This window comes from Jaculus jaculus, chromosome 5, assembly GCF_020740685.1.
Source record: "Jaculus jaculus isolate mJacJac1 chromosome 5, mJacJac1.mat.Y.cur, whole genome shotgun sequence".
NCBI classification, from domain to species: Eukaryota; Metazoa; Chordata; class Mammalia; order Rodentia; family Dipodidae; genus Jaculus; species Jaculus jaculus.
The window spans coordinates 59,778,398-59,899,301 of NC_059106.1; the positions used below are offsets into that span (position 1 = coordinate 59,778,398).

Consider the following 120,904-nt stretch of genomic DNA (forward strand, 5'->3'; position numbering starts at 1 on the left):
GGCTTCTGACTCTACCTCTGATTGTTCTAGAAACACACACACACACACACACACACACACACACACACACACACACACAGAATGGGCGTACCAGGGCCTCCAGCCACTACAAATTCCAGATGCATGTGCCACTGTGTGCATCTGGCTTTTATGTCAGCACTGGGGAATTGAACCTGAGTGATTAGGCTTTGTAGGCAAGCACCTTAACCACTTAGACATCTCTCCAGCCCCTATTATTATTATTATTATTATTATTATTATTATTATTTTGGTTTTTTGAGGTAGGGTCTCCCTAGCCCAAGCTGACCTGGAATTTACTATGTAGTCCCAGGCTGGCCTCAAACTCACAACAATCCTCCTGCCTCTGCTTCCTGCGTGTGCCACCATGCCTGGCCCTATTATTATTTTTTAACTTTGCAGATCCAGAATTAGGTTTCATTATGGCGTTTTCAAAGAAAATTTGTTTTGGTTGGCTCTCTCCACCCTCCCAGCCTCACTCCCCCTCTTGTGCCCTCCTGTAACCCCAAGACTTCTTACCACCTTCCTTTTATACATTTTTTTTTTATTTTTACTTATTTGAGAGTGAGAGAGGCAGAAAAAGACAGAATGGGCATGCCAGGGCCTCTAGCCACTGCAAAAGATCTCCAGATGTATGTGCCACCTTATGCATCTGGCTTATGTGGTCCTGGGGAATTGGACTGTGTCCTTCGGCTTTGCAGGCAAGTGCCTTAGCCACTAAGCCATTTCTCCACCCTCCTTACCACTTTCTTGTCACATGTGTCCTATTTATTGCCCTTTCCTTCTTCAACATCTCTTTTTTTCCCCTCTAGTGGTGCCTTTTTTTTTTTTTTTTTTAAATAGTGTACACTTACATCCAGGGCCTGCTGTGTCCACGAAGCTACTACAGGACCAAAGCAGTCCAGGGCCTGTCAAGATTTTTCCTCTAAAATGAGTGACAAGCTGGGACTCAAGAAATAGTGCAAAGCCTGCAAAGCCTACGGTCCCAGGTTCAATTCCCCCAGAACCCACATGAAGCCAGATGTACAAGGTGGCTCATGCATCTGGAGTTCATCTGCAGTGACTAGAGGCCCTGCTGCACCCACCCTCTCTATCTGCCTCTTTCTCTTTCACTCTCTCTCAAGTAAATGAATATTTAAAATAAGGCCAGGTGTGGTGGCACACGCCGTTAATCCCAGCACTCGGGAGGCAGAGGGAGGGGATCACCGTGAGTTCGAGGCCACCCTGAGACTACATAGTGAATTCCAGATCAGCCTGGGCTAGAGTGAAACCCTATCTCAAAAACACAAAAACAGTAACAACAAAAATAAATGAGTGACAAGTTGCTGAACCTTATACTGCCATTTCAAAGAAAAGACAAGGCTAAGGTAGGAGGATCATTGTGAGTTTGAACCCAGCCTGAGACTACATAATCAATTTCAAGTCAGCCTGGGCTACGGCAAGACCTTACTTCAAGAAACTAAAAAAAAAAGCTGGACGTGGTGGCGCACACCTTTAATCCCAGCACTCGGGAGGCAGAGGTAGGAGGATCGCCGTGAGTTCAAGGCCACCCTGAGACTACATAGTAAATTCCAGGTCAGCCTGGGCTAGAGTGAGACCCTACCTCAGGGAGGGGTGGGAAGGGGAGGGAGAAGGGCCAGGCATGGTGGTGCATGCCTTTAATTCCAGAACTTGGGAGGCAGAGGTAGGAGGATTGCTGTGAGTTTGAGGCCACCCTGAGACTACACAGTGAATTCCATGTCAGCCTGGACCAGAGTGAGACCCTACCAAGAAAAACAAAAAAGTAAAAAGGGTAACACATGCCACATCCAGCTGCAGTGCTTCAGCCACTTCCTAGAAACCTGGGGAAGGGAAGGCCTGAAGCCGGTGCCAGCTGCAGAGGGCGCTGCCCTATCATGTGAGCGTTATGGGAAGTGGCCATGGCAGAAAGACGCTGTATGGACCAGCGCCAATAGGAGACTGCAGCAGTCATGGACCCCCAGAGGGTTGGATTAAGTCTGGTCAGTGACTTCTACCAATAGCTGTCCACCACTTGAGAAACAGCTCCTGGCTCACACTGGACATGGAGGAGACAGACACCTTATTGAGGGACACCCAGTGACCCATGCAACCAGAACTGGAGGTCAGACCCACCTCATCATAAAATTGGACACGCAGCGTGGCATTCTATTACTGAACAGCGTCTATGAGATCAGGTCTGGGCAAGTCCAGGAGGCACAAAGAAATCACACGAGCAGGTGGACTGAATTCCCCTGGTACCTCTCTTCCTCACCACGTCCCTCAACCCACACTTGGCTAAGTTGCTGTGCCATGTTAACAAAGAGGATTTCCAAATTGGGTCTGGGGTGGCACGAACCACAAATGGACAAGTACTGAATCACAGTCACACTCAGGGTGTCCCCTGAAGGACGGTGATGGGGAGCTCCAGTGGCAGAACCTTCCTATATGAATGAACGACCCACTCTGCAAGCAAGGCAGACGTGTGCTCTGATTCATGAGCAAGGGCTAACATAACAACTTGTCTGGCTGCTCAGGGGCATGACACCTACCTGACTGAGAGATGGACACAGAAGAGGTATGGGGGAGAGATGGACAGACAAACAGCTGTTTTGTATGCACAGGGTTATCTGAGAGGGCATCCACAGTGGAGAAGGCTCTCTATCACCGTTGGGCAAGACAACCATCCTGAAGGTAGATGCCGGGCTGGAGAAATGGCCTAGTGGTTAAGGTGCTTGCCTGCAAAGTTAAAGGACCTCGGTTTGATTCCCCATGACCCACGTAAGCCAGATACACAAGGTGGCACATGCATCTGGAGTTCATTTTCAGTGGCTGGAAACTCTGGTGCCCATTCTCTCTCTCAAGTAAATATAAAAACTTTTTGTTTTTAAAGAACACTTGTTGGAATCTCCAGGTCCCACGTATAGCCGGATGCTAAAGTGACGCAAGCATGTAATATCGCACATGCACACAAGGAGGCGCACACATCTGGAGTTCATTCACAGCAGCTGAAAGGCCCTGGCGCGCGCATTCTCTCTCTTTCTCTCTTTCTCCCTCTCTCAAAAAAAGAAGAACAACAACAACAAAAAGCCGGGCATGGTGGCACATGCCTTAAACCCAGTACTCAGGAGGCAGAGGTGGGAGGATCACTGTGAGTTTGAGGCCACCCTGAGACTACACAGTGAATTCCAGGTCAGCCTGAACTATAGTGAGACCCTACCTCGAAAAAACAAAACAAAACAAACAAAAAACAGCGGGCGTGGTGGCACATGCCTTTAATCCCAGCACTCAAGAGGCAGAGTAAGGCATAGGTAGGAGGATCACCATGAGGTCAGCCTGGGCAAAAAAAAAAAAAAAAAGATGCCAGCTTCTTTCTCTAGCTACCCTGGTTCTTGATCAACGGGTCCACACCCACAGGCCACAGTGGCAGTGATGTGGCATTCTAGGAGCGGGTCATTGTGTGTGGGGGGGGGGTTACCCACTGGCATTTCCGGGTTAATGTGTCCTAAAACAAGGGCACATGAAATGATCACACAGTTGACTGGGAAAGAGAACAGCACTAATGCGAATAAGAGTGGGATATGCTCAAAAGCAGCGGAGGGGCTGAGGAGATGGCTCAGCAGTTAAAGGTGCTTGCTTGCAAAGCCTGCTGGCCCAGGTTCAACTCCCCAATACCCTTGCAAAGCTGGATGCACAAGATGGTGGGCACACGCATCTGGACCTTGTTTGTGGTGGCAAGAGGCTCCAGCATGCCCATTTTCTCTCTCTCCCTCAAATAGGTAAAAGTAAAAGCACTGGAAATGGGTGTGGTGGTTCCTGCTTTTAACCCTAGCACTTGGAAGGCTGAGGTACGGTTATTGTCATGAGTTCAAGGCCAGCCTGGGCTACAGTGAGACCCAACTTCAAAACAAAACATCAACAAAACTGATGAGGACCACTACCCTAAATGGAAACAGCTTCCTCACTGGGAAGTTAATGACATGGGCTAGCATCACCTCATGGTCCTAAGTGCATCCGCATGGTCACAACTCGGTTTCCCGCCTTGGTGCTTCTGCCAGCACCATCATTTCCTGAGTACACAGAAAGCCTCGCCCATCACTCTGTCACCCCACACAGTGGCTACTTGCTTTCATTTGATGGTGGAGGACACCAGCATTCTCACTGCCCTGGCTTTCCACCAGGAGCAGCTGACTGAACAGAGCACCGTGAGACTGGGTTATGGGTGGATAGGAGGCAGTGCCAGCTTGAAATAAGTGGCCAGTATAGGACTCCATCTGTCATAGCCAGGAACCAAGGACATGTCCCCTTGATTATTCCAAATTATCTGATGGCCTCCCTCAGCTTGTATGTTCTGTGTGTCTGGAGTCCTTAATGCCCAAAGGACACATATTTTCTTCAGGGAAAACAGGTATGGCTCAAGTTGAGAAGGTCCCTCTGGTCATGTTGAACTCTATGGGGCTTAACCAAAAGGCAAGGAGGTGTTGACCACACCAGACGCAGAGTAACGAGAGCACCGGAAGGAAACCTTGCTTGACGATGGGGGTGGACAGGGCTAGTATGGGACAGGCCTCGCCATGTGCCTCCCAGTTCCCCATGTCCAACAAATACCACAGCTGTGCTGCTTAAGAATAAAAAAGAGAAAAACCTCAACCAAGCCGGGCGAGGTGGGGCGCACCTTTAATCCCAGCACTCAGGAGGCAGAGGTAGGAGGATCGCTATGAGTTCAAGGCCACCCTGAGACTACATAGTGAGTTCCAGGTCAGCCTGAGCCGGGACACAGTAGGCTGGAGAGATGGCTTAGCAGTTGGGGTTGCTTACAAAGTTTAATGACCTGGGTTCACTTCCTGGAGTTCATTTGAAGTGGCTAGAGGCCCATTTTCTCTCTCTCCTCTAACTCTCTGCTTGCAATTTTTTTTTTTCGAGGTAGGGTCTTACTCCAGCCCAGGCTGACCTGGAATTCACTATGGAGTCTCAGGGTGGCCTTGAACTCACGGCGATCCCCCCACCTCTGCCTCCCGAGTGCTGAGATTAAAGGCGTGCGCCACCACGCCCGGCAACAAATTTTTTTTTATATATATTCACTATGTAGTCTCAAGGTGGCCTCAAACTCATGGCGATCTTACCTTTGCCTCCCAAGTGTGGGATTACAGGCATGTGGCACCATGCCTGGCCAATTTTTTTTTTTTTTTTTTTTCCTGAGGTAGGGTCTCACTAGCCCAGGCTGACCTGGATTCCACTATGTAGTCTCAGAGTGACCTTGAACTCACAGAGATCTTCTGATATCTCTGCCTCCTGAGTGATGGAATTAAAGGCGTGTGCCACTGTGCTCTGCCTAAATAAACTCCGGAGGCAGAAGTAGGAGGACTGCTGTCAGTTTGAGGCCACCCTGAGACTATTGAGTGAATTACAGGTCAGCCTGGGTTAGAGTGAGAGCCTATCTCAAAAAAAAAAAAAAAAAAAAAAACCAAAATAGGATACTGTGCTGAGGTGTTCTTGTAACCAGTTATGTGGATACTGGAGAATTGGACCCGGGACCTTAGGCTTTGTAAGCAAAAGCACCTTAACCATTAAGCCATCTCTTCAGCCCAGTTTTATTATTTTTATTCACATTTGGAGGGCAGAGGACAACATTCAGATTAGTCTTTGTCTACCTTATTATTATTTTAGTTTTTTTTTAAATTTATTTATTTGAGAGAGAGAGAATGGGTGTGCCAGGGCCTGTAGCCACTGCAAATGAACTCCATACGCATGCGCTGCCTGGTGCATCTGGCTTACATGGGTCCTGGAGAAGAACTGGGATCCTTTGGTTTTGCAGGCAAACGGCTTAACCACTAAGCCATCTCTCCAGCCCTATTTTTTAAAATTTTTTTTGTTCATTTTTATTTATTTATTTGAGAGTGACAGAGAGAGAGAGAGAGAAAAAGAGAGAGAGAGAGAGAGAGAGAGAGGCAGGTAGAAAGAGAGAGGAGAGTGGGCGTGCCAGGGCTTCCAGCCACTGCAAACGAACTCCAGACGCGTGCGCCCCCTTGTGCATCTGGCTAACATGGGTCCTGGGGAATTGAGCCTCGAACCGGGATCCTTAGGCTTCACAGGCAAGCGCTTAACCGCTAAGCCATCTCTCCAGCCCAGCCCTATTTTTTTAAATATTTTTTTAAATTTTTATTTATTTATTTGAGAGCAACAGACAAAGAGGCACACACACACACACACACACACACACACAGAGAGAGAGAGAGAGAGAGAGAGAGAGAGAGAGGAGAGAGAGAGATAATGGGCACTTCAGGGCCTCCAGCCACTGCAAACTCCAGACACATGTTTCCCCTTGTACATCTGGCCAATGTGGGTCCTGGGGAATTGAGCCTCGAACCAGGGTCTTTAGGCTTCACAGGCAAGTGCTTAACTGCTAAGCCATCTCTCCAGAGACCCCCCCCCCTCCTTTTTTAATGTAGCGTTTCACTCTAGCCCAGGCTGACCTGGACTTAGTCTCAAAGTGGCCTCAAACTCATAGCGATCCTCCTACCTCTGCCTCCCAAGTGCTGGGGTTAAAGGCGTGCGCCACCACACCCAGCTGTCTCCTTTATTTGAAACAGGTTCTTTCTGTGGATCTTGTTCTGCTGTTATTCTTGGTTGTACTTGCTTCAAGCTGCCATGAAACTCTCCTATATCTGCCTTTACATTTTTTTTATTGTTTAAGGCAAGCCCAACAGACTGGCCTCTTGGTGTTTTTTTTTTATTTTTAAAAATTTTTTGTTTATTTTTATGTATTTATTTGATAGCTTCAGACAGAGAGAGAAAGAGGCAGAGAGAGAGAGAGAGAGAATGGGTGCACCAGGGCCTCCAGCCACTGCAAATGAACTCCAGACGTGTGCGTCCCTTTGTGCATCTGGCTAACGTGGGTCCTGGGGAATCAAGCCTTAAACCAGAGTCCTTAGGCTTCACAGGCAAGCACTTAACCGCTAAGCCATCTCTCCAGCCATGGCCTCTTGTTTTTTAATGAGAGTGAGAGAGACAGTGAGAGAATTGGCACACCAGGGCCTCTAGCCACTGTAATTGAACTCCAGGTGTGCACATGTGTAACCTTGTGTATCTGGCTTATGTTGGGATCTGGAGAGTCAAACATGGGTCCTTAGGCTTTACAGGCAAGCACCATCTCTCCAGCCTTCTGCCTTTTTGATTTTTCAAGGTAGGGTCTTACTGTAGTCCAGGCTGACCTGGAAATCACTGTGCAGTCTCAGGCTGGCCTTGAATTTACATCCTTCTACCTCTGCCTCCAGAGTGATGGATCAAAGGTGTGAACCACTACCTCAGATGGTGTTGACATTTTGTTTCCCCTGTTATCAGGGTTTCCCTACCTTCCAGTAAGAAAAAAATAGGGATGTGGTAGCCGACACCTTTAATCCTAGCACTCAGGAGGCAGAGAGATAGGAGGATCACTGTGAGTTGGAGGCCAGCCTAAGCCTACAGAGTTCTAGGTCAGCCTGAGCTAGAGTAAGACTCTACCTCTAAAAAAGCCAAACAGGGCTGGAGAGATGGCTTAATGGTTAAGCACTTGCCTGTGAAGCCTAAGGACCCCGGTTTGAGGCTCGTTTACCCAGGATCCACGTTAGGCAGGTGCACAAGGGGGCGCACATGTCTGGAGTTTGTTTGCAGTGGTTGGAGGCTCCCTCTACTTCTCTCTCTGCCTCTTTCTCTGTTGCTGTTAAATAAGCAAATAAAAAGAAAAACAAAAAATTATATTAAAAACCCAAAAAGACAAAAATAAAAAACAAACAAAATTGAGGTGAAATTCACATAATAAGGTGGGCCAACCAGAAAGTGGCAAGCTTTTAATTCCAGCATTTGGGAGGCAGAGGTAGCAGGACTGCTATGAGTTCAAAGCCAGTCTGGGACTATAGAGTGAGTTCCAGTTCAGCCTGAGCGAGAGACCCTGCCTCAAACAAACAAAAAAGAGCTGGAGATGGCTTAGCAGTTAAGGCACTTGCCTACAAAGCCAAAGGACCCTGGTTTGATTCCCCAGGACCCACGTAAGCCAGATGCACAAGGGGGCACACACATCTGGAGTTTGTTTGCAGTAGCTGGAAGCCCTGGCATGCCATTCTCTTTCTCTCTCAGATAAATAAATAAATGTTAAAATCTAGTACACCTAATGTTGCAGGACCATCACCACAATCTATTTCTAAAACTTCCAACAGAAATCCTGCAACCATTGAGACAAAAGAAGGAGCATTTTTCGCTCAGGCAAAGGGTAGATGCTTTGAGGGTACAGGAATGGGGGTTCACGTGTCATTTCTTCCCTGGACACATTCATTAAGGCTGCATTCCCCTCTGGCTTTCAATTGGATTTGGCCAAGATGAGGGGATGAGAATCAAGTCAGAACATAAAATTTTTTTTTAAAATTTATTTGAGAGACAGAGGAAGGCATATAGAGAATGGGCACAACAGGGCCTCTAGTCCCTGAAATGAACTCCAGACACTTGCGCCATCTTGTGTTATTTGGGTACTGGGGAGTTGAACCTGGGTCCTTAAGCTTTGCAGGCAAGCACCTTAGCTACTAAGCCATTTTTTCAGCCCAAGTCGGAACGTTCACCCCCACACTGTCCCTTCGCTAGCGCTGTGCTCCTATGGCCATAGTTGCAGCCCAATTCCTCCCTTAGTTTATGGTTCCTTTTTTTTTTTTTTTTTTTTAATTTTTCTTTGACAGAGAAATAGGCAAGGGGAAGGGAGGGAGAGAATGGGCATACCAAGTCCTCCAGCCACTGCAAGGGAACTCCAGACACATGTGCCCCCTTGTCCATCTGGCTTCCGTAGGTCCTGGGGAATCGAACCTCAATCCTTTGGCTTTGTAGGCAAACGCCTTAACCACTAAGCCATTTTTCCAGCCCTTCAGTTCCTATTCTTGAGAAGGTCTGGCAATATAGTTCAAGTAGGCCTCAAGTGATCTTCCAACCTCAGCCTCCTGAATGCTGGGATTAGCCAGAACTCCTGTGCTTTTGGGGTTATGTCTTCCTGCAGTGAACTCTACTGGTCTCATCCTGGGTAAATACCCATAATGCTGTTCACACCCTTTGGAGGTACCATCTGTTTCCTGCTGGGATACCAGTGTAGGAATGCAGCATGGCCCTCTCTATAGTCATTCTGGCACTGTCTTCTGTGGACATCGTGGTCAGATCAGCTCCATACTCAGGTCTCAGGCTGGGCAGAGTTCCCCAGAAAGCACATGTTCACAGGGACCTGTGCTGTGTGCGGAGAACCAACGGCCCTCTGGTGGTTAATTCCTGGAAGTGCACCTCAGTTCCCACAGCCCTTTATACACTCCAGCACACCTCATTCACTTGAGTACTGTCCCTGTCTTAAAGGGGAGATCACAGGGCTTCAGCGACTCTGCACTGCACTTAAATCTTAACTATGGACAACAAGGTCCTATCTTTGCCTCTCCTGCTTTTGCTGACCCAGACACATTGGCCTTTACTCAGACCCCAGGATGTTTGTGTGGCTCCCATTAAAAAATGTCTGGGACCTCCCTGAGTGCCCCCCACTTGGTCACCTCAGTACAAATGTCAGTCTTCCTGGCACACAGCAATGAGCAAACCAGCAGATGGTGGCTGTGTCTTTGCCAGCCTCGGAGCTGAACTCCCCAGGCCTCTTCCTTCCTGAAGCCCCTCAATTCCCAGGAAGCAGTCTTGGACTCTATCAAAAACTCACATTGATTTATTAGAATATGAAAAAGGTTCAATTTCTTCTGTACAGGCGGCAGAGCGGCAGCAGTTGCGGTGGCTTTGTACGTGGTTGTCGATGTCGCCTTGCATGGCAACTCCTGCCCAAAACAGCACTTGCATGAAGAGGAGGCAGCTGGGCCGAGCACCCATGGCCCATCCCCGGGAGAGGGACCCTCTGACTATTGCACGAGACTGGGGGAGGAAGCGAGTGCCCGGGGGTCGAGTGGACACCCGTGGGCCCTAGGCCCAGCCATGGTGGCGGTAGGGAGTGTGTGGATGTGAACAAAGGTTTCTGGGGTCCAGCACTCTGTCCACCCTAGCAGCCCTGACCAGGGGAAACCTCCCCCATGGCTGGGCTCCACAGCAAGCTGGGTGTGCAGGAGAGGGAGAGGGCTGGAGACAGGCCAGGTCATGAGGGCTGGGCCCACGACCAAGGCAGGTGCCAGGAGGCCTCCCGGCTGATGTGGCTGGAGAATCATGACATGTGGAGCCATGTCTGAAGTCAGAGCCTCGGACAAAACGGCCCAGCAGGCAGAGGACCGCTTCGGGGGAGGATGTTAGAGGAGTGTGAGAGGCGGAGACTGACTGGCAGGGTGGCCTGAATGCTCTGAAAACAAGTGCCTCTGTGCAAACAATCTTGTACATGGAGGTGCAAAAACAAAATATAAAAAGGCAGCCCGTTCCGGAGACTTGACAGTCCCTCCCTGGGTAGCAGCCACAGAAGTGCCCAGTGGTCCTCATCACCCAAGTCACTTCCCTGTTTAAAGTGCCCCAGCTCCAGGCAGAGAGGGTGGGAGATGCCCTCAGCCGTAGGCTTGGGGGTAAGGATGGCTCGGGTGGCTGGTCAGGAGGCCATGGCTGGCAGGAGCAGGGCGGGGCTCTCACAGGTTCCCCATCCCTCCTCCGGCCACACACAGCAGCTTTCCTCTGATCCTCTGATAAAGGAGGGCCTTGTCTGGGGAAGGGAGGCCTCAGCTCCTCTTTCCTGGGTAGGCCCACAGAGGAGCCACAGGCTCTTTGGTTAAAACAAAGATTGAAGATGGAAGATTGGTCTGATTAAGGGAGGTAGGGGAAAGGAAGGCCTTGAGGTCAGGGGGACTGGAGCCCTGGTCCTGTTACGGGACAGCCTGGATCTGGAAGAGGGTGGGGCCTGCCTCACCAGCCCAGCTCTTCTGCCGAAAGGATTGGGAAGGCAGTTCCAGTGGGAGAGGACGCTTCCCAGGAGGCAGGGGTAGCCGTGCTGCTGTGGGGGCTGTGGGCCCAGCTGCCATGCGGTGGGAGGGGGGGCAGGACTAATCCAGGTCAGGAGGGCAAGGGGAGCCCCCCAGACCCCACTCTGATGGGAGAGTGCCGGACGGGCGCTGCCCGCTGGCCTGGCTCTATTGTGCCTTGGGGATGAAAGGCTCCCCCTCCCCAGGCTCAGGGTTAGGGCCTGGGTCACTGAGGCAGCGCTGTATCCTTTGAGAGCTGGGACTGTCACTTGGTCCAGGGGTGAAGACATCATCAGTGCCTGGAGATGAGGGCTCCTTGCTGCGCATCATGATGACCCCATCATCATCCTCATCTTCCTCAGTCAGTTTTGTTGGGTCCTGGTTTAGTCCTAAGACCTTGCCCTTCAACTCCTCATTCACCAGGTCGACAGACTCGGGTGACTGGGGGGAGGCTGGGTCGATGGTGATGACAGGTAAGTCTGCCTTCGGCTCATAGGCCAGAGGGTCTGTGGATGAGAACAAGGCACAAGCTGGGTTCTGCCCAGTGCGGGCCACACCTCAAGGGCTCCCTCATCTGCAGCTCCCAGTGTCGTTTTGGGAGTGCAACTCCCCTCCAACCCATGGGCTTCGGAGCCTTGTCCAACGAGCCTGAGTGATCCATTCGCCATCTGCTCATCCCCAAGACTGCTGTCCCTCCACAGGTTAAAAATTAAGGCTTTCACTAGCTACAGATGATTGGGCTTCTGCGGGAGAAGGAAAATACTTGGTAGCAGAGGCCAGTAAGTTAAAAAGGAGACATAAAGGGAAGAGAAAGGAAGGGAGGAAGATACTTAATAGGTTGATATTGTATATATGTAATTACAATGATTGTAATGGGGAGGTAATATGATGGAGAATGTAATTTCAAAGGGGAAAGTGTGGGGGTGGGGAGGGAGGGAATTACCATGGGACTTTTTTATAATCATGGAAAATGTTAATAAAAATTTAATTTTTTTTTTTTTTTTTTTGAGGTAGGGTCTCACTCTAGCCCAGGCTGACCTGGAATTCACTATGGAGTCTCAGGGTGGCCTCGAACTCATGGCAATCCTCCTACCTCTGCCTCCCGAGTGCTGGGATTAAAGGCACGTGCCACCACGCCCGGCTAAAATTTAAAAATTTTTTTAAAAAATTAAGGCTTTTGGGTTGGAGAGATGGCTTAGTAGTTAAAGCATTTGTGAAGCCTAAGGACCCAGGTTCAATGCCCCAGTACCCATGTAAGCCAGATGCCTATGGGGACACATGTTCCTGGAGTTTGTTTGCAGTGGCTGGAGGCCTTGGTGTACCCACTCTCTCTCTAACAAATTAAGTTTAAAATAATAAGGCATTTTTTGAGTCATGGCCTGCCCTCGGTTCCACTCTGGACTGGAGACCCTGCATCCCTGCCAGGTGCCCTGTCTCTCTCAGTTCCTGACCCAGCCATCACCCTGAGCCCCACTGGGAGCACCTCTGTACCGAGGGATGAGAACAAGGCCATGCTGACCCCTCTGTCAACCTCCCGCCGCACCTGATGTGGACACAAGCTCACCCCTTGCCAAGAGGTAAGGAGCCAGCATGGGAAAAGCCTGAACCTTGGGAGCTGGTGGCTCAGAGCCCAGCGCTGCAGGCCCTCTTCAGCCCCTTACCTGAACCTATGCGGGCCCGCGACATGGTGGGCGAGTCCAGCTTGTGGGCGGGCACCGTCAGGTAATTGTTGATCTGACAGAGAGAGGGAACGAGCAGGTGGTAAGCGTGGGCGGACACCTTCTGCACAGCACGGAGGTGGCTCTTCCTTGTCAGGCTCTTCCACATGCCTGTACTTCAGGGGCTTATCCAGGTTTACAGCGAGCTGTGCCATCTCCTTGGCAAATGTGAACACACCTGCCCTGCCCCAGCCTCAGCTGTAGCCCATGTGTCGTGTCCTGAGGCTCCAAACCATAAAACAACTCAAGGGGGCTACACCTGGGTCCTGAGTGGCTGCCAGGTATTTTATTTTTATTTTGTTTTTGCAAGGTAGGGTCTCATTCTAGCCCAGGCTGACCTGGAATGTCAGGTGTTTAAAATTCAACATGTCAGTTGAGGTCAGCTCTGCCCCTTCTTTCAAACCTTGTTTCTCTCTTGGGATACCCTATGGCGTCTGTGGTAGACCACTCCCAACACCCGCACAGAAGCCCAGACGCAGCCCCTGACTTTTCCATCAGCCCCGGCTCAAGCTGATAACCATTCCTGGCTCATTCTTCTTCCCCAGTGTTCCCTCAACTCACACCCTCCTCTCTTCTTGCCACAGGGTTAATCTGTATTACCCCCAACCTACCATACCACCAGCCCCATGCTCTTCAGACTCCTGGTTCTAGCATGGGGACATTTCCTTAGAGGAACCTGGTGAAGCCCTGGGGTGCAGGCTGAGAAGAACCCAGATTCTAGAACCCCAAGAAAGGCAGGGCCAGTTCCAGCTCCAGCCAGACACACACCTTCTGCTCCAGCTGTCGGGCCTTCTGTCTCCGGAGCAGCATCTGGTTCCAGGCCTCCTCGTAGGGGTCTGCCACCAGCGTGTGTCTATTGTAGGACCGCAGCTATGGGAGGAACAGCTATCAGGGCAGGTCAGGCCCCAGAAGTGGGGCTGGAGGTCCAGAGCTAGGGAGGCTTTGGCCACATATGCGGGGGGAGGAGAGAAGATGGGGGGGGGGCAGAGGTTCCACAGCAAAGGCAAAGGGCGCCCTCAAGGGAGGGCGGGCAAGCAGGGCCGGGACTTGTCTGGTGCAGGAGTCAGGAGGGCAGACCCTCACCCGCTGCCTGGTCTTCTGCAGGTTGTTCCTCAGGATCTTGCGGATCTCTTCCTCCTTGTCCTTTGACAATGCAGGCAGGATGCGTTCAGCAGTCAGGGACTTGGGGTTGATGTTCCTGGTACAAAGAACACAGGCTAGGTGACTATTCTTGTCACCCTGGGGCCTGTTGGGATAGGCCAGGAGGATGGCTGAAGCCTTGGGGCCTTAGTGTGGCTCCAGATTCCAAGGCAGCCCAGACTGGACAACAGGGTCTCCCTGGTGTGTGTGTGTTGGGGTACAGATGCTACCCAGACTGGCCACTGGTACTCACTGCATGGAGACAGTAGAGACGGCAGAGGGGATCTTGCCCATGCCTCCGCTCTCCACCAGCTCAATGGCCTGCTTCATCTCCATCTTGTGGTAGAAGGCGATGAGCTGAGGCTCCTTGGACCGTTCTCCAGCTATCAGACACTTCTTCACATATTTCTTATTAAAGCGGTTGAGCCTGTGGGAAGCAGAGGGAGGCAGATGGATCCAGCTTCTAAGCATGGGGAGATGCCCAGGCTCCCAGGGACCCTTCCCTGTCCCACCATGCCTGCCACGTACTTGTCCTTCCAGTGGTGGTGGCCGTAGTGACCACAGATGTCCTCGATGCCTGTCAGAAGGTGGTCCAGGAACTGAAATGGGCCCAGGGCCAGGTCAAGCCTCGCTATCGGTTCTTCCCTACCCAACCTTCACCCCAGCTATGGAGTTAATTAACCAAGCCCTGTAGTCCCAGAAGTAGCCAGGAGGTGGCGCCTACCGCTCACTCATCTGGAGACAAGAGGACACTCTGGATCCCTCCCTCCTAGAGAAGGCTGAGCCCTTTTCTCTGAAGCCACTTCAACCTAGAGACTGAAGCTGGTTCCATAAAAAACTCTCCAGTCCTCAGCTGCTCGTACCACACTATCCCTGCAGCTAGACCCTGGCAGGAGGCCCCAAGGGGCTAAAAGACCACCCAGCACTGGGATAAGGAAAGACAGAGAGACATGAGGCCTGGCTGCTCCCCAGCTCCCAGAGCCTCCTACAAGCCAGGGCCTAGCTCAGCCGCAATTACCTGTGTGTGGATCTCCTCATTGATGGAGCGCTTTGTTTCTTGCTTTTTCTTCACAGCCAATAGGTCTACCAGGGGCCGAATGGTCATACCCTGGGGGGAGGGGGCGAGTGTCAGGCCCTGTGGTTCTGCTACCCTGATGAGGAGGCTGGGGACCTAAGGGTTCCTGAGGCGAGGAGACCCTCTGCTCTGAGGTCCTTAATCTCCCAGGACAGAAGGATTTAGAAGACCCCCACCTACATCCCAGCATGCAGATGTAGATGAAGGTAGGCTCTTAAGGCCAGCTTCTTCCTAGAGAAGACAGGCCAGCCAGGCAAATAAGCCTCATCATCATGGAGCCAAGGTCTGGATTCAAATGTTGGCTCTACCACAGACTTGCTCTGCAGCCCCAAGAAGCTGGGCTTCACAGACGGGAGACTCGCCTGTGCTCTGCCTCCCCGACACGCAGCTGGGAGGACCTGGGAACGACAGCAGCAGCTGTGTGACGACACGCCTGCCATACAGGTTTCACTGACATTGGCACTTTAACACTCGAAACCCCGACAGGTAGATCATTTCATTGTTCCCATTGTACAGCTAAGGAAACTAAGGCCTAGGGAAGAGACATAATTTCCTAAGGTTTCACAGTAATAGTAGAGCCAAGAGTGAAACCCAGGCTAGCTCAAGGGGGTCTCCATCCCAATATCACCTTCAGTGAAAGTGAGCTTGAAAACCACTGAGCACATGGGATGGCAGAGTCAAAATAAAGCAGTACTTTTGAGGATGGAAGCAGGCCAAGGGGACAAAAGAGGCAGATCCCTCTCCTGTCAAAGGACAGACTAGCTGGGCGTGGTGACACACAACTTTAATGGCAGCTTTTGGGAGGCTGAGGTAGGAGGATTGTCGTGAGTTTGAAGCTACCCTGAGACTACATAGTGAATTCCTGGTCAGCCTGGGTGAGACCCTACAGTGAGACCCTAACTTGAAAAACCAAAAAAAGGACAGATGCAATGCCCTTCTCTAAAGGTCTCCCTGTATCTTTTCCTCACGAGAAGGCAGTGTGTCCCATCTAGGGCTTTACAAGAATTACTGCTCAGAAAAGACAAATGGGCGTGAACTGGAGGCCAGGCAGCGTTCTTACCTGCCCAAGGTCACACAGTCAGGTATGGAGGGCAAAAGCGTGGTCTGGGTTAGGTCCCCGTGGGGACTGGGGTTGGGAGTAGGGCTTCTAAGCCTGGATCGTCTATATGCCACTGACTAAAGGCTAAGAGGATTCTTGGAGACCACTGTCTCATTTCACAAATACAGAACTAAGACACAAAGACAGGAGTCTCCCAGGATGCCACAGATGGTGACGTTAGGGCCCACTCCACATGTCCTGCTGCGTGGCTCAGAGACCTGTTGTGCTGTTACTATTTTATGATGCAAATATGGAGATCCTGAGACATGAGATCACCAAGACTCTGCAATGAGCGTGGGGCAGTCAGAGCAGGGGGCTGCTCACTGTCATGTCTCTTCAGTGACTCCTCATGAAGTTGGACAGTATCCTGGCCAGTTTACAGTCTGATTATTGACTTCACAATATTTCATTATCACACTGAGAAACAGAGGCCCCAGAACAGGTGGTCTGCCCAAGGTCATGACCAAGTGGAAAGGCACCCACAGACACTTTTTTTTTTTTTTTTTTTTTTAAATAGGGTCTCCTTCTAGTCCAGGCTAACCTGGAATTCACTATGTATTCTCAGAGTGGCCTTGACCTCACAGCAGGATTAAAGTCGTGCACCATCATGCCTGGCCACGGCCAGATTTCACGCAACAAACTCCTCTGTGCCCCACCCAGGCCCAGCACCTGCACAAAGACGGTGAAGAAGATGACAGTGATGATGGCCGTGAGGAACAGGTCACACATGGGGAAGTGCTTCTTGTCCAGGAGGTAGCCCAGGGAGAAGGCGATGGCCCCTCTCAGGCCCCCGTAGGCGATGATGAACTGGTCCTTGGGGGTCAGCTTGACAATGCGAAACTTGTTAATGAACCAGGTCAGGCCCAACACACCTGCCAGGAAGTGAGGGCAGTGGAAAGCTCAGGCTGCCTGGGAAGCACCCACCACTAAGCCCACCCAGCTCACTCATTTCCTAGCTCCCTCAGCCACGGGGACTCCAGATCATTCAATTCAAGAACTTTAACCTTTAATCCCAGCACTCGGGAGGCAGAGGTAGGAAGACAGCTGTGAGTTTGAGGGCATCATGAGAGTACAAAGTGAACTCCAGGTGAGCCTGGGCTAGGGTGAGACCCTACCTCGTGAGAAAAAGAGAAACAACTGGGTGGGGAACTGGAGAGAGGGCTCAGAAGTTACAGGTGCTTGCTTACAAAGCCTGCTGAGCTGGGTTCAAGTCCCCACTACCTACATAAAGCCAGATGCACAAAGTGTTTGGGATTTGCTTGCAGTGGCAAGAGGGAATACATGTCCATGCCCATTCTCTCTCCCCCCTCATAAATAAATAAACAAATAACTATGCTGAGCATAGTGGTGCATGCCTTTAATCCCATCATTTGGTAGGCAGAGGTAGGAGGATCACCGTGAGTTTGAGGCTGCCCTGAGACTACATAGTGAACTCCAGGTCAGCCTGGACTAGGGTGAGACCCTACCTCAACCCCCTCCCCCCAAAAAAGTCTTCAGGATGGGTCTAACCTCAATTCAGAGCCAGATCCTTGAAGGATGAGGACCAGGAACAATGGTCATGCAAGCATAAGGTCCCACTCTAGGATCCCCAGGCCTATGTAAGAGGCCAGGCATGGTGGCACACACCTGAAATCCCAGCACTGGGGTGTGGAGACAGGAAATCCTTGGGGCTTCCCGGTTAACTACTCTAGCAGAATCATTGAGCTCTAGGTTCAGTGAGAGACCCTTTCTCAAGGAATGAGGTGGAGAGTGACTGAGGAAAATTCCTGGCATCAAACCTCTGGCCTACATACAAACATACACACACCACCACCACATCACATGTGCCAAAAAAAAAAAAAATTGCTGGGCGTGGTGGCACACTTCTTTAATCCCAGCACTCGGGAGGCAGAGGTAGGACAATCACCGTGAGTTCAAGGCCACCCTGAGACTATAGAGTGAATTCCAGGTCAGCCTGGGCTAGAGTGAGACCCTACCTTGAAAAACAAAGAAATAAGGGACCTGTGTAAATGTGACACCTAGCCAAGCCTGGGGACCAAGGACTTAGACCTCCTCTCAGAGACAAGGGACTAAATACCGAAAAGAGCAGCCACCTAGCTGCTGAGCTTAGAAGCACGTGACATACGAGGATGACATATGAGGAAGTCTGAAGGAGCCCCACCTCGCTTTGCAAGAGCTGTGGGCACATGTGCTGTGACAACAGAACATTTGGTGTGGTGTCACAGATCCGGTTTTTGTGGGCCTCAGCACCCTCCTCAGAAGACCATCAGGCTCAGAATTGGAGGGCCTGGAGGCCCTTCACTGTAGCGAGCTGTGCCCTTCTCCAGGGATCAGACATCCAATGTGAGCATGGATTTCTCCTCCCCCAACTGTCCGAAGTGGTATTAGCAGAGAAGAGGTGTTAGCAGCCAGGAACACAGGACACCACACACCTCACAACCCAGCCTCTCCACACACTGCGCCCACTTATTCCATGGCACCGAGTACCAAACACAACTCCGCCCGGCCCCACACAGAACGCACCACACGCGTACAGAGTGCACGCCACTCCTACACACACGACACAAAGTGGCCCTGCGCACGCCACAGCACACAGCTCCTCCACAGCCTGGTCCCCCAAAGTCACACGCACATACACCCTTGGCGCCTGGGTGTCGCCTTTACCTAGCACCCGAGCAATGAGGCAGAAGAGCAGGGTGCTGATAACGAAGGTCCAGTTCCAGTGGTGGGAGCCGGCCACGGTGGACACCCCGAGGAAGATGAAGATGAGGGTCTCGCTGACGCTGCTCCACATCTTCAGGAAGTATTTGATGGTGGTGTGGGACTTGTGGGAGATATTGGCTTCCACATAAGGGCGCATTACTACTCCCGAGGCGATGAGTCTGTGGTAGGAAACGAGCGGCATTCAGGAGTGCGGTGTAGCTTCCCAGTGCCTTCTACCGACAGGGGCTGGCAGTGTTCGGGACAGCGAGTACCTGATTACGGAGCAACACCCAGGGCCTAGACACCCACTGTGTGCACTGCACTAGACACCCACTGTGTGCACTGCACACCTGTTAGCTCTGGATCCTCACAAGCCTATACGGCCAGCATATTCTTGCCTTTTTCAGACGAGGAGTGACTTTTGGAAAAAATGAAGTCACCTCCCTACCTGCTGTCACATTTGAGTGAACAGCAATGCTGAGACGCACCAACTCGGAAGCCTTTGCCTCCCCCCCCCCCCCCGCCCGGGCTGCACTGCATCTGCCCAGTGAGAGTCAAAGACGTACTATGCAGTCTCTAAGTATGATGTCCCCCCAATGCACAGGGGTCCCTCCAAGGAGCTTTACTGTAAACAGACTTTCTCCCTGCTACCCAGAATCCTCCAGCCCAGTTGAGCCTTTGTACCTCATTCTCTCTCCACAAACCATCCCCCATTTCAAGACCTGCAGAGGCCACAAGGGCTTTGTGGTGGTTTGATTCAGGTGTCCCCCATAAACTTAGGTGTTCTAAATGCTGGGTTCCCAGCTGATGGAAATTTGAGAATTAACGCCTCCTGGAGGCAGTGTATTGTTCGGGGTGGGCTTATGGGTGTTATAGCCAGTTTCCCCATGCCAGTGTTTGGCACACCCTCCTGTTGCTATTGTCTATCTGATGTTGGCCAGGGGGTGATGTCCACCCTCGACTCACGTCATCATTTTTCACTGCCTGAAGCTTTCCCCTGAAGCTTCCCCTTGAGCCCGTAAGCCAAAATAAACCTCTTTTTCCCATAAACTGTTCTTGGTGGGGTGATTTCTACCAGCAATGCAAAACTGACTACAAAAGTAAAATGGTACCAAGGAGTAGGATTGCTGCTGGACACCTGATTGGCTTTGGCCTTTTGGAGCTGATTTTCAAGAGGAATGTGGATGAATTTGAAATCTTGGCCTAAGAGACGCCTTGCAGTGCTGTAAGTACAGCTTGATGGACTGTTCTGGTCAGTGTTGAAAGACCTGAATGCAGTAATAACTATGGACTGTGAGGTTTGGATTATGCGAGTGAGAGAGAACTTTGTTTGGACTGGGCTAGCAGCTTGTGTGAAAAGCTTGCTGTTAGCCAGGCACAGTGGTGCACACCTTTAATCCCAGAACTTGGGAGGCAGAGGTAGAAGGATCGCCATGAGTTCAAGCCACCCTGAGACTACATAGTGAATTCCAGGAGAGTTTGAGCTAGAGTGAAATCCTACCTCAGGAAAAAAAAAAAAAAAAAAAAAAAAAAAAAAAAAAAGCTTGCTGTTATGCTTGTATCCTGAGAAGTTGCGCAGGGTTGCTTTGCATAGAAATGATCTGGTATAGGCACAGGGATATGGCAAAGAAAGAAAAATCTTTGGGTGAACCACTGACCATTCAGCTGCAACTGAGAGATTACAACCTTTGAGACTGGGCCAACTAACCTGCACTGGGGCAACAGGAAGAATGTAGACTCTTTTGAAGGGACCCGAGTGCTCAAGGGGTGTCCTGTTCTTCAAACTCTGCTCTACCCCCCCCCCCGGATTAACAAACTGGCACCCAACCTAGTACTGTGGAATATAAGAAAAGCAGGAAAGAGAGGGTCATTGAGTTTGCAACACAGTCTTGTGTTTTGGAAATGGCCATGGGCAGTGTGAAACAGGTTTGCTGGATGCCTGCATGGGGACCCCGTGGAGCTATGAGGATGAACCGTGGCTTGCAGAGGAGACCCAGTGGAGCTGCCGGGACCACAAGATGGCTGCCAAGTAGAGCTGCTGGCCCTGATGAAGTTTTCCAGGACTGTGAGTAGACTAGCTGGAGGGGCAGAATTGGAACTCCAGAGACTTGTTGCTGGTTAGAATTATTGGACCTGGAGATTTGTCACTGACTAGAGTTGTTGGACTCGGAGCTACAGAGTTTGGTGTTCGCCCTGTTTAAATCATGTATTGCTTGAGTATTTCTTTGCTATGCCCAATGCTATCTTTTGCAGAGTGAATGTTTATTCTGTGCCATTATGGATTTTTCTGAGATTATTTTTTGGTATTATGGCTCAGTTACAAGATTTTAGACTATGGGGATGTATAAGCATCATTGGAATTGATAAAAACTATGGGGACTTTTAAAGTTAGATAAATGCATTGCATTTTACATCATGTATGGTTATCAGTTTATGGGGGCTAGGGGTGGAATGTAGTGGTTTGATTCAGGTGCTCCCCATAAACTTAGGTGTTCTAAATGCTGGGTTCCCAGCTGATAGAGATTTGGGAATTAATGCTTCCTGGAGGCAGCATATTGTTGGGGGTGGGCTTATGGGTGTTATAGGCAGTTTCCCCATGCCACTGTTTGGCACACTCTCCTGTTGCTATTGTCCACCTTATGTTGGCCAGGGGGTGATGTCCCCCTCTGCTCATGCCATCATTTTCCCTGCCATTGTGGAGCTTCCCCTCGAGCCTATAAGCAAAAATAAACCTCTTTTTCCCAGAAGCTGCTCTTGGTTGGGTGATTCCTACCAGCAATGCGAACCTGATTGCAATAGGCTTCTAAGGCAGAGGCCTGGGAGGCTCTTCCTGAAGCTGCTGAGAGGAGAAATTGGTAGGAGCCTATTTCAGCCTCACTGGTGGAACCCCCTTTGAGACAAAGGAAGGGAGAAAAGTGGCAAGGCTGAGACCTTCCAGGACTTTAAGCTCAGATTCTGCTTTCTGGGCTCTGGGCTCGACCTGTACCAGTTGCTCTCTTTTGTCTTATCTGCTTTCTGACAGCATGCCCCTTCCAGATGCCCGAATCCCACAGAGCCCAGTGGAAGTGCCTTCTGGAGGTAGGTCTCCGATGACCTTCCACTGACTGTTGTACAAGTCTGGTACCCGGAGCTCATGTTGCATGCAGGAAGCCAGGGACCATGTACTGGGAGCTCCCTGGTGAGACCACACGAGCCCAGGGACTTTGTGCAAGTCTCCCTACCCCAAACCCACCACCTGCCATGCCTGGACTCACGCCATGATTCCCGACAGGTGGAAGAGCTCAGCCGACAGGTAGGCCATGTAGCTGTAGAGGAAGACGAAGAGCGGCTCGATGACACGGATGTGTGAGGTGAATCGGGAGGTGAAGGCTGCGATGACCCCGTAGACCACGCCCACAAACACCCCGCCCAGGGACACCACGAAGAAGCTCAGGAAGCCGAGGAAGATGTCCACGATGCCCACATGGTCGTAGCTGGCAAACTCCTCAAAGAGGTGATACAGGACCTGAGGGGGATGTGCAAGCTGGTGGGCAGGAGGGCACAGCTCTGGCTCCATGGTTCCCTGGGATCCACCCATGATCATTTCAGCCCCTCTGTGGACCACTAGAAAGCCCAGTGCTTAGAACCATGACCTGGAGTAAGACAGGCTCCCCAGAATCCCACAGCTCACCCTCAAGCTGACCAGCTGGGGCTGGAATCTTGGCCCTGGCCCTACCTAGCTATGCATGACCGATGACTCAATCTCCTTGTGCTTGGGTTTTTTTATTTTTTTGTTCATTTTTATTTGAGTGAGTGTGTGAGAGAGAGAGGGAGGGAGGGAGAGGGAGAGAGAGAGGGAGAGAATGGGTGCACCAGGGCTTCCAGGCACTGTTAACGAACTCTAGACGCATGCACCCCCTTGGGCATCTGGCTAACGTGAGTCCTGGGGAATTGAGCCCCAAACCGGGGTCCTTAGGGTTCACAGGCAAGTGCTCAACCGCTAAGCCATCTCTCCAGCCCTCCTTGTGCTTGGGTTTTCCACAAGATGGGGACGAAGAGTCCACACATGATAGGGCATGCCTGTCCTGAGCATGGAGCTCAAACAGTGCTAACACTCCTGGTACCCTCAAGTCTGTTCCTCTCACTTGACCCTGCATAAGCCACACCCTCACTAGATTTATCTCCCCTTTAGCTCGAAGCAGCACATTGAGACAATGTGCCAGAACAGGACTTCTTTTGTTTGATTTTTTTTTTTTTTTTTTTTTTGAGGTAGAGTTTCACTCTGAAAATACACGTGGCCAGGCCACTGGAGACTTGGGTTTTCTGGAGGTGGGGTGGGAAATCTCTACTTAACTACTCCCCAGGTGGTTGCCATGAACAGTGAAGTTCAGATGTGGTAGAACTAGAGGCTAAGGCTTCCCATTGCTGGGGCCGGACAGGCAGACAGATGGTTTCTGAAACACCAGTATCACGTACTGATCATCCTTATTGGTAACCAAGCCAAGGTTGCCTCTTTTCTCGCTCAACTGAGGCTCCGAGATATAAACCCACATGCCAGAGTGCTCCCAGTAAGGAGCTGGACTAGGTCCAGAACTAGTTCCCTGGTGGCTGTGGGCTGAGGCCTCCCTGTAGCACAGAATACTCGGCCTCCAGGTTCTGCTCTTCATGGTCAGCACAGCACCAAGGCTCCCCAGGCTTACTCATGTCCAGGTCCCCAGAGCTCTGCTGGGGAGCCGCTGGGGAGCTTCCAGCCCTGGAGGATGGGGGATGCAGACATGGGGAGGTGGGTGACCCCAGACCTGATGCCAGGCAGCTCAGGTGCAGCTTTGCTGTCTGGGAAAGTGGGCATTCACATCTGTACCAAGTTCTAGAAAAGGCCCAATATAGGCCAGGTAGGAAGGGCAGATGCTGGGCAGGGGACAGCCCCCAGTGCTTCTGGGGCCGTCTGGGAGACAAGGCGGGTCAGCAGCAGCAGACAGCCTCCTTGGAAGCTGTGCTCAGCCCTGGGTTACTTAAAACTCACTTGTGGGCTGGAGATATGGCTTAGTGGTTAAGGTGCTTGCCTGTGAAGCCTAAGGTCCCATGTTCGACTCTCCAGATCCCATATAAGCCAGATACATAAAGGTGAAGCAAGCACAATGTTGCACATGCCCACTAGGTGGCACAAGTGTCTGGTGTTCAATTGCAGAGGCTGAGGCCCTGATGTGCTAATTCTCTCTCCCTCTCTCTCAATCTCTCTCAAAAAAAAAACTCAGCCAGGTTGAGTGGTGGCACATGCCTTTATTCCCAGCAACTTGGGGGGCAGAGGTAGGAGGATCGCCATGTGTTCAAGGCCACCCTGAGACTACATAGTGAATTCCAGGTCAGCCTGGGCTACAGTAAAACCTACCTCAAAAAAAAAAAAAAAAAAAAAAAAAAGCACCCTAAGGGACTCATGGTCTGGCACATGGTGGGCACAGAAGCCAGGCCCTCCTTCCTGGCTTGGCACTATTGTCAGTGGTATAACAATAAAACCCAGAAGCAATGTGTGAGGAGCACTGTTGGGACTCTGGACTGGACTATGTAGATTTGACTCTCAGCCCCATCACTCATCAGCTAACGCCTCCATGTTTTCATCTGGAAAAACTAGAAGAGTACTAACCTCCTGGCGTTACTGTTCAGATCTGATGAGGCAATATGCATCCAGACCAGGAGCACTCAATACCAGCAATAGCCACAACGGTCACCACTGTCGAGATGGTGTGGCCCACAGCAGCTGGCTCTGGGTTACTTACTTGAGGCAAGCACACCATTGTTCCCAAAAGTGTGTCAGCCTGAACTCACACCCAGTGAGTGGAAATCCTATAGGAACTGGGAGAGTGATAGACTAGGTTCTGTATGCCCTGCACCACGGGTGGCGAAACTAAGGCTCTTGTGATAACTCTGGGCAGGGGCTGGCACTGACTAGAAGAAACCAAGATTGAGGTTTGCATGATCAGGCCAGGCTACTGCTCTACGCAGTCCTATGAGGAGTGGTGAGGGGCAGAGGAGGAAGATGCTAAGGCTAGAGCCAGTGTCACCAATCCATCTCTACATGGAAGTGTTGCATCCCAAGGGGCTGGAGGGGACAGCGGTGGGAGCAGGGACAAGGCATGCATGCACACACGTCTTTGTTGCCTTTGTGTCTTCCTGTGTTTACAGCTGCTCTTTGAGGGATCAAGCTTTGGAGGGGACATGGATGTGCACATACACACCTGCTTCCTGAGGAAGCTGGCTGGAGGCACGAACAGGCACATACAGCTGCCGTGTGCAGATTCTGTGAGGAGTGCTGTCCTCTCTAGGCCCTGGGGGATAGCACTAATACCCTGCCACTTGACAGGTGCCAAAAGTGAGACCCACTTGCTTAACATCACACGGCAAACAAGTAGTCCACTCAGGCCAACTCACTTCCCTTCCTACCTTCTAGAGGGCTTCTGGAGGCAGGGGAGGTAAAACTCCTTCCTTAATCTCTGCCCCCCAGTTCTACACACAGCAAACTCTAACAACCAGCCAATGGAAGAGCTAAAAATCCCCTCAGAGCTGAAGTAGGCCATAAAGAGGAAACTGAGGCATGAGGAAAATAAATAACCTAGCCAAGGTTATATCAAAATGCAAGTGGGAGGCTATGGAGTAAGACAGACCTGGGTCAAGCACAAAGTGATCTGGTTCAAATCTCAGTCCTAGCATATTCTAGCAAGCTGTCTACCTCCTTTGGGCCTGACTTTTGCTCTGTACAGTGAGGAGAGTAGGTTTCTCCTCAGGCTGTCCGAGGATTAAGCGAAGGAGTGGAGTGGTGGCCGGCACACAGCAAGCACAACGGGATGCCAGCTGCTTTTATTCCATTAGCAGATGGGTTAGGGATGGGGCCTGTGCCCCATGTGCATGTGGGTGCGGCCCCTGGCCCCTCACCACAGTGACAGCATCATTGAGCAGTGACTCCCCGAAGACAAGGATGTGCAGCAGCTCGTTGATGTGGATCTCCTCGAAGACGGCCAGCACGGCCACCGGGTCCACGGCCGAGATAATGCTGCCGAAGAGCAGCGTGTCCAGAAGGCCGATGTTGTTGATTTGCTCGCCGCCCACCAGGCACACGGCGTACATGAGGCCGCCCAGGAAGAAGGCATTCCACAGCGTGCCCACCACAGCGAAGATCAGGATGGTGCCCAGGTTCTCCGTGAACTGCCGCAGTGGCAGGAAGTAGCCAGCGTCCAGGATGATGGGTGGCAGCAGGAAGAGGAAGAAGACGTCTGACTGCAGGAAGGGGGGCGTCTCGCCCACGCCCTTGATCAGGCCCCCCACCAGCAGCCCCACCACGATCAGTAGGCAGCTCTCAGGGACGATGCTCGAGATGGTGGGGATCACGTGGAAACCTGTGAAGGGCGAGAGAACGGGAGGCCGTGGGCTTTTCAGGGGAGCCAGGAAAACAGAAGGTTGGGGACAAGACTGGGGACCAGGAGAGCAGCTGGCGAAAGGCACACAGGCTTGGTCTCAGAAGGCCACTCTGTTAACTCTGAGCCTCGGCTTCCTTGCCTGTAAAATGGAAGGGATAATACCAGCTTCACAGGGTTGTGGTATAAAATAAATGATGTTTTTAAAGTACTTGTTTCACAGGACATTCACGAGCGGTCTCTATCACTATCATCATGTACTAGAAGGCCGAAGCTCTGCACATCTCCAGAAGGTAGACATTACAAGCCGATAACTGATGTGTGAAGTACATAAGGCCTAACCTACACCTGAACTGCACACGGACAGTTACGATCTAATAATTCTGTCTGCGGGAAAGCGAAGATCTCCTTGTCATGGAAGTGTATAAGCTGATGGCAGACAGTGGGTGATGGAGAAGTGGCATACAGGAGAGAGACAGGAAAACCGGAGAACACCAGAGCGGGAAGTAACTTGGGGACAGTAGGCCTGGGGTCTGCAAACCTGCAGAGCACATGCAGTGACCGCCAATCCCAGACTTGCAGGCAGAAGACGGCTGAACATAATCACGGCATGCTGTCCCGCGGAGGCCAGGCAGCTGCTCCAGACAGGGGTCCAGGAGGTCGAAAGCCATCAGTCAGGTTCAGCAAGTGAGGCAAAAATCTCTTTACCACCCTGTTTTTAGCTCAATCCTACCCACTCTAAAGAGCAGTAAGGCTCCAAAAGGGATTTGCCCAAAGTCACACAGCAAAGTAGTAGCAGCATCAAGAAGGAAGCCAGGTCTAACGCTGGAACTCTCCTGGCCTCTCCCCTCACCACGCTCACACTCGTCTGCCTGTCAGCCACGAAGCACCTCCATCGCTGGCGGGCAGCAGCAACGTGTCGCGGCCTCTGCCATGGGCCAAACTGGGGCTCCAGACCCAGGCCTCTGTAGATTCCAGCTTTGGCCACAGAGCCCCATGTTCCCTATGAGCCCTTTGGTTTTGTCTGGTTTGGGGAGGGGTGGTAAGGTGGGTGAAGACTTGTATATCCAGCTGGATGTTGGGTACTCAGCCCCTGAGATCAGCTAAAGAGGTGTGTGACCTTTGCTCAGGAAGATGCTCACCTCTCTCCCCCATCCCCTACCCCAGTAAACTCTGAGCTGGCAGATTACACATTAATGACCAGAGCTAAGGACACATTTGTCAAGTGTCTATTGATTTGAAAATACATAGGGATAGGCTAGGACACACTCATTATTCCCCATAACCCATCTGGACAGGCCTCTGTTCTCATTACCCCAGGAACCTTGGAAAAGAGGAGAAAAACTTTTCCCTACCCCAAAGCCCCTCCTACTATCGGGCACTGACCCAAGCAATGCTAGCACAACTATAACCCCTCCACACACACACAAACACAGTACCAAGCTCTCAGAAGACACTCAAAATGCCTTAGGAAGAAACTTGTTTCTTGGGCTGTGGAGGTGGTTCCGAGGGTAAGAGCACTTGCTATGCAAGCAAGAGGACCCGAGTTTGACCCCAGCAAAAAGCCAGCCGCATGTGACCTGTAACCCCAGTGACGGGGCAGAGACAGGGGCTCGCTGATCAGCCAGTTGCACTGAGGAAATAGCAGCTCCAGGTTCAGTAGAGTCTGTCTTGAGAAAGTAAGATGGGAGAGCTGGAGAGATGGCTCAACAGTTAAGGCACTTGCCTGTGAAGGATAAGGACCCAGGTACAATTCCCCAGAACCCACAGGCCAGATGCATAAGGTGGTACATGGCGTCTGGAGTTTCTGGAGGCCCTGGTGCACCCATTCTCTCTCAAATAAATAAATAAAATATTTAAAAAGAAAAGAAAAAAAAAGATCAGAGAGCAACCGAGGACACCTGATAGTTGATGTTCTCCTTAGCCTTCTGCACATATGCACACGGGGGCCCAAGCATCTGCACACACTGACAGACACCTCACATCTCCCACTCCTCTCACATACACAAAGTATGACTCCACCTAGGGTGGGAGGTGGGGCTCAAAGCCACCTAGCACATTTTCTTTTATTTATTTATTTATTATTTTTATTTTGTTTTTTTTTTTTTTTTTGAGGTAGGGTCTCACTCTGGTCCAGGCTGACCTGGAATTAACTCTGTAGTCTCAGGGTGGCCTTGAACTCATGGCGATCCTCCTACCTCTGCCTCCCAAGTGCTGGGATTAAAGGCGTGCGCCAACACGCCCGGCTTATTTATTATTTTTAGAGGTAGGGCCTCATTCTAGCCCAGGCTGACCTGGAATTCATTATATGGTCTAGGGTGCCCTCAAACTCATGGTAATCCTACCTCTGCCTCCCAAGTGCTGGGATTAAAGGCGTGTGCCACCATGTCCAGCTTATTTTCTTCATTTTTTAAAAAAATCTCTTCATTGTGAGTTTGAGGCCAGCCTAAAACCAGAGTGATTTCCAGGTCAGCCTGGGCTAGAGTGAGACCTTGCCTCAAAAATACCAAAAAAATTTTCCTTAATTTATTTAGGAGAGCAAGAGCAAGAGTGAAAGTGAGGGCTGGAGAGATGGCTTAGCGGTTAAGCGCTTGCCTGTGAAGCCTAAGGACCCCAGTTCGAGGCTCGATTCCCCAGGACCCATGTTAGTCAGATGCACAAAGGGGTGCACGCGTCTGGAGTTCATTTGCAATGGCTAGAAGCCCTGGCGTGCCCATTCTCTCTCTCTGTCTCACTGCTTCTTTCCCTCTCTGTCTGTAGCTCTCAAATAAATAAATAAAAATAAACAAAAAAAATAAAAAAGAAGAGTGAAAGTGAGAGAGAAGAAAAGGAAGGAAAGGGAAAGAAAGAGAATGGGCACACCAGAACCTCTGGCTGCTGCAAACTCCAGACACATGTACCACACTGTGCATCTGGCTTTATGTGGGTACTGGGGAATTAAACCCAGTCCAAGCAGGCTTTGCAAGCAAGAGTCTTTAACAGTTGAGCCATTTCCCAGTCCCTTGACACAGGCTGTGTGGAGGTCACAGGACAACCTCAAGACTTGGTCCTTGCTTTCCACCTTACTGAGGCAGGATCTCTTGTCATTTGCTGGTACATTTGCCAGGGTATCTGGCTTGCTAGCTTCAAGGGGTTCTCCTATCTCTGCCTCCCACCTCACGATTTGAAGCCTGGGATTATAGAAGCTCACACTGGGCTGGGTGTGGTGGTGCACGCCTTTAATTCCAGCACTCGGGAGGCAGAGGTAGGAGGATTGCAGTGAGTTCAAGGCCGCCCTGAGACTCCATAGTGAATTCCAGGTCAGCCTGGGCAAGAGTGAGACCCTACCTTGAAAAACCAAAAAACAGATGCTCACGCTGCTGTGTCTTGTTTTACATGAGTTCTGGGGTCAGGTCTTTATGCTTGCATGGCAAGCACTTTATCTGCATCCCCAGTCCTATTTCCTGACCTCAGGACAGTCTCTTTTTGTGCTGAAAAGCGCCAGTATATGGAGTGTGCCAGAAACACCCCACTCAGCTGGCTGGAGGGGCTGGCCCACCACCTGGTCCTGTCTCATGTCCCATTCTTAACCTAGTTCTACTGTTCAAATTCCCCATGTAAGCCCTTTCCTTTTGCCTGCAGACCTTTGCTCTTTTTACCTTCCCACACCGATCTAGACCTCCACCCCCAGTGCGGCTGGTGCTGAGGCTTCAGTCTCAGCCGCCTCCTCCAGGAAGTAGTCCCTGAATACACTATCTGCCCAGGGTGAAGGAGCAGGCCTACCCCTCAACCGGGAGGAAGAGGTAAGAGGACTGCTGTGTGTTCGAGGCCACCCTGAGACTATATAATGAATACCAGGTAAGCCTGAGCTACAGTGAGACCCTAGCAGAAAAAAAAAGGGGGGTGGCTACCTGGGCATGGTGGCACATGCCTTTCATCCCAGCACTTGAGAGGCTGAAGTAGGAAGATCACTGTGTTGTGAGTTTAAGGCCACTTTGAGACAACATAGTGAATGAGTCTCAGAAGAAAAAATAAGGGCTGAAGAGATGGCTTACTAGTTAAAGGTACTTGCTTACAAAGCCTGACAGCCTGAGATCAATTCCCCAGTACCCACATAAAGCCACATACACAAAGTGGCACATGTTTCTAGAGTTTCTTTTGCAGCAGAAGGAGTTTCTGGTGTGTCCATTCTCTCTCTCCAATTAAATATTTAAAAAAAGAAGGGTGGGAGAGATGGCTTAGTGGTTAAGGCACTTGCCTATAAAACCAAAGGACCTAATTTCAATGCCCCATGTAAGCCAGATGCCACAAGGTGGCGCTTGTGTCTGGAGTTCATTTGCAGCAGCTGAAGGGCTCTTGGCATGCTCATTCTCTGCCTCTTTCTCTCTCTCAAAGAAAATAAATATATATAATTTAAGAATAAAGGAGTTTCTCCCCTACATCTGTTTTAAAAATAAAGAAAGAGCTGGGTGTGGTGGCGCACGCCTTTAATCCCAGCACTGGGGAGGCAGAGATAGGAGAATTGCCGTGAGTTTGAGGCCACCCTGAGATTCCATAGTGAATTCTAGGTCAGCCTGGGCCAGGAGTGAGACCCTACCTTGAAAAAACAAAAAATAAAAAAATAAAAAATAAAGAAAGAAAGAGGGCTGGATAGATAGCTTAGCGGTTAAGATGTTTGCCTGCAAAGCCAAAGGATCCCAGTTTGATTCTCCAGGACCCATGTAAACTAGATGCACAAGAAGGGCCCATGCATCTGGAGTTCGTTTTCAGTGGCTGAAGGTCCTGGCGTCCCATTATCTCTCTCTCCCACTTTCTCTCTCAAATAAATAAATATTTTAAAAAAGAAAGAAGAAAGAAAGAAAGAAAGAAAGAAAGGAAGAAAGAAAGAAGAGGGAGGGCTGGAGTGAGGGCTTAAGGGTTAAGGCACTTGCCTGTAAAGCCTAAGGACCCAGGTTCAACTCTCCAGGTCCCACATAAGCCAGACACTAAAGATGGCACAAGCATGCAAGGTGGCACATGCATGTTGAGTTCAATTTCAGCGGCTAGAAGCCCTTATGTGCGCTCGCGCTCTCTCTCTCTCACACACACACACACAAAAGAGAGGAAGAGGAAGAAGTGGCAGTATCAGTGCTGGGTGTGATGACTCATGTCTACAACCAGCACTCAGGAGACCGAGGTAGCATTGCCGGGGGGTCCAGGCCAGCTTGGGCTACAAAGAAGGAGCAGGTCGGCCTGGGCTAGTGTAAAACTATGCTTCATGGAAAAAAAGAGAGAGAGAGAGATGAGTTTAGTGGGGTCATTAGAGGTATGCCTTTAAAGGGGAGTGTGGACCCCACCTTGCTCGTTGTCCCTGGCTTGTGGTGTAAGCTTCTGGCTCTGCTGTGTATCCCAAATCAACGGGGCTACTCAGTCTTGGACTAAAACCTCCAAAACCGTGAGACAGAAAAAACAATTCTTTCGAGTTTCAAGTATATCTTCATAGAAGAACTGACTAATTAGGAGTTTTTGCAGAGATGGTCCAGAAAGAGCTTCTCAAGGCCAGAAGTTAGCTGCTGCCAGTGGACCCACTCTGAGAATCCCAGACCCTGCCCTGGTCTTTGCCTCACAGCTGCCCTGGGAGAAGGCAGGGTCGTCAGATTGCCCAGGATAAGCGGCTGACAGCTTCCACCTCTACCTGGCAGGGAGGCTCCAAAAAATGCTTCTCACTCTTCCTGGTATTGGTCCAGTTCACCCAGCATGAAATGCCAGACAATGAGCTGGTACCCAAAACCAGCCCTCCACAGCTCCTGCCTGGGGAGGGAGAAGGTGTGCAGAGCAAGCCAAGAGCAGTAACATGAAGGGTGTGTGCTGTCCCCTGAGGTGCCGGCAAGCCAGCACTGCCAGAGCCAGGGACATGTCACTTTCCTCGGTCCTTCTAACAGCCCTATGGGATGGAACTGTTTTCCATTTTGCAGAAGACAAGCCTGGGCTCTTCAAGGAGAGGTGGCTCTCCCTGAGTGCAAGGGGGAGTCTACTCAAGCCTGGAGCAGAGGGCTACTTTCCATGAGTGCTAACGCTCCCCAAGCTGGCTATGCTGGGCGCTGGGAACTCATGGGGATGGACTGCCTTCACAGACCAGCAGCTGGAATTCCTACAGGATTGATGTGCAACTGGAGTTCTGATAGGAAGGGGGATGCGTCCCACCAGGCCTGGTCAGGGGCCTCCTTAAGCCAGTTCCCAGGGTACTCAAGCTGAAGCCATGTTCCTGGAGTCTTCCCAATCTTCTGGTCAGGCCTGCCTCCCAGTGTGCTGCAGGAGCTCTGGGCCCTCAGGGGCCTCTGGACCCAGGGCAGGGCAGGGCCCAGGCTGCTCTTGAATCCTTGCCCACAGTGGGAGGCACATTACTGGAAAGTGCCTCCAGTGCGGGGGTGGAGGGTGGGGTGGGAGGTGGCTTCTGTCAAGAGAAGAAAACTCCTTAGGGAAGGGAGGCATGCTCCTCCTTCTGTGGTCTGTTCTAGCTTGTCTTCCAAGGCCCTGACTACAACTGCTCCCTTGAAGAAGTCCCTGGAAGTGTGGGAAGCTGGTTGATAGCGGGTGTGATGAAAGGGGCACAGAACAGATGGGCCTCCTGGTATTGAGGTACTATCCCAAGGTGTCAAGAAACAAGGCTCCTTCAGGGCTCAAAATGTGGCAGTGGTGACCTCACCAAGACAGAATCAGGGTGGGGCAGACACAGTTCAAACCAGATCTGGAGAGCTGGAACTGAGAAAGTCTTCAACTCTCTATGATGTGGAAGAGGAAATGGAGACTCCAAGATAGCCAGTGACCTGTCAATGGTCACAGGACCAGTTCCACAAGAGCCACCATACTACAAAACCAGTGACCCCCTCCAGCCCCACACCTCCCCTCTAGGCATCCTATGTTTCCTAAGCAAGGAGGCAAGGTGTGGAATTCCACATCTCCTAGCCCTGGAGAGACCTTTGGACACAATTCCAGGCTGGCCTCCCCCAGGAGAAGAGGAGCTTCTCTCTTCTTGTAAGTGGTAGTTTGAACACGTGTACACACACATGCACGCACACCCAGGCATGCCGACAGACACGTCACCACACTTCAGGCTGGTCAGGGGCTCTCAGGCCCTCCGCAGCCGCTCTGCTCTTCACCGGAAGAACTTTTTATTTACATTACTCAGACTGTCCCCATCTGCTCAGGCTGGCACAGTAGAGCAGGCAAGGCTGTCCCATGCCACCCTCTGTTGCTAGGGTGACTAGATGTTCCTGGTCCCCTTCCTACAGCTCTCCCCTGGCTGAGAAAGTCAGTGGCAAGTACTGGCAAGAGGGGCCTCCGAGACCCACCAGGGCAGAGTCACCAGGGACTCCGGGGCTTGTTGGGGGCTCTGCCGCCCTACTTCCAGGACAGAAGACGGCTCTGGGGCTGCAACTCGGCCAGGTCCCAAGGGATTCCTTGTTGCACAATGGTTTCATTTCTTCAACTCCCTCTTCAACTGCCCCAGCAACTGGCCTCAGCTACAGCAGTGAAAGGTAATACCTCATCGAAAGCCCGACCTGCTACAGTTTAAGGCAGTGGGTGTTAATCTTTTTCCTCTCATTCACTCTTCACCACAGCTTTGAGGACCCAATTTTACAGGTGAGGAAACCAAGACACAGAAAGGTTAAGCAACTTGCTCAAAGTCACACAGCTGGTAACCGGGATACAAAAGCTATGCAATCTGGCTCCAGAGTCTGTGTTCTCAGTCACTCTGCCCATTACCCTTAGTTTTACTCTGCTGTTTGCAAGTAGAGCACCCACCCACAACTAAAGAGGCACAAACCAGTTTGAGGACCAACAGTAGACATTTCTTTTCATGATCCCAGCATCTCCAGGGAAACTTCTTTATAGTTCTTTTCCTCTCCAGTGGCCATCACAGAGTCCATCTACATTTCTAAAATTTTTATTTTACTCATTTATTTATTTGAGGGGAGGGCAGAGAGAGAATGGGTTCGCCAGGGCCTCCAGCAACTGCAAACAAACTCCAGACACATGCACCATGTGCATCTGGCTTATGTGGGTACTGGGGAATCGAACCTGGGTCCTTTGGCTTTGCAGACAAGTGTCTTAACCACTAAGTCATCTCTTTAGCCCTTTCTTACTTTTTTTTTTTTTGGTTTTTCAAGGAAGGGTCTCACTCTAGCCCAGGCTGACCTGGAATTCAGTATGTAGTCTCAGGGTAGCCTTGAACTCATGGCGATCCTCCTACCTCTGCCTCCAAAGTGTGGGGGTTAAAGGCGTGTGCCACCATGCCCAGCTCCTTTCTTATATTTTAAAATATTTTATATTATTTATTTATTTGACAGAGAAACAGGGAGATTTAGAGAATGGACACGCCAGGTCCTCCAGCCACTGCAAACAAACTCCAGACGTGTGTACCCCTCTGTGCATCTAGCTAACATGGGTCCTTTTATTTTGCAGACAAATGCCTTAACCACTAAGCCATCCTGCCAGCCCTCCTTTCTTACAATTAAATTCTTTTTCAAAACTATTTATTTATTTGAGAGAGAGAAAGAATCTAATGGGGCGGGGGGAGAAGAGAATGGACACACTAGGGTCTCTAGCCACTGCAAACAAACTCTAGATGCATATGCCACCTTGTACATCTGGCTTTATGTGGGTACTGGGGAACTGAACCTGAGTTCTTTGGCTTTGCTGGCAAGTGCCTTAACTGCTAAGCCATCTCTCCAGGCCTAAAGATAATTCTATTTATTTATTTATAAGCAGAGAGAGAGAAGACAGAAGAGAGGCAGAGAGAATGGGCACACCAGGGCCTCCAGCCACTGCAAACAAACTCCAGATGTATGTGCCACTTTATGCATCGGGCTTTATATGGGTACTGGAGAATTGAAGCCAGGTCATTAGGCTTTGCAGGAAAGTGCCTAAATCGTGAGCCATCTCTCCAGCTTGAGTCCATTTACCTTTGAAGCCTCTCTCCTAAAAGCTTCTTGTGGTGGTTTGATTCAGGTGCCCCCATAAACTCATGTGCTCTGAATGTTGGTCTCCAACTGGTGGCAATTTGGTAACTTGGACCTCCTGGAGGTGTGTTGTTGGGGACATGCTTATGGGCATTATAGCTAGCTTCTCCTTGCCAGTGTTTGGCACACTTTCCAGCTGCTGCTGTTCACCCATCCAGCCTCTGCTCATACCATGTTCTTCCCCTGCCATCGTGGAGCTTCCCCTCAAGTCTGTAAGCCAAAATATGCAACTTTCCTCCCATCAGCTGCTTTTGTAAGTGCTTTGTGCCAGCAAAGATGACACTTTTGTATGAGCTCCACCGGGAGGGTCATTTTTCTACTCTCAGAGCAGAAGGTGGGGATTATTCAGACTTGATTTTTCCCACCATTAAGCTCAGCCATGGAGCCCAGGCTGACACACTAGCTGAGAACAGATTCAACCACTGCCCCACCAAGTGCCCAGCCACACCAGCAGGGTGTCCCTGGCTGCTTCTCCTGCTCTCAGTTTGCCTACCAATAGCACTTCAGAGGGTATCTGGGGTAGGGGAGGAGATTATAAGAGCAAAGAACACCAAACAATGAGCCAGGTGTGGTGGTGCATTCCTGTAATCCTACCTACATGAAAGGCTGAGGCAGGAGGATGACAAATATGAGACCTACCTGGGCTACTTAGTGCACCACAGTCTCAAAAAAGTTCAGCAATGTTGTTTCAATGTAATAAGTGGTTACTATTAGTATTAAATTTTTCTTCAGCCAGGTGTGGTGCACATCTTTAATCCCAGCACTTGGGAGGCTGAGGCAGGAGGACTGCTGTGTGTTCAAGAACAGCCTAAGACTACAGAATGAATTCCATGTTAGCCAGGACTACATCGAGAGCCTACCTTAAAAAACAACTTTTTTTTTTCAAATCTAAGTATAAAATGAATACATTATCATGGCCTGTTGGTATATGTACATATGTGTGTACACTGCTAGGCTATAAGACCCCAAAGGGAAGGAACTTCCTAGAATCATCTGCGTCTCTGGCTTCTAGCACAGATGAAACTGACTTGTTAGATGCGAACCCTAGGAAGAAGGCAGTGGGTACTCTCTGAGCTTTGAAGGCTAAGTTGTATTAAAGGGAAAAAGGAAAGGTGGTATTCCCAGAGCAGGGACCATTTGAATCTGGTTTTGAAGGGCCAAGAGAAATATGCCTAAAGAAAAGGGTCTATGTACTTGAAAATCTTGCAAGCCAGACCTGGTGGTAGAGGACTGTAATTCTAGCTACTCTAGAGGCTGAGGCAGGAGGATCACAAGTTCAGGGCCTACCTGTGCTACTGATTAAGTTTAAAGCTAGTCCGGGCAACTTGGTGAGCTCTGCCTCAAAATACATACATACATACAGGCTCGGGGTATAGCTCAGTGGTTAACCTTTATTTATTTATTTATTTATTTATTTTTGCCTGGCATGTGCATTCCCCCTGGGTTTAATTTCCTACAAATGCAAAGTGTAAAGTCTTTCAAGGTACCTTGCATGTGACAACTCAATATATGAAGAAGGAAGAAAGGAATGGGTGAGTAAAAAAGACAGAAGATTTCTTTCTTTTCTTTTCTTTCTTTTTTTTTTTTTTTTTTTGAGGTAGGGTCTCTGCTCTAGCCCAGGATGACCTGGAATTCACTATGTAGTCTCAAGTTGGCCTTGAACTCATGGCAATTCTCCTACCTCTGCCTCCCAAGTGCTGGGATTAAAGGCATGCACCACCATGCCCATCAAGACAGAAAATTTCTCCAAGTATGAGGGCTGTTGTAAAGTAATGAGGTGGCCTGTATAAAGCACCTAGCACAGTACCTTATACCTCAGTCTAAGTTGCATTTCTTCCAACTGGGACAACGGTGCCATCTACAGAATGGCTGTGTTACTGAAATAATTTCATTAGAACTCTCTGGCCCACAGGAGTAATTTGATGAATGACACTTTTCAAAAAAAAGAAAAAAAAAAATCTACCTATATAAAGCCAGATACACAAGGTGGCGCCTGCATCAGGAGGTTTTGTTTGTTTGAGGTAGGGTCTCACTCTAGCCCAGGCTGACCTGGAATTCATTCTGTATTGTCAGGGTGGCTTCAAACTCATGGCAATCCTCATATCTCTGCCTCCCAAGTGCTGGGATTAAAGTCATGCAACACCACAGCCGGCTCTTTGCTTTTGTTTTTTTGAGGTATGGTTTCACTCGTGAGCCCAGGCTAAATGGAATACTATGTCGTCTCAGGGTAGCCTCGAACTCAATGAGATCCTTCCACCTCTGCTTCCCAAGTGCTGGGATTAAAGGTGTGCTCCACCACGCCCAGCAAGGTCGAACATGCACACAAGATGGCACACGTGTCCTGGCATGTCCATTCTCTCTCTCTCTCAAATAAATAAATAAAGATTTTTTTAAAAATCTAAGCCAGGTGTGGTAGCACATACCTTTAATCCCAGCACTCTGGGGGGAGAGGTTCGGAGGATTGCTGTGAGTTTGGGACCAGCCTGAGACTACAGGTCAACCTGGTCTACAGTGAGACCCTACCTCAAGACAACAACAAAACCTAAACTAGGTGCTGGAAAGATGGCTCAGTGGTTAAAGGCATTTGCTTGCAAAAGATCTAAACTGGAGACTGGGAGGATGCAGCTTAGTGGCAGAGCACTTGTCTACCATGTACAAAACCCTGGGCTAGATCCACAGCATCACAGGGGTGGGGAGTGGGGGAGGAAACTGATAATTGCCCACTCAGTTGGACATCACATGATTATGAATCACCTTAAGATACTTTCTCTGATAGGGATTGGAGAACACGTTACTGACATTAGATGATCTGATGTGAGACTCTGGCCCCAAGCTTTCATAAACCTGCCCTTTTGTTCTCTGTCCGAAGCCCTGTCTAGTGGATGAAGAAACAAAGCTTCAGAGAGGCAAAGCAACCCGTCCAGGGCTGCGTGGCTGGAAGGACGGCCGTGACTGCAGCTCCCCGTGCACACTGCTGCCATGAAAAGTAAGCCTGTCAGGATCAACAGCAAGAGGATTCAAGTCTGCAATATGCCTCCTCCACAGAAACAGCCACAAATAAATCTGCTCCCAGTACCTGAGCAGGAACCATTCTGCTGCCCAGGGGAGCCAGTCTCTTTGGGCCTTTCCCTAATGCTTCCACACAGCACCTGTCTCTTTCTTGAGTCCTTACGCAGGGTGGAGAGACAGGGGCCTCCCTACAGGGACAGTAAGGCCTGGAGAGGAAAGCAGCACAAATCCTACCTGAGCGGACAAGGGTGATGCCAAGCTGCTCGAGCCAGGGAAAAAAGAAGGCTGCGGGAGGGAGGTAAGTCTCAGATTCCAGGCCTGACTGCCCAGTCATAACCATGAGCTCAGAGTCTCCAGACTTCCCCAGTCATGAAGCTCACCGGGGAAGGGCCTCAATTTCCGGTGTGCTAACAAATGACAATGAAGGGACTGGACAGAGAAGCACTTTGTATATGATGCAGGGGCAGAAGTGGCTGATAAAAAGGCAGGTAGCCCTTTACAGAAGTGCTAAAGCAATGGGAGGAGGGTGCCAGCCCCTGAAATAATCAGCAGTGATCAAAAAGCCACAGCCATTTCTTGAAGGCCTGACAAGAAAGGCTGTTCTAGATGCAGGATCCAGGGTTGAGGAACTTGGTAATAAGGATATGCGTCCTCCCTCCCACAACTTATAGTTATCCTTTTCTTTAATTAAAAAGTTATTTTTCAATATATTTTACTTATTTATGAGAGAGAAAGAGAGAGGGAGGGAGGGAGAGAATGGGCACGCCAGGGCCTCCAGCCACTGCAAATGAACTCCAGATGCATGTGCGCCCCGCCCACCCTTGTGCATCTGGCTTACGTGGGTCCTGGAGAGTCAAACCGGGATCCTTTGGCTTTGCAGGCAAACACCTTAACCCCTAAGCCATCTCTCCAGCCCTAAAAATTATTTATTTTTATTTTTTTGGTTTTTTAAGGTAGGGTCTCACTCTAGCTCAGGCTGACCTGGCATTCACTATGTAGTCTCAGGGTGGCCTCGAACTCACGGCAATCTTCCTACTTCTGCCTGGGATTAAAGGCGTGCGCCACCACACCCGGCTCTCAAAAAAAATTTTTTTAAGCCGGGCGTGGTGGCACACGCCTTTAATCCCAGCACTCAGGAGGCAGAGGTAGGAGGATTGCCATGAGTTCAAGGCCACCCTGAGATGACAGAGTTAATTCCAGGTCAGCCTGGCCCAGAGTGAGACCCTACCTCGAAAAACAAAAACACTGAACAGAAAAAAAAAAGAAAAAGAAAAACAAAAACAAAAAAAATTTTGAGGCAAGCCCAATAGACTAGACTCCCCCCCCCACTTTTGTGAGAAAGTGAGAGAGAGGGAGAGAATTAGCACATCAGGGCCTCTAACCACTGCAATTAAACTCCAGATGTATGTGCCATCTTGTGCACGTGTACAACCTTGCACGCTTGCATCACTGTGCGTGTGGCTTAGGTGAGACCTGGAGAGTAGAACATGGGTCCTTAGGCTTTGCAGACAAGCACCTTAACTGCTAAGCCATCTCTCCAGCCTTTAAAGTCAATCTTGCAGTGCCTGGCACTACCTACACAAGACCATCACAACAGGAAGAAAGGATGATGACATCAGTACTCAGTTCTACAAGGCACCCCAGCACAGAGCCCCCAGAACTGAGAAGATGGCTCTCAGGCAGAATCCGTTAAGGTGATTATGCAAGCTGCCCATAGGAAATGAGATTCGCCCTCAAGTGGGAAACGTGGGAACGAATGAACAGAGGGCATCTCAGAGACTCCTACAGCCTGCAGCCAACCTAGACATGAAGCTGGACGGTGAGAGAGCCGCTGGCACACAGCCCAGGGGCAGGCAGACCGATGAGAAGAAGCAGAGCGTCGTCCAGGCCTCCGATGGTCCCCATACCTTTGGGAAAGGCCCTGACTCACAGGCCCCCTGCAGCCAGGTTCTACTGCCCACTAGCCTTTGCCCTACGGCTCAAAGACCCATTTCAGCAGCCCCAAACACGCCCCACCCCAAGCAATACTCCAGGTGTCCTGGGGGCTGTCCTAGTCAGTGGAGCTCTCAAAAACCCCACATTCAATGAATTCCATTTGACAGACTCAGTCGTCTAACAACCAGGCAAAGGATGACTCATTCCAGGGAGGGGAAGGACAGAGACCAGGACAGCAGTAAACAGTATGTGTTGACAAGAGACAGAACAGGCGGCAATACTGCTGGCAAAGAAGAAGGTTCCAGCAGCCAGCAGGGTGCCTGCCTGGCAGAGAGCAGGGGGGTGTTACTTGGGACAGGTGAGAGGACCTCAAGCTCCTTATTCTTGGGGCTTGACTGGGTCCCTGGTCAGTGACACTGGTGTTTTCTCAAAATGCAAATGGGCTGATATTAAAAAGAATCAATAGTCACTTAAAATTTTTCAGCCCAGTGATTCTTACACTCTCTGGATAACCACAGGCCCAGACCCCCCCCTCCAATCTACTAAACTACAAGACCTTCAAACCTTTCTGCATCTCTAGGTTTGTTTTTCAAGACAGGGTCTTGCTCTAGCTCAGGCTGACCTGGAATTCACTATGTAGTCTCTGGGTGGCCTCGAACTCACAGCAATCCTCCTCCCTCTGCCTCCTGAGTGCTGGGATTAAAGGCGTGTGCCACCAGGCCCAGTTTAGGCTGATATATATTTTTTAAGGATCTTACTCTAACTGGAATACACAATAATCCTCCACACCCAACTTTTTTTTTTAATAGTTTGTTTAATCTGGGTATTGTGGCACATGCCTTTAATCCCAGCATTTGGGAGGCAGAGGTAGGATCGCCATGAGTTCAAGGTCACCCTTAGACTACATTGTGAGTTCCAAGTCAGCTTGAGTTAGAGTGGAGACCCTACCTCGAAAAAATAGAGAAATAAATGAAAAGAAAAAAAAAATTTGTTTAGCCAGGTGGGGTGGCGCACGCCTTTAATCCCAGTACTCGGGAGGCAGAGGTAGGAAGATCACTGTGAGTTCAAGGCCACCCGGAGACTACATAGTGAATTCTAGGTTAGCCTGGGCTAGAGGGAGACCCTACCTCGGGAAAAAAAAAAAAAAGAAAGAAAGGAAGGAAGGAAGGAAGGAAGGAAGGAAGGAAGGAAGGAAAAGAAAAAAATAATTTGTTTAGCCAGGTATGGTAAAGCACACCTTTAGTCCCAGCACTCAGGAGGCAGAGGTAGGAAGATCACTATAAGTTCAAGGCTGAGACTACATAGTGAATTCTAGGTCAGTCTGGGCTAGAGTGAAACCCTACCTCAAAAAAAAAAAAAAAAGTTTATTTATTTATGAGAGAGAAAGAAAGAGAGAGAGAGAGAGATTGAGAATGGGTGCACCAAGGCCTGTAGCCACCACAGAGGAATTTCAGACGGATGTGCCACCTTGTGCATTCAGATTTAAATGGGTCCTAGAGAATCAAACCTGGGTCCTTTGGCTTTGCCCACAAAGCACCTTGAGCACTAAGCCATCTCTCCAGCCCCAACAGTTTTTATTGTTTTAGGTGCTAGTAACCAAAGCCAGGGCTCCCACCCTGCTCGGCAAACACTACTACTGAACCACACTCTAGCAATGTGCAATTTTTATATTTTTAACGCTTGAAAAATATTTTACATGTATTTACTTATTAGAAAAAGAGAGAATGGGTGTGCCAGGGCTGCTAGCCATTGCAAATAAACTCCAGACACATGTGGCCACCTTGTACATCTGGCTTACATGGGTTCTGGAGAATTAGACCTGGGTCCTTGGGCTTCGCAGGCACACCTAAACCAGTAAGCCATTTCTCCAGTCCAATAAATTTAAGTTTTTAAGATTACATGTAAATGGTCAAATTATTCCTGTGGGATAGAGATAGAGACTAACTACTTTAATGCAAATCCTCATTTAATTCTCTCAACAACTTTAAAGCAGTAATTTTTTTTAAGGTCGTATCTCGCTGTAGCCCAGGCTGAGTTGGGATTCACTCTGTAGCCTCACAGTGATCCTCCTAGCTCTGCCTCCCAAGTGCTGGGATTAAAGGTGTGCGCCACCATGCCCAGCTTGTTTCTTTTTTCTTTTCTTTTCTGTTCTTTTGTTTTGTTTTTTTTTTGGAGGGGGAGAGAGAGATTTGGCATACAAGGCCTTAGCTACTGCAACTGAACTCCAGACGCTTGTACCACCTGGTGCTAACATGGGATTTGGAGAGTCGAACATGGTTCCTTGGGCTTCGCAGGCAAGTGCCTTAACCACTAAGTCATCTCTACAGCCCTGTTTCTTTTTTGAAGCAGGGTCTCATTCTAGTCCAGGCTGACTTAAAACTCATGGCAATCCTTCTACCTCAGCTTCTCTAGTGCTGGGATTAAAAGCATGAGCCAGCATGCCAGGTGATTATCCTCATTTTCAGATATATAAAAAGGCCATGCGAGGTGAGTCCCAGGGTAGCCTGGTACAGCAAAGCCCACCACAAACAAGACACGTAAGGTAAAGGCCAGAGGATTCCCCCCACTTGTCTCCCGGATCAGGTGGCCCCTGGCCCTCCTCTCACATGGCACCTGTGTGGCCATCGCACTGTAGGTAGCCATGGTAGCAGAACATTCCTCCCCACTGGGTGAAGGGTGGCTCTGGTGCTCTCACAGCCTCTACTAGAAGCCCCAGGCAGGCCTTGCTGTCAGTGACAGTGACATCAGAGGGCCTTGGTGTCTGATTTCTCTGCACCTTCACCTAACCCCACAGGCATTGGAAAAATCTAAATGACATTCCTGGCCGTGGGGACTCTTGCTCCCTCCTAAATTGCAGCCCTGGTGTGAGGTTTAGGTAAACACAGAAGCTGGGGCTCGCAGAGAACCAGGGGATGATCTGGTTTGGAGCCACCACTGCTTCCATTCGTTGCTGGTGGTCCTGGGTGTGGGGCTCCTCGGCTGGGCGCTCCCCGGCCCCCAGCCCCGCCCCACTGCAGGCCTGAGCTGCTCTCAGGGCTTGCAGTTGTAGTGTAAGTTCCAAGTGCCACTTCGTTCCATGTCTGCGGTGTGACAGGGGCTGAGCAGAAACAACGAGAAGACTTCTGTTTCTAGAAACTTTAGAGCTGGATTTTCCTTTTCAAAGGTGGTAGGATCCAGTCTGCAAAATGTAAATTTGGGATTAAACTGAAATTAAGCATACCTAATATCTATGCTCCTAGATTACCCTTTCAGGTGAGAATCATTTAGTGTAGAAGTTGAACAAAGGATTCAACCCATTATATATAACTTGAACTTGCTCAAAATATCCTCATGCGTGGACAGAGAGGTGGCTTACAGTGGGGGGTGGCAGGAGGGAAGCAACACAAAGAGAAATGCTACAATTTCCAGGACGACTCCCCTGCAGAAAGTGAGTCACAATGTCCCACTTTCAGCTGTTTTAAGAGAGGGTAAAGGGTTGCAATGAACAAAACCCAGGTGGCGCAGGCTGAGTGGGGAAACAGCAGCCCAGGGAAGCGGCTGGGTCCTTCTGCCTCTCGCTAGTCAATGAGCTTCCAGAACCCATGTGTGGTATGTCGCCTGGGGATGGTGAGGAAGACATCTATGAGAGCTAGGTTTTGTGCCAGCCTGGATTCCCAGCTACTCGAGAAGATGAGACAGGAGGATTGCAAGTTTGGCCTACCTGAGCTACTGAAAAAGTTCAAGGTCAGGCAGGACAATTTAGTGAGACTCCCATCTCAAAAAATAGAAAATGAGGGGGCTGGAGAGATGGCTTAGCGGTTAAGCGCTTGCCTGTGAAGCCTAAGGACCCCGGTTCAAGGCTCAGTTCCCCAGGTCCCACGTTAGCCAGATGCACAAGGGGGCGCACGCGTCTGGAGTTCGTTTGCAGAGGCTGGAAGCCCTGGTGCGCCCATTCTCTCTCTCTCCCTCTATCTGTCTTTCTCTCTGTGTCTGTCGCTCTCAAATAAATAAATAAAAAAAAAAATAGAAAATGAAGCCAGGAGTGGTGGTACACCACTTTAATCACGCCTTTAATCCCAGCACTCGGGAGGCAGAGGTAGGAGGATCACCATGAGTTTGAGGCCACCCTGAGACTCCATAGTGAACTCCAGGTCAGCCTGAGCTAGAGTGAGACCTACCTTGAAAAAAGAGAGAGAAGCCGGGCGTGGTGGCGCACGCCTTTAATCCCAGCACTCGGGAGGCAGAGATAGGAGGATCGTCATGAGTTCGAGGCCACCCTGAGACTACATAGTTAATTCCAGGTCAGCCTGAGCTAGAGTGAGACTCTACCTTGAAAAACCAAAAAAAAAAAAAAAAGAAAGAAAGAAAAAAGAGAGAGAGAGAGAGAGAGAGAGAGAGAGAGAGAGAGAGAGGGAGAGAGAAAGAAAGAAAGAAAGAAAGAAAGAAAGAAAGAAAGAAAGAAAGAAAGAAAGAAAGAAAGAAAGAAAGAAAGAAGGAAAGAAAATGGCTGCTGGGTGTTGTGGCACAGGTCTTTAATGCCAGCACTCAGAAGGCAGAGATAAGAGGATCACCTTGAATTCAAGACCACCTTGAGATGACAACACAGTGAATTCCAGGATAGTCTGGTCTAGAACGAGAACAAGAACACACACACACACACACACACACACACACACACACACACACACGAAAAGGCAGCGAAAACCAGGAGAATCAAAATCCATGGACAAGATAAGAAAAGACAGCTGACTCCCCATCATGAGATGAGCTTCCTCTTGCACATCAGCCAGGTCCAGGTGACACCCGAGGAACTGGTGAGGTAAGCCTGACAACTTGTGCCAGGGTGAAGGTGACAAGACGGTGAGGACACTCAAAACACATCAAAGCAGAATTCCAGAAGTTGCTGAGAACTTAACATTAAAGTAGACTTGTAACACACCGCCACTGGTCAGGGAGCATTATGCAAGAGGGAGCGGGAAGACTGTAAGAGCCCCAGCATGGCAAGGAGTATCCAGAGGCACTGCCCCCCCACACACAAAAAGACTGACTGGTATTCTCACACTCATAACCTATAACCCCATGGTGAATACCAGTAACCCCACTGAGAAAGACCCTCAGTGGAATGGGGGAAGCGGGGGAAGGAAATGGTACTGATAGATGATGTGCCCATACCAAGTTTCTAAATAATAATAATAAACAAGGGCAGGAAAGATGGCTTAGTGGTTAAGGCATTTGCCTGCAAAGCCAGAGGACCCAGGTTTGATTCCCCAGGACACAATAAGCCAGATGCCCTAGGTGGTACATGTGGCTAGAATTCATATGCAGCAGTGCAGGAGGCCCTGGTGTGTCCATTCTCTCTCTCTCTCTCCCTGTCTCTGTCTCTCTCAAATAAATAAAAATATTTTAAATAATAATAATCAAAAACGACATCAGTGAGATTCTCAGAGGACAGAGACAGCACAGAGGGTCTTATGGAGGGGTGTGTTCTGACAGGCACAGGTAGATCTGCAGAACAGCAAGGACATAGGAGCTGGGGGCTCCTGACAGGTGACTCATTTTCTGGTTCTTCCTATAGTTGCCTATAGGATTATGCTGACTCCTTTGCCCTTCACATCCAGCCACGGGTAAAGGCTGCTGGCTTTTCCTAGTAGGTGTACGTGTGCCACTGTTGACTCCATCACCACCTCATCCACTGTGATCACTTGCAGCAGCAGCCAACAGTATCCTGCACCCACGGTGATCCTCCTACCTCTGCCTCCCAAGTGCCGGGATTAAAGGTATACACTACCATGCCCGGCTAAAATATACTTTGAAACGGAAGGACAAAGCCCTACAGACTCGGCTCTGCTCCCTCTCAAGCTCTCGTGGCACTCTTCATTTCCTTGAGTCAATCTCAGAGCCCCTGCAGTTACTTATCTCTGCCTGAAATACTCTTCCTTTAGCACCCCAGTAGATGGCATGCCCCTCCCTTCCTTCAGGTCCCTGCTTGAGGCCTCAGGGAGGTCCTGCCCACTCTCTTTACTACTCTGCTGTATCTTTCTCTGTGGCACCCATCACCTCCTGGAAGTACATGTGCTTACTGGCAGTTCCCACACCCAGAATGTAGGCTGCAGGAGGCAGGCTCTGTCCCTATCACTGCTGTGTTCCTGGCGCCATCTGACCTACAGGTGATTACCACTGACACGATGATTGTCTTGTCTTATTCCCCTCCCAGGTGATTGCCAAGATCACCTGAGGCCACAGACATGAGAACATGGAGCAAGACACTGTTAGAGAGGCACTGATGATTCCTGGTCCACCATGGAGAATCCTATGGAAACAGACACACAGCCCTCTACCAATAGTTGATAGTCTCGCTACACTGGGTGGGTGGCTGGCTGGTTTGTCTTCCTCTGTAGACTACAGACAAGTTCAACAGACAAGCAATGATAGACCCTGCTCTATGATCTTTGAACACAAAGCCTGGGACATGATAAGATGATAAGATGACTATGTGGTGGTTTGATTAAAGTGTCCCCCATAAACTTAGGTGTTCTGAATGCTAGGTTCCGCAGCTGATGGCAATTGGAAATTAAAGTCTCCAGGAGCCCATGTATTGTTGGGGGTAGGCTTATGGGTGTTATAGCCAGTTTCCCCATGCCAGTGTTTGGCACACTCTCCTGTTGCTATTGTCCACCTTATGCTGGCCAGGGGATGATGTCCATCCTCTACTCATGCCATTGTTTTCCCCTGCCATTGTGGAGCTTCCCCTCGAGCCTGTAAGCCAAAATAAACCTCTTTTTCCCCAAGCTGCTCTTGGTTGGGTGATTTCTACCAGTAACGTGAACCTGACTGCAACACACTAGATAAGGTCCTCTCCAACAACTGGCCCTATGAAGTTTGGCACAAAACTCCAGCAGAGCTGGTTTTTGCCTTGAAATGAGAGCTGGAAAGGCATCTGGCAAGGCGGGATGGGAAGAACAGGAAGGTGTGGGTAGAAGATTTCTACCACGGCACACGACAGAGGAGGCTGGAGAGGAAGCCATTACTTAGATGAGCACAAAGTGGCCTTTTCTCCAGTTTTCACAAATCCAGACAGTGGACAGGAGATGGAGAAACAAGTTCAGAGAGGTACACAAATTCACTCAAGGGCTGAAGGGATGGCTTAGTGGTTAAAGCACTTGCCTGCAAATCTTAAGGACCTAGGTTCGACTCCCCAGGACCCACAAACTCATGACCGCATGTGTGGCAGTGGAGACAAGTCCCATCTCAGTACTGTTGACTCCCATCTGGTGCTCACTCAAAAGCCATGTGATATAAAGTCATAAATATCCTTGGGGAGGGGAAGGGTCTTAATAGGATGAATCAAGTTGAACTGTAGGGTTCTGAAGACCAGGCTCAGAAGCCTAGGGTGCAAAAGAGCTGTCCAGCTACAAGATCCTGAAGTCTATGGCCCCAGGGAAGTCAGCACCATCTCTGCACGACACCAGTGGGATGAGGCTCCTCCCTCCCCACCACCGAATGTCTCATGAGACTGGAAACCTTCCTTCAGAGCCAGGTCCAGATCAGGGATCAAGAGACCAATCACTCACACACTAAGTGCTTTGAGCGAGGCCTTGCCTTTGTTTGGCCTCAGATTCTCCAACCCCAGTGGCTTGAACTTGAGATATTGCTGCTTCAGTCTTACAGAACCCATGATTACAGGCCTGAGTCTCCAGGCGGGGCTCAGAGGCTTGCTGAGAGCCATGACTAATGAGCTAAGAACCTCAGCCCCCAACAAAGTCTGTAGCTCATCTTTGTCTCCACCAACAAGATCACACTAGGAGTCCTGGTCTGTCATCAGGGAGCTATCTTCTGCCCCACTGCTAAAGCATTTCTCTGTGGTCTGCGGCCTATCATAGTGCTGCCCTAAGCACCTTAGTTTGGTTTCTTCCTCTTTTTTTTTTTCAAGGTAGGGTCTCATTCTGTGTCAGGCCTGCTAAATTCTTTCGCCAGTTCTCAGGCTAAATTTTTTTGTTTTATTTTTGTTGTTTGTTCGTTTGTTGTTTTTTTTTCGAGGTAGGGTCATTAGCCCAGGAATTCACCATGTAGTTTCAGGGTGGCCTCAAACTCAAAGCGATCCTTCTACCTCTGCCTCCTGAGTGCTGGGATTAAAGGTGTGTGTCACAATGCCCAGCTGTTTGGTTTTCTGAGACAGTATCTCATAGAACTTCATGTGCCAGGGATGACCTCCAACTCACTATGTAGCTGGCCTCCTGATTCCACCTTCCCCAAGTGCACTCACCACCATGCCTGACTCAGTTTCTTCCCCTCTAATGCTGGGATAAGCAACGTCTGTGGCACAGGGTGGCTGGGAAATAGAGAAGAGCATGAGGTGAAAACACTCTGAGGAAAGCAGAAGCAAACACAGCTGAGCCTCCCCCAGAGCTGCACAGGTCACACTGACAGCCTTGCTTTCAAGGCCGACGTGAGGGGTAGATGACAGCCTCGGGACAGAGGACAATGAGGAGCGCAACCACTTCCCTCTCAAAGGGCCGTCCTGAGCAGCGGGAGCTGGGGCTCAGGAAAGCAATCTGCTATATCATCCTATCTCTGCACCCCCCTACCCCCAGGCCCAGGAAGACCTACTGACATCAGGCACAGCTGCCAGCCAAGCAGTCAGGGGACAGGAGACTCAGGCCACTCCGAGGGAGCCCTTCAGAAGAACCCTGTCCCTGTCATTGTTGATTTCAGGCTGATCTGGCTGCAAGCATCTCTAGGGAAACCAAGAGAGGCTGAGGGAGGCAGAAATCCTCATCACCTGTGGAATCTCTTGGGACCAGGTCACAAAACTGGATGTAGCACTCTCCCAGACAGATGCCCTGGGTGGCATGATCCCTGGCGAAGGCAGAGACACCCATCTGCAGGACATGTTTTGAAAGCCCTCTACACACTTTTGGTAGTCTAGCTGACTGAGCCCCAGAATGGTGGCAGATTCAGAGAACATACTTGGAGGGCCTCTCCCTGCCTGTGTTCCCTCCAAACTGGAAAGTTTCTCACTCAGACCTCTAGGAGCCTGGAAATATGGAGTAGATGGGAAAGTTGAGCATTCTCAGAGGAGACTGCCTGTAGAGGACGATGCAGAGAAATAAATGATGAGGACATGACAGGCAGAAGGCCCTGGTCCTAAGGCCGGGACAGCCCAGGGCTCAGGAGCTTTCCTGAAGGAGAGGAGCAGCAAGAAACCACAGGAGATTAGAAAAGGCAGACAACACAACTCACAGAGGGGTAGGAAATGGCCAAGGCCATACAACAAAGTGGCAGCAAAACGGGCTCATACTCAGCTCAGGATGGTCTACCTCAAAACCGTCCCTCATGTGGAACAACATGGTGCCAACTTCCAAATTTAGCTCCACTGTCACTTTAAGTGCATTTCCTGAGCACTCCACTTTCTTTCACTGCATGACTCTCCTAAGCCCTCTGACAAATCACCCTCCTCATTCTACAGCTAAGCAAACCGGAAGATGAAGGAATTAACCCGGGCCCCTCAGCCTGGTCTTTCTGATTCCAAAGCACAGCCCCTAACCATGTGGGGCTCTGGTTTTCTATCCTGCTGTGGACACACAGGCGTGTGAGGAGCAGCACCTGGGTTTACTGCCAGCTCTCTCTCTCTTCTGCTGTATGGTCTCAGGCAGGCCAATCGCCTATGCCAAACTTCCAGGCCTCTAAAACCCACAGAAGTACCAGCATGCCCTGTGAGGGTAGAGGCAGGAGCTGTCTGGGACCCTAGCAAAGGGGAATGGGGCCCCTCTGGCAGGACCTACTGGCCTGGGTATGGCACGCAGGTCTCTACTTAGCTGCTGTGTGCACTGCCTTGTGGGGGATAATGCAGCCCTCCAGCCATATACCCCCACAGAAAGGTAGAAGCAAGCCCTGTGCTTTCCCATCTGGGCCATGAAGCAGGCACTATTCTTTCTATTTCCCAATGAACAAGCTAGAGAATTTGCTTAAATGACACAGGGTAGTAAGTGAGCAAACAGTTACTGGATCCTAGGACTGCTAGATTCCAGAGACCAAGCTCTGCCCTCATGCCAGGCCAGGTAAGTGCCGCCTGCTAATGCCCTGGCCCTCTGGAACAAGCTCCAGGCCGGAGGCTGGGACTTCAGTGATGAACTAGCGCAGAGAGCCAAGGGTCCCAGGCAGGGTTGAGGGCTGCCTACTGGCCTGCCAGACAGCCAACCCCATAAGTAAATGTGCCCTGCCCAGGAAGGAGATAAGGAACGCTTTGTCAGAGCTGACTTCTGCCTGGCCATGCACTGGATGCAGGGCTTGCACAGGGCCCATTGTCTACATATGGCAAAGAGGAAGGCCCTGCAGCAGGGCAAGGGAGATGCCTGTGGCATCTGGAACCGGGGAAGCAGCCACCGCTGGGCACAACACAGAGGGTCTAGAACCTGGGTGGGTGGCTCTCATCCATTCAGTCACTCAGCTTCCTCCTGAGATGGTGACACTGATGATAATGCTTGCTAGCACTTATTGATTGGCAAGGCCAAGTTGGATTTGAGGAAGCCAACTCCGGGGTTAGCCAGCACTCATCTGCAAGGGCATTTCTCAACAGCCCTTTACCTGGATGGTAATTTCCTAAATGCTCCAAAGAACACTGCCCTCTTTCAGGAGTTGGCACTCTGGCTGTGGGTCTACTCAGCCATATAGTGATGGAAGAGACTAAATAACTTCAAATGGCTCTTTCACTCTGACCTCCAAGGATTCAAGATCATCCAGTTTCACTATTTTCCTAGATAAGTTTACTGACCTCTCTGGACCTCATTTACAAAGTGGGGATACCTCTCCCCACCTTACAAGGTCAGGGAAAGAGCACCTGAGATAGAGAGGCAGAGCTCAGCAGGGAGCCAGGGAAGAGAGGCCGGGACATGAGTGGCTGGTGCCTCCCGCTCCTGGTGCAGGGCTGGTTCTCATGGCCATTCATTGCCACTGGAGCATGTGTCACTCTATGACCTCGCCCTGAAAGCAGACACCAGGGCTTTCCCAGCCCCCGCCTTGGGCCAACAGGCGGGCCCTGCCTAGCTCACTGATTAGCACTGCCACGGCCTTTCATAATGAACCGTGGCTCCTAGAGGAGACAGGAGCCAGGGTATCAAGAGCCATTTCTACTCCTGTGTACCTGGTACTGAGCGTGGTGGTTAAATACCTGGGAGAGTACGTCCTCCCTGGGCCAGTACTGTGTAAACTTTATCATGCCAAATATTTCCTGGGAAGGAGCAGGTTGAGTGAGACAGGTGATGGTAGTCAGGTATGTCTCCAGATTCCTGACCTCAGCCTCGATCATAACCTTGCAGGTCTGGAGCACCTCTCCAGGCCCTTGGAGGAGCTGGGAAGGGCGAAGGCTCAGGAGATCTAACCAAGGGAGAAGTCATCTAAGACTACTCAAATCCAGGCCTGTGAGGTCCACTTAAGAGGAAGGGCACAGGAGTCCCAGTTTGACTTCTTTTGAGGATGGAGAACAAGGTGAGGCCTCTCTTTGGGGTACAGTTAGGACAGCAAGGGTTCTGTGGCCTGCTAGGACAGCATGTCTCCATGCCAAAACCTGCTCTTCTGCTTTCCTGGACTACAGGGTGAAGGGCATAGCCCATGGCCTGCAAGTTTTAGGCTCCCCAGAGGCCTCAGCCAGGGGGGAAGGGGAAAACTGGAGCCTTGGACATTTCCTGCAGTACCCTTCCTCCACAGTTGGGAGCCCTACAGGGAGGAAATGACTAGGTCAAAGCTGAACTTGGGCTCACTCAGAGTGGGGACCCTCTGGAGGAGTTCTCTCTGCCCAGGAAGTGGCCATGCAGGCTCCTGGGAGTCAGAAGTCACTGGTCTGGTCCTGGTTGCATTAACTGCTGGCTCCATGGCCTTCCCTGGACTTCATTTGCAAAATGATGGGGCTGGTTGACTTCTCATAAGTCTCTAGTCTGACTACTTATGCTTTTACCTAAGAACTACTACACTTATATCACCTTCCATTTTGATTTCTACTTTCATATACATGATCACAGTTAAACCATACCAAAGCTCAGGGCATGTGAGCCTGACAGTGCATTCATAGGGAACCACAGAGCAAACCTTGCTTTCCATGTAGAGGAAAGCCAGAGAAACTGGCCGTGCTGGGTCAGAGTAGAAAGCCCCACATGGTTGGTTAAGGGGATGCATCCTAGATTCCCTCCAGAAGCTACTCTCTTGATGCAAATAAAGGAATCCTTTTTTACTTTTTTTAAATATTTCTTAAGCCAGGCGTGGTGGCACACGCCTTTAATCTCAGCACTTGGGAGGTGGAGGTAGGAGTATTGCTATGAGTTCAAGGCCACCCTGAGACTACATAATGAATTCCAGGTCAGCCTGAAGCAGAGTGAAACACTACCTCAAAACAACGACAACAAAAATCTTTATTTTATTTATTTATTTATTGTTTGAGAGAAAGGAAGAGAATGGGCGCGCCTGGGCCTCCAGACACTGCAAATAAACTCCAGATGCATGCACCCCCTTGTGTATCTGGCTTACATGGGTCTTGGAGAATCAAACCGAGATCCTTTGGCTCTGTAGGCAAATGCCTTAACGACCAAGCAATCTCTCTACCCCATTTTTAATTTTTTAATATCATTTATTTATTTATGAGAAAGAAAGAGGCAGGCAGAGCCTCCTGCCACTGCAAGCAAACTTGACACATATGCCACTTTATGCATCTGGCTTTATGTGGGTACTGAGGAATCAAACTATGGCAATCAGGCTTTGCAAGCAAGTGCCTTTAACCACTGAGCCATCTCCTCCAAGGATACCCTTTTCAGAAGGTCAGATTTTTAGAAGCCCAGGCATGGTGGTACATGCCTATAATCCCAGCACTTGAGAGGTAGAGGCAGAAGGATCAGGAGTTCAAAGCCAGCCTTTACTACATGGCAAGTTTGAGGTCAGCCTAGGTTACATGACACTCTATCTTAAACTAAAAAAAATCAAAAAGATGGGTGTGGTGGCATACGCCTTTAATCCCAGCACTCAGGAGGCAGAGGTAGGAGTGTTACTGTGAGCTCAAGGCCACGCTGAGACTACATAGTGAATTCCAGGTCAGTCTGAACTAGAGATAGAAGCGCCTCAAGTTCAAGGCCAACCTAGATCATACAGCAAGACTCAAAATAAATAAACAGCCAGATATGGTGGCATACACCTTTAATCCCAGCACCTAGAAGGCACAGGTAGGAGAATCACAGTGAGTTCAAGGCTACCCTGAGACTACATAGTGAATTATAAGTCAGCCTGAGCTACAGTGAACCCTACCTCAAAAAACAAACAAACAAACCCCAGTAAATAAATAAATAAATAAAAACAGGGTATTGTGATCTACACCTGTAATCTCAGCACAGGGAGGCTGAGGCAGGAGGACGGCCATGTCTTTAAGGCCAGTCTGGGTTACGGAGTGAAATTATGCCTCCTCTCCTCCACAAAAAGAAAAGAAAAGGCTGGAGGGATGGCTAAGCAGTTATGGCATTTGTCTGAAAAGCCAAAGGACCCAGGTTCGATTCCCCGGGATTCATGTTAGCCAGATGCACATGGGGGCGCACGCGTCTGGAGTTTGCTGGCAGTGGCCAGAGGCCCTGGTGCGCCCATTCTTTTTCTCTCTCTCCCTCTTTTTCTGTCAAATAAATAAGCAAAAATAAATAATTTTTTTAAAAAGTAGGTGTGGTATGGCAGTGAGTACCCTTAATCCTGGTACTTGGGAGGCAGAGGTAGGAGGATCAACATGAGTTCGAGGCCACTCTAAGACTACATAGTAAATTTTAGGTCAGACTGGGCTAGAGCCAAACCCTACCTTGAAAAAAACAAGAAAAAGAGAAGAAAGAGATCTTAAGGGAGGGAGAGTAAAGAGAGGGACAATGGATATTATGTGACATGAAACAGAAACGGAGCTACTTGGGAAAAGAAAGGAAACTGGCCAAAGAGAGGGTGCACGCCTTTAATCCCAGCATTCAGGAGGCAAAGGTAGGAGGATCACCATGAGTTTGAGGCCCCTGAGTCTACATAGTGAATTCCAGGTCAGCCTGAGCTAGAGTGAGAACATACCTCGAAAAAAAGAAAAATAATAATTTAAGCTGGGCGTGGTGGTGCATGCCTTTAATCCCAGCACTTGAGAGACAGAGGTATGGAAGAGAGAGAATGGACACACCAGGGCCTCTAGCCACTGCAAACTCCAGATGCATGTGCCACCTTGTGCATCCGCCTTAGTGGGTACTAGGGAATCAAACCTATGTCCTTTTATATATATATGTGTGTGTGTGTGTATATATATATATGTATGTATATGTATATATATATTTTTTTATTATTTATTTATTTTGAGGTTGGGTCTCACACGACCTCAGGCTGACCGCAACTCACACTGTAGTTACAGACTGGCCTCAAACTCATAGCAACTATCCTACCTCTGCCTCCTGAGTGCTGGTATTAAAGGGCTAGAGGCCCTGACATGCCCATTCTCTCTATCTGTCTTTCTCTCTCCAAAAATAAAAATATTAAAAATAATATTTTTTAAAACGTTAGAATCACAGAAATCAAGAGTAGAACAGTGATTTGCAGAACCTGTGAAGGGTGGGACAATATGAAGAAAAGATTGAGAAGTGGCTATTGGGTACATGGGTGTAGTTGAAAAGAAGGGTTAAAAGAAAAAGGAAGGGAGGAGGGTACTTAATAGGTTGGTATTGTATATATGTAAGTACAATGATTGTGATGGGGGAGGTAATATGATGGAGAATGGAATTTCAAAGAGGAAAGTGAGGGGGGGAGGGAATTACCAAGGGAATTTTTTTATAATCATGGAAAATGCTAATAAAAATTAAAAAAAAAAAAAAAGAAGGGTTAACTCCCCCAGGCCCAGAAAGCCAAGCGCCACATGTTCTCTCTCATATGTGGATCCTAGCTACAGATGACTGGGCTTCTGTGTGAGAATGAAAGTACTTAGTAGCAGAGGCCAGTAAATTGAAAAGGAGACATAAAGGGAAGAGAAAGGAAGGGGGGAGGATACTTAATAGGTTGGTATTGTATATATGTAAGTACAATGATTGTGATGGAGAATATGATGGAGAATGGAATTTCAAAGGGGAACGTGTGGGGGGGAGGGAGGGAATTACCATGGGATTTTTTTATAATCATGGAAAATGCTAAAAAAAATTTTAAAAAAAGGGGGTTAACTCCCAGTGTTCTGCATCACAGTAGGGTAGCTGTGGGTGGTGAAATGCTGAGAGGACCATGATGACTGAACCAGAACGTACTGCCTCCGAGCCACACTGTCAGGTCGGCAATAATTAATAGACTATTTGAAAATAGCTAGTAGACTTTTTTTTCCGACATCTTAGCGAAGCCGCAGTGGTCGCAGCGGCTCTCCAAGCTTCGCCATGCCGCCCAAGGACGACAAGAAGAAGAAAGACGCCGGGAAGTCGGCTAAGAAAGACAAAGACCCAGTCAACAAGTCTGGGGGCAAGACCAAAAAGAAGAAGTGGTCCAAAGGCAAAGTTCGGGACAAGCTCAACAACCTAGTCCTATTTGACAAAGCTACGTACGACAAACTCTGTAAAGAAGTTCCCAACTATAAGCTTATTACCCCTGCTGTGGTCTCTGAGAGACTGAAGATCCGCGGTTCCCTGGCCAGGGCAGCCCTTCAGGAGCTCCTTAGTAAAGGACTTATCAAACTGGTTTCAAAGCACAGAGCTCAAGTGATTTACACCAGAAATACCAAGGGTGGAGATGCCCCCGCTGCTGGTGAAGATGTATGAACAGGTTCAACTCAACTGACTGTACATTTGGAAAAATAAAATTTATTAAGTCAAAAAAAAGAAAATAGCTAGTAGAAAGGACTTTAGGTGTTCCCGGTACAAATAAGTGATGTCTGGGGTGATATGCCAATTTTCCTGATTTGATCAATACCCATGGTATACATGTACTGAAATATCACACTGTTCCCTCTAGATATGTACAGTTACTCTGTGCCAAATAAAAATAAAAACATACTCTTTAAGAAAGAGTACAGGCAGCTTGCTTGTTTTTCTGCCAAGTATTTTTATTTATTTATTTCAGAGAGATAAAGAGGCAGAGAGAGAAAGAGAAAAAGAGAAAGAGAGAGAGAGAGAGCGAGAGAGAGAGAGAAAGAGAGGGAGAGAATGGACGCACCAGGGCCTCCAGCTGCTGTAAACAAACTGTAGGTGCATGTGCCACCTTTTGCATTTGCGTGAGTCCTGGAGAATCGAACCTTGGCCCTTTGGCTTTGCAGGCCTTAACTGCTAAGCCATCTCCCCAGCCCAAGCCAACTATTTTTATTAAGTAGTTCACATCACTGCAAAGAGACTAGCAGAGACTATCTCTGCTTCCCAGGTGCTGGAATTAAAGGCACGTACCACCACTCCCAGCTTAGACTACCTCATCTAATTCACAACTAGACACATGGAACCAGTAACAGTACTCGGCCTAAGGGGTAAGAGAGCAAAAAGGATAGGTTTTGTATTAAAATAGAAAAGAAAGGCCAAGCATGGTGGTCACCCCTTTAATCCCAGCATTTGGGAGGCACAGGTAGGAGGATCACTATGAGTCCAAGGCCAACCTGATAGGTCAGCCTAAACTAGGAGACCTTACCTCGAAAAATCAAAAAGGACTTATGTGGTATTTGAAAACTTCTTGGAAAAAAAAAAAAGAAAATGTGGGAGCAGGGCATTCTGAGCACTGGCTCTGAGTCATAAATTAAGTATTACATTTTACTGTAACAAACTCTCTCTCTCTCTCTCTTTTTTTGGCAAGATAGGATTTCACTGCAGTCCAGGCTGACCTGGAATTTACTATGTAGACTCAGGTTGAACTCAAACTCTTGGAGATTCTCCTACCTCTGCTTCCCAAGTGCTGGAATTAAAGGCATGTACCACCACTCCCAGCTTAGACTATCTCATTTAATTCACACACACACACACACACACACACACACAACCTGTAGAGGATAAAAATTCTCAGAGCAGGACTACAGTGATGGCTTAACAGTTAAGGTGCTTGCCTGCGAAGCCTAAGGACACAGGTATGATTCCGTAGTACCCACGTAAGCCAGATGCATAAGGTGGCACACGCATCTAGAGTTTGTAGTGGCTCGAGGCCATGGTGTGTCCATTCTCTGTGTCTCTTCCATGCCTCTTTCTCTGTATCTCTCTCTCACAAACAAACAAACAAACAAACAAATAAATATTTTTAAATGTTTAAGCTATCTTCATAATTATCAAAGAAAAGGGGGGACATGGTGGCACACGCCTTTAATCCCAGCACTTGGGAGGCAGAGGTAGGAGGATTGCCGTGAGTTCCAGGCCACCTGAGACTACATAGTGAATTCCAGGTCAGCCTGGGCTAGAGCAAGACCCTACCTCAAAAAAAAAAAAAAAAAAAAAGAAAGGAAAAAAAAAAGCAGCAGCTCAAATGCCTATCAACAGCAGAATGTGCCAATTGTGAGGCATTCACAGCAAGAGAAAGAACAAGCCTCTGCTATATATGGGAACAAAAAGGAACCTCTCCAATATGCTGAGCTTAAAAAGAGCCAGACACAAGAGCACCTATTGTGTTTTCTATTTATCTGAAGTTCAAAATCAGGTAAAACTTAGCCAGGCATGGTAACAATGTGCCTATAATCCTAGTATTAGGGAGGTGAAAGCAGGAAGGTCGGTAGTTTAAGGTCATACTCAGTTACATACCATACTTACACCTAGTTCAAGCCAGCCTGGTCTACATCAAAACCTGTGTCAAAAAAAAAAAAAAAAAAAAAACCAGCCAGGCACGGTGGCGCACGCCTTTAATCCCAGCACTTGAGAAGCAGAGGTAGGAGGATCGCCAAGAGTTTTGAGGCCACCATGAGACTACATAGTGAATTCCAAGTCAGCCTGGGATAGTGAGACCCTACTTAGAAAAAAGCAAAACAAACAAACAAAAATGGCTAGCAAGGTGGCTTAGCGGTTAAGGCGCTTGCCTGTGAATCCTAAGGACCCATGTTCAACTCTCCAGATTCCACACTAGCCAGACACACAAAGGAGAGACAAGTGCAAGGTCACAGAACATGCCCGGTGGGCAGCGCAAGCATCTGGAGTTCAAATGTGGTGGCGGAGGCCATTACAATTCTCTCTTAAACACACACACACACCCCCTAATCAATGCTAATAAACCTCAAAACAGTAGTTACTCCCCAGGAATGTGGGCGTACAGACTAAGACAGGCATGAGGGGACCCTGGGGAAGATCCTTTTCTTGATTTAGGTAGCTTACAAGATAAACATTGTAAATAGACATTGAACTGCACACTTACACATCACACATAACACACAAAAGATTATGTATGCCTAGTACAGTATATAGTGGGATAATTTTTCAAGTAAGTAAGTGGGAGGTGTAAAGCGGAGGTAAGACTATCTGCGGTGTCAAGCCTTTAGTCCCAGCACTCAGGAGGCACAGGTACAAGGATCACTGTGAGTTCCAGGCCAGCCTGAGCTTACACAGTGAGTTCCAGGTCAGCCTGGGCTATAGTGAGACCCTACCTCGAAAAACAAGAAAAATGTTACTCATGAGTCAGGTCATTAGCCTTCAGTCAGACCTGACAGACAATAGAGCTGGAATTCAAACCAGGTCTGTTGGACTCATGGTCTTAAACTACCAGGCTACACTGATCCCTGATTTCTCAGAAGAATGCTTTGAGCCCCCACCTTTAGAACCACCCAAGGAGTGCTCCACAGGAAGCCTGATTCCTGGTTTCCCATGTGGGAGCTATGTGCTCCCATTGCTAGTCACTGGCCACTATGGTTCAGCCACTAAGTAGAACCAGGCTTACCAGAAGCCTCTGGTGTGCAAAAGCCACTGTTTGTCCAGTGCAGTCCAGGGGACACAAGCCAGGTCCACACGAGAGCTTTGGTTCTGCTAGGAGTTGGGACAAGAGGACGGTTGCCCAGTGCTGAAATAAGAGGTCTCAGTCACACTCACCCTGGCTCATAATGATGGAACTTAAGAGGTAAAGACCTGGAGTCTTCGGGCCACACAAGACCCAAGCAGCTGGCCTGGGCGTGGCTCTGATACGGGGCCCAATGGTCAGGCCTCTGGGCCATATGCTTCCTACGAACATTAGAGCCTCACCTACTGTTAACCAACAAAGACCAGATCTGACGAGTTGGCCTCATCCCTCTCCTGGACCACAGACCAGGACTGTAAGAATTATGGGAGACTCAGCCCCTCCTTTTTCCTTTCCCCCTCTCTGAAGGAAGCCACCTCCTGTTGCTTGGCACACATCCCTCCCCTGTTACATCCTCTCCACTCTTCCCACAACTCCTACACAATCCCTGTCCCAAACCATTTCATGCACTTTCCCATCTGATCAGTTTCTTAGGAAGGATAATTATCCATGGAGGGAGGAGGCGGAAAACTGGAGCCAAGAACACTGAGGAAAAATCTCATCTAGTCCATTCTCTACCTTCCAAAACAGCCTTTGTCCTAAGCACAGACTTGCCATGGTCATGCCCCCCGCACCCCCCCCAAAATAAGTGCAATTTCCCCAGCAAAAGCAAAGTTCACACTCCTATTCACTGACTCATAGGCCACCTGGATTGGTTCTAACTCAAAGCTCAGGCCATGTTATCAACAGTCTACATGGCAGCCTCACAGAGACTTATCTGCCACCAGGGTCCATTATACTATGTCCCTGTGCCACTTCAATTGCCTTGTATTTTGCCTATTTACATATCTATCTCCCATAAAGGTGTTGGCATCTAAGGTGTGAATCATTTCCCACCTAGCTCTGTCCAAGTGGAGGAGGTGCCCAGAGACAAGTTGAAAAGTGGTATGGAGTTGGGGGTGTGGTGGCTCATGCTATAAACCCAGCACTTGAGAGGCTAAAGTCGGAAGATTGCAGTGAGTGTGAGGCCAGTTTGGACTACATAGTGAGTTGCAGGTCAGTCTGGGCTGAAATGAAACCCTGCATCAAAAAAAAAAACAAAAAAAAAAAAAGGAAAAACACCTCATCACTGAAGCAGACCAAAAATGAACCCAACATGGCTCAGGGAAATTTTGCGGAAGAGGAGGCAGAAAGAATGTCAGAGCCACATGTTGGGTCATGATATTCAGACATTTATCCTACCCATAACTGTGGGCTAACTCCAGAATATATGACCCATATACCTCAACAAGGAGGGACCAAGGGGAGGGTGTAAATAATGGATGAGCCTAATAATGGTATCAAATTGACTGTATTTGCTGAGTACAAATTAATTAATAAAAAAAAAAAGTCAGGCTTGGTGACACACAAAAATAAAAAAAAGAAAAGGTAGTATGCCAGGCAAAGCCACTGCCCTCTACAGAAGGAACATGAATTGTTCCCAAGGAAACTGTGTCAAAGGATGACCACTTATATTATCACAAAAGGACCCAGGATGAAGGTCAAGAGAGTGAGCTCCCACCCCCAAAAAAGAGTGCTGAGGCCAATACCAGCTCTGCCACCACCCACAGGAGCTCTTGGGCAAGTCATTTCCGCTCTGGCTTCCTCCTCTCTACGATGACAGGGTGGGTCATCATTCGCCATTCAGGAGCCCTCCCAGCTAGGTGCTCTGCGTACTTATTCCTCCTCCACAGCTCTGCACCTCTGCAGGTGCAAGGGCCAGGACTGCTGGTTCCCAAGCACTTCCTGGACTCCATCCAGACTTGGTCTAGGATCCCTCTCTATCCCTCCCAGCTCTGAAGTCTGATTCTGATTCTAGCTGTCCTTGCTTGGCCTGACAACCACCTCAGGCCACGGCCACAGGTTCAGATGGAATAGGATGTCCAAGTCCTAGAGCCATGCAGGGCCATGCTTCCCACAGGACAGGTCTGGTGACTATCCGCTGGCCCTGACACACGGCAAAGGGTGAAGGTACAGTCAGGAGTCCCAGGGAGCCTGCCACCCCAGTTAGCCCCTCCTGCTTCTAAGTTCCCTTCTGGCTGCCTGGTGTGGTCTGCCCCAGCTCCCCCACCCCTCCCTCTTAGCAGCTGACCAGTGGCCTGGCTAGAGGTGCTTCGGGAGGAGTGGCTCTCAGGTGGGAAGCTGTGATCCGCTGTCTACTGTACCTGCTCAGGCCGGGGGTCTGCTTTGCACGTCTCATGAAGTAGCTATCCCAGAGCCTGAAACAGTGTTCCTATCCATGAATTTCAAGCTGTCTGCATGCCATCTCTGGGTCAGACCCAATGCCACCCTGCTCAAAAGCATTTGACAGTACCACTACCTACCACACAACACTTAGCACTGACTCTAATAACCCACCAGAGGCCAACAGACACCATTTGGTCTGGCTTCCCTCTCCATTCTCACACCATACTAGCTTGCCCCACTCTAGCTTCCTCAAACACTCTCCTCAGGGCCCAGGGCTTTGAAAAGTGGGCTCCTTCCTGTCATTCAGCCACCTTCTTAAACAGCCTTCTTCCTATTTCTTTACAACCCATACAGCAGTCTGACATTGCTGGGCCAAGAGTTCCATGCTCTGCACTAGCATGGGAGCCTCTGACATCAGGAACCTCTTCTGCCTTGATCCTCAGCATCCGGAATAGACTGGAACAAAGGAGACAGAACTGGCAGGGCATGTACCCACATTGGCCTGGGTGCTCAGGAGATCACTGTGAAGAGACATGTGACTTGAGGCTTGACTGAGAGCGCCAGCCTGAGGCAGTCCATGGGCAATGTTCCAGACTGGGGACGAGCAAGTGCCACAGTCACATGGAGAGAAAAGGGCCTGGCAAGGCAGGGTGTGTCAGAGGAAGGCTGGTGTGGTTAGAGCAGGGGAAGGAGGAGCAGGGAATGACACTGAGAAAGGTGTAGGCCTTATCACTGTTGGATTTTATCCCAAATTCATGAGGAGACATCAGAAAAGTCTTCAGCAGAGAACACCATGTTCTAGTTTACATTTCTACAAAGCTCCCTCTGGCTGCTCTGAGAGCTGATTATAGGCTGACAGGACTGGAGCCGGGAGACCACTCAGGAGGCCACAGATTCACCAGGAGATGCTCAGGCATGGACAGAGTGTAGGTAGGTATGGAAATGCAATGAAGGAACAACTTGGCCTAGGTACACTCCTTTTGCTGGAGTTCTAGATGCCCAACAACTCAGCCCAGCCCAGCCTATGTTATTTATTTATTTATTTATTTATTTATTTATTTATTTATTTGAGAGAGAGAGAAAGTATGGGCATGTCAGGGCCTCTTATCACTGCAAATAAACTCCAGACACGCATGCCACTTTCTACAGTTGGCTTTACATGGGTGTGGGGAAGTTGAACCTGGGTGTGCAGGCATCGCAAGCAAGCACCTTTAACTGCTAAGCCCTCCCCCTAGTCCCCTGAATCTTCTTCTCACTGAACCCAACCCAGAAGCTTCCAGCGGGCTGTCTTCTCAAGCGGCTGCCCACAACAGCTACTGTGCACCTCACACAGCATCACAATTCTCACCTGATCCAACACCTCTCCTCTTACGGGAACTGCTGGAGGTGCCACGACGAGGCCTCTATTCACTGCGTATCCCAGCCACCCTTCTCCCCTCCTGGAGGCCTCCTGTGCTTTGAGCAGCAGCACAGAGATCACTAAGTGCTTAATTATTCCCTCTGCCACTTCCTTCAGGTAGCAATATGCTGGATTAAGGCAAATAACGTGACTCGCTCTGCTCAGGCTGTCAGGAAGATGAGATGGTGATGTGCTACGTGGAGGCCTCAGCACAAAGCCAGGCACTGCAACACTCAAGCGGTGGTAGCTCCCTTCCTACAGCCCATCAGGGCAACGTGCTTCTCTCGCTGCTGAGCACCTCTACTGCTGCTTGGCCAAGCCGGTAGGGAAGGCTGTTAGGTGGAAGGGTTGGAACTGTGCCAACAACAACAATAAAAAAGCAAAACATAGCCAGGAACTGGAGAGATGGCTTAGCTGTTAAGGCACTTGCGTGTGAAGCCTAAGGACCCAGGTTCGAGTCCCCAGAACCCACATAAGCCAGATGCACAAGGTGGTGCATGCATGCAAAGGGCAATGGCTCTATATCAGCTCTAACTCTGTGTTATTCACATCTCTGCTTCTATCCAGTGATCCCCAAGTGACTGAGTAAACTCTTATTTAACCTCCAGGCTCCAGTCGTCCCCCTCCCCCCACCACGCACCAGGGCTCTGTGGCCCTGCTGAGGTACTTCACAGTACATGAAAGTGCCTGTTTATATGTCAACCTCTCCCTTGAGGTCCGGGTTGTATTTATTCATCCTTCCATCTTCAGCACAACTTTGATCAGCACAAGCCAACGTTTGCTGTCTCCCCCAAAATCAGACAATTCAGGTGTCATTTGTACCCCTAGCCCCAAAGCCCTTGTGTTCATATGCCTAAAAGCATCCTTTTTAAAATTTTTTTTGTTCATTTTATTTATTTATTTGAGAGTGACAGAGAGAGAAAGAGGCAGAGAGAAAGAGAGAGAGAATGGGCGCACCAGGGCTTCCAGCCACTGCAAACTAACTCCAGATGCATGTACCCCCTTGTGCATCTGGCTAACGTGGGTCCTGGGTTATTGAGCCTCAAACCAGTGTCCTTAGGCTTCACAGGCAAGCGCTTAACCGCTAAGCCATCTCTCCAGCCCAAAGCATCCTTTTCTTTTAATGCTACGGGACCAGTAACAGCTCCCACTACTTACAGCACACACAGGGGATTATATACATTATCCTAACTGACTGGGGAAACTGAGACTTAGGGTGAAACAGCTAGGAAGTGAGAACCTTCTGTCCTTAACAGTAGCAAAACTCATCTCAAACTTACAATAGCTGGAACTATGGTATGAAGCATTTTCTGGGTTGGGGATGTGGCACAGTTGCTAGCCTCAAACTCATGGTAATCCTCCTATCTCAGCCTCCCTAAAACTAGGATTAAAGGTGTGAACCACTATACCCAGTTAAAACCTGGTCTTAACTATAAGACAAGGGGCTGAAGAGATGGCCCAGTGGTTTGGGGCACTTGTTTCCAAAGCCTGAAGGCCCTGGTTCAATTTCCCAGTACTTACATAAAGCCAGATGCACAGGGTGGCACATGCATCTGAAGTTCATTTGCAGTGGCAGAAGGCCCTGGTGCATCCATTCTCTCCCTCAAATAAATAAATATTTATTTTAAAAACAAATAAAACAGCCAGGTGTGCTGGTGCATGCCTTTAATCCCAGCACTTGGGAGGCAGAGGAAGGAGGATCTCCCTTAGACAGATCACTTAACCCCCCAGGCCTCTGTCTACCTGATACAGCATCTGGAGTCCTGTTGGCCCTGACCCAGGAAATCGGATCTTGTTTAATGGTAAAGGTTCTATAAAAAGCACAGCATCTGGTGGTGCATACCTTTAATCCCAGCACTCGGGAGGCAGAGGTAGGAGGATCGCCGAGAGTTTGAGGCCACCCTGAGAATACATAGTGAATTCCAGGTCAGCCTGAGCTAGAGTGAGACCCTACCTTAGAAAAAAAAAAAAAAAAAGCACAGCATCCAAGCTGGTGGTGCATGCCTTTAATCCCAGCACTTGGGAGGCAGAGGTAGGAGGATCACCGTGAGTTCGAGGCCACCCTGAGACTACAGAGTGAATTCTAGGTCAGCCTGAGCTAGAGCAAGACCCTACCTCAAAAAAAAAAAAAAAGCACAGCATCCAAGCTCAACGTTAGCTTCTGATGAATTATAAGACCCAAAGGACTCAAAGGTTAAGGGCAGAAGCCTCCAGACTAGCTCAGAGGGCCCAGGCCCAAGGGTTTGCCAGGTACTTTGTAAGTACCATCCCAGCAGGATACTGCTGTTCTTTGACTTAAAGAGCCCCTGGAAAATCAAATTTGCCTAGGTTTAGATACAATATCCAGGCCAAAGACCATAATCCCTCCTCTTGGTCCACTACCTACAGACCCCTGAGTTAATTAACTGAGCAGGTGGGAGACCTCATTTGTTTAAATAAAAAGGTGGGGGAGGGGCTGGAGAGATGGCTTAGCAATTAAAGCGTTGTGAAGCCTAAGGACCCCAGTTCCAGGCTTAATTCCCCAGGAACCACGTAAGCCATGCATCTGGAGTTCATTTGCAGTGGCTGGAGGCCCTGGCATACCCATTCTCTCTCTCTCTCTCAAATAAATAAAAGTAAACAAAAACAATTTTTTTAAAAGATGGGGGAGGTGACAAACAGCATCTTCTCCAAATGTTTCCTGGGGGTGTAGATCAGTGGTAGAGCTCATGCGCAGCATGCAAGAGGCCCAGCATATCCATATACACACAGGTTTCCTGACATGTACAGGGAAAGAAGGGAACAATATTTTCTCCACACTGCCACTTATCCTGTGCTTAACACATCACTAGACACACATTTAGTTACAGGGGAAATCAATGTTTCACTCTCCTGATCCTAAAAGTCACCACTTATTTTGTGTTCTGAATATGACACAGATCCCCTGTCCATCCCCCTGCCCTCCCTGCCAGCCAAGTTGTTACCTCATGCTACAGAGGGTTAAAGTGAGACTCAGTGTGTAAGGTCCTGGTACTACAAAGTTGTGGAGCTGTGAAGTTGGGCTGCAAAGCCTGTGTGTTCCTAACCACAATTGTGAGTTTCCAACGGAACTGCTGCAGACACTCCAGCAACCCACCGTGTTTGTCTCGGGTCCCACGCATGCCCAGTGTGATTGCCTTTAAGCATTACCCCTCTGGGCCTAGCTCACAAAGCCTACCCAGCCCTCCCAGTGGGAGGTCTGTCTGCTCTCACGGCTCTGAACTCCCACAGAATTCACCGAGCCCCTTCAATCTCACCAGTTTTCCCCTGTCAGTTTCTTCTGTGTCTAAACTGCATTCTTCAGCCTGATCCCTGAACCATTCTTTTTTGTTGTTATTTTTGAGGTAGGGTCTCGCTCTAGCCCAGGCCGACTTGGAATTCACTATGTAGTCTCAGGGTGGCCTCGAACTCTGGGCGATCCTCCTACCTGTCTCCTGATTGCTAGGATTAAAAGCATGTGCCACCACACCCGGTTCTGAACAATTCTTGAGTGTGGCAAGGGAAGCCAGGCAGGACAGTCTCAGAGAAAAGTGACTGGGGTGCCTGTTCCCCTCCACAATCTGGCTGTAAGCCTGGTTTTAATCTTGTGTAGCTAGGTGACTTGGCACTGCCTCATGCTGGCATCCTGTCTATTGGGTACAGCATTTAGATTTCCATGGCCCTGAACCTAAGACCCAGGAGATCCGGTCTTGTTTGATGGTAAAGATGCTATAAAAAGCACAGCACTGACTTGTGATGAACAATAACAAGGCCCAGGAACTGGGCATGGTGGCACACGCCTTTAATCCCAGCATTTGGGAGGCAGAGGTAGAAGGATCACTGTGAGTTCAAGGCCAGCCTGAGACTACGTAGTGAATTCCAGGTCAGCCTGGGCTAGAGCGAGACCCTACCTAAAAAAAGACCCAAGAGTCTGTAAGGGTGAGGGGCAGAGGCCGCTGGGCTAGCTCAGATAGCCCAAACCCTGCTATAAGATTCTTCCTTAGGCTAAATAAGTCCCCTGAAAAATCAGATTTGTCAATGCTTAGATACCAACACCCAGGCCACAGACTACAGCCCCTCCTCTGGGTCCTAAAGACCCTCAGTAGTTAAAAGAGCAGGAAAAAGCATTGTTCCTTGCTGTCAATTCACAAGTGGCTATTGGCTAATCCTCCCTGGGCCTCAAGTGGAAAATGAGGGGACTGCAACAAAACATCACAATTTTCCCTGTAGGCCTGAGGACTACGGGCTATGAGAAGGTTTCTACCATCAATCTTGTAGAATTAGAGAAGCAAGGTGAAAACAAGGAACAGGGTCCTTGGTCCAAGAACTAAAAGACCATTCAGTGCTTTCTCCCACAGGGACTTTTTAATGCTGCCCCTGAGTCTTCTATCTCCAAGGTGGCTGCTTCTCCTCACAGGGAGTCAGGTGTGTTTGGTCATCAGCATCTGCAGGGAAAAGGGCAAGAGGCCTGAGTCACACCTGGGGTGTGAGATCACCATGGCTACACATCAGACCCATGAAGCACAATGCAAGAGAAGCCTGCGGTAGCACTGGGACCCCTAACCCAGTAAAATTTCTGTATTTCAAGGAGTCATTTGCCCTTCTCTCAAGACATAGACCACATACACTTGTCTTGACAGGGTTCATTGCTCGTGCCTCAAAGGGGGTTCTATGGTCCTTCAGGCAAATCCCGCACATCCCAGACAGTTCTTCATTAGTTTCCTATAGCACAAAAGGCAGAAGCCCTTAATCTTTAGAATCTGTGTCTACTAAGGGCCTTCATCCCCTGAAAACAGCATAGACAACTGTCTACAGACTATTTGGGATCAAGAACTACCTACTATGGACTTCAAAGAACCTTAGAAACCTGGTCCCAGAACAGCAGGCCATCCTCCTGCCTAGGCAAGAATCTCATAACCCTCCTGAATAACACTCATTCCCACTGTCAGAAGCCCTGACACACCTATACTTTCTCTCTTAAATAAATGAAAACAACTTTTACTTATTTATTTATTGGTTTTTCGACATAAGGTCTCACTGTAGACCAAGCTGACCTGGAACTTCCTCTGTAGTTCCAGGCTGGTCTTGAACTCACAGTGATCCTTCTACCCCTGCCTCCCAAGTGCTGAAATTAAAGGTGCACACCACTAGCCCGAATCTCTCTCTCACACACACACACACACTTTATTTATTTGAGAGAGAGGATGAGCACACCAATGCTGAACTCCAGATGCATATGACACCTGGTAGATCTGGCTTTACGTGGATACTGGGGAACCAAACCTGGGTTCCTTGGCTTTGCAGGCAAATGCCTTAACTGCTAAGCCATCTCTCCAGCTCCAATAAATATATTTTTAAAAATTAATTCTGTAAAACAGAATCACAATAACAGAAATCAGAAGAAACCCTGCCTCAAATGAGACAGACACAGAAGACGGACAGCTGACTTCAAAACTTGTGCTATGGTACGTGTCTGCCCACATTCACACATGCATAGGCATAAACATATACACAAATAAATAGCTACAAAGTTATTTTCACCAGGCACAGCAGCACATGTCTTTAATCCGAGCACTGTATGAGGATCACCATGAGTTAAAGGCCAGCCTGCAACAAAAGAGTGAACCTGGGTTAAAGTAAGAGCCTACCTTGAAAAAGCAAAAGAAAGAAAGATAAAATTCAAACAATTATTTGTTTTGCTTAAAATTTTATTTATTTTTTAAGAAATTCAAGTTGATAACTCAAATAATTTTTTTATTTTATCTGTTTACAAGCAGAGAGAGAGACAGACAGACAGACAATGGCGACACCCAGGCCTCTTGCCACTACAAATGGAACTCCAGAGGCTGGAGGGATGGCGTAGCAGTTAAGGTGTTTGCCTGCAAAGCTAAAGGAACCAGGTTCGATTCCCCAGGACCCACATTAGCTGCGTCTCGAGTTCATTTGCAATGGCTGGAGGCCCTGGTGCACCCATTCATTCTCTCCCCCACCCTTCTTTGTCAAATAAATCAATATTTAAAAAAAAAAAAAAAAGAACTCTAGAAGCATGTTCCACTTAGTACATCTGGCTTTACTTGGTACTGGGGAATCGAACCTGGACCATCAGGCTTTGCAAGCAAGCACCTTTACCTACTTAACCATCTTTATTTTTTTATTTATTTTTCTTTCTTTCTTTTCTGGTTTTCGAGGCACGGTCTCGCTCTAGCTCAGGCTAACCTGGAATTCACTATGTACTCTCAGGGTAGCTTTGAACTTATAGCAATCCTGCTACCTTTGCCTCACAAGTGCTGGGATTGAAGGCATGTGCCACCAACCCTAGCTCTTTAAAATATTTTCATTTATATGTCAGAGAGAAAGAGGCAGACAGAATGGGCACATCAGGGCCACTAGCCACTGCAAACAAACTCTAGACACATGTGCCACCTTTTGCATCTGGTTTATATGAGTACCAGGGAATGATACCTGGGTGAGAATCGAACCAGGGTTCTTAGGCTTTGAGGCAAGAACCTTAATCACTAAATCATCTCTCCACCCCCTCCAATCAAGCATTTTAACAGAACACAATTCAGATATAGTAATTCACTACTTTATATGCCGAGAAATGACAAAAAAATATTCAAGTCTTTGTTTACCATAATTAAACCATTATGTTTCTATGAGAACAGAAAACTTTGGCTGTACAGTAATAACACTGCAATTAGCTTGGCTGGCTCCAGAACTTCCAGGTTCTGGTAAGCTTCCCTTATCTCAGACCAGCTGGGCTAGGACAAGGGGAGAATCCCCCATCCACCCACCACTTACTCCTACATGGGCTCCCTACCTACTCCTGCCCTCCACATGGCAGGAGCTCTCTGTACTTTCCTCTCTTAATCTTATAAAGTCTCTCTAAAAGAAACTCTGCAATTAGCTGGGCATGGTGGTGCATACCTATTAATTCTAGATCTAGGAAGACTAAGGCAAGAGTATTGCAAAAGGTTCAAGGCCAGCCTGAGCTACATGGTATCAGACCAGCCTGGGATAAATAGTAAAACCCTAACTCAAAACAACAACAAAGGGGGGGGGGGAGACTGGAGAGATAGTTTAGCAGTTAAGGCACCAGTCTGCAAAGCCTAAAGACCCAGGTTCGATTCCCCAGGACCCACATAAACCAGATGCACAAGGAAGCACATGCGTCTGGAGTTTTGTTTGCAGTGGCTAGAGGCCCTGTCGTAACCATTCTCTCAATTTGCCTCTTTCTCTCTCAAATAAATAAATAATAAATATAATATAAAAATAATAGATATAAGATGCTATATAGACACTACATTGTCAGCAATTTCTACCGTAACAGCCTCACATAGGAGGCAGGGTGTTTCAGACTGTGTTGGCGCTGTGTAGCGCGTCTGCATAAGCAGCACCTTTCATGCGTGCTGTGTCCAGAACCACAGCTGCGCTGAGGTCAATAATGTAACATGGCAAACACTGTCAGAACACCCTGGAATCATTATACATGCAATTTTGAATTTATTTTTGGTTCCTGCATATTTGAAAACCTTTTACTGTTGCCATATTTTTCTACGACCCTCACATGCAGTTACTGAGCCCCACAGTTTGAGAAGATGTGCCCTATACCTCTCTAGACCAATTCCTTCCAGAAACCTCTCCTCCTCTTTTGTCAATTCCCAGCACTGGAGGTGGAGCCACACAATTTCCTGCTTGCATTTTCTCCCTATGTATTTCTCTGTTATGTCTGTTTTACCTCCCCTCTGGGTCTATTTCTTTAATCTTAAGAGTTAAAGATGACCATGAACCTATGCTCAGTTCTGTGCTTTGGGGCAGGGAGATGACTCTGGGTAAAAGCACTTGCTGCACAAATCTGACAACCTTGTTCTAATCTCTAGAACCCAGGTAAAAGGCCAACACGTGGGCTAGAGAGATGGCTTAAAAGTTAAAGGTGCTTGCCTGCAAAGCCAAAGGACCCAGGTTCAATTCCCCAGGACACATGTAAGCCAGACGCACAAGGTGGAGTATGCATCTAGAGCACATTTGCAGAAGCTGGATGCCGTGGTGTGCCCATTCTCTCTATCTGCCCCCCTCCTCTCTCTCTCTCTCTCTCAAATAAATGAATAAAAAAAATTTTTTTTTAAATTATTTATTTATTTATTTGAGAGCGACAGACACAGAGAGAAAGACAGATAGAGGGAGAGAGAGAGAATGGGCGCGCCAGGGCCTCCAGCCTCTGCAAACGAACTCCAGACGCGTGCGCCCCCTTGTGCATCTGGCTAACGTGGGACCTGGGGAACCGAGCCTCGAACCGGGGTCCTTAGGCTTCACAGGCAAGCGCTTAACCACTAAGCCATCTCTCCAGCCCAAAAAAAATTTTTTTTAACTCAACCATTAGAAAGCATTTGTAATGCCAGCCCTTTACAGGTAAATGACAGATGGAAATAGGAGAGTCCTGGAAATTTGTGGGCTAGCCAGCCTGGTGTAGCATATAGTGAACAAGAGAAGAGACCCTACCTCAAAAAGGTGGAAGGTAAGGACTGACACTCAGGGCTGTTCTCTGATCTCCATGTGTGTGCCCACATACACACACACACACACACACACACACACACACACACACACACATTTTTTTTTAAAGTAAGAGAACTCTATGCTTTGAAGCCAGGGATCTATAACAACCTTAACTTATCTCCAAAGGATGAGGTTGTGGACTTTCCTGAGTGCTTCAAGTTTGCCCAGGCCTCAAAAGAGCAGGGGCTCCCTTGGATTTCCAACTGGAACACCCCCAAGAGAGTCCTTTATAATGAAACTGACTGACAGATGAGGTCCAAGAGAGCTAAGTGAGTAATCCCAGGTATCTATGCAGCAAATGTCCCTAGTAGCCAGCCTAGGGCTCTGTTTCTTAACAAGGTGGCTTCATGAAAACTAAATATTTGCCCTCAAGTGAACATACATCACATATACTCAGTTTCTAAAAAGACACACAATCAAGCTAGCATCTGGGTGACATGATCAGAAGTGAGGAGCGAGACTTTCATTTTTTTACCTTAATGCCCTCCTGTACTGATGTTTTTGTTTTCTTGTACCACAAATGTTTCATTTATTTGTGTAAGAATAAATCTGCCACAGAAAGCAGAGTCTGGCCCCAGCCCACCCCCACTACACATAAAAACAGAGAGAAGCCACAACTGAACTTGTCTAGGTGTGGCTATAAATTAACGAGATTGCCTTCTTTTGTGGTTTATGGCCACTGGTCTCATTAATTTACAGTCACAGTGCAGCTTATGGCTTGAGCAATCTTGTCAGAAGAACTTAATTCACTTAGGGTTCTAGGCAGCTCTCTGCGGAAGCTCTGGTATCTCCCTTTTACTTACACAAAAAGGGCAAACCAAATGGACCCAGACCTTCCCAGAGAGACCCCGCCCATCTCAGAGTGGTTGTTCTCCCAAACCCTCCATTACAGCCATGCTAAGGGCAGCTGTGACCAGAGCATCACTCAGCCACCAGATGATTCCTGAAGAAGCATTCTGTGAGTGTTACTTTTAGCTAAATTCCCTGGCTTGCAAGTCAGCCTGGCACTAAAGACCCTCAGGCCCCTGTTTCTCCCTGTCCCAGCAGTCAACCTGGTTTCTAGTGTGCCCCAATCTCTGCATGAACCCTATCTCCACATGAAAGTTAGTCATGCGCTCCTTCATTCATTCACTCTTCAAATATTTACTGCGTCTTTACCATGTGCCAGACACAGATAAGGAAGTGAATACACAAGTGCTCTTTTAAAATCTGTGTAGCAGGTTTTCTGGCTTTTGCTGCTGGAAAGCAGCCCCGTGCAAAGATAGAAGAAAGAGAAAGGAAAGGGAAGGAGGAGAAAGGGAAGGGGGGAAAAGGAAAGGAGAAAGGAGACACAAGAAAGAAAGGCTGTGTCTTCACAGGCCTCATATTCTCATGGGGATCATGTACTAAGTATAGTCGGCTTACCTCACACCTTTCCCTCCTACAAGGCTCCACTCAGGTTCCACCTCCTCGGAGGGGCCTTCTCGAAGTACCCGAGCTTTCAGGGACTGCCCACTCCCTCTCGATTTACCCGCTGCCAGGAGTGTGCCCGGTCCTCAGCACAGATCCACGCCTCATCTTGTCTTGTCTAGTCCTGAGCAGGCTAGAAGCGGCCACTGAGCAGGGCCTGGTTCTTACTCTTGGTTCCTGAAGAACCACAAGCTACGTGCCTGCTGGCAGCGGCAGCTGCTGTGCCTCCTCAACCTGGGCTCTTCAGTAACTGCACTAAGACACGGCCGTCTCAAGCTTGTCCTGGCATGTAAGTTGCTAGCTATTGACTGTTTGAATGAATTTGTGCGTTCGGTCTCAAACACAGCTGTGACACCCCTTCCTCCCTCATGGTCTGCTCTGAGGCTCTGCACAGGAGAATTACTTAGGTCAGTGGCTCCCAAAGGCCTGGAGCTGGGAGCTCACTGGGGTAATGTGGGAGAATCCCTAATTCCTGGTAGCTAGTATTATTAGATCAGGGCTCAGTCTGGCCTAACAAACCCCAAAAGCAGCCTTGCCTGTTGGATAAGCTTTAGGAGGAAAGAAATGAAATCAGCATGATCCCAGGGAAGAGGGGCAGCCCACTAAGCCCAGCCCAACTCAAAACTTGGTTCAGTTAAAATTAGATTAGCCCATAAGATTAAAAATACCCACATATAATCACGGGCTGCCTTAAAGTATCAGTTGATGTTTATTGGCATCTAAAGAGACGGTTTGGCCCGGTGCGGTGTGTGCAGACAACCTTGGGGAGACACGTCTGACTCAGACATTTGCAGGGGGAGTGAGCGCTGCAAGAGGCCCACACAGGCAATGGATGACTCAGGAATAACCTGGGTCCTGGCTTCGCTGAGTGAGCCTTCTCTCCTCTGCCTGCTTAAGGAGGAAAGTGGCAGGGGAGGAGGGGTGACAGGAGGAGGAGAGAGGCTGGTGGCCATCCATATACAGATTGGCATTTCCAGAGACCCTGGGCCCTTAGCTCCAGGTCCCTGTCACTCCTGAATGTTTATGAAGGCCACCACCACCTCTGAGATGGGCTATTTCTTTCTTTTAAAAAAAAATACTTTATTTATTCACTTATTTGAGAGAGAAAAAGAGGCAGATAAGAGAATGGACATGCACTCCAGACATATGTACCATACTGTGTACCTGCCTTTATGTGGCTCCTGGGGACTCAAACCAGGGTACTTTGGCTTTGCACACAAGCACCTTAACCGTTAAGCCACCTCTCCAGCCCTATTTCTTTCTCTTTTTTTCTTCCTCTTCCTCCTTTTCTCTCTTTTTTCTTTTCTTTCTCTTTTATTTGTTTGTGGGGTCTCACTCTAGTCCAGGATGACCTGGCACTCACTCATGCACTGGCCTCGAATTCACAGTGCCACCACACCCAGATTTTTTAAATGTTTTTATCTCTTTATCTCTCTATTTATTTGAAAGACAGAAAGAAACAGAGAAAAAGAGGCAGACAGAGAGAGTGTGGGCACGCCAGCCTCCTGCCACTGCAAACAAACTCCAAATGCATGCATGACTTTTTGCATCTGGTTTTATGTGGGTACTGGGGCATCAAACCAGGGCTGTCAGGCTTTGCAAGCAAGCATCTTTAACCACTGAGCCACCTCTCCAACCCCAAATGGGTTATTTCCTCACTGTGGGACTTGGAATAGGTCAGTTTACCACAACCCCAAAACATGATCCTCAGAGAACAGCTGAACCTTTAAACCTAGTTTAGAATGATTATGGGAAAATCTAAATTTCTGACTTAAAAGGGCTCGATGTCAGAACATAGGGATAAAAAGAAAATAGCTCTTAGCTGGTGGCATGCACTTTTAATCCCAGCAATTGGGAAGCAGAGGTAGTACTGCTATGAATTCAGGGCCACCCTGAGATTACATAGTGAATTCCAGGTCAGCCTGGGCTAGAGTAAGACCATATCTCAAACAAAAAAGAAAAGAACATGGCTCCACAATTGAGCAGATATGGGCTTAAACCCCAATGTTTCCTAATTGTACAAGTGCCTACCACAGCCACCGAAGTAGCTTAATAAGTAACATTTAATGTTATTAACAAATATTTAACAAAAATATAACCAACTGAAGATTGGGAAGATAGCTCAGCAGTAAAAGGCACTTGCTTACAAAACCTGCAGGCCCAAGTTCAATTCCTAAGCCATTCATGTTAGGGAGATGCAAAAAGTGGCCCAAATATCTAATGTTTATATGCAGCAGCAAGAAACCCTACCTAGCTTGTCCATACACACGCACACACTTTAAAATATATATATTGCAAATTTGCAAATGGGCTCAAAGAAGCTGTACCTTGCACAAGTCACACAGCTAGTCAGCAAAGTGTAGGGCTGGAGTACAGCGCAATGGTACAGCATGTGTCTAGCATGTGCTAGGCCCTGGGTTCAATCCTCATACCAAAAACAGAGCTGAAATCCCCACCCCACCCCGAAAGTTTCTCATTGTAATTCACCTCCCTCCATTTCCTCTCCCTTCCAGGAAAGCCTCCCATTCTTTGAGTGAAAGAAGGGTCCCTATTTCAAAGGTTTGCTGCTTCATGCACAAGAATGATGAAGATGGCAGCCCCCAGCCTAACTTCAGCTTTTATATTCCTCCTTCACAACAAAGCAGATATGATAGAGGGGTGGTAAAGATCTTCCTGTTGAGCATCCAGGGCTCCAGTCCACTAGGCCTTTCCTTCCCATAGAAAAGACTGACAGCCATCCAGAGGTTATCAACATTAGGTGTGTCCAGCCTCTTCCCCTCTAAAAGATTCTTTGGATTTTTACAATAATCAGGCATGATGGCCAGGCAGGAGACAAGATGGGACCTTGGATTAGTGATCCTTTGCCACTTGCTTGTTAAGTAATCTTGGGCACATTACAGCCCATGACTCAGTTTCCCTAGACACAAAGAAGATAAAAATCAAGTCCTGTGCATGCAAGTGCTTTGTAAACAAATTACAGCATTTAAGTAAGAGCCATTGCTCCAGACTTGTGCTGTTTGCTCTGAGAGGCTGCCTCTCAGGATGCCCGTTTGGCCCCGAGGGTAACCAAGAGCAGCCCACAGCATTCCTGTTCAGGGGCAGGAGGTCAGAGTCACAAGGTTAGCCACACCCTCTGGCTAAAGGGAATTCCCCATTAATTGTCACTCTTCAGTCCAAGGGGACAGGGGACAAGCTGGCCAGACAGCTAAAAAGACAGCAGTGGAGAGGTGGCAGACAAAGAACAGGGAACAGGCTCAAACTACCACAGAATCTGGGTAGATGACACAGACTCAACACTTCCCACAGAACAAGCCCAAAGCCAGGTAGAGACCACCTACAGCGTTCTCAGGCTGGAAGAGGGCTCTCAGTGTGGACATCTGCTCAACCCCTAGTGGGAATCCTACAGTTTTTAAAAGCAGGTGCAGAGGGCTGGGCGCCACTCCATACAGCATCCTGTGCATCTGCAGAGGGCAATGTCAAAGGCAGCAGATGCAGCTGTACCCCTCCAGGAGGCAATGCCAAGACGTGAACAGAAAATAAACAGCAATTCAACGTGACTGAAGAGAACCTCTGAGCTGTTTCCTCATCTGAAAAACAGAAAGAGCTTTATCTCACAATTTTTGTTGGGATTAAATACGATTACTTTTACAAAGTGCCTGACACTACTCTGTAGATAATAAATGGAAATTATTATTAAACCCCCCTCCTCCCAACAAGAGGAGATGTCACAGGGCAGGCTAGGCCTAATGCCAAAACAGTGGATAAACAATAAGGGGAGAAGATTCTGGGAGACAGGAAAAGCAACTGCTGTGGGCTGGAGGGAAGACCTTCAAAAAGGCGAGTGCTATGGTTTGAACCTTGAATGCTCCCTGACGTCCATGTGTTAAAGGCTTGGTCCTCAAGAGTAGAACTTACGAAGGGGGGGGCTGTAAAAAATGCTAAGAGGGGTCTGGAGAGATGCTTAGTACTTAAGGTGCTTGCCTGCACAACTTAAAGACCCAGGTTCGATTCCCCAGTACCCACATAAGCCAGATACACAAGGTGGCACATGCTTGTATAGTTCATTTGCAGAGGCTAGAGGCCCTGGCACATTTTCTCTCTTTCTCTCTCTCTCTCTCCTCTCTCTCTCAAACAAAGAATTTAAAAAAAGAAAATACCAAGAGGGAAGCTGGCTGTGGTGGCACACGCCTTTAATCCCAGCACTCGGGAGGCAGAAGAGGATTGCCGCAAGTTCGAGGCCACCCTGAGACTACATAGTTAATTCCAGTTAAGCGGGCTAGAGCAAGATCCTACCTTGAAAAAAAGAAATGCTAAGAGGGGCTTGAGAGATAGCTCTGCAGTTAAGGTGCTTGTCTGCAAAGCCTAACAATCTGGGTTCGATTCTCCATTACCCACATAAAGCCAAATGCACAGTGGCGCATGCATGTGAAGTTTGTCTGCAACATCTTGAGTTTGTTCACAGAGGTTGGAGGCCCTAGCATGCTCATATTCTCTGTCTCATCTTTTTAAAAAAATTTTTGTTTTGTTTTATCTTTATTTATTTATTTGAGAGTGAGAGCATGGGGGGGGGGAGAAAGAGAGGAAGAAAGAGAGAATGGGTGCGCCAGGGCTTCCAGCCACTGCAAACGAACTCCAGATGTGTGTGCCCCCTTGTGCATCTGGCTAATGTGGGTCCTGGAGAATCGAGCCTCGAACTGGGGTCCTTAGGCATCACAGGCAAGCACTTAACCACTAAGCCACTTCTCCAGCCCTCTCTCTCTCATCTTACAAATAATTTTTTTTTCAAGGAAGTGTCTCACTCTACCCTAGGCTGGCCTTGAACTCACAGCAATCCTCCTACAACTGCCTCCCAAGTACTGGGATTAAAGGCATACACCACCATGCCCAGTCTAAAAATATTTTTTAAAAATGTTAAGAGGGAGCTGGAGAGCCAGGTGTGGTGGCACACACCTTTAATCCCAGCACTCGGGATGCAGAGGTAGGAGGACAGCTATGAGTTCAAGGCCAGCCTGAGACTACAAAGTGAATTCCAGGTCAGCCTGGGTCAAACTGAGACCCTACCTCAAACAACCAAAAAAAAAGGTGGGGGGGGATGGAGAGATGGCTCAGCAGTTAAGGTACCTGCCTGCAAAACCTAATAACCAGAGTTCGATTCCCCAATACCCACATAAAGCCAGATACACAAAGTGGCACACGCGTCTGGAGTTTGTGTGCAGCAGATGGAAGCCCTGGCACACACATTCTCTCTGTCTCCCTTCTATCTCTCTGTTTACAAATAAATAAATAAATAATTTTAAAGGAAATGTTCAGCCAGGTGTGGTGGTGCATGCCTTTAATCCCAGCACTCAGCAGGCAGAGGCAGGAGAATTACCTTGAGTTCGAGGCCACCCTGAGACTACATATTCTGGGTTAGCCTGGGCTAGAGCAAGACCTGACCTCAAAAAAACAAACAAAACAAAAAAAAGCTAAGAGGTGGGCTGGAGAGATTGCTTAGTGGTTAAAGTACTTGCCTGTGAAGCCTAAGGACCCAGGTTCAATTCCCCAGTACCCACTTAAGCCAGACGCAGGTGGCACATGCATCTGGAGTTCATTTGCAGTGACTAAAAGCCCTGGAGTGCCCATTCTCTCCCTCTTCCCCTCCCTCCCTCCCTCTGCTTCTTTGCAAGAAAGAAAGAAACAAACAAGCAATGTTAAGAGGTGAGGCCTAGTAGAAGGTTTTTAGGTCACTGGAAGGAATGTCCTTTAAGGAAATAGTGGGACCTTTATCTCATGTGTAAGCCCAAAGCAATGTGGCCAACCCATCTTGGACTGAAGCCTCCAAAACTGTGAGCCAAAAGAAACTATTTCTCCTGATGAATATCTCATATTTTTTAGCACAGTAAGAGAAAGCTGGGCTGGAGAAATAGTTCACCAGTTAATGTACAAAGCCCGATGGTCTGGGTTTGAGTTTCCAGAACCCACATAAAGTCAGATGCACAAAGTACAACATGTATCTGGAGTTTATTAGCAGCTGTAGAGGCCCTGGTACGCCCATTCTCTTCTCTCTCTCCCTCTCTGCTTGCAAATAAATAAAAATATTTAGAGAGAGGTGGGTGGGGGAGAGCTGACTAACACAAAGAGAAATCTGACGGGTTCTCAAATACACTGCAGTGAACTGGGCATCCTCAAGTCCAACCCCACCTCAAACTTAGAAGATACCTTCATTTCACTAATGAGGCAAGTCAGGTCTATGAACCTACAGGTCCATGGTCACACAGGCACCAAGAGGCAGTGACAGGGACAGAGCCCAGGGTTTCCTTTATAGCAGAGCTCCATGTATTGAGCTGAAGTGTCTGGGAACAAGAGGAAAAGCAAGTCTCATGGACATTAGACTGAATAAGATCCAGGCCATCTGACCAGGCTAGGCCCTCCAAGTGCCCTGGCATGCCTGGTGACATATATCTTACCTGGTATCTTCTTCTTAGGCCCCAACTGACCCACCTCCCACCATCCTAAAGTTAAGTAGCTGTTTTCCTGAGGAGAAAATGGTCATCTGTTTCTCTTTAGAGTCTCATCTGTTTCTTGAGATAGCTTCAAGGTGACCTTTAAGCTGTTTCTTCTTCCTCTTCTTCTGAGAAGTGGGAGAGGCCAGTTTAGGAACCAGTCCCATAGCTACTCATGTAAAACAGGCAGTAATTATCCTATTTCCCCCTATTCACAGACTTGTTCTACGGAGGAAAAAGCAGGATCCACCTTGCAAAGACCAAAACAAAACAACAACAACAAAAGAAATTATAAGATATAAAGGGACAAAAGAAGCCTTTTTTGTCATGGCCAGGGAACAGGATGCATACCTACCTGCTTTATGGGCTTCCGGGCCTCTCGGCAGCTCCAGGTCAGACACATGGGCCGACAACAGAGGGTGTGCTGCCAGTGCTAAGCTGGGTTACAGTGAGCTTCTCTGGGAGTGAGCACTGCCCAGGGAGTCAGGTGAACCAAGACAAAGCTGAATTCACGCAGGAGCCAAACCACAGCATGGGGAGGGAGTGGAGAGTGGCTCTATCCTCAGGTTTAAGGGTACTGAAGATTTAAATCCTCTTCACACCACTGGCTCTTCCCAACCAAGGAAAAGCAAGCATGCTTGACTTTCAGGGAAAGAAAGGGAGCCCAGAGAAGTGATTTGCCTAATATCACCTCCCTGAGTTCCAGAGGAATTTTTTTTTTTTTTTTTTTTTTTGAGGCAGGGTCTCACTCTAGTCCAGGCTGACCTGGAATTCACTATGGAGTCTCAGGGTGGCCTCGATCCTCCTACCTCTGCTTCCCAAGAGCTGGGATTAAAGGTGTGCGTCACCACACCTGGCCCAAAGGAATTTATTATAATTCCATTATTGGCATCTGTCCTGCCCCTCCCATACCAATCTCAGCAAGGGTCTCCTTAAGGCTCTGATAAACGACTGGGCTAGAAAAGACTACAACACAGCACTTTCCACTCCTAAAGGAAGGATAGCTGGCCAGTCAAGCAGCTGTCTCAGCTGACAGGAGGAGGACTCTACCAACTCCTACCCACGCTGGGGTGCTAAACGAACAGGCAAGACCTTGAAATAAGCTTCCAGGCTCTTGGATATCTGACAGTGTGGAGAGATCATGGCTCAGGCCCCTCAGCGTACTCCTTAAGGTAGCTGGTTCCATCTCCCTTCCACCCACCCTACCCCAGGACAAGCAAGGAGAGACAGCTCAAGTGCAAGAATTAAGTCAGCCGACAGACTAAACCCCCTGAAATCTTAAGGAAGGACCAGGTGGCAGCTAGAGAAAGAATGGGAGCACCAGGACCTCTAGCCACTACAAACAAATTTCATGTGCTATCTTGTGCACCTGACTTATGTGAGTACTGGGGAACCAAAACTGGGTCCGTAGGCTACTCAAGCAAGCACCTTTAACCAGTAAGCCATCCCTCCAGCCCCTGAGTCTAATCTTAATTCTAAACTGCAAAGGTCAAAGAGCAGGATGAGTTTTCACTTTTAACATCTGAACAAAGCTTTTGCCCACCATTCTCTCTACTCTCTTTAAAGTCCCAGGATAACCACGTGCTTCTTTCAGAAGCAGAAAAATGCCTTTTCAAGCCAGATTTCTGGGTCAGCAAAAGAGATCATACCCAGCCTTACCATTCTATTGATGGGGAAACTGAGGCCCAAGGCTGAGTGGCTTTGCCAGGGTTTCCAGAGTCAGAGAAACAGCTGAAACACCAGCCATGGAAAGGGCCACAAAGATCACCAACTAGCTGAAGAGGCATGACTAGCCAAGGTCACCGAGGGAGGAGAGCTGAGAAGCCGGTTTCCAGATTTCCAGACTGGTATCTTTGCCACTGGCACCATCTCTGCCTCTAGCCCAGGGTCTCACAGCAAACTATGGTGGCAAAGCAAGCCAGGCCCACATCAGGCCCACATGAAGAAACTTCAGGCTTCCCAGAGTGGAGTCTTTTAGATTATACTGTCATCCTACCAGTAGACACTGAGCTCTTTAGTGTGTATGCCATCCCCCAACGCTGGCATGTGAGGGAGCTGAAGGAAGGTGACAATTTATAGACTGTACTTGTGAGATTTCTTCCTGGTCTCACACAAATGACATATCTCAGTCACCTCAGGTTCTTCAGCACATTCAGACACAAGGTTTCATGACTCAATCAATATGGTCAAATAGTAGAGCTCAGATTTCTTTCTTGTAAGTGAGGGAGACCTTCAGGAAAAGGCACCAGTTGTTCAAGGTCATGCATTTATGTCAGAATCATTACAATGGCTTCCCTTGCACAGTCCTTGATTTTTTTTTCCGGGAAGCTGGCTGCCATCAGGGCATATATAGGTGCTGCAGGTCCAGCTCCATGACCGGGCTCCGCCAAAGCCCTGCACCAGAGAGCCAGTCTCCTGGATCTATCAAAACAGAGGCACTACATTGTTCCTGCAGCATGTCTCAGAGCCTGCCTTACACCAACCTGGCATCGGAACTCGGCTCCTACGTGTCCTTGGTAAAGCTGCCAGGTTTTCTGCCAAGCCTCTTCAACTTCCCAAACCCAAATCCCAAGCAGAGAGGGGAGTAGGGTACCCTGAACCTTGTGCCTTCCATAGCTAGGAGGACTGAAAAAGCATAAATAGTTTGCAAAGCCCCCTGGACACAACTTCCAGGGACTTCTGGACTATGTAGGATCTGGTGAGCCCCACCAATCATCCAACAGCACAAGGTGCTCAGGCTAGGCAGGCAGCCCAACTCTCAGGGAGGGAACAACTTTTTATCTTCCTTCTCCCAAAAGGAACATTTCGAAGTCTCTTCAGACCAAAATACCTCAGCCTGTCTCCTTGTATCTCCCCTACTTTAATGGACAGCCAATGTCTCTAGTCAGTGTAGGCAAATCCTTTGAGACACAGTCAAGTGCCAGCCTGGGGTAAAGTGAGGTCAGACCAAATCTCAATCTCTTCTTCTCTCCTGCCACCCCAAAACAGCCTTCAGAAATTCCCATAAACTGTATAATGAATGGCATTCCTGGGCCAGAAACTGACTCAGGGGCTCCTGACCAGCCTAGACAGGCAAAGCTGACAGATCACACTCTAGGGATGAAGGAAAGTGAGACTATGGTAATCTCTCATGTCCACCACTCTTGTAAGTCTCTACTCAAACTCCTCAGACCCGCCATGTCCTGAAGTACCCTCCTACGGAGGTAATACACTGCAATGGTTGTTGTTGACAGAGCATAAATTGTCACTGGCTAGAAGACACTCCTCTATCTGTCTCACACATCAGCTAGGTGCCTGGCTCCCCTTTAGGTCGGACTAAAGGAGGAGACCTGCTGGACCTGGAAGCTTTGCTGAAGGTACGAAATATCAGAAGTGGGGGGGGGGGGGGACACGACACTCTTCAAATCTTGCTCTCTCTCTCCCTCTCCCCATGCACCTTGCTGGCTCTAATTTCGGGGAGGCCTTAGATCACAGAGTACCAAAATGGCAGGGTGGAGGATGTCTATGTTACAGAAGTAGTTCATTCTGAGCCTGAGCAGCTTCTAAAGGAAAACTGGTTAGGAAGATGGGGCAAGTAGCTCATCTACAACAGCGGCGCCAGTAACTGTAGCACCAAGCACATCGGACTTACCTATCTTCATGAGGCAGGCCAGCAGAATCCAGAGGGAGATCTCGAAGGGTGTGCGCACATGCGGGTAGTCAATGTCCAGGACTGGAAAGGCCTTTCGATGTTTGGAGTCATGTTCAATTGATTGGTTTAAAAGGAAATCCTCCGAGTGGTGGACTGGATCTGATGGGGCAGTGGTGACATCCCCAATGGAGCGTTCCCGGGGTGGTTCAGAACCTCGGATGGTGCTGGCAGTAGGGCTGAGCTGGAGGCCGTGGCTTCTCAGAACAGGCAGCAGTCCCACCAAGGCGACCACCACCAGCAAGGAGGGGAAGATCCGAGGCGGAGAAAGCCTCCGGGTGCCAGACGGCCGAAGCATCCTGCTATCACTCCCTCAGCCAGCCGAGGAGGCCTCAACCCTTAGTGAAGTGAGAGTAAGACCTGAGACATAGGGAGCCAGGAGTCTGGGGCTGGGGAGAGAAAGGGGCAGTCTCTAGGAAAAGTTCATGTCTGAGAGAAGTGAAGGCAGGCTAGCTAGGTTCACAACGTGCAACTCCAAACTGGGTTAGAGGCACAACGGAGGAGCCGCAGGGGAACGCCAAAGGGTCTGGAAGTCGAGGCTGGGAGAAAGGGACAGGGCAGGCTGGACCACAGGCAAGGGACGGGAAGAGGGAAGGATGGGACCTTGGGCTTGGGGAAGTCACCGAGACGCCGAGACTCCGGCTAAAAGAGTAGGAAGCCTGAGCTAAAGGAAGGGGAGCGAGCGAGGGGGCTGCGACCCACGCCAGAGAAGGGAGAGGGCAGGGTGAAAGCCCAGCCTACGGGGCAGGAGTGAGGTGGGAAAGAGGCTGGCGACTTCCCCACCCGGGGAAGGACAGGGGTCCAGGCGCTCCGGGTTGAAATTCCGGGGAAATGGAGGGAGGCGGAAGACGGAGGCAGGCGGCCTGGCGGGAAGGCAATCCCAAGGCTCTCAGTGAGCGAACAACACAGCCCTCCTGGCGACCCCGGCACCTAGCTGCCCTCCACCCTGTCCCAGCAGGAGTTCCTTCAAGGCCAGCTCCGTCTCCAGCTCTACATCCAGCCACTACCCGGCACCGGCCCCCGGCGGCAGCGGACTGATGCCTCCCTAAACCCGGCGCAGCCATTTATAGAGACCAACGAGTAGCCGGTGGAGCGGGCTAGAGAGACCTGTCAGCTACCGCGCGGCGCAGCGGCCCCTAGCGCCCAGGAAAGGAAGTGTCGCGTCAGAAATGGCCAAAAAAAAAGAGAGAGAAATAAAAAAAATTAATAAATAAGTTAATTGAAAAGCCATGAATTTCCAGAACCTAATTCACAAGAATAAAATACTGTGCTATTTATAAAGTAGATTCACATCCGTAGTCTCATGAAGCCTTATCAATAATCCTATAAAGGCTAGATTATTTCATGTGTGAAGTAACTATGTGACCTTGAGCCAGTTACTTAGCCTGTTACATAGTTTCGTCAAGTATAAAGTAGAGATAGTGACAGTGCCGTGTATATCAGAGGGCCGACACAATAACTAAATGAGGTAATTGATGTAAAATATTTAGAATGAACAGCTCAGTGGTAAAGCACTTGCCAAGCTTCTGCAAGGCCCTGGGTTCAATGCCCAGCACTAAAAAAAAAAAAAAAAAAAAAGTGATTGGCTAGGAATGAAGGTATTGGCAGGATAGGTTATGTGTGAGGGAAAATGTGTTGCAGACCTCTTAGCTACTTGCTAAGGCTTCCTTGGCAAGGTGTTAGTATTTTGTGATTGTGGCATGATAATACTAACCTTCAAATAAAGTTCTTCCTGTGACTCTGTGTTGGGGTCCAAATTTCCTTCTTTATAATCCAGTCAGATTGATTTCATCTTAACCTGACCATCTTCTAAGACATTATCCAAATCATACATGGTGACTCAGGCCTGTAATCCCAGCACGAGGAAGCCTGAGGCAAGAGAATTTGAGTGTGAGGCCAGCCTGGCCTACATAGTGAGTTCCAGGCCAGGCTAAGGTACATAACAAGATTTTGTCTCAAACAAACAAAAAAGACCCCTTTTCCAAAGGAGGCTACACTCATAGGAGCCTTAGGATAAGATTTGAACTACTTTTAAGATTAAACAATTCAACCACTATGAAACTGAAAACATTTTAGGGGCTGGAGAGATGGCATAGCAGTGAAGGCATTTGCCTGTAAAGCCAAATGATCCCAGTTCGATTTTCCAGGACCCACCAAAGCCAGATGCACAAGGGAGCGCATGCATCTGGAGTTCATTTGCAGTGGCTGGAGGCCCTGGCGTGCCCATTCTTTCCATCACTCTCTCTCTTTCTCTGCCTCTTTTTCTCTCTCAAATAAATAAAATATATTTTAAAAGATAAGATTGTGATGGGGAGGTAATATGATGGAGAATGGAATTTCAAAGGAGAAAGTGGGGGGGGAGGGAATTAACATGGGATTTTTTTTTATAATCATGGAAAATGCTAAAAAAAGTTTAAAAAAAAGATAAAAATAAAAACATTTTGTGGAGGAGATTTTGAAGTAGGGTCTTGATCTAGCCCAGGTTGTCCTAGAATTAACTATGTACTCTCAAGGTGGCCTCAAACTCATGGTGATCCTCCTACCTCTGCCTCCCAAGTGCTGGGATTAAAGGTGTTCACCACCATGCCTGGCTAAAAATATGCTTTTTATTTTTTTGTTTGTTTATTTTTTCAAGATAGGACTCACTATAGCTCAGGCTGACCTGGAATTCACTCTGTAGTCTCAGGGTTGCCTTGAACTCACAGCGATCCTCCTACCTCTACCTCCTGAGTGCTGAAATTAAAGGCATGCGCCACCACACCTGCTCCACTTTTTTTTTTTTTTTTTTTTTGGTTTTTCGAGTTAGGGTCTCACTCTGGCTCAGGCTGACCTGGACTTCACTATGTAGTCTCAGGGTGGCCTCGAACTCTCAGCGATCCTCCTACCTCTGCCTCCCGAGTGCTGGCATTAAAGGCGTGCGCCACCACGCCCGGCTTTTTTTTTTTTTTTTTTTTTTTTTTTTGAGAGAGAGAGAGAGAGGCAGAGAGAAAGAGAGAAGGGCTGGAGAGATGGCCTAGTCAGTAAGGCACTTGCCTGCAAAGCCAAAGGACCCCAGAATCCACATAAACGAGATGCACAAGGTGGTACATGCAGCTGGAGTTTCTTTGTAGTGGCTGGAGGCCCTGCTATGCCTATTCTCTCTCTGTGCCTCTGCCTTGTGCATCTAGCTTATGTGAGTCATGGAGAATCGAACTGTGATCCTTTGGATTTGCAGGCAAATGCCTTAACAGCTAAACCATCTCTCCAGCCTTTTTTTTTTTTTTTAAAGGAAGAAACAAAGAGAGAGAACCGGTGCTCCAGGGCCTTCAGATGCTATAAACACACTCCAGTGCATGTGCCGCCTCGTGCATCTGGCTTACATAGGTCCTGAGGAATCGAACCTGGGTCCTTTGGCTTTGTAGGCAAATGCCTTAACTGCTAAGCCATCTCTCTAGACCCTAAAAATATTTTTTAAATTTTATTTATTTATTTATTTATTTAAGAGAGAAAGAGGCAGAGAGGGAGAGAATGGGCAGGCCAGGGCCTCTAGCCACTGCAAACGAACTTCAGACACATGTGCCACCATGTGCATCTGGTTTATGTGGGTACTGGGGACTCAAACCTGGGTAAGAATCAAACTTGGTCTTTAGACTTCACAGGCAAGCACCTTAAACACTAAGCCATTTCTCCAGCCCTAAAAAAAAAATTTTTTTTTCAAGGTAGGGTCTAGCTCTGGCCCAGGCTGACCTGGAACTTACTATGTAGTCTCAGGGTGGCCTCAAGTTCATGGCAATCCTCCTACCTCTGTCTCCTGAGTGCTGGGATTAAAGGTGTGCACCACCATGCAAGGTTACTTTTGTTTTCTTTAAGACAGGGTCTCACTGTGTAGCCCAGGCTTGCTTCATGGCAATTCTATCTTGGCCTCCCAAGGTATGCGCCACCACATCCAGCTGAAACTGAATTCTGAACTTATGGTGATGGTTAGAATTGGTAAAGTTAAGAAGTTATGGTACAATCATTGAAAAGCTATTTTTTTCCTTCAGTATTGGGGTTGAACCTAGAACCTTGTTCATGCTGGATAAACACTCTACCACTAAGCCATATCCCCAGCCCCAGAGCCTTTTTTGTTTTTTTGTTTTTGTTTTTCAAGGTAGGGCCTCACTCTAGCTCAGTCTGATGGAATTCACTCTGTAGTCTCAGGGTTGCCTTGAACTCACGGCAATCCTCCTACCTCTGCCTCCTGAGTGCGAAATTAAAGGTGTGCCTGGTTTAAGCGCCAAGAATTTTTAAACTTACTGAGAAGCTATCAGAGGGGCTGGGAAGATGGCTTAGTTGGTAATATGCTTACCATACAAGCAGGGGCCTGGAGAGGCGGCTCACCGGTTAAAAGTGCTTGCTTAGGGCTAGAGAGATGACTTAGCGGTTAAGCGCTTGCCTGTGATGCCTAAGGACCCTAGTTGGAGGCTAGATTCTCCAGAACCCACATTAGTCAGATGCACAAGGGAGCGCACTCATCTAGAATTTGTTTGCAGTGGCTGGAGGCACTGGCTGGCACACCCTTTCTCTCTCTGTGTCTGTCACTCTGAAATAAATAAACAAAAATAAACAAAAAGATTGTTTTTTTTTAAGTGCTTGGGGCTGGAGGGATGGCTTAGCGGTGAAGGTGTTTGCCTGCAAAGCCAAGGGACTCAGATTCAATTCCCCAGGACCCACGTTAGCCAGATACACTTGGGCACATGCATCTGGAGTTCGTCTGCAGTGGCTGAGGGCCCTGATGCGCCCATTCTCTCTCTCCCCCCCTTTCTCTGTCAAATAAATAATTAAATAAAAATTTTAAAAAATTTTTTAATTATTTTATTTTATTTTATTTATTTATTTGAGAGCAACAGACACAGAGAGAAAGAGGCAGAGAGAGAAAGAATGGGCGGGCCAGGGCTCCCAGCCACTGCAAATGAACTCCAGACGCGTGCGCCCCCTTGTGCATCTGGCTAACGTGGGTCCTGGGGAATTGAGCCTTGAACTGGGGTCCTTAGGCTTCACAGGCAAGCACTTAACTGCTAAGCCATCTCTCCAGCCCCCCAAAAAATATATTTTTTAAAAGTGCTTGCTTACAAAATATGCTGGTCTAGCTAGGTTGAATTCCCCAGTACCAGCTGGGAGTGGTGGCACATGCCTTTAATTTTTCTTTATTTTTTATTTAATTTATTTGCGAGAGAGATAGAGTCAGAGAAAGAGAGAGAGAATGAGCTCGCCAAGGCTTTCAGCCACTGTAAATGAATTCCAGACACATATACCACTTGGTGCATCTGGTTTTCGTGGGTCCTAGAAAATAAAACCTGGGTCCTTAGGTTTTGCAGGCAAGCATCTTAACCACTAAGCCATCTCTCCAGCCCAGCACATACCCTTAATTCCAACACTTGGTAGGCAGAGGTAGGAAGATTGCTGTGAGTTCCAAGCCAGTCTGAGAATACATAGTGAATTCCAGGTCAGTTTGGGCTAGAGGGAGAACCTATGTCAAAAACAAAAAACAAAACAACAAAAAAAAGTGGAAAAAATGGACTGGAATCTGAAGAGCTGGCTTTGTGTTTAAGGCGTTTGCCTGCAAAGCCAAAGGATCCCAGTTCAACTCCCCAGGACCCATGTAAGCCAGATGCACAAGGGGCGCATGTATCTGGAGTTGGTTTGCAGTGGCTGGGGGCCCTGACATGACCATTCTCTTTCTCTCTCTCTCTCTCAAATAAATAATAAATAATATATATTTTTTAAAAGGCTAGGGATGTAGCTCATTAGTGGAATGCTTGCCTAGCATGAGAGGTGCTGGGTTCAATACCCCCAGCACTGTGCCCAGCATGGTGGGGCGCACACCTTTAACCCCACACTTGGCAGGCAGAGGTAGGAGGATCGCCATGAGTTCGAGGCCACCCTGAGACTATGTAGTGAATTTCAGGTCAGCCTGGGCTACAGGGAGACCCTACCTCAAAAAACAACAACAAAAGACAAACCTTTAGTACTGAAAAAGAGAGAGAGAGAGATCAGAATCAATAACTGTTACAGTTACCTTCGAATTGTGGCACAAAGGAAGCACCTCATGGGAGCACAGTGGTTTATTTTGGTTCACAGACTTGAGGGGAAGCTCCATGACGGCAGAGGAAAGGATAGCATGAACAGAGGCTGGACATCACCTCTGCCACAGCGGTGTGGCTCTGCAGCAGGACAGTTAGCCCAACACTAGCAAGGGGAAGCTGGCTACAATACCCCAGAACCCACTGCCAACAACACACCTCCAGCAAGGCTCAGATTCCCAAATTACCATCAACTGGGGACCTAGCGTTCAGAAGGCATAAGTTTATGAGGGACACCTAATTGAAACCACAACAAGAATGTTTCACAATTATTCAACCACTGCTTGTTCAGAACTATTTGCTCCTGTTTGAAAATGATCTAAATTAGCCAAGTGGGGTGGTGCACGCCTTTAATCCCAGCACTTGGGAGGCAGAGGTAGGAGGATCGTGATGAGTCCAAGGCCAACCTGAGACTCCATAGTGAATTCTAGGTCAGTCTGGTCTAGAGCGAGACTCTACCTCAAAAAAAAAAGTGGGGGGAGCTGGAGAGATGGCTTAGTGGGTAAGGCGTTTGCCTGCGAAGCCTAAGGACCCAGGTTCGACTCTCCAGGTCCCACATAAGGCAGATGCACAAGGTAGTGCATGTGTCTGGAATTCATTTGCAGTGGCTCAAGGCCCTGGCACGCCCATTCTCTCTCTCTCTCTCTCTCTCTCTCTCTCTCTATCTCAAATAAATAAATAAAATAGATAAATAAAATGTTTTTTTAAAAAGGGCTGGGAAAATGGCTTAGTGGTTAAGGCATTTGCCTGCAAAGCCTAAGGACTCTGGTTCAATTCCCCAGGACCCATGTAAGCCAGGTGCATAAGGTGGCACACGCATCTGGAGTTCTGCAGAGGCTAAAGGCTCTGGTGTGCCCATTCTCTCTGTTTCTACTTCTCTCTCTCATATATATCAAAAACAGAGGGCTGGAGAGATGGCTTAGCCATTAAGGTACTTTCCTGCAAAACCTAAGGACCCAGGTTCAATTCCCCAGTACCCACATCAGCCAGCATGCATCTGGAGTTCATTTGCAATAACTAGAGGCCCTGACATACCCGTTCATTCTCCCTCTCTCTCTCATAAATAAATCAATTAAAAAAAAAAAAAAGCCAGCCATGGTGGCACACACCTTAATCCCAGCATTCAGGAGGCAGAGGTAGGAAGATCGCCATGAGTTTGAGGCTACCCTGAGACTGCATAGTGAATTCCAGGTCAGCCTGAGCTAGAGAGAAACCATACCTTGAAAAACAAAACAAACAAACAACAACAACAACAAAAAGCCAGATGTGGTGGCACACATCTTTAATTCCAGCACTCAGAAAGCAGAGGTGAGAGGATCACAGTAAGTCTGAGCTCACCCTGAGCCTGAGACTACATAGCGAATTCCAGGTCAGCCTGGGCTAGAGCGAGAACCTACCTTGAAAAATCAAGGGGGGCAAAAAAGAAAAAAAGAAAATGATCAACGTTGTCAGGCATGCTGCCAATGCATTAGATGCCAATTCAAGAGATGGAAGGAAAAATCCTAGGAGAACCAGGAAATGCCACCCCTGAGATCCTCTATGACATGGAAAAGGTTATAAAATATGACAATAGCAGGAAATCACTCTTGAACAGCCTGTGGCTTAGGTCTAGCCCCAGGGAGGCGTAAGGGGCTGCTTAACATAGATGACCACTATCAAGGTTCCAATCTCAGTACCACCTCTCACAAGTTCCCAGGACCTGATAAATCAGCCTGTGTTCCAAGTTTCGTTCTCCAGTGTTGGACAGCAATAGTGTCAACCTCATGATGCTGTATGCAAGTATTAGATGTTGAATACATAAAACCTTTGGGGGCTGGAGAGATTGCTCAGTGGTTAAGGCGCTTGCCTGCAAATCCTAATGACCCAAGTTCAATTCCCCAGTACCCACATAAAGCCAGCTGCATCTGGAGTTCGTTTGCAGTGCCTAGAGGGCCTGGAGTGCCCATTCTCTCTCACTGTCAAATAAATAAATATTTTTTTTGTTTTGTTTTCCGAGGTAGGGTTTCACTCTAGCCCAGACTGACGTGGAATTCACTATGTAGTTTCAGGGTGGCCTCAAACTCACAGTTATCCGCCTACCTCTGCCTCCCAATGCTGGGGTTAAAGGCATGTGCCACCACGCCCAGCAAATTTTTTTTTTTTTTTTTTTTTACAGAAGACTTTGGCATAGCACCCATCAGGTACCACATATATTTGCTGTTATTACCTTTATTTGCATGTTCCCAGGAATCTCAGAAGCAGATGTTTTTTTTTTTTTTGGCTTTTAAACATTTTCCTTTAATTCAGTAAAGGGTACAGCTACAGATTTTTATTTCCAATTGCAAGCTTCGAGTAAGGCAATATAAACAGCAGTGGAGGTCTGACATTTCTAATCTATTTTTTAAAATTTATTGTGTAAATTCTTCACTAAATCTTACCTGCACTTATGCCGTAGTTACACTCAAACTACTAAGACAAAACACCTGATGAAAAGCAGCTGATAGGAGGTATTCTTTTGGCTTACAGTCTTGAGGGGAAGCTTCATGATGGCAGGGGAAAGCATGGCATGAGCAGAGGCTGGACACCATCTCAGCCACCACAGTGGGAAACAGCAACAGGAGAGTGAGCCTCACTCTGGCAAGGGGGAGCTTGCTAACCCCCTGAGGCCTGCTCCTATCAACACTTTTCTGCAAGCAAAACTCCACCTCCCAAATTTCCACCACCTGGGAATCAAGCATTCAAAACACATGAGCTGATGGGGGACATGTGATTCAAACCACCACATTCTGCCTCTGGCTACTACAAGCTCACAGGCATCCATGATATAAAATGCAATGTATTCACTCCAACCTTTAAAAGTTCCCATGGTTTTTCAACCCCAATACTGTTCAAACATCCTCATAGTCCAAGGTCTCTCAATCATGAGTCTGTAAAACCAAAAACATAATGGCACAGAATTAAATTCACATCTCAAGAAATGGCACTAGGCACAGCAAGGAAAGATTGAACTAAGATCTAAAACAAGCAGGGCAAATATCAAATCCTACAACATTATGTCCATCTGGGAGCCACAACAAAGTGTGGTGTTCTGATTCCACTCTTCCAGCTTGCATGAGCACAGCCCAGGGAAAACTCCATCCTCAACCAGTAGCCTTTCTAGTCCCATAGTCCTGGCATCTTGAAAAGTCCTGGGGTCTCCACTGCAATCCACAGTTCATCCTCATGACTCCACCAGGTCTCCACACAAGGACTCTGGCAACCATGCCTCATATTGTCCAGCATCCAGCGCCAGCCTGGGAACCGGGCGCGCGGCGGCACGTTCAAAGCGAGAGGCGCTTAGAGCTCGCGGGCCTGCGCGCCGGGAGGACCCTCGGCGGACGGCGGCCCGGCACTGGAGGCCTCAGAAGCAGAGTTTTTAAACTATTTTAATTTAATTTATTTATTTATTCAAGAGAGAGAAAAATGAGAAAGAGAAAGAAAATGGAGACACTATGACCTCTAGCCACTGCAAACAAATTCCAGACACATGTACCACCTAGTGCAGTTGGCTTACATGGGTTCTGGGGAATCAAACCCTGGTCTTTTGGCTTTGCCAACAAGTGCCTTAACCACTAAGCCATCTCTCCAGCCCTAAATATATATGTGTGTGTGTGTGTTTCTAAACAAACTCCAGATGCATGCAGCACCTCGTGCATCTGGCTTTATGTAGGTACTGAGGAATTGAACTCAGTCCTTAGGTTTTGCAGGCAAGTGCCTTAACCACTAGCCATCTCTCTCCAGCCTGTAAATATATGTAATATATGTATATATGTAAAAATATGTAATATATACTTATATTTTTTTGTTTTTCGAAGTAGGGTCTCAGTCTAGCCTCATTCTCACCACCACGCCCAGGTAAAATTTTTTTTTAAATATATTTTATTTATTTATTTATGTGAGAGAAAGAGAGAGAGAGAATGGGAGCGCCAGGGCCTCCAGCCACTGCAAAGGAACTCCAGATGCATGTGCCTCCTTGTGCATCTGGCTTATGTGGGTCCTGGAGAGTCAAACTGGGATCCTTTGGCTTTGCAGGCAAACATCTTAACTGCTAAGCCATCTCTCCAGCCCCTAAAAAAAAAAAAAAAATTAAGGGAAAAATGTGGTAGTGCAACCTTTAATCCCAGCACCCAGGAGTCAGAGATAGGAGGATTGCTGTGAGTTCAAGGCCAGCCTGAGACTACATAGTGAATTCCAGGTCAGCCTGGACTAGAGTGACACCCTACCTCGAAAAAACAAAACAAAAACAAAAACGAAAAGTTAAAATAAATAAGTAAAAATTTAAAAGAGGGCCTTGAGAGATAAGATAGTTCAGTGGTTAAAGCACTTGCTTGCAAAGCCTGACAGCATGGGTTCAACTCCCCAGACCCATGTAAAGTCAGATGAACAAAGTGACACATGTATCTGGAGTTTATTTCCAGCAGCAAGAGGCCCTGGCACACCCATTCTGTCTCTTTCCTTGCAAATAAATAAATAAAAATGTTTTGTTTTGTTTTTTAATTTTGTTTATTTTTATTTATTTGAGAGCAACAGACAGAAAGAAAAACAGGCAGAGAGAGAGAGAGAGAGAGAATGGACACACCAGGGCCTCTAGTTACTACAAATGAACCCCAGATGCATGTGCCAGCTTGTGCATCTGGCTTACCTGGGTCCTGGAGAATCGAGCCTCAAACCACGGTCCTTAGGCTTCACAGGCAAGCACCTAACCGCTAAGCCACCTCTCCAGCTCTAAAAAATGTTTTTAAAAAATTAAAAAGAAGGGCTGGAGAGATGGCTTAGCGGTTAAGTGCTTGCCTGTGAAGCCTAAGGACCCTGGTTCGAGGCTCAGTTCCCCAGGTCCCACGTTAGCCAGATGCACAAGGGGGCGCACACGTCTGGAGTTTGTTTGCAGTGGCTGGAAGCCCTGGCGCACCCATTCTCTCTTTCTCCCTCTATCTGTCTTTCTCTCTGTGTTTGTCGCTCTCAAATAAATAAATAAATAATTTTTAAAAAATTTTAAAAAAAATTTAAAAGAAGACGGGCATGGTGGTGAACACCTTTGATCTCAGCACTTGGTGGCAGAGGTAGGAGGATCGCCATAAGTTCAAGGCCACCCTGAGACTACATAGTGAATTCCAGGTCAGCCTGAGCTAGAGTGAGAACCTACCTGGAAAAACAAAACAAACAAACAAAAAAAGAAATTTAAAAGAACCAGATGTTGGGCTGGAGAAATGGCTTAGTGGTTAAGGCGCTTGCCTACAAAGCCAAAGGACTCAGGTTTGATTCCCCACGACCCAGGTAAGCCAGATGCACAAGGGGCGCACTCATCTGGAGTTCGTTTGCAGTGGCAAGAGGCCCTGGCGTGCCCATTCTCTCTCACTTCCCCTGCCTATTTCTCTTTCTCTCAAATAAATTAAAAAATATTAAAAAAAAAAAAAAGAACCAGTTGTGGATTGCTGTTAGTTCAAGGCCAGCCTGACACTACAGAGTAAATTCCAATTCAGCCTGGGCTAGAGTGAGACCCTACCTTGAAAAAACCAAGATAAATATATAAATAAGGAGGGCTGGAGAGATGGCTTAGTGGTTAAGGATCTTACCTGTGTAGTTGAAGGGCCCAGGTTTGATTCCTCAGTACCCACTATGTAGTGTCAAGCTGGCCTTGAACTCATGACAATCCTACCTCTGCCTCCAGAATTCTGGGATTAAAGCTGTGTGCCACCATGCCCTGCTAGAATTTTTTTATTTTTATTTTTTTGGTTTTTCAAGGTAGGGTCTCTCTCGAACTGATGGTGATCCTCCTACCTCTGCCACCCAAGTGTTGGAATTAAAGGCATGCGCCACCATGCCCAGTTTAGTTTTTTTTTTCCAGGTAGGGTCTCGCTCTAGGCCAGGCTGACTTGGAATTCACTATGTAGTCTCAGTGTGGCTTCTGAGTGCCAAATTATCCTCCTACCTTTGCCTCCTAAATGCTGGGATTAAAGGCGTGTGCCAGCACACCCCGCTCTAGAATTTTTAACTCTTCACTTACCTCTCATGTAAAGAAATAAATAGCTCGGTCTAATTAAGACAAGTCATGAAGATTGTATCTACAAAGAGACTAATTTGGTTGTGTGGTCAGGGTGGAGGGAAATCACAAGATCATACAGGAAGGATGCTGGGACTGGCAGCAACCTGGCTGTTGACATCCTAGGCCTGGCAGGTGCAATTCCTCTGATTTAGAAAGGGAAATAACTTCCTGTCCAGTATAAGGCTAGCCTGAGTAGACTTCACAGGAACAGATCTTTATTTTTATTTTATTTTATTTGTTTTTTCGAGGTAGGATTTCACTGTAATCCAGGTTGACCTGGAATTCACTATGTAGTCTCAAGGTGGCCTTGAACTCACAGCAATCCTCCTACCTCTGCCTGGGCAATTTTCCTACCTGTGCTGGGATTAAAGGCATGCGCCACCACGCCCGGCTCCGGCTCCAGGACAGATCTTAACCACAGTATTTTACTTCTCTCCATTCTCTCTCTCTCTCTTTTTTTTTTTTTTTTTTTTTTTTTTTTTTTTTTTTTTTTTTTGGTTTTTCGAGGTAGAGTCTCACTCTAGCCCAGGCTGACCTGGAATTCACTATGGAGTCTCAGGGTGGCCTCGAACTCATGGCGATCCTCCTACCTCTGCTCCCAGAGTGCTGGGATTAAAGGCGTGCGCCAACACACCCGGCCTCTTTTTCTTTTTTTGGACATTTGTATTTTTTTTTCTTTGAAATTTTTATTAACAACTTCCATGATTATAAAAAATATCCAATGGTAATGCTCTCCCTCCCCCCCACTTTCCCCTTTGAAACTCCATTCTCCATCATAGCCCCTCCCCATCTCAATCAGTCTCTCTTAATTTTGATGTCATGATATTTTCCTCCTCTTATGATGGCCTTTTGCAGGTCGTGTCAGGCACTGAGGTCATGGATATCCAGGCCATTTTGTGTCTGGAGGGAGCACGTTGTAATGAGTCCTACCCTTCCTTTGGCTCTTACATTCTTTCTGCTACCTCTTCCACATTAGACCCTGAGCCTTGGAAGGTGTGATAGAGATACTACAGTACTGAGCACTGCGGTCATTTCTTTCCATCACCATGATACCTTCTGAGTTGTCTCAAGGTCACTGCCATCTGAAAAGAGAAGACTCTCTACCCAAAGTAAGAGTAGAATTAATATAAGGGTATGAACCTTAACAGAAGTGCTTACTGGGCGGTTTGATGAGCATAGTATATACATTTAGCCAGACAACAGCAGACGTTACACCCCTAAGGCTCATGACTACACGTTTTAAGTTTTCAGTATCAGGGGTGTATTCCCTCCCATGGAGCGGGCCTCCAGTTCAATTAGAGGGCAGTTGTTTTCCCCATAACAGATGTGCCACTATTGCACCCTTTGGCTCATTTGGCCTGGCTGGCCAAATATAAGACTTGCAGTGTCCACTGTTGAGTATTTTCACTGGTGATTTTTCTTTCTCCCATTGAACTGCATGCAGAATGGCTTCTTCCAGCTTTCTGTCAACTGGTCTACATGGAGGAGGTTATCAGCTCAGTTCCAGCAGGATTCCTCAGTGGCATTGCAGCCCAAGTATGTGGAGTCTTCAGCAACAGGGTCTTACCATCTACTCCTGGTGAGAAACCAAAGGCCTCAGCAATGGTCTATAATGCTTTGGGGGCATCAGGGACCTCCCTGGCCAACAACTCACTGGAAGGTATCCCATCCCTGGCACTGAAAATTTTCTAGCAACAATCTACATGTAAGTAGAAGAATAGATTAATGGGGTGAAAAGGCCCAAAGTGAGGTCAGGGGAAGAGACTGAGTAAAGGAAAGTGGCGGGAGGGCTATTCAAAGTCTCCATTCTCTTGCTAGGAGTCCCCATTGACCTAACCTAAGGTAAAGCAGCAGTGAAGAGGGAGGGTACAAGAGGACAGAGAATGATCTGTGAGGCTACATGCACTTTTTTTGTTGTGTTTTCTTTATCTTATTTTTATGTATTTATTTGAGAGAGATACAGAAATAGGCAGGTAAAGAAGTAGAGAGAGAATAAGCACGCTAGGACCTCCAGCCACTGCAAAGAGACTCCAGAGTGCACCACCTTGTGCATCTGGCTTATGTGGGTCCTGAGGAGTCGACCCTGGGTTCTTTGGCTCTGCAGGCTAGCACCTTAACCACTAAGCCATCTCTCCAGCCCTTGTTTTGTTTTTGGTTTTTATTTTTTTTTTTTTTTTTTTTCGAGGTAGTGTCTTGCCCAGGCTGACCTGGAATTCATTCTGTAGGCTCAGGCTGGCCTTGAACTCACAGTGATCTGCCTAGCTCTGCCTCCCAAGTGCTAGAATGAAAGACGTGCACCACCATGTCAGACTATTTATTTATTTATTTTTATTTTTATTTTAGAGAGAGAGAAAATTGGCATGCCAGGGCCTGAGCCACAGCAATTGAACTCCAGATGTTTGTGCCACCTAGTGGACACGTGCAACCTTGCGCTTGCCTTACCTTTTGCATCTGGCTTACGTAGGCTTTGGAGAGTAGAACATGGGTCCTTAGGCTTCACAGGCAAGAACTTAACCACTGAGCCATCTCTCCAGCCCTATTTATTTATTTATTGAAGAGAGAAGGAGAGGAAGAGAAAGGGAGGGAGAGTCATGTGTGGTGGCACACATCTTTAATCCTAGCACCTGGGAAGCAGAGGTAGGAGAATTGCCATGAGTTTGAGGCCACACTGAGACTACAAGGCCCTGCCTTGAAAAACCAAAAAGAGAGAGAGAGAGAGAATGGGCGCACCAGGGCCACTGCAAACAAACTCCAGACGTATCTGGTTTTGTGTGGGTCTGGGGAGTTCAACTGAGTTCAACTTGGGTCCTTTGGCTCGGCAGGCAAACACCTCAATTGCTGAGCCAACTCTCCAGCATTGACCTTAAACTTTTGATCTTCTTGTGTCTGTGTGTTGGGATCATAGTCAGGAACTGTCCTGTCTGGTTTATGCAATGCTGGGGGTTGAACCCAGGGCTTTGTGCATGCTAAACAAGTACTTTATCAATTAAACTACATCCCCTTTATCCCCATTACCTCTTTTGACAACGAATGAGTAAACAGGGCTGGGGAGATGACTTAGTGGGTAAAGTACTCAACCACTCACGTACCTGAGTTTCATCCCCAGACCCCACATCAAAACAGCTAGAAGCTGGGGCTGGGAGGGTGACTCAGTGGTTAAAGGCACTTGCTTGCAAAGCCTGACAGCCTGGGTTCAATTCTTCAGTATTCACATACAGCCAGGTACACAAAGTGGCACATATATTTGGAGTCCATTTACAGTGGTAAGAGGCTCAGGAGCATCCATTCTCTGTGTGTGTCACTCTCTCAAATAAATAAATAAACTGGGTGTGATGGTGTATTCCTTTGATCTCAGAACTTGGAAAGCGGAGGTAGGAAAATTGCTGTAAATTCAAGGCCACCTTGTGACTAAAAATAGAATTTATTAGAGGCTGGAGAGATGGTATAGCAGCTATGGTACTTGCCTGCAAAGCCCAAGGACCCAGGTTTGATTCCCTACATAAGCCAGATGCACAAGGTAGAGTTCCTTTGTAGTGGCTGGAGGCTTTGGCATGCCCATTCTCCTTCTCTCTCAAATAAATAAATAGTTTTTAAGAAGAAGAACAAGCCGGGTGTGGTGGTGCACGCCTTTAACCCCAGCACTTGGGAGGTAGAGGTAGGAGGCTTGCTGTGAGTTTAAGGCCACCCTGAGACTCCATAGTGAATTCAAGGTCAGCCTGGGCCAGAGTGAGACCCTACCTCGAAAAAAAAAAAAAGGAATAAGAACAAAGCTGGGCGTGGTGGCGAATGCCTTTAATCCTAGCACTCGGGAGGCACTGCCATGAGTTCAAAGCCACCCTGAGACTACAGAGTGAATTCCAGGTCAGCCTGAGCTAGAGTGAGACCCTACCTCAAAAAATAATAAGAAGGGGGCTAGAGAGGTGGTTTAGCAGTTAAGGCACTTGCCTGCAAAATAAGGACCTAGGTTCGATTCCCCAGTACTCACAAAAGCCAGATGCACAAGGTGACCCATGCGTCTGGAGTTCCTTTGCAGTGGCTAGAGGCCCTGGTGCATCCATTCTCTCTATATATTGGTCTCTCTCTGTGTCTCTCACACTCAAATCAATACATAATTAATTTTTAAAAAGAATAAGGGCTGGAGAAATGACTTAGTGGTTAAGGCGCTTGCCTGCAAAACCCAAGGACCCACGTTTGATTTACTAGAACCCACATAAGCCAGATGCACAAGGGGGCACATGTGTCTGGAGTTTGTTTGCATGGCTAGAGGCCCTGGCATGCCCATTCTCTCTCTCTCTCCCTCATATATATATTTTTAAAGTAGTAAAAGAACAACTATATTCTTTGGTGGACCAGCTTTTTGCCAGAAGGGAGGAGTGTTTGAATCATTGTTGATGTACCTCACATAGGTGCTCAGCTGCGATTGTCAGCATGAAGTTTAGGGCCCTCAGGACTAGAATAAGGTGAGCTGGGCTCATTTTTCTCCTGTTTGACCTCTCCCAGGGTCCAAATATGTTAATCACAAGGCAGATCACATGGGGTTGTGGGCCTGGCCTGTGTAAAGAATAAACCTGTTTGCTTAAAAAAAAAAAAAAAGGAAACAGGGTTCCCTAAAGTCCTCAAAGCAGAGCAAAGCACTATTTCCAGAAGGTCTCAGATCACCTGTGGGAAGTCCCCTCGGGACCTGATCCTTTTTTTTTTTTGTTGTTGTTGTTTTTGTTTTTTGAGGTAGGGTCTCACTCTAGCCCAGGCTGACCTGGAATTCACTATGTAGTCTCAGGGCGACCTCGAACTCACGGCGATCCTCCTACATCTGCCTCCCAAGTGCTGGGATTAAAGGCCTGCACCACTACGCCCAGCCCGGGACCTGATCTTGTACTCTGCGCTCTAGTCCTTATTATTGGCTGTTGATCACATTCCCTTTGTCCCTTGTCTACCTGTCACCCTTCCTGCAGGACAAAGGTGTTCAACTAGTTGGGCTTCTTAAGGCCCTAAAGGACTGTTCTCCATCACACTCTTCCTCTCGCCTCTGAGGTTCACTCGCCGTTCTCTTGCAACACTCAAGTGTACAGCGTTTTGCCACCTGGCACTATGTTTTGTTGTGCTTTTGAGATAGGGTCTCACTCTAGCCCACTCACTCTGTAGTTCCAGGCTTGCCTCAAATTCATAGCATTCCTTCTACCTTTGCCTTCTAAGTGATGATAAAAGGTGTGCTCCAGGCTGGAGGGATGGCTTAGCAGTTAAGGCATTTGCCTGCAAAGCCAAAGGACCCAGGTTCTATTCCTCAGGACCCACGTTAGCCAGATGTACAGGGGGCCACATGCGTCTGGAGTTTGTTTGCAGTGACTGGAGCCCTGAACTGCCCATTCTCTTTCTCTGTCAAATAAATAAATAAATAAATAACTATATATATATTTATATATATAAATTTATGTATACAAATTTATATATATATTTAAAGGTATGTACCACCACGCCTGGTACTATTTATTTCCTTGTTTCGTTTTTTTATATTATTTTTTATTTCGAGAGAGAAAGAGGCTCATCAGGGCCTCCTACAAATGAACTCCAGACACATGTGCCACCTTCTCCATGTGGCATTAACATGGTGGGTACTGGGGAATCAAACTTGGGTCCTTAGGTTTTGAAGACAAGCGCCTTAACTGCTGAGCCATCTCTCCAACCTAGTTACTTACTTTACACATAGGCTTTATACATATGTGTGTTTCTGAATGATGCAAGTGTGTGTGCACATGCATGCATGTTGGAAGCCAGAGGACAACTTGGGGTGTCATCCTCAGAAGCACCATTCTCCTTGAGATAGGATCTCTCACTGACCTGGAGATCACCAATTAGGCTAGACTAGACGGCCAGCAAGACCCAGGGAACCGCCTGTCTCCACCTCCCCAGCACTGGGATTCCAGGTATGCACCGTTATGCTGAGATTTTTTTACATGGATACTAGGGGTCAAACACAGGTCCTTCTGCCTGCAAGTGAAGCATTGAACTGACTGACCTGTCTCCCGAACACCACCTGGTTGTTTCTTTTCTTTTCTTTGTTTTTGTTTTTGCTTTTCGAGGTAGGCTCTCATTCTAGCCCAGGCTGACCTGGAATTCATTATGTAGTCTCAGTGCGGCCTAGAACTCACGGCAATCTTCTACCTCTGCCTTCTGAGCATTGGGATTAAAGGCACCACCACACCTGGCTCCACCTGGGAATTTCTAAGTCCCAAGTCCAGCCATCCCTTAGAGGAGTGGAGCCTTTGAGGGTGGAAGTGACCCTTTATGCATTCCACTATCTCTACACATTGACTATGTGCTGTTAGGCTAGCAGAGCTACTCTGTGACACTTTGTGTGTTTGACTTTACATGAGTACTGGGGAATTGAACCTCATCTGGCAAGCTTTGCAAACAAGTGCCTTTAACCACTAAGCCATCTCTTCAGCCCCACTATTTTGTTGTTACTTCTTTTTGTTTTTGTTTTTTTGAGGTAGGGTCTCACTCTACTCACTCTAGCCCAGGCTGACCTGGAATTCACTATATTCAGTATGTTTTCTCAGGGTGGCTTCAAACTCACAGCAATCCTACCTCTCTGCCTTCCAAGTGCTGGGATTAAAGGCATGTGCTGAGCCATCGGTCCACTTTTGCTGTTTATTAAATATTTATTTTATTTATTTGAGAGAGAGAAAAAGGCAGATAGAGATTCCGAGAGAGAGAAAGAAAGAGAGAGAGTGCATGCACTTGGGCCTTCAGCTGCTGCGAACAAACTCTAGAACAAATGCCACCTTGTGCATCTGACTTACATGGGTCCTGGGGAATCAGACCTGGGTCCTTTGGATTCACAGGCAGATGCCTTAACTGCTAAGCCATCTTTCCAGCCCCTGATTTTTTGTTTTTGTTATTGACAATATCCATAGTTATAGATAATAAACAATGATAATTACCTCCCCTCCTCCACTTTCTCATTCATAAATCCACTCTATCATATGCCCTCCCTCTCTCAACTATTCCCTCTCTCTTTATTTTTCAAATTTTTATTAACAACTTCCATGATTATAAAAAATATCCAATGGTAATGCTCTCCCTCCCCCCCAACTTTCCCCTTTGAAACTCCATTCTCCATCATAGCCCCTCCCCATCTCAATGAGTCTCTCTTTTATTTTGATGTCATGATCTTTTTCTTCTCTTATGATGGTCTTGTGTAGGTAGTGCCAGGCACTGTGAGGTCATGGATATCCAAGCCATTTTGTATCTGGGGGGCGCCCTCACTTTTTTAAAAAGTATTTTTATTTATTTATTTATTTATTTGAGAGAAAGAGAAAAAATGGGCGCGCCAGGGCCTCCAGCCACTGCAAACGAACTCCAGAAGTATGTGCCTCTCTTGTGCATCTGGCTAACATGGGTCCTGGGGAATCAAACCAGGGTCCTCTGGTTTTGCAGGCAAATGCCTTAACCACTAAGCCAGCTCTCCAGCACTCAATTATTCTCTCTTATTTTTTTTTTTTCTTGCTCTTATTTTGATGTAATCATCTTCTCTTCCTGTTATGAGGGCCTTGTGTAGGTAGTACCAGGCACTGCGACGACATGGATATCCAGGTCACTTTATGTCTGGAAAATTGCACTGTAAGCAGTCCGATTCTTCCTTTGGCTCTTACATTCTTTTCTCCACCTTTTCTGCAATGGACCCCGAACCTTGGAAGGTGTGATAGAGACATCTCAATGATGAACACTCTTCTGCCACATCCTCTCAGAACTATGGTGCCTTTTTTATTTTTTAATGGTGACTTTTGATTCATCCCAGTGGTCACCACCATCTGAAAAGAGAAGCTTTTCTAACCAAAAGTAAGATTAATACTAATATACAGATATGAATATTAAGAAAAGTTCTTACAGGGCAGTTTGATTAGTATAATAAATGCATTTAGCAAGACAGTTGCAGGCATTACAATCCCAGGACTTATGACCTCCCCTGCCATAGGCTCTTTAAAAAATATCTTATTTTTTAATTTATTTATTTGAGAGAGGGAGAGATAGAGACAGAAATAGGCAGGTAGAGAAAGAGAGTGAGAGAGAGAGAGAGAGAAAGAGAGAGAATGGGCATACCAGGACCTCCAGCCCTGTAAATGAACTCCAGATACATGTATGTGCCCCCTTATGCATCTGGCTTACATGAGTTCTGGGGAATTGAACTGAGGTCCTTTGGCTTTGCAGGCAAACGCCTTAACTGCTAAGCCATCTCTCTAGTTTGTTTTTTTTTTTTTTTTTTTTTTTTTGAGGTAGGGTTTCACTATAGCCCAGGCTGACCTGGAATTCACTATGCAGTCTCAGGGTAGCTGCAAACTCACAGCAATCCTCCTACCTCTGCCTCCCAAGTGCTGGGATTAAAGACCTGTGCCACCACTCCCAGCAGCCATTTTCTCTTTTTTGAGATGGGGGAGGGTCTATCAAATTGCCCCACCTGACCTTGAACTTGCAATCCTCCTGTCTCACCTTCTTGAGGAGCTGGGAATCCAGGCTGGCAGAAAACCTAGCTCTCATAGATGTCTTCCCCACCATCCCCAGATGATACACCGCACACATGGGTTCTGGAAGCTCATTGACTTGCGAGAGGCAGAAGGACCCAGCTGCTTCCCTGGGGCTGCTGTTTCCCCACTCAGCCTGCGCCACCTGGGTCCTTTTGTTCTACGTAGCTGGTGAATGAAGTAGCAATGCAGAGAGAACCCACTACATGCTTAGACCTTCTGCTCCTTATGGTGTTTTCCTCTAGGCAGCAGAATAATGCTGGCTTGTTCTCTTTAAACTTTTCTGCATCTTCTGACTTGCTACAGACGTGTTTACATATGTGATCAGAACAGGGACAAGTGTTAGGCACTGTGGGTGCTCTTAGAAGAGGCCCCTATTCCTGGCTTTGTAGGTCAAGGGAAGGTTTCAGGAGGAAGATACAAAGGAATGAACATAATTAATGCTAAAAACAGATTTTGTTGGGTTGTGTCCAGTTTATAATTATTCTTTAAACTGTACTTAGATGCTTGATGTTTATTTATGCTCTATTTCACAACTTAGAAACACAGGTCTAAAGCCAGGTAGGGTGGCACACGCCTATAATTGCAGCACTCAGGAGGATGGGGCACGAGGATCCTGATTTAAAGGTCAGCTTGAGCTACACAGCAGGTCTGGGTATTCCAGGCCAGCCTGGGTTACACAGTGACATCTTTTAAATTAATAAATATCTTTATGTATTTATTTGCAAGCAGAGTGATATAGAAGAGAGACAGAGATGCTGGGCATGGTGGTGCATGCCTTTAATCCCAGCACTAGAGAGACAGAGGAAGGAGGATCACTGTGGGTTTGAGGCCACCCTGAGACTACATAGCAAATTCTAGGTCAGCCTGGGCTAGAGTGAGACCCTACCTCCAAAAACAAAACAACAGAAGAGAGAGAGAGAGAGAGAATGGGCATGCCAGTGCCTCTAGCCAATGCAAAGGAACTCCAGATGTATGTGCCACTTTGTGCATCTGGTTTTATGTGGGTACTGGGGAACTGAACTCAGGTTGTTAGGCTTTGCAGGCAAGTGCCTTGACTGCTGAGCCATTTCTCCAACCCCTATAGTAAAATCTTTCACAGCAAAATAAAACAAAATGGGCTGGAGAGATGGCTCAGAGGTTAAAGGCGCTTGCTTGCAAAGTCTGAATGCCTGGGTTTGATTTCCCAGTACCCATGTAAAGCTAGGTGCACAAAATGGACCATGCATCTGGAATTTGCACACAGTGGCAGGAGGCCCTGGTGTGCCCATACTCTGTCTGTCTGTCTGTCTCTCTCTCTTTCTCTCTCTCTCTGTGAAATAAATTTAAAGCCGGGAATGGTGGCACAGGCCTTAAATCCAGCACCTGGGAGGCAGGAGGATTGCTTGTGAGTTCAAAGCCACCCTCAGACTACATAGTGAATTCCAGATCAGCCTGGACCAGAGTGAAACCCTACCTCGAAAAACTAAAAAAATAAATAAATAAGGAAGGGCTGGGGAGATGGCTTAGAGGTTAAGATACTTGCGTACAAAGCCAAAGGATTCAGGTTTGATTCCCCAGGACCCACATAAGTCAGATGAACAAGGTGGTGCATGTGTCTGGAGTTTCTTTGCAGCAGCTAGAGGCCCTGGTACACCAATGTTTCGACTTACATGTGAGTTGGAGTAAAAATCTGTGCAGAAACCAGTAAACTAGTAAGGGGCTATAAGTTAGGGAGGAGAGGACTTAAAGGGATGGTATTGTATACATGTAAGTAGATGAACAGGCTACTGGGGGTGGAATGGCCTAGGTGAGGTCAGGAGAAGAAACTGAGAAAAAGAAGTGTGGGGGAGAATTAATCAAAATTTAAGAGGATATGAATAAGCCCTATGGAAACCTACTTTCTGTTTCTTTTTTTTAAAAAAAGATTTATTTATTTATTAAAGACAGAGAGGGAGAAAGAGAGAGTGAGAATGGGCATACCTGGGCCTCTAGCCACTGCAAACGAACTCCAGATGCATGCGCCACCATGTGCATCTGGCTTACGTGGGACCTGGAGATTCAAACCTTGGTCCTTAGGCTTCACAAGCATGTGCCTTAACTGCTAAGCCATCTCTCCAGCCCCCCTTTTTTGGGGGGGTTTGTTTTTGTTTTTCAATGTAGGGTCTCACTGTAACCCAGGCTGACCTGGAATTCACTATGTAGTCTCAGGCTGGCTTCTTAAACTCAGGAAGATCCTCCTCCTACTTCTGCCTCCCAAGTGCTGGGACTAAAGGCGTGTGCCACCACACCCTGCAGAAACCTAATATTTTAGATAATGATGCTCCCAGAAGCCACAGATTGTCACTAGAAAAATGTCAGTGCCAGGGATGGTATACCTTCCAATGAGCTGTTGGCCAGGGAGGTCCCTGATGTTCCTAAAACATTACAGACCATTGCCAAGTCTCTTGGTTTCCCACCAGGAATAGATGGTAAGACCCTATTGCTGAAGACTCTACATATTGGGTTGCAAGGTCCCTGAGAAATTAAGCTGGAGCTGAGCTGAAAACCTCCTCCCTATAGACCAGCTGTCAGAAAGCTGGAAAAAGCTATGCTTCATGCATCCCTACGGGAGAGAGAAGTCATCAGTGGAGATAAACAACACTAGTGGATACTGTTAGAAAAGGAGGGGAGGGGAGGTAATTATCACTGTTTGTCTATAATTATGGAAGTTGTCAATTAAAAAAGTTTAAAAATCTGGGTGTGGTGGTGCACACCTTTAATCCCAGCACTTGTGAGGCAGTGGTAGGAGGATCACCTTGAGTTCAAGGTCACCCTGAGGCTACCTAGTGAATTCTAGGTCATCTTGAGCTAGAGTGAGACTCTACCTGGAAAAACAAAAACAAAAACAAGAAGCCAGGCTTGGTGGTGTGGCGCACGCCTTTAATCCCAGCACTTGGGAGGCAGAGGTAGGAGGATTGCCATGAGTTCAAGGCCACCTTGAAACTACATAGTGAATTCCAGGTCAGCCTGAGCCAGAGTGAGATCCTACCTCAAAAAACAAAAAACAAAACAAAACAAAAAAGTAAAAAAAATGAAGCCGGGCATGGTAGCACACGCCTTTAATCCCAGTTCTCGGGAGCCAGAGGTAGGAGGATTGCCTCGAGTTTGAGGCCACCCTGAAACTCCACAGTAAATTCCAGGTCAGCCTGGGCTAGAGTGAGACCCTACCTTGAAAAATCAAAAAATAAAAATAAAATAAAATAATAAAATAATGAAGCCAAAGCCGGGCATGGTGGCACATGCCTTTAATCCCAGCACTCGGGAGGCAGAGGTAGGAGGATCACCATGAGTTTGAGGCCACCCTGAGACTACATAGTGAATTCCAGGTCAGCCTGGGCTAGAGTGAGACCCTACCTCAAAAAAAAAAAAATAATAATAATGAAGCCAGATGTGGTGTCACACACCTTCAATCCCAGCACTCTAAAGACAGAGGTAGAAGGATTGCCGAGAGTTCAAGGTCAGCCTGAGACTACCTAGTGAAATCCAGGTCAGCCTGGGCTAGAGTGAAACCCTACCTAAAAACAAAAACAAAAACAAAAGGCGGCTGGAGAGATGGCTTAGTGGCTAAGGAGCTTGCTGGCAAAGCCAAAGGATGGAAGTTCAGTTCTCTAGTGCCCACGGTAAAGCCAGATGGATTTTTTTTGTGGTATGTTTTTTTTTGTTGTTGTTGTTTTGTTTCACTGTAACCCTGGCTGACCTTGAATTCACTATTTGGTCTCAGGCTGGCCTGGAACTCAACCAATCCTCCTACCTCAGTTTCCCAAATGCTGGGATTAAAGGCGGGAGAGAGGGCTGGAGAGATGGCTTAGCGGTTAAGCGCTTGCCTGTGAAGCCTAAGAACCCCGGTTCGAGGCTCGGTTCCCCAGGTCCCACGTTAGCCAGATGCACAAGGGGGCGCACGCGTCTGAAGTTCGTTTGCAGAGGCTGGAAGCCCTGGCGCGCCCATTCTCTCTCTCCCTCTATCTGTCTTTCTCTCTGTGTCTGTCGCTCTCAAATAAATAAATAAATAATTTTAAAAAAATTTATTTAAAAAAAAAAAAAGGCGGGAGAGAGAGAGGGGCAGATAGAGAGGACCAGCCAGGGCCTTTAACCACTGAAAATGAACTCCAGACTCATCGCCACTTTGTGCATCAGGCTTTCTGTGGGCACTGGGGAACTGAACTTGGGTCCTTTGGTTTTGCTGGCGTGTGCCTCTACCACTGAGCCATCTCTGCAACGCTACAAAGTCCTACATTAGACTATACGGCAGAAGAATGCAGCAGTGTTGAAGAGCAGCCTGGTTAACTGAAACTGAAGGTTGGCTCTTGGGACTTTATCCTGTGGCAATGATGAGCCACTGAAGGCTATTCAGCAAGGGTGTGGACTGACTACTTAGGGAGTCCACCAGTCGCACAGTTGAGCTTTCATGGGTCTACAATCTGCTCCTCCACCCAGAGGCCCTTCTTCCCACAAGCTTAGCTCTGACAGGAGTGATGTCACAAACAGGAGCTGGGCGTGGTCAATAATCACTCTGGTCAAGCCTTGTCCTCAGGAGGCCAGCCTAGGCTACATGGCGACTTAGAGGCCTGAGCCATACTGCAAAACTTTACCTCAAAAGCGCAAACTACTTGGACAAACCTAACAATCCTAGCAGCTGGGAGGCTGAGGCAGGTTTATCACCCAAAATTCCAAGCCAGCGTGGGTTATCTAGTGAGTTTCTGGCCACTTAAGACTATAGAGTCTGACAGTGTTTTAAACCAAAACAAAACAATAAAAAAAGCAGCAGGGCTCCTTGTGAGTTCGAGGCCTGTCTGGAACTACAGAGTGAGTTCCAGATCAGCCTGTGCTAGAGTCAGACCCTACCTGGGAAAACAAAGGACAACAAAAGAAAACTAGACAAAATTAACTCTGCAAGAGGTAGTCACTTCCAAGGCCCATCTACCTCTTCTCCACTGTTTCTGGTCTCAGTAGCCACACCCACTAAGGGGCGGAGCCACTTTTCAACCATCCCAGAACAGAGACCCCCCCCTTGGGCAGGAACCATAGAAGGTGGTCCCTGGGGTAAAACCCTGCATTTGTCCTAGAGTCGTTTCTTCCTTCACATCTCCTTGCTTGCTCCATCCTCCTACCCTGGGAAGAACTCAGTCCATTAGGAAAAGGGACACGTGGTCAGAAGAGGGACCTTGAGGACTGAGCCACCTTATCAGGCCATCAAGAAAATTGTCACCCTCTGTTGGAAGGACCTTCGCGGAGCCACAAAATATGTCCAGGTCAGAAGTTGGGAGGAACGAAAAGGGAAAGAAGGAAGGTGGACGGTATATCCTTTTCCTTTTCCTGCCAGCAATAACAGTGATCAGAGTACAGTTCTCATACCCCAAGGAAGCCAGATTTCAGGTTTTGTTTGTTGTCGAGGTAGGGTCTCTCTCTCTCTAGTCCAGGCTGACCTGGAATTTTCGGGCCGCTTTGAACTCACAGTTATTCTACTTTTGCCTCCCCATTGCTTGGATTAAGGATTTGTTTCTTAAACCGGGCGTGGTGGCGCACGCCTTTAATCCCAGCACTCGGGAGGCAGAGGTAGGAGGATCAGTCTGGGCCAGAGTGAGACCCTACCTCGAAAAAAACCAAAAACCAAACAAACAAAGGATTTGTTTCTTTTACTTTTTTTTTTTTTTTTTTCTTGAGGCAGGCCCAACAGACTGCCTTATTTTTAATGCGAGAGTGGGCGGGGTGGGGAGGGGTAAGAGAGGATTAGTGCGCTAAGGCCTCCAACCACTGCAATCCAACTCCGGGCAAGTGCGTCCCCTTGTGCCCGTGTGCCACCTTGCGTGCTTGCGTCACTGTGTCTGGTTTATATGGGACCTGGAGAGTTGAACATAAGTCCTTAGGCTTCATACACAAGTGATTGAACTGCTAAGCCGTCTCTCCAGCCGGATTTCTCTCTCCCTCTTTCTTCCTTTCCTTCCTTCCTTCCTTTTCGTCCTCCCTTCCCTCCCTCCCTCCCTCCCTCCCTTCCTTCCTTCCTTCCTTTCCTTCCTTTCCTTCCTTCCTTCTTTCTTTTTCGAGGTAGGGTCTACCTCTAGCCCAGGCTGACCTGGAACTCACAGTCTTAGGGTGGTCTCGAATTCATGGTGATCCTCCTACCTCTGCCTCCCAAGTGCTGGAATTAAAGGCCTGCGCCACCAAGCCCAACTGTGTTTCCTGTATCTTTTCTTTCTGTTTTTTGTATCTTGTATTTTTTTTATTTAAAATTGTATTTTATTCATTTATTTAAGAGAGAGAGAGAGAATGGGCACACTAGGGCCTTCAGCCGCTGGAAACAAACTCCATATGCATATACCACCTTGTGCATCTGGCTTTAAGTGGGTACTGGGGAACTGAACCTGGGTCCTTAGGCTTCGCAGGCAAGTACCTTAAGGGCTACGCCATCTGTCCAGCCTCTTTTTTTTTTGAGGTAGGGTCTCCGCTCTAGCTCAGGCTGACCTGGAATTCACTATGAAGTCTCAGGGTGGCCTTGAATTCACCATGATTCTCCTACCTCAGCCTCCTGAGTGCTGGGATTAAGGTGTGTGCCACCATGCCCAGCTTTTTTTTTTTTTTTTTTTTTTTTTTGGTGCTATTCAGGGTTTTTAAAAAGTATTTTTATTTACTTATTTGCAAGCAGAGACGAGATCAGTGCTCCAGGGCCACCAGCTGCTGCAAACAAACTCCAGATTCAGGCACCACCTTGTGCAGCTGGCTTATGTCTGTACTGGGGAATCAAACTGGGGTCCTTAGGCTTAGCAGGCAAGTGCCTCTCTCCAGCCCTGGATTTTTCTTTTTTAATATTTTATTTATTTATCATAAGGGTAGAGAGAGAGAAAGAGAATGAGAATGAGCACACCAGGGCCTCCAGCCACTGCAAACATACTCCAGATACATGTACTACTTTGTGCATGTGGCTTTATGTGGGTACTGGGGAGTTGAACTTGGATCATTAGGCTTTGAAGGCAAGCACTTTAAGTGCTGAGACATCTCTCCAGTCCATATCCAGGATTTTTTTTTTCTGTGCTTTCATAAAAATGTTAGGATTATCTTTCCCAGCGAATAATGTTACTGGAATTTGGACAGGGATTATGCTGAATCTGCACGTTTGGTAATATAGCCATTTTCATAATATTAATACTGTCAATCCATGGGGGAAGTCTTTCTTTCTTTCTTTTTTCACGGGTTTTCAAGGCAGGGTCTCGCTCTAGCTCAGGCTGACCTGGAATTCACGATATAGTCTCAGAGTAGCTTCCAACTCCTAGCAATCCTTCTACCTCTGTCTCTCAAGCGCTGGGATTAAAGGTGTGTGCACCATGCCCAGCTTGTCCTTTTTTTTTTTTTTTTTTTTTTGCAAGCAGAGGGAGAGAGAGAGAGAATGGGCATGGAAGGGCCTCCAGGCACTGCAAATGGACTCCAGATACATGTAACTCTTTGTACATCTGGCTTTATGTGGGTACTGGGGACTCGAACCTGGGTCATTATGTTTTGCAGGCAAGTGCCTTAACCACTGAGCAATCTCTGTAGCTCCTCCATTCTGCCTCTTACCTGTCTCCCAAATCTACCCACATTTCCTGCTCTTTTCCTCCATTAGGTGACTTTCCTCTCTTATGTGGGTGATTGTGTTAGTCTCCTGATCAAGCTCATCAGCTGATCAGCCTCCAATTTGGTCCATGTCAATAAATCATTCATGTTCTCTCTCTCTCTTTCTCCTTGCAACAAATAAATTTTGAAAAAGTGTTTTTTGGTTTTGCAAGATAGGGTCTTACTCTAGCCCAGGCTGACCTGAAATTCTATGCATCTCAGGGCAGCCTCAACTCGTAGTGATCCTCCTACGCAGCCTCCTGAGTGCTGGGATTAGCCAATAAATCTTAACACATTGTAGTCAGAATGAGTGGTCTGTGGCTCGAATTGCCTCTGCAGACATCCCATTGAGTCCTCAGTGACCTGAGACATGATCTAAGCGTGGTGTACAAGGCCCTTCTCATTTGGCCACACTCTGCTTTGCATGGTTGACTACTCCCAGTTCCTTAGATGTGCTTCATATATGTCTACTGCTTCTGTTCATTCAGGTCTCAGCCGGGAGGTCACTTTGTCCAAGAAGCCTTCCCTGTCCTCTTTTATTTATTTTTTAATTTTTTTGTTTTTATTTTTATTTATTTATTTGAGAGCAACAGACAGAGAGAGAAAGAGGCAGGTAGAGAGAGAGAGAGAGTGAGAATGGGCGCGCCAGGGCCTCCAGCCACTGCAAACGAACTCCAGACGTGTGTGCCCCTTGTGCATCTGGATAACGTGGGTCCTGGGGAATTGAGCCTCGAACCAGGGTCCTTAGGCTTCTTAGGCAAGCACTTAACTGCTAAGCCATCTCTCCAGCCCTTCCCTGACCTCTTTTGTGCCACCAGGCTGGTCAAGAATCCTTTGATGCCAGGTATGGTGGCACACACCTTTAATTTCATCACTTGGGAGGCAGAGGTAGGAGGATTGCTGTGAGTTCAAGGTCACCATGAGACTACATCATGAATTCCAGATCAGCCTGTGCTAGAGTGAGACCCTACCTCAAAAAAACAAACAAACAACAAAAAAAAAAAAAGTAAAAATCAAAGTGGTTGTGGAAATAGCTCAGCAATTAAAGGCACTTGCTTGCAAAGCCTGCTGGCCCAGGTTCATTTCCCCAGTACCCATGTAAAGCCAGAAACACAAAATGGTGCATGCTTGTGGACTTTTCTTATTTGCAGTGGTAAAAGGCCCGGATGTGCCCTTTCTTTCTTTTTCTTACTGTCTATCAGGTAAACAAATAAAAATATATTTAAAGAGCTGTAGAGATGGCTTAGAGGTTAAGGCATTTGCCTGCAAAACAAAAGGACCCTGGTTAGATTCCTCAGGAACCACGTAAGCCCAATACAAAGGGGGGGGGGGTGTATGTGTCTGGAGTTTGTTTGCAGTGGCTGGAGACCCTGGCATGCCTGTTCTCTCTCCCTCCCTCCCTCTCTCTCTCTCTCTCTCTCTCTCTCTCTCTCTCAAATAAATAAATATTTTAAAAATATTTTTTTAAAAAGCTGGGTGTGATGATGCACTCCTTTAATCCAGTACTCGGGAGGCAGAGGTAAGAGAATTGCCCTGAGTTTGAGGCCACCAGCCTGGGCTAAAGTGAGACTTACTTCAAGGGGAAAAAAAAAATTGATATTTAAATTATTTTAAAAAATATTTTATTTTTGTTTGGAGGAAAGAGACACATGCACCACCTTGTGCATTTGGCTTACATGGGCCCTGGGGAATCAAACTGAGGTTCTTTGTCTTTGCAGGCAAGTGCCTTAACCACTAAAGCCATCTCTCCAGCCCGACATTTAGGTTATTTTAAGATTCCTCTGACTTAAAAAAAAAAGGTATGTGCTACTACACATTACGGCCTGGGTTTGATTCTCCAGCACCCAGGTAAAGCCACATGCACATTTAGTCCCTTGGGTCTGGTGTTCGTTTGCAGTGGCAGGAAGCCCTCCTGTGTCCTTACTCACTCTGTCTGCCTCTTTCTGTCTTTCTCACTCTCAAATAAATAAGTAAAATATTTTTTAAAAATATCTCTAAACTTTTAAAAAATAAGTAAAATATTACACACACAAAAGGAGTTTAAAGGCATAGAATCAGTGGATTGGGGGGCTTGCAGCAGTCACCTTGCCCTGTTTCCACACTTCGATTTTCCTAGGGGGTCACTGGTCACTGTTTCAGTCTCTTAATCTGCTTCTCTGATGCCCATTTCAAGTCTGTCCAGAAAATCTGCGGAATTAAAAGAAGATAGCCCCTAACTGAAGTTCCACCCTTGACACTTCTAGCCTGCCACATAGTGTTTTGGATTTTTGTCGTTGTTGTTGTTTTATTTTTGTGGGTAGGGTCTCACTCTAGTCCAGGCTGACCTGGAATTCATCTCAGGGTGGCCTTGAACTCATGGTGATCCTCCTACCTCTGCCTCCCATGTGCTGGGATTAAAGGTGTGCGCCACCATGCCCAGCATTGAATTTTTTAAGAATATATTTTATTTATTTATTTATTTGAGAGAGAGAAAGAGAGAGGGAGAGAATGGGCATGCCAGGGCCTCCAGCCACTGTAAACAAACTCCAGATGCATGTGCCCCTTGTGTGTCTGACTAACATGGGTCCTGAACAACCAATCGGGATCCTTTGGCTTTGCAGGCAAATGCCTTAATTGCTAAACCGTTTCTCCAGCCCAGATCTTATTTTCTTTTATTTCTTTTATTTTTTTAGTTATGGACTTACTCAGTAAAACAGCACTTGGTACTATCCCTTCCCCCACCTTCCAAAAGGAGCCTCCTCATTGGGGATGCCATTTAGCCCCATGGAGACTGTGGGTCCCGCATTGTGGGGGTAGCCATCAGTTATGAAGATGAAATGTCTCTGTGCGCAATGTCCCAACCTGTGGCTCTAACAATCTTTCTGTCCCCTCTTCCGCGAAATTCCCTGAGCCATGTTGGGTTCATTTTAGGTCTACTTCAGTGATGGGCTCTTAGGAGCCTCTGGATCTCTGGTTTGGTAGGTGTTGAGTGTCCTTAGTGTCTATCTCCTTCACCCTGGCACTGATGTCAGGTTCACTGAGAAAGCAGCACTCTTGCTCATTTCCTCAATTCCTCTGTGCTCTCAGCTGGTGCCGGGCTGAAGGGCAATGGGCTGTTTCTGTCCTTAGGTCCTGCTTCCATCTGAAAAAGAGAAGCAGATTCTGCAACAGAGAGTGAGGGCAGCCCAGGTTAAATGGGATAACCATTGTTAGTTTAGAGAGAATTTAATGGGTATAGACCCTCTTGTAGCCCAAGGTTGGTGGGAGCTTAATATTGGAGAGTGAACTTGTTATCTGTTAGCCAATCCAAGAGCAGTTGGTAACCTGCCATGGCTGTGTGCCATTACTGCACTTGTGTGAGGATCACGTTAGGTCGTTTGCTTCTGAGTCGCTTAGCCCTTGAGCTGGTGGGACAGATGTTGGCCACTTTCCCCCAGCAGCTCATGTAGCACCTTCCAGCACTAGATGGGCTAACTGTCTGGGGACTGGCTCTCTTCCAGATTCCAGCCAGGTCTCTCCATGTTCCATGCCAACAGCATATGTTGTTTCCAGCAGTTGGGTTTTACCATTAACCTCTGGTGGATTATCAAGTGCTCTGACAGAAGTCTGTCTTCTTTTGGGAAACCTTGTAGGTCTCTCTCATTAACAGCTCATTGTGGGTATTACCTGCATCCTGGTACTGGGAGTTACAGGCCAGCGACAAGAGAAAAGAAAGAAGAAAAAGAAAAAGAAAAGGGAAAAAAAAAGAGGAAAAGATTAAGGTTAGGCTTCATTCATCCTCTCCAGGGCCCTTTGATTCAGTTGGTCCCTCTAAGGTCCTAATGAGGGTTCAACCTTTTAGTCTGTCTTCCAGGATATAGGACTTTTTTTTTTTTTCCCCAAGGTAGGGTCTCACTCTAGTTCAGGCTGACCTGGAATTCACTATGTAGTCTCAGGATGGCCTTGAACTCTGCTTCCCAAGTGCTGGGATCAAAGGCGTCCACCACCACGCCCGGCCAGGATATAGGATTTTATGGTATCAGTTGCATTTGGGTGTTTGTTTGTTTCTTAAAGGTAAGGTCTCCCTTTAGCTCAGGCTGACCTGGAAATCACCATGTAGTCTCAGGCTGACCTTGAACTCATGGCAGTCCTCCTACCTCTGTCTCCCAAGTGCTAGGATTAAAGGATTGTACCACCATGCCCAGCTGTTTTTCTTGTGTGTGTTTTTCATGTGTATGTATGTGTATGCATGTTGTGTGTGTCTGGGTGCATGTGCATATGTAGGTCAAAAGTTAACATTGGGTGTCCTCCTTTAGCCACTTTTCACCTTATTCTTTCATTCATTCATTCATTCATTCATTCATTCTTTTTTTTTTTTTTTGAGGTAGAGTCTCACTTTGTAGTCCTAGGTTGGTCTAGAACTCACAGTGATCCTCCTACTTCAGTCCCCTGAGTGCTGGGATTAGAGGTATGTGCCAGTACACTTGACAAGTTTTCTTTTTGTTGTTGTTTGCTTGTTTTAAGACAGGGTCTTAAATATATATATATATATATATATATATATATATATATATATATATATATATATATATATATTTGACAGAGAAAAGGGGAGAGAGAGAGAATGAACATGCCAGGGCTTCTAGCCACTGCAAACGAACTCCAGACATGTGCACCCCTTGTGCATCTGGCTAACGTGGGTACTGGGGAATTGAACCTGGATCCTTTGGCTTTGCAGGCAAGTGCCTTAACCACTAAACCATCCCTCCAGCAGCCCCAGGGTGTTTTTTTTTTTTTTTTTTTTGGTTTTGGTTTTTTTGTTTTTCAAGGTAGGATCTCATTCTAGCACAGGCTGACCTGGAATTCACTACGTAGTCTCAGGGTAGCCTTGAATTCATGGTAATCCTCTTACCTCTGCCTCCCACGTACTGGGACTAAAGGCATGCACCACCATGCCCAGCTCTTAGTGTTGGATTTCTTAAAAATATTATTTATTTATTTATGTGCTTGAGAGAGAGAGAGAATGAGCACACCAGGGCCTCCAGCCACTACAAACCAACTACAGATCGATGTGCCACATTGTGCATCTGGCCTATGTGGGTCCTGGGTAATCAAGCCTGGGTCCTTTGGCTTCTCAGGCAGACACCTTAACCACCAAGACATCTCTCCAGCCCCAGTGTTGAATTTTAAAAATTTAATTAAAATTTTTTTATTGGCAACTTCCATTATTATAGACAATAAATCGTGGTAATTCCCTTCCACCAGCTTCCCCCTTCGCAACTGTACTCGCCATCCTGTCCCTTCCCCCTCTTAATCAGTCTCTCTTTTATTTATTTATTTTTAATTTTTGGTTTTTTGAGATAAGGTCTCACTCTAGCCTAGGCTGATCTAGTATTTACCCTGTATTCTCAGGGTGGCCTCAAACTCACGGCAATCCTCCCACCTCTGTCTCCTGGGTGTTGGGATTAAAAGCATGTACAACATCACCCAGCTCTCTTTTATTCTATAGTCATGATCTTTTCCTCCTCTTATGATGGTTTTCTATAGGTAGTATCAGACACTGCGAGGTCATGTATATCCAGGCCATTTTATGTCTGGAAGAGTGCATTATAAGGAGTCCTTCCCCCTTTTTGGCTCTTACATTCTTTCTGCCATCTCTTTTGCACAGTCTCTCTTTTATTTTGATGTCATCATCTTTTCCTCCTATTATACTTGTCTTGTGGAGATAGTGCCAGGCACTGGGAGGTCATGGATATCCAGGCCATTTTGTGCCTGGAAAATTGCATTGTAACATTCCTACCCTTCCTTATATTGTCTCTTATATTCTTTCTGCCACCTCTTCTGCAAAAGACCCTGAGCCTTGGATAAAGATGTTTCAGTGGTCATCCCAGAGGTCACCACCATCCGAAACGAGAAGTTTCTCAAACCAAAAGTGAGAATAGCATTAATATATGGGTATGAACATTAAGAAAAGTGCTTACCTGGACAGTTTAGTGAGTATAATACATGCATTTAGCCAGATACCTGCAGGTGTTACATACTATAGCTCATGACTTCCCCTATCATAGGTTTTCAATACCAGGCATGTATTCTCTTCTGTGGAGCAGGCCTCCAGTCCAATTAGAGAGCAGCAGTTGTTTTCCCCCATAACAGACATGCCACTATTGCACTCATTGGCTCATTTGGCCAAACTTAAGGCTTGCAGTGTCCACTGTTGTTTATCTCCACTGATGACTTCTGTCTCCTATGGACCTGCATGCAATATAGCTTTTTGCAGCTTTCTGTCAGCAGGGAGGAGGTTTTCAGCTCAGCTCCAGCAAGATTTCTCAGTGACTTTGCAGTCCAAGCATGTGGAGTCTTCAGTAATAGGTTTTTACCATTTATTCATGGTGGGAAACCAAGAGCCTTTGTAATGGCCTGTAATGTTTGGGGGGCATCAGAGACCTCCCTGGCACTGAAAATTTTCTAGTAATAATCTATGGCTTCTGCATGTGCCATTGTCCAAAAAAGCAGGTTTCTTGAAAAACAAAACAAAACAAAACAAAAAAACAGGTGTGGTGGCACACAACTTTAATCCCAGCACTCAGGAGCAGAGGTAGGGCAATTGCTGAGAGTTCAAGGCAACCCTGAAACTACATAGTGAATTCCAGGTCAGCCTGAGCTAGAGTGAGACCCTACCTGGAAAAAAAAAAAAAAGTAGGTTTCTGTATGATTTATTCATATCCTCTTAGATTTAAAAATCTTTTATTATTGGCAACTTCCATAATTATAAATAATAAACCATGGTAATTCCCTCCCTGCCACTTTCCCCTTTACAACTTGACTCTCCCCTTCTCCCTTCCTTTACTTAATCTCTTCTCTTGACCTCACCTAGGCCATTCCACCCCCAGTAATCTGTTCATCTACTTACATATATACAATATAATCCCCTTAGGTCCTCCCCTCTGCTCCCTCCCTTATAGTCCCTTTCTAGTTTACTGGCCTCTGCTACTGAGTTTTATTTCAACTCACATAGAAGCCCCAAACATTTGTAGCTAGGATCCACATCTTGAGAGAGAACATGTGATGCTTGGCTTGCTGGGCCTGGGTTACCTTACTTACTAAGTATAATCCTTTCCATGTCCATCCATTTCTCTGCAAAGTTCATAATTTCATTTTTCTTTACTGCTGAGTAGAACTCCATTGTATAAATGTACCACATCTTCATTATCCACTCATCAGTACAGGGACATCTAGGCTGGCTCCGTTTTCTAGCTATTGTGAATAGAGCGGCAATAAACATGGTTGTGCAAGTATCTCTAAGGTAGTATGATGAGTCCTTAGGATATATGCCTAGGAGTGGTATTGCTGGGTCATTAGGTAAATCTATTTTTAGCTGTCTCAGTAACCTCCACATTGATTTCCACAATGGCTGGACCAGATTACATTCCTACCAACAGTGTAGAATGGTTCCTCTTTTTCCGCATCCTGGCCAGCATTTATGGTCATTTGATTTCTTGATAATAGCCATTCTGACAGGAGTGAGATGGAAGCTCAAAGTAGTTTTAATTTGCATTTCCCTGATGGCTAAGGATGTAGTGGGCATGTGCAACCTTGCACTTGTCTTACCTGGTGTGCCTGGCTTATGTGGCATCTGGAGAGAGATCAAAAATGGGTGCTTAGTTTTCCCAGGCAAGCACCTTAACGGCTAAGCCATCTCTCCAGCCATCCAGTTCTATAGTAAATAAGAACGGGGGGCTGGAGGGATGGCTTAGCCGTTAAGGTGTTTGCCTGCAAAGCCAAAGGACCCAGGCTCAATTCCCCAGGACCCACATTAGCCAGATGCATGAGGGGGCGAGTTTGTTTGCAGTGGCTGGAGGTCCTGGCATGCCCATTCTCTCTCTCTCCTACTTTGTCTGTCAAATGAATATATAATAGCAAAATTTTAAAAAAAATAGGGACAGTAGACACTTTTCTCTTGTTCCTGATTTTAGTGGAAAAGTTTCAAGTTTTTCCCCATTGAGTATTATGTTGGCTGTAGGTTTGTCGTAAATGGACTTAAAAAAATTTTTTTTAAGTGTTTTTTTTTTCTTTTTCGATTTTCAAGGTATGGTCTTATTCTAGCTCAGGCTGACCTGGAATTCACTCTGTAGTCTCAGAGTGGCTCAAACTCTTGGCAGTTCATCTACCTCTGCCTCCCGAGTGCTGGGATTAAAGGAATGTGCCACCACATCCAGACTGCCAATAGCTTTTTTTTTTTTTTTGGTTTTTTGAGGTAGGTTCTCACTCTGGACCAGGCTGACCTGGAAATCACTACGTAGTCTTAGGGTGGCCTTGAACTCACAGCAATGCTCATACCTCTGCCTCCCAAGTGCTGGGATTAAAGTCTTGCACCACCACGCCTGGCGCCCAATAGCTTTTTTTTTTTTTTTACTCACTTTTTTTTATTTGAGAGAGAAAAAGAGGCAGGTGGGGGAGGGAGGGAGAGAGAGAGAATGGGTGTGCCAGGGCCTCCAGCTTATGTGGGTCCTGGGGAATCGAAGCTGGGTCCTTAGGTTTCACAGCAAGTGCTTTAACCACTAAGCTGTTTCTACAACCCTGTTTGCCAATATCTTGTTGAGAATTTTTGCATCTATGTTCATGTGGGAGATTGGTCTGTAGTTTTTGTTGTTGTTGTTCTTTGTCTGGTTTTGGTATCAGGGTGTTGCAGTCCGGTTCACATTGCTGGTAGAAATAACGCAACCATGAGAAGCTTCTGGGAAAAAGAGATTTATTTTGGCTTACAGGCTCGAGGGGAAGCTCCACGATGGTAGGGGAAAACGATGGCACGAGCAGAGGGTGGACATCAGCCCCTGGCCAACATAAGGTGGACCACAGCAGCAGGAGGGTGTGCCAAGAACTGGCATGGAGAAACTGGCTATAGTACCCATAAGCCCACCCCCAACAATATACTCCCTCCAGGAGGCGTTAATTCCCAAATATCCATCAGCTGAGGACCTAGCATTCGCAACACCTAAGTTTATGGGGGACACCTGAATCAAACCACCACACAGGGTGATGCTGGCTTCATAGAAGGAGTTCGATAGAATTCCTTCTTTTTCTATTTCATGGAAAAATTTGAGAAGCATTGGTGTTAGTTCTTCCATGAAGGTCTGGTAAATTTTACCAGTGAATCCATCTGGGCCTGGACTGTTATTTATTTTGTTTTCTGAGGTAGGGTCTCACTCTAGTTTAGACTAACCTGGAATTCACTATATAGTTTCAAGGTGGTCTCAAACTCCTGGCCATCCTCCTACCTCTGCTTCCCAAGTGTTGGGATTAAAGGTGTGAGCCACCACACCTGGCCTTTAGCTTTTATTTATTTATTTGAAAGAGAGGAAGACAGAGAGAATGGGTGTGCCAGGGCCTCCAGCCACTGCAAACGAACTCTAGATGCAGGTGCTACCTTGTGCATCTGGCTTACATGGGTCCTCAGGAATCACTGCAGCCCAGGCTGGCCAGGAATTCACTATGTAGTCTCAGATTGGCCTTGAACTCATGACCATCCTCCTACCTTTGCCTTCTGACCAAGTGCTGGGATTAAAGGTGTGCACCACCACGCCCGGCTTTTGATTTCCTTCTTGATTCATCATTTAGTAGTCTATTTAGTTTCCATGATTTTGTGTATGCTGTATAGCTTTTCTTAGTGCTGATTTGTAGTTTAATCCCATTGTGATCAGACACAGGGCAAGGAATTATTTCATTTTTCCTGTATTTGTTAAGATTTGCTTTGTGTCCTACCTAGTATGTAGTCTATTTTAGAGAATGTTCCAGGTGCTGATGAAAAGAATGTGCATTTTGCAGCATTTGGGTGAAATGTCCTGTAGATATCTCTTAGGTCCATTTGTTCTATGACCTCATTTAATCCAGATGCTTCACTATTTATTTTTTGCCAGATGATCTGTCAGTTGATGTGAGTGAGGTATTGAAGTCACCCACTACAACTATATTTGGTGTTATCTGTGACCTTAAATCTGATAGTGT

The 120,904-nt window shown here is 47.7% G+C and overlaps 2 protein-coding genes and 1 non-coding gene across 3 annotated transcripts; 2 read left to right on the forward strand and 1 right to left on the reverse strand.

The window, feature by feature from the left end:
* Positions 1-9,709: 9,709 nt before the first annotated feature.
* On the reverse strand, positions 9,710-83,713 carry Slc9a1 (solute carrier family 9 member A1). Its single transcript, XM_004671226.2, has 12 exons — positions 82,602-83,713; positions 25,585-26,045; positions 21,933-22,183; positions 18,640-18,857; positions 16,645-16,847; positions 14,820-14,909; positions 14,330-14,400; positions 14,055-14,228; positions 13,745-13,859; positions 13,430-13,531; positions 12,605-12,677; positions 9,710-11,449 (listed from the first exon to the last, which is right to left on the reverse strand). Exons 1-12 carry the CDS (start codon positions 82,954-82,956, stop codon positions 11,112-11,114), a joined length of 2,451 nt encoding a protein of 816 aa, XP_004671283.1. The 5' UTR covers positions 82,957-83,713; the 3' UTR covers positions 9,710-11,111.
* LOC123460731 (40S ribosomal protein S25-like) lies at positions 55,309-55,805 on the forward strand. Its single transcript, XM_045149406.1, has one exon. It carries the CDS (start codon positions 55,363-55,365, stop codon positions 55,738-55,740), a length of 378 nt encoding a protein of 125 aa, XP_045005341.1. The 5' UTR covers positions 55,309-55,362; the 3' UTR covers positions 55,741-55,805.
* LOC123461253 lies at positions 72,232-72,293 on the forward strand. The gene has a single exon (XR_006637542.1). It is a non-coding gene; the product is annotated as a U7 small nuclear RNA (small nuclear RNA).
* Positions 83,714-120,904: the final 37,191 nt, after the last annotated feature.

Coding starts and splice junctions, on each gene's coding strand:
- LOC123460731 (XM_045149406.1), top strand. CDS start 55,363: ATGCCGCCCAAGGACGACAAGAAGAAGAAAGACGCCGGGAAGTCGGCT.
- Slc9a1 (XM_004671226.2), bottom strand. CDS start 82,956: ATGCTTCGGCCGTCTGGCACCCGGAGGCTTTCTCCGCCTCGGATCTTC. Junction 18,858..21,932: donor CACCTGTCGGGAATCATGGC/GTGAGTCCAGGC, acceptor TTCCTACCACAG/ACTCATCGCCTCGGGAGTAG. Junction 13,860..14,054: donor GTCTCTACTGTCTCCATGCA/GTGAGTACCAGT, acceptor TCTTTGTACCAG/GAACATCAACCCCAAGTCCC.